The sequence below is a fragment of the Candoia aspera genome, chromosome 3 (assembly GCF_035149785.1).
Source record: "Candoia aspera isolate rCanAsp1 chromosome 3, rCanAsp1.hap2, whole genome shotgun sequence".
In the NCBI taxonomy this organism is placed as follows: domain Eukaryota; kingdom Metazoa; phylum Chordata; class Lepidosauria; order Squamata; family Boidae; genus Candoia; species Candoia aspera.
Window position 1 is genome coordinate 40,647,512 of NC_086155.1, and position 144,179 is coordinate 40,791,690.

The window sequence follows — 144,179 nt, forward strand, 5'->3', positions numbered from 1 at the left end:
ACAAGATGGATCAGGCTTTAATTTCCGAATCTGTCCCTGTTGTCATACACCCAGGAGGACTTAAGCCTGAGTACCTTAGCTTTGCCTTCTACAACCCTAATTATACCAATTCATACACTCCATTTTACACTTTACAAAAACCAACCTGTGGCTATCGGTATTGTCGAGACACTGACCACCGAAGGAAAGTCTTGGATGTCGAGAGAGCAAATATTCCAAAGTGGAGAACTATTGTGGGGAAAAAGCCAGGGGTGGCTCTGGAAAGCAAAAATATTTGAAATGGCCATGCGTTTCTCCAGAGACTTTCCTTGATTTAAAACAGCATTCTGATTCAAAGCCTGAATTCTGCCATCCTCCAAGCATGTCTAAAAGGAGATGCTGTGGAAGCTTCGAAAGAGAGAGTTCTGCCTTATGGCAAGAGCTTCTGGAACAAACCGTGATGGAGTAATCCAAGTCCTACAGAAAAGGTACCAAAGCCAGCCTTACTTTGGCTTTGAAGCCACAGTCTGTGGTTTAACATCTACAACTGTAGATTTCCCACCAGTCACAAAAGCACCAAAATGAAGACCCAATGAGCTGATACTTTTCTCTCTGTTGCCTTGTTTACTATGATGTGCTTTTTGTTCTCAGGTAAATGGGGAGAGCAAAAGCAGAAGAAATTTAAGATTTGCTTTGTTCAGCCAACCATAGTTCCAGGTATTACAATGAAAGCAAAACCACAACACTTCCCTCAACATCTTTCGAACCACTTTTTTAAAAGTCAAATGCTCTTAGCAGCTCTTGTTCCTGTACACAATGCCAGCTACTTGGTTGTGCCATTCAGTGTAGCTGTTCCTGCCTGCATCTTACACCCTGGCACTATGTGTTGGACTGTCTCTGAGGCCTCTCTGCACGGTCTGCACCTTGGATCCTGTCTAGTGTGGTAGACCCCTGCTTCTGTGGATCTGGTGCTTAGTGCCTGTTCTTGTGCTGCTATGATCAGTGCCTCAGTGCTGTCTTTTAGTCCAGCCCCTTCCAGCCACTGGTAGGATTTCCCAATGTCAGCCCCCAGCCACCTCAACTATCTGTCGATGGTACATCCCATACAGGGTCTTGTCTTGCCATGGCACTTCCTTTGCTTGATGTTCCTTCCATGTCTGCTGCTGCCTCAGGCATTCTCTCATCAGCTCATCTTTCGGTGCCATCTTACTGAGGTACTCCTGGATGCTCTGGACCTCATGCAGGACAGTGGCTTTGACACTCACCACACCAGAAATATACATACAGGCATATGTATAAAAACATGTGAAACAATGGAAAATATGCACTATGCAAGACCGTGGAACATGTGTGCACAAGATAGAACAGGATATTTCCACAGATTTTCATTCTCAGATATGTATTGGAAACATTCCCTTGGTGAATGCCTTTTAGAACAAGAAGCATGAAGCATATGGCCTGACAAAAATATAATGTGCTATTCAAGATGATATCTTGATAATAGCTTATACGTTCACATTCAGGTTACCACTACATAACACAGAAGTAGAGAAATTGGAAAAGGGATCTAAAACAAGCAACACTGATAATTTGTTTAGGGAGCAAAGACTATGTAGACATGCTAATAACATACCCCTGCAACTGACCTGCATATAAGTACATCTAAATTGGCTTGGTAGACATTTGGTGTAGGGGTTAAGGTGTCAGGCTAGAAACCAGGAGACCATTAGTTGTAGTCCCACCTTAGGTATGAAGCCAACTGGGTGACCTTGGGCCAGTCACTCTCTCTCAGCCCTAGAAAATAGGCAATGGCAAACCACTTGTGAAAAACCTTGCCAAGAAAACTGCAGGGACTAGTCCAGGCAATCACCAGGAGTCAAAAATTGACCCGAAAGTACCCCCCTCCAAAAAAGACATAGATGTCCCTGTAAGGCCTCTACCCTGTGTCTTTACCTGCCTGGCTGTGTAGTAAGTATTTGAAAGCTGAGTGCAGAACTCTGCAAAGAACTTTGTATCTGCTCAATTCAGAGGGCAGGCTAACCTCTTCTGGATTTCTGGATCATCAGGGCTCCCTAAATTTAGCTGAACGTGCCTAGAGAATCCTTTGCAACACAAAAATCTGTGTGGAGTGGACCTTAAACATATACCCACATATCCCAGTTCAGTTTACTTATACCCTTGAGCAGCAAATGTCTGCACAGAACTTTAGAGCTAGCCTACAGTAGATAGATAACAAAAGAGGAAAGCTGCCACAAGGACAGGTACATATACCTATTATTATATACTTAGGACATGAAGAAATGGCACAGTCATTAACAGTTTCCTTAGTCTTATCACTACTCTCAGTGATGCTATTTGCATACCTCATTAGAAGAGACAGTAACATACAACACACTATTTGGATTGTTGTATTTATTTCATTTTTTATTTTATAATTTTTTTCAACACAACCCATAAGTGAATTGTTTCTTGCACTGCCTCCTTAAGCTCAAATTCCTGATCTTTATAGAACATTTTCAGTTATATTTTTTCTCTATCTGTCCCTGCCTCATCGTTTGCTAACTGTCAGATATTGTGTCTTTTGTGCAGTATGCCTTGGAACTCAATCTAGGGCACTACTTAAGCTTATTTGAGTGAATGGGACTGCTTTCAAGCTGAATGGCCTTTTCAAATGTTATGATTCCACAAGTGAATTAATAGGAACAGTGAAAAACAAAAGAATTGTTTCTACAAACTCTTTCTTGTTTTTTCGTAACCAAGGCTGACAGAATCAAAAGTGGATTATACATTATTAAGTTACCTTCAGAGCTACAGTTAGGGCCGTTTTAATCAATACCTGGGCCCTATAATCTGCTAGACTCTCATTTTACATTGTTCTATTTTTGGCATGAATTTCCCGTGACCCTTTGGTACCCCATCACAGGACTCTTCTCTCATTGGCTAGAGGAGTATTTAGTGTCTACTTAAACTCCAGAAGCTGCTTTGAAGAAGCTTTCACTATTTTAAAACTCTCAAAGAGCTTCATCTTCCCTCATTAAGGAAGTTTATTTTTAACAGCTTCTGTCCTCCCTACTTCATTAGTTTTCCTCTGAGCTATTCATTCTATATGAATGTTTAATAAAGAGGCAAAACCCTTTAGAAGACCTCACTGTTCTTGAAAGACGCATCTCTCTATTTTGCTTTAAATATGGGGAACATGGATGGCAAAGCTGTTGAAGAACTGAGTACCACAGAGTGCCACCAGTGGTACAAGAAATTTATGACAGAGTGTCCCTCTGGACAATTGACTCTACATGAGTTTAAACAGTTTTTTGGCTTGAAAAATTTGAGTCCATCATCAAATGAATACATTGAACAAATGTTTGAGACATTTGATTTTAATAAGGTGAGTGGTTTAATATGGTAGTGATAGCTGCCCAGAGTCATTGAGAGTTGGGGGGCATACAAGTTTACTATATTACTATTATTACTACATACAATATTCTGTATTTTCATGTGTGTGTGTGTTGTGTGTGTGTGTGTGTATAATAAACCTTATGCCAGAATGATTTATTAATCTTTAATGTGCCTCAAGATTCTTGCTTGTACTGATATAAAAGCATGTGACTGGTATGTGGATCTATAATGCAAAGGTCAGTGAAATGATTTATGTGTGTTGATCTGTGTATTTTCTACCTTGGGTGATAGCATTTGTTTCTGTGAAAATTGATTGTAATGACTAGCTTTCACTCAAACACTTTATGTCAGCATTAATTCTGCATACACTTCCTAAGTCATGTTTCAGATTGCTGTTTTTATGACTGTGTTATATGAATAAATCATGGGATATCTTTTTTAAAAAATGTTTGTTACAATGGCTAAATTAATCATTGATGGATTAGGTGGTAATTTAAAAGAATAAGCCTAGTTTTCAGAAGCCTAGAATTATCTCACTTAAAAGGCGCATAAGTAGAAATGGAACAGAATGATCTGTATTGCAATTTTCTTCTACACAATATCAGGTTTACTCCAGTTTTTCTCTGTTGTCATTTTTTTTTACTTACATCAGTATCTAATTACTTGACCTACAAAAAATGTTTTCCATATCCAAATAATTTTAATGTGGCACATATTAACAGTGTCTATCATTATACATACAGATACACAAAGCATGTTGTAGTTGTGCAGATATAAAATGATAATGGTGAATCAACTTTCCTTGAGTCAAAGATAAAAAGGCTGGCTGGGAATTTGGGGAGCTGGAGTGCCAACAGACCAGAAGGGTGCTATCTTAGGAAAGGTAATGATTTTGGCTGAGCCATATTTAAGAAACTTGACTATTGACTGTGGATAGTGGTAGGGAACCAGATTCAGAATGTTCTGTGAGGAACTTTCAGGAGAAGAGTTCTAAAGATGCTTTTCAGGGATCAAATCACGCTTTCAGAGAGCAAGCATGTAAACGTGGAATTGTTTGTTGACGTTAAAGGAGCAGACTGGACTTTATCTTTGGGTCAGCTTTGCACTTGGGCAGTTTCATGGGTCTCTGTGTCACATGATTGTGGTCGCCATCTTATTTTTTTCACCTCCCCGGACACCATTACAGATGAATGAGAGCCTGCCTCTCTTTTCCTAATCTAGTATTTTAAATTAATTTGTAGGATTGGTTAATTTGTATTGGCCCACTTAGGAAATGCCCATGATAACTTTTTAGTTTGTGGTCTTAATTTCTCCTGACGTCAGTGGATACAATGCACTGCCCCCTTCCCTGCAAACCTTGCCCATCCTCATTAAGCCTATGAATATCAATGAGCCATAACATGATTATTGGATACTATTATAACATTATCAAATACATAAAACTTTATTAAGTTTCAACAAGAGATAAAATATAAAGAAACAGAAAAAAAAAGAATTAAGAAGAAAAATCAGAAAGAGAGCAAAATTAAGAGTGCAGGAAAGAAAAAGGAAAAGGAAAGGAAAGGAAAAGAAAAAAAAGAAAAAAGAAAAAGAGAAGAATAGAAAAAATATCTTCTGACTTACTTTGGTACAGATACAAATATAAGATACATTAACCTCTTACTCTAAAAATTAACAACAGTGCATAATATTTCTATAATCATAAACAATTCTAATCATCAAATCCCAAAATTAAAGTTTTATTTCTTTCTGTTTCAAGCAAAAAGTCCAAAAGTGGTTTCCAAGTAAAAATACAACTAGACAAAGTTTTTTCTTTAATCAGTTTCACCATCTTGGCCAATTCCATTAACTTCACGATACTATTAATCCATTATCTTCAGAAACGTTGTGAAAACAGAAATCAATAAGATAGAATTGACAGAGGCCAATATTTCTTTTCTGTGCTCATCATGATTGAATGTTATCAGTTGAAATTAGTGTTAAAAACTATGTCCTCTAGAGTGACACTAAATAAATTATTATTTTTCCGTTAGATTCCAGAAAGTTATATTCAGCATACCTAAAGACTGATGCTTAGCCAGATGGAATTTCCCCCCCCCCACCCGCACTCAGCCAAAAAGTGTTATTTCTGTTCGAACTGTTCTGCACGAATGTGAAGTGGTGTGTAGCATGAAGGGCTTTTGTTGGAAACTCCTTGGGGAACTCCTTGCATGGTTCTTTGAATCTAAGCCATAATGAATAACTCAACACCCAGGCAATGTAGGGTGGTAATCGAGTTCAATACTGTTAAAACATAATCTAGTTTCAGAACACCGCATCTGTACAATAACTCAAATGAGCTATTTCTGATTCAAAGGCCAATACAGTCATTTGATGTCAGGGTTCATTCCATTGGAATACTATTTCCTTTCAAATTGTGTGATTTTATAGTTGAAATCTAATTATGTAAATGAACTAAAATGTTTATGTTTTTAGCAGATTATTAATGTAAGAGGGTAATTATTTGGGTAGGCTATTCCAGAACTTCTGAAGATTCACCTTCATATGTATAGTACATGCAAAATGTATTAAGTTTCTTAAAGAAAACTGAGATGTGAATTGAATGAATAGATCAATAAATACTGTATCCTAAATCCTGACTATAACTTCTCAAAAGGCATCTTCAGAGTCTTGACAAAGACTTAAACTGGGCAGCATGAAGCACATGATAGTTTGGTTGTGAGCTGCCCAGAGTTTGCTACAAGATGGGCAATGATATATACATGCTTTAAATAAATTAATAAATAAATGACTATGTCAAAGCAAAATTAAATGCCACAAAATTAACCAATCAACAAAAGAAAGTCCTTAATAAACCCATAACTGAAGCTAAAACTAAAAGTAGTTTTACAAAATTGAAACTAACAACAGTTCTGCAATGTACTACAAGATTTTTCAAGAAATTTTGCTTAAACCACTAATCCAGGTAATCAATGAGATTGATCTACATCAAGAACTCCCTTTGTCATGGAAATAAGCTTTCATCTCTTTGATCTGTAGGGAAGGAAATGACCCAACTCATTCAGAGTCATACACACCTATTTCTTTATTGAATGTAGACTACAAGCTTTTTACAGCAATGCTTGCAAAAGGAAAAAAAATGGTTTTCTAACCGATTTAATAAACCTAATCAGACTGGATTCATCCCAAAGGGTTACATGAGAGATAATATGAGATACGACTTGAATGTTATTGATAATATAAATCAGAACAAGAAGATGACTTACTGGTGCAGAGAAAACTTTTGATAATTTGTGAAGGCCTTCCTTGCTCAGGACTCTGAAGATGAATGCTTAACTTTATATTTTGAAATCTCTTTTTATTATGTCAAAAGTTGGAATTTAGAAGCTCAAAGCATAGAGGATCCTATGACTCTCAGGTTTATCAATTTTCTTTTTAATCCATGTTCCTATTTTTATTCGTACTGTACATTATATACAATATGCTCGTGCTGAGAGTACAAGTGTGGCCACTGCAAGGTATTAAGTTATAAAAGTGCACTATAAGTATAGCCATAGCTTGCTTAAATTAATTAATTGACATGCCACTTCTTGCACTTCAATAGGATGGCTACATTGATTTTATGGAGTACGTAGCAGCTTTAAGCTTGGTTCTGAAAGGGAAAGTGGAACAGAAATTGAAGTGGTACTTCAAGCTGTATGATGTTGATGGGAATGGCTGTATTGACAGAGATGAGTTGTTAAACATCATTAAGGTAAATTGTTTTCCTCAGTCTTTTTTCAGTCAATTGCTCTTTTGATTATATATGGCTGATATACCCAGCCATCGTCCTTGATTGGTATGATGCTATGATATTTAAGTGTCTCTTACACTATATGTGCCATATATCTCTATTACTTATGTAGAGTAAAATGCAGGGGGGAAAATGTAATATGTTCAGTGCAAAGAAGGGGTGTGTATGTGTGTGTGTGAATATAATTTATTCCCTGCCCATCTCACTCAGAGAGCGACTCTGGGCAGGTTACATAAAACAGGAGTAAAACATTAATTAAAATACAATAAAAAATAAAGCAGTAATATATTTATATTACAGGTGGGTTTAAACACTGCATAATATCACTTTGCTCAAGCCAGCTACCCTAGCAACATTATTAAGGACTAATGATTGGCTACATATGATTGTGCGTAACTATGATCATTCAAGAGAAATTAGCAGCATCAACATTACTGGAAACTTGTAACAATAAACCTAACATTCAGTCTCCTCTGATCACCAGTGCAGGAGGAAGACTTGAGAGCTATCCAGACTTTTGGTGATTCCCACCAGAAAAAAAGCACTGTCAGAACATTAGTTACATTTATTCCACAATCTGAATATAATTCAAAGGAAAGCCTAGAAGAAAAATCCTTAGTTATTCCAATTGCATTTTATGTATTCCAGTATCAAGTACTTGAAAGAGAATTCAATTATTGCTAGAATTTCCTATGGTAATGAAAACATCATTCCCCCCAAGGTGAGGTTAGTCCCAACCCTGTTAGCCTTCCAGAAAGCCCTTAAAACATGTTTTTTTCCAGCAATCTTGGGGATCCCAAGGGGACCTTGCAAGGCGGTTGTATTATGTGAGTTGATTGGTATTCTCTCACAATCTTGGTTTTTCTGTTTTTACTTTTGTTTTTACTTTAGTGTTTTAATGATGGTTATACTGTTTTAATTGTCACTGTGGTTGTATACTGCCCAGAGTTACAGTATGTCCTGTGAGATGGGTGGGTATATAAATTTGCTAAGTAAAACAAAGTAAATAAATAAATTTACTACAGGATCAACTTTTGTTAGAGGGAAACTGCTCTTTGCTGGAGCAGGGGACAAATGAATCATTTCAAAGGCCCTAAATCAATAGGTCAGGAGTCAGCATGGTCAAATGGCTATGGCAAGAGGCAGGCGATCTTCTACTTTCTCCTTTGGTGGGGGCAAACTGCTGTACATTACACAATCTCTCTAAGACCAACTCACAAGCACAAAGCAAGAAGATTGGGTGAATGGACTTTTTGACAAAAAACAGGTTTGGGTAGGTTAGAAGAACTGTACAACAAACATATAAAAACAGAATCTGATCTTCACATTTTAAAATCACAAAATAGTTTGTAATTCCCATTGGAAAATACTGCATTAGCATGAGAATGTTGTTGTTGTTGTTGTTGTTTTTAAAAAATACATATTTGGACTGTTCACAGGTAGAGAAATTGAATGTGGACCTTTTCCGATTTTATATATGTATTTCTTTTCAGGCAATTCGCACCATTAATCCATGTCAAGAAATCATGTCAGCTGAGGAATTCACAGATATGGTGTTCAATAAAATTGATATAAATGGAGATGGTAAGGAACCTCTCTATATACACTGAGATATTACTGGTTAGACATAATTGAATCTAGCTAAATTCTCAACAATTCTTCCTCTTTTAAGCCTATTCTGTTCCACCCACCACCACTTCAAATTAGTCTCAAAAAATGAAGGAATAATTATTATCAATGGGAAAAGTGCACACCAACAAGAAATGGGAAGAGTTAAAACCAGCTAAATATTGAGGTCCAGAAATCATGTCTTCTAGTTACTTAAAATCAGAAGCAGAGGACTTATTTGCAAGCTGAAGCCTGCATTCTCTTATGCAAAAGCAGGACAATGGTAGTGGAATGAAATCCATCTGCCCATCCCATCCATTTACCCATCGACAGAGAGAAACTTGGACAGGCTTTCAAATCTGATATCAGCTCTTTGATATAGGCTAGATCAAGAAACAGGCATGGCAGGGATTTCAGGAATGCTTATTATAGTAGTAAGGTAGGATAATAGAATCTTGAAAGCCTGTCCAAGTTTCTCCCTGTCCCATCTTATACTAAAGAAAATCAAGTTATGAGTTTTTCTCTTATATTTTCCTCTTTCTTAGGGCTGAGTAATCTTTTCTCAGAATCTCCCCACCCCCACCCAATGGCTTGTTCATTTTTTCTCTACCTACAAGGTCAACTCTAAATTCATTTATGGATGGCAAAGAAATTGATGGATTTGAATTTGGTTGATTGAATTAGGTCCATCAACCTTTTGTAATATCCTTACTGAAATATTTAGGGAATTTTGTATTCTTCAAAAGCAAAAGAAAAACCTACAACTTTTTTTTTCAAAAGGTGACCAGACTTAGGCAGAAAGGGGATAATGTAGTTAGTGCTAACTGGATATCCGTGTTTGCATTGTTCACAAATTCAGCCCCCATTCATTCCTGCAGGCCATGCATGAACCAAATTCTCTTGGTTGTTTCTATAGGTGAACTGTCTCTTGAAGAGTTCATGGAAGGAGTACAGAAAGATGAGGTTCTACTTGACATTCTCACCCGTAGCTTGGACTTGAAACATATCATTGAAATGATCAAGAATGATGGAAAGAATCCTGGCAAAGCAGGAATGTTCACAAAAGCAGCTGAATAGGCAATTTATTTTTTTTGTTTTCTAAAAAATGTAAAAAATGTAATATGCAAACAAAAACCCAATACTACAAATTGGACAACTGTCTCTGTTTTAGAGTATTTGTGTGTGTGTGTAAAAAAGAGGCACTGTCTACTATGAACACACTGAATAACGGTTATCAGTGGATGAAGACATCAGCATTGCCTAGAAAGTTGAGGCAATTATCATGGTTCTGGTCAAATGAGCAAATAAAATGGAAGAAGGTACCTAGTTTCCATGTTCTTCAAAGAGTTACGGAGGAAGGCGAATATGAGGGAGTGTTTTGAGATGGATCCACAAGATGCCTTGTGCCATTTTGACTGCCTCTCATGGTTGCTTCTTGTGGTGAGGAATACAAGTGAATTAGAAGAGAATCAAAATGAGGAATGTAGAAAAGTACAGCTTTTTGTAGAATGTCTACTTCTTGATCTTCCTAAACAGTAGTTGAACTGAATGACATCCGAGATTATCTTCTGGTTCCTGCATATCTAAAAATTGTTCTTTAAAATCAGTAGCACAAATCCCATTAACTCAAATTGATCTGGAGGCTGTAAGTCTATTATAAGTCCTCTGATATAAGCCTTTTTGCATATTCAGAATTTCTTTTTAATACATGAATGATATTGTCCAAAGAACAATATTTTGGCTTTATATAGATTTAGCACATGCCATTTAAAGATTAAGTGCTATATTTTACTGTAGCAAATTCTGCTCATTTATTTATTTATTATTCTAATTTCTATCACCGCCCATCTCCCCCTGAAATGTTGTGTTATTTTTTTTCACAGAATGATCCATCCTTTGATCTGAGTTCTTCATAATTTAAATGTGTACATACAGTATTTGGTTTCCCTAAAACAATTTTGTATTTTTTTTAAAATAAGGCCTAATAAATATTTCTCTAAGTACTTTTTTTTTTTTTACAGGAACTGAAGCATAGTCTAGAGTTTAGTTGGTATCAAACTGACACCCACATTCAGGCACATAGACAAAAGTCCTAGATGTTGAACTCTTTTCTAAATGGATTAAGCAATCATTACAATGGCTACAATGAAAAATCAATTCTTAAAAAATATAGAAAATAGTAAACTTTTGTAAAAGCAGTTTTGAACATTGGCTACATTTTTTAATAAAGAATAATTATGTGAAAACACCAGTATACACTAGACTAGAAAAATCTATTTCTCTTCTAGCTTTGTACATTATTATTACATGCATAATAGAGGATAAGGAATCATGAAAGTACTTTCTATTATGAGTGACAGAAGCTACATGCAGAACATGCATGGGTCTGTCAAGTTTTCATTGTAAGGTTTTTTGGCCAATCAGTCGTGGCATGAAAAAAGATCTGTTTGAGTTACATGTGTCATCTCTGACTTGAAACAATAGGGCTGAAAATCACACAAAATGAATAAACATTGTGTTTGTGTTTATTGAGAAGACTGTGAGAATAAGCAGATAAATTCACAATATCCTGAAGGGAAGAAAAAATATATATAAAGACCAGAGCCATACGTTAGACTGTTTGAGAATAATGCTAGTTTTAAAATCATGCAAGTGGAAATGTTAAGACTTGTTTCCTTTATCTTCTTCAATAGCTGTATAATATATTTGTCTGGATAAATTAATGAGATTTATAGTAATGGCCCTGTACACTTATTCCTGGATAACATACCAGCAGCCAGAGCTAGAAAAACAGTGACCCCACCCCACGACCCGCCTTCCACCTATATGCACAAGTGCCTTGAAAATGTGTCCCAGATTGTTTGAAGCAGGAGATGCATGAGCCTCTATAATAGTTGCTATCTAGTGAACCCTTACTGGCAACAATTACTCTGTAATCTGTTCATATCTCCAGGGTGTAACAGAGAAATACTAGCTTTTTTGAACATCGTATACAAATTGTATTGGCTCTGAGATTTCTTTTTGATTCTACGGAACTTAAGTCATATCATCAAGGACTTCCCTGCTCTAGCATAATCCAGTATACATTTATACTGGACTAATGCTATGTAGATATACTGGAGGTAGTGAGACTTTTGGTTCAAATGCTTTACGATTTAGATACCCGTGAAGAGCAATTTTTTATAGTGGTGTTCCCCAATAAATTTCTATGTTGCATACTTTCTTCACTGACAAATGATTGCATCACAGAGTTAAAAAATACCCTGTTGTACAAAGGCACTTTAAATACATGCCATCAGAAAGAAAACAAATGTCAAAAAACAAAGTTCTGTGAAAACTACCAGTTTCATTTTTAAAATGTTAGTATATTTTTATCCCAGGAAAATGTTCCAGTCTCCCATTTACTCACTGATAAAAATCAAATACATTAAATCCCAGTATCTTTAATTCTGGACGTGAAACCATTCATATAACATAGGCCCTTTTATTAACAAAATAATGACATGTCTTTCTGAAAATACAAACAGTGTCTGTCTTGGTATTTATTAACACCACTAATGGAAATGGATTACATATTTTGTTTGTATTTTAGCTTCATAATAAGTGTGCTGTGCTATAGTACTTTATGGAAACTGCAATATTCTGAGGTGCTTGATATCTCTACACATTTATCACTCTTTATCATTGCTATGCCCACGGATAATAGATATAATTATTTCCATCCAATGGGTACAGTAGGCTGGTATGTGAATGACTGAGTTTATAATGGAATTAACAATTTTCTTGGGTTTTAGCTATTTCATATTAGATTTTTCCATGTACAGACTCCTCTATGATTTTCTGTATATATTTCAGTTTACATGTCTGATTTTATAATTTACACTCATAGTACAATGAAACAACACATTAAAGATAGCATTTTATAAAATCATGTAAGTTTGGGATTTTTTAATGTGGAGTCCTTGGTGCTCTCTGAGCTTGGTTGTTTGCTTGCAGAAGTGTCATTACCCGACTAGGTAGTATGACCAGTGCTTTTATTTTATTTTTGGAATCATTATATCTGTCTTCCAATTTTCAAGAATGCTAGGTATAAGGAAGAACTGTTGCTACTGGAAACCTCAACAAATCTGAGGATGGGAGCCAGTGGCATCTACGGGTCTGGTCAAAAACTTAAGATGGTAGCTGTGGCAGCATGACCAAAGTCTCACCTCTTTTGAAAAAGAAGAAAAGAGAGACTATCTTGGAAGGTAAAGCAGAAACTGCAGCCAGTCTATCAGTGGTTAAGATAGGAGACAGAAGATAGTGAACATGATTCATTAAGCTACAATACATAAATATCAAACAATTTCACTTGTAATGGATGGTTCACCACCATCTGTCAAGTTATTTACTTGCTGGTGGTTAAACTATTTATTCCATAATCTTGACAGATAAAAACATCTCTCAGATCATAAAATGCTGAAAACCATACACATTTGGCTATCAATTTATTCACTTGGAATTGTTCATACCATATGTAGGGTTTATTGCCAAGCCATTATCTTTCATCATCTACATTCCAGTCCTTTTGCCTGTTTACTCAACAGATTGCTCCACAAAACACCAACAGAGATCTTTAGTCTTTAAGATGTGTGTCTCAAAATGTGTATTATCTCCAGAATTTACAGCCAGAATTCCAACAGGGTATGTACATTACTTTAAACAGACTTGGAAAGATATTTATATAACAGAGAATCAATTTGAGCTGCTTTTCTGTACTGCGTATGCAGGCAAGTATAGAAGGGAGGGACGGAGGGAGGGATTAAACCGTGAGAAATTAATGTTGCAAGATTTTCATGAGATGTCTTTCTCCTGTTTTTTCTTGTTCTGGTTTCTTCCATAACCTAGTATACCACCAACTAGTATACCGCCATTTCTATAATTATACCCCTTGAACTTATATTCATATCACAAAATGTTGTGCATTTCTGGTACCAAGACCTCTTTCAAACTCAAGTTTTGTTAAGCCGTTATCAGAATACAGAGGTACCATGTATTCTCTATTCAGTTATCCAGTACTGGATAAGTTTATGGCTGCAAAATCACCATAGTCAATGAGATTTTTTTTTAAAAAAACGAACACTTTAATAGTGAATTGTGGGGGCTTATGCTACCTTCTATACTGGCTCTTCAAGATCTCTTTCTCACTGCCACTGTAATGAGCTTTCATCGAGGTGATAGACAAAACAGAAGTCTGCTGGCATGTTTGCATTGCTATTCTGCTTCAACAACACGGCCAGTGACTGGTGCTGTTCTCACAAGATTTAATGTGGGGCATTAGCAAGGTGATTGGTGTCACCAGCTGGTAGGAAAAAACAACTGCAAAACACTCTTCTTATGGGAGGAGGCAAGCTGGACCATCTGTCAAAACCTGGCCCTAAGCTAGCTAGTCCATCATGGAGGAGGGGGAAAACTGCCTTACCAGACAGAATCTACTCTTTCCACTTGTAAGGAACTGCATCACCTGAGCTCAGGGATGATGGTGTTAGTGAGTTTGCACAGAAAAACAGGTGATGCTGTACTGCTTTACTGGGGAGGACTCATATTAGGTTTCCCTTGGGTAGCAAGGCAAAAAATCTTACATAGATTTCCAAGGACACAGTTGCTCAGTGAGGTAGATTTCTTGTAGAAAATCGATAAAGCCATTACAGAATTCCAGTGACTATGGTGTATCAGATGCAAGCCTTATTTATAGTAAAATCAAAATTAAAATTCTTCTGCCTCTTTCTCCTACCCAAGCAATGGAATGGGTTAGATTCTTTTGAATGGGAGGTCCAGTTTCCATGTGTCTCTTGTTTTGGTAATGGGCAGTTCTGTTATCTGGCTGTTTATTTTTGATCATGTGAGAACTAACTTTAGCAACTCACCCCTCATAGAAGAGGTGCAGTGCCTAATCTGTGGTGGTGGTGTTGGAGGACAGCTTTACAATGAGAACTCGCCCTGCCCCATTTCTTTTGCTACCTCTCTGAGCCCTGGCATCTTGCCGGGGATCAAAAGGTTGCCAAGAGAAGCAGGAGGTGGCTGTCAGTTGTCTCATCCCATAGACTGGCATCTAAAGAGCTGCTTCCTCCCCACCACAAATACACAGACATCAGAGGTTTGGATTTCTCAAACAGTGTACCTGGGCCATGGGAATATGCATGTAAGCTATACGCAGTTTTAAACCACCAACTCATTTTTTGTGATGAGCACGTCACTACATATTTTTTATGCAGCAGGGTTTTCTCTAACACGGACAGTCCATTAATTTCATAAAATAGCACACTCAGCTTTATTAGCTGGAAAGATTTCACCAGTTCCTAGGGGACACAGCGGAGCTATACTGTATATCTATACGAGTGGTTGTGCAGCCATTCCTAATACCTGCTTTTATGTAAAAAATAAATTCAAAGTATATTAATAAAAGCATTAAAACTAAGTTAAGACTTTTAGCATACTTGCACAATCTCCTAATTATACAGAACTATAACTAAATTGAAAATTAAAAGAATAGGGGGGTTTCCGGTGAAGGAGTATGGCGGCAGGTCAAGCCTTGTAACAGCTCGGAAAAATTAACATCTACGATGCGGAGGTTGAGAGTTCTGCGGAGTCGGAGAGAGACGGGCAGACCTCGTAGGCAGCGCTAGAAAAGGAGCACTGCCGGCGAAAGACTCCAGCGGCTTTGGAGCAGCAGGCAAAAGCTTTGCTTTCTCTTTCAACATTTTCACATTCGCCGCAACAATAAAGCAGCCAGGAAGCCTGGAGGCACATCTGTAGAACCTGCGTGAGTAGCCTAGCTACCTAGGCAATTCTGCAGCCCCCTTCATCTCTATTAAAAGAAGTAAGAACTTTTGACAACGAAAGAGAAAAAGAAGAAATTTTCTAAGCGGAGGGGAAAAAAAAAACGTTTCTACACTTTGGAGACAAAAAAACTTTACTGCCAGTCCTCACTTAAAAGGAACTGAATTAATTAATTAATTTCTAATGCCACATTGGACTATATTGTAGATGTTTATAAGATTATTTTGAATTGTATGCTCTGTATGTTTTGATATAAATATTATACATTGCTTTATATAGATAAATATAACATTAGGTGTAGTGATTAAGGTAAGTAAATAAAGATTTCTGTAAGAACAAAATGAACACAAGGAGACAGAATAGGAGAGGCTCAGAAGCCGGGGAAGGAGAATGGTTGAAAGCCATGTTTGAAGATTTTACGCAAAAAACAATCCAAAATATTACTCAAAATTTAACGCAATTATTAGAGGAGAGAATAGATGGATATGAAAAAAGGTTAGATCATAAGTTAGAGACAATGGACAAAAGAATAAAAGCAGACATTCAAGAGGTAAGAGAAAGAGTGGAGAAATTAGAAGTAGAGAATGATATAGAATTAGACCGATTAACTGTGTTAGAGTTAAAAGAAAAAGAACATTGTGTTAGACTTAGAGGTGTAACCTGAAAAAAAAGAGGCAGAAATAAGAGAAATAGTGGTTCAAATGCTTGCAAGTTTAATTGAATGGGAGGAAGAAAGGCTAGAAGAAGATATAGAAAAAATATTCAGAGTCAATTCGAAATATGCAAAAATTAACCAGAAACCAAGAGATATAATAATTGAATTTGCTAGGAAAAAGACAAAAGAATTGATAATACAGGCCTCCTGGGGGGAAAAAAATTAATATCGAAGGAGAGGAGATTATGATATTGAAAGACATACCACTGAGAATATTAAAAAAAGAAGAGACTATTTCTTTCTCACTGAAGTCCTTAAACGAAATAAAATCCCCTTTAGGTGGGAAGTATTGGAAGGAGTTAATGTCACATTCCAACAACAAAGATATAAACTGAATACTATTTTTAAGGCTCAGGAATTTCTCAGAAAATATAAGAAAGATTTAGAATCAGAAACAGATAGAAGGGAAAGGCCAGAAAGTAAAGAAAGTAAAGTGAAACGTTTAAATATAGAGGAACAAAGTGCAGAGGAACTAGCTTCAAGTTCTAAAGAATTTGCAATACTCCTCTCCAATGAGTGAATTAAAATGCCTTTCCTGGAATATAAATGGAGCCAATACCCCAGCTAAAAGGAATTTTTTTTTTTCACTATTTGTACAAATTAAAACAAGATATAATATGTCTTCAAGAAACTCATATTGCGAAAAAAGATAGTAAATATCTGGTAAATAACAAATTAGGAAATGAATTTATAGCAGCAAATAAAAAAAAATGGAATTGCAATATATGTAAAGCCCCATCTAAATCCTATATTAATAAGTGTTGATAAAAATGGGAGATATTTAATAATAGAATTAGAACTACAAAATTCTAAAGCAATATTGGTTGGAGTATATGCCCCTAATGATAATCAGAATAAATTCTATCAAAACTTATTAAATGAACTTTCCGAATTATCCTATAACAATTGGATTATGATGGGAGATTGGAACGGAGTTACCTTACCAATTATTGACAGAAAATCTGAACGACAAATAAAAAAAAATGAAGGAAAATTGCCCCAATCTTTTTTTGATATGTCAGAAAATTTGGCTATTGTAGATGCCTGGAGATATAAAAACGGTACGGCTAGAGATTATACATTTTATTCAAACAGATTCAAATCATTCTCCAGGATCGATATGATATGGGTATCTAAAAATTTGGCAAATAAAATTTTAAATGTATCAATTCTCCCCCGATCCTTCTCAGACCATAATCCAGTTCAATTGGTTATAAAACTCCACCCAAAAAGTTATAGGTGGAAATTAAATGAAACCTTGTTGAGAAACAAAGAACTTGTAGAAGATTGCCAAAATAAATTAAAAGAATTCTTTGAATGGAATTTAAATAATGAAGTGAGTATTGGGACAGTATGGGATACTAGCAAGGCATATATGAGACAATATTTTATGTATTTAAATAGTTGCTTAAAGAAGAAAACACAACAAAAAATTCAAACAGTTCTTGATCAAATTAAGATAAAAGAAAAAAATCTTCAGATAAGACCATCAGATGAAGGTATAAATCATCAAATAAAAATTTTACAGCAGCAATTAAAAATACTCACAACAGATGAAATTGAAAGAAAATTGAGATATATTAAACAAAGAAATCTTGAATATACTAATAAAGCTGGAAAATGGCTAGCATACAAATTAAGAAAAGAAAAGGAAAAAATTATTACTAAAATTTGAGAAAACAGGAATTAGTTGACAATGAAAAAATTAAAAAGGCATTTCATAATTTCTTTACAAACCTATATAAGAAACAAGAAATTTCAATTGATAAAATTGAGAATTATTTATTAAAACAAAATTTAAACAAATTAACTAAAGACCAAAAAGCATTAATTAACAATCCCATCACAACCCAGGAAATTATAGAGGCAATTAGAAAATTGAAAACAGGCAAAGTTCCAGGTCCAGACAGATTTTCAGCAGGTTATTATAAATATTTTCAAGATCAAATTTTGTTACCACTTAAAGATTTAATGAATGCGATTCTGTTAGGAAATCCAATACCAAAATCTTGGTCAGAGGCAAATATCATACTAATCCCAAAAGAAAAACAAGACCCGTCACTATGCAAAAATTATAGACCTATTTTGTTATTAAACAATGACTATAAAATATTTACTTTAATTCTAACTGAAAGACTAAAAACAATACTTCAAGAAATAATTAATTATGACCAAAATGGTTTTTTACCCCAAAGATATATAAAAAATAATATAAGGATGGTTTTAAATATAATAGAGTATGCTCAATTTCATAATGAAAAACAGATTATGTTGTTATTTTTAGATGCTGAAAAAGCTTTTGGCAACCTAAATTGGAATTTTATGCTTAAGACTTTAGAATTGATGGATTTTGGCGATATATTTATAAAAGCAATAAAATCAATTTATACATTTCAAAAAGCCAGAATTGTGATCAACGAAGAGATAACACAAGAATGTCAAATAGAAAAAGGAACAAGGCAAGGTTGTCTGCTATCTCCTTTATTATTTATATTGGTATTGGAGGTTCTAACAGAAGCTATCAGAAAGGATCATCGAATTGAAGGGATAAAGATTAAACAAGAAACATATAAATTAAGAGCCTTTGCGGATGATTTAGTTATCACTTTACAAAACCTGTTAATATCAATTGATTACTTATTAAAGACACTACAAGAATATGGAGAATTAGCTGGTTTTAAAATATATAATCAAAAAAACGAAGATGATAAATTTAAACATGCCACAAAACAATCAGAATGTATTAGAAATTAAATCAGGATTTAATAGTGTTTAAAAAGTTAGATATCTAGGGATAGAAATTTCAGCCAACACTAGTGATTTATTTCAAAATAATTATGTTAAAATATGGAAGGAAATTAAACAAGATTTATTGAGGTGGGAAAAATTAAACTTATCACTTATGGGACGAATCTCTGCAATTAAGATGAATATTCTGCCGAAGATGCTATTTTTATTTCAAACTATTCCAATATTTATAACTGATAAAAATTTTAAATTATGGCAAAAAGGTCTTTTAAAATTTATTTGGCAAGGGAAAAGACCAAGAATTAAATTTAAATTACTACAAGAGGATAAGGAAAGAGGAGGCTTGGGTTTTCCCGATTTCAGGCTATATTATGAGGCATGTGGTCTATTATGGTTAAAAGAATGGATCACCCTACAAGATTATAAATTACTAAATTTAGAAGGACATGATTTAAAATTTGGATGGCACGGCTTCTTATGGTATAACAAATTGAAAGTAAATAAAACATTTAACCATCATTGTATTAGACGGTCTATTCTTAAAATTTGGGAAAAATATAAATTTATTTTAACATCGACAATACCACTATGGATTTCCCCACAAGAAGCTTTTGTAAGGCGAGAAACAATAGGAAACCATAAGTGGCTAAAATATTCGGATTTAATAAAATTTGAAGGGACCAAATTTACAATGAAGACAAGAGAAGAACTGGAAAATGAAGGATATTCATGCCAATGGTTTACATATATTCAATAAAAATAACAATTTAAAATAGATGCCAAAAGTTACAAATTTACAAAAAAACTGTCTTGGTGGGATGAACAAGTTTATGCTAATAATGACCACATGATCTCTAAAACATATAAAATGTTACCACAAATGAGAATACTAAATGTACAAATTAAGCAATGTATGAACAAATGGGAGAAAAAATTTGAATACAATATTGAATATGATGTTGGGAAAGAATGTGGACTAAGGGATTAAAATTTACATAAAATTATAATTTAAAAGAATTTTTTTACAAAATGATGTACATGTGGTATATTACTCCTGAAAAATTATCGAAAATGTTCCGAAATACATCAAATGTTTGTTGGAAATGTAAAAAAGAAATTGGTACTTTATACCACATGTGGTAGACCTGTAAAAAAGCGAAAAAATTTTGGTCATCTATACATAATATAATTTGTAAAATGTTGGCAGTTAACATTGATAAATTACCGGAACTCTACTTATTGGGCTTATGAACAAAGATTTGGAAAAAAACTATGGAAAACTTCTACTGTATTTGATTACTTCGGCCCGAATTATCTACGCCTCAAAGTGGAAAGAAGAATTAATCCCATCTGTGGAAGAATGGATACTTAAATCCCTAAACTTGGCACAAATGGCAAAACTAACGGACCAACTAAACAATAAAAATATGGAAGATTTTCAAAAGGACTGGACACCCTTTTTTAAATATGTGGAATGGACTCAAAAAGTTAATATGAATATATAGTATGTAAATAGCAAATTATTTTAATTATTTAATCTATTAGAATTAATGAAGGCAATTTAGAGAATTAAGGAAAAAAAAATAACACGCTAGGATACTAAGCTGTACCGTCTAGAAAGTTGGAAACCCAAATCTATTTATTTTTCATTTTATCCCTTTTCAAATTATTTTTTTCTCTTTTTTTCTTTTTCTTCTCTCTTCTTCTCTTTTTTGTATTGTAAGATATTATTGTTTGTATGTAATTTTATGTTTATTTAAATAATTAATAAAGATTCATAATTGGGGAAAAAAAAGAAAATTAAAAGAATAGCTAAAAGGGGGAAAATGAAACTGAAGCAAAACGAAAACAAACCCTCAGCCTATTAAGGATGAGAAATTCTTAACATCCCACTAAAATCTTAGGCTGTGTCCCCACTTGTATTTAGCCACTGCACAAACATGTCCTAGCAATTCTTTTTGCCATCCTTGTCCCCATGATGTTGCCTTCATTTCATCTCATGAGTGAGAGACAACCTTGTGTTTAGCTGTACTGGTATTAAAGGAGTAGTATTTTCCCCCTTACTCTGACATTGCCCAACAACAATTTTAAGAGGTATAAAATCTATTAAGATTTGTCATCATTGCTGCCTTGGAGGGAAATAAGTAATTGGCAGTGATTGGGAACAAAGATGATAGAAGCAGGATTAAATTTATATTACTGCCCATTGGGGGAGATGGATGGTAATATAAATTTAATTAAATAAATAAATAAATAAATAAGGACTGCCAATGGGGACAGCAACATTGATCCTAGTACTATTTTCTGACTCAAGGGTGGGTGGATTTTCCGACTTTAATTTAATAGTGGGAATGGGCCCATAGAAAATTGAAGGCATTGATTTCTGGGAAAAACTGCCTGGATGAACAGGTGGAGGAGAGTAATAGGCTTTATGGACCTCTGACAAATACAGTATTCTAGAGTAGGATATGGCTGGCTAGATCCCTGAGAAGCAGTCATACCAATGATGAGTTAAAGGGCTCTCACTCATCCTTGAGTTGGCAGAATACTATTCCAGAACAAAATTTCCTGACTTTCTCCCATCTTTGACCTAAACCACACATGCAAAGCACTGACAACTTCTCTTGTTCCACCAAAAATGAAGCTGGCTAGTAAACTAGAGAGAGAGAATGAAAGAGCAGAGATTATTGGGGAGAGAAAGTAAGATTTGGCTTTGGTCTCCCTTTTCAACACCCCCCTCCCCCAGTATTAGCTGCTGGGACTGTTGGGCACATTAAGCACCTGGAAATATGCATAGATTCTGTATGAGGCAAAAAAAGGTTTATTTCACTTTGGGAGATCAATATCTATTGTCAAAGATTACATGACATTGTCTATATGAGATCCATGTGAAACCATAATCATGGAACTGTTTCATTGGCACAGAATTAGCTATTATGGTCATGGATTCAAAGTTTTCTGGCACTGCCATGATGGAAAAACACAAATGCATAGAATGAATTCTCATGGATCATCTTTATTTTTATATGGGATATCCCAGAAAACAAAGTATAGATCAAGAGGGTTTTTTGGGGGACCCAAAAAGCTGTAACAATCCAAAGTATATTTTGATGCTGCCATGGGACAAAAATATAAATCCAAGTCAAATACCCCTTTAGATTCTCTTAATTTTTAGCTAGAATTAATGGAGGAATTTTTTGTAGATAAATTATGAATTTGCAGAATTTATTTTGCTTAATTACTATAGTAACAGGTAATGTTTAGAATGAGAATGATGTTAACGTAGATCAGGTAGAAATCCATCAACTTCATTCAATTAGTTATTGTGAACAGATTGCGGACCTGATGAAATTCTGTGAAGAAGTTACTATTAAAGGTGAAATTTGGGGGAAGCAGTATTAGGCGTAATTTTATCAGGGATCTTTCCAGCAAGTGATTGGAGAAGCTGCACCATAAATACCTTCCTCTCCGCATCTCCAAGTTGACCAGAAAGACCAATGCCAAGTGTGGATGAAGCAATCCTCAGCTCTAAATCCATCATAGCATATGAGGATCAGCAAAGTTTTACAGCTTATGTTGCACACAATATTAAGATGTTATTGTACAATATCTGGGCTTTTGAAGCATAAGAAAAAAATGGTATGGATATGATTTACTCTGTGCTGTGCTGTCATCTTCTCTGACCTTCATTCAAAACTAGTGTTCACTATTGCCGTTGAGAGACCACTGAAATCAAACTATTTCAGTACTTGCATTTTTCTACAGAGAGTTCCAAGAGCAGCCATGTACCATCAACAAAAACCTGTGTGCTGGGGAGAATGTCGATTGCATCTACTAATACTGTTTTAGGCTACATTCACAGTGAATGGTTGGGTTTGCCCAATATGCTAAGCTACAGCATGTCTAACTTGTTTATAACTCAATATATTGTACAAAGCAGACAGTGCAAATGCTTGCAACTGGATTCATTATTTGCTTGTCTTCTTTAAGATTACAGAACATTAGAAATGGATCTACCTTAGCTTTCCCTGATATGCTAATTTTCTATATACTGTATATGTATTTCTGTTTGACAGAACATTTTATCATGTAATACCACCCTGCAATATGAAATATGATAACCCAGACATGGTTTTTAAGCACTTCATCTTTTTCTGAAAACTAAGTCTCGGGTCAAAAATAAGCAACATGGGGTACTTGCTAATAGCCTGAGTCTTTGGATTAGGCCTTTTGCTAACCCTGTCAATAGCCCAAAATCAGCTACAGCCACCCATGCAGTCCTCAGCACTACATTTCAGGTGAGTTTTTTTTTTTTTAAATTTCCAAATTACCATGACATAGTATTGTTCCGTGGCAGTGGCCCAGCTACTACACTGCAGAATAATTAAAAGGGTTGCATTAGAGGGTTTTTTCCCCCTGCTGCTGAGCATGCTGCTATCAAGGACAAATAGAGTGAAGCACAGGGATGCTTTTTTCTCATCAAGCTTCTGAAGTAGCACAAACGATGATCAGAACAGTGCACTTCTTCTTCTCTGCTTAGCAATCCATCCACCTGGGCTTACATCGATTTGTAGCATCTTCATCACCCACTTATCTTTCTGTGCTCCATCAAGGAATTCATCCAGAGATAATTGCCCTAAAGAATCATTGGCAAGACAGAAGAAGTCATAGTATGTTAAAGATGGGGGAGATGCACTCTGTCCAATCCCATGAGTCAACTACCATCTTCCTTTTTCACTGGACTATAAAGAGGAAAAGGAAATGTGCTAACAGATTGAAATGTTGCTTCTTTGATTCATTTGCCATTGGAAAACAAATGTTAGAAGACATAGAATCATTTATATTTTCCTCAACTAGGACAGTTATATTCCAGAACAATTGAGTGAGGCAGAGTCACTTGGAAAATCTGATTTGAACTTTCAGAAACATGATTTGGTGGGATGGTAGACGGTAGTCATCTGCTCCTCATAAATATGTATGGAAGTCAGGAAAACTCAGAGCAAATTTGGAAAACCAGATAATGAAATATTTAGGTGTGCTTGGAATGAATCTTTCTGGAAAGTATTCTCTATAGTACTGTACAGAAATTGAGCTGAATGATTCGCAGTCTGGAAAATTGGCAAGTCTTTCTCTTCCTCTCCCACCCCCACCCCCCACCTCCCCACATAGCAGAGATAATGAACCTGGGTGTCTATCAGAGAAAGAGAGAGCTGAAATTTCCAATCTGTAGCATTATGGAGTGCTTGCTCTCTTCCTAGAGCTGATGTGAAACCAGTTAATTTTGCCAAATGCATGTTTAAACATTGTTTAAATATCTGTCATCAATTCATATATTTTTAAAAAAATAAAAATTGAAAAAATCTGTAATTCAATAATTCAAATACTACAAGTTTGTTTTTGTACAAAAGAAAGGAACTCAACAAGGGTGTGCTCCTAGGATTCCTCCGTAACTAAATGACTGTCAGCTGATAATTCAGTAACTGTTAAAGTGTCAATCCAAAAAATACCCATGTTTTAAATGACACTGATTAAATTTGTGTACTATTTGCATTAGGCATAGACAATCCGTTGCAACCAGAAATTTTGAGTTACAATTCTCATTAGACTTGTAATGGACCATGATGCTTGGGGATCATGGAGTTTGTATTACAAAAGATCTGGCAGGTATCAAATTGCCAACCTTAATTTCAAATAAGACATCAGTACGGCCCAAAATCAAGTTATTACCATCTCCATTCTCATCTACCAGCTCAAATATTCTTTCCACAACTTCTTCTGGAGTGAGACCGGGAACAGCTCTTTCTTCATCAGATTTGTATGCTTGCTTAAGCCTATAAATAGCCTGGAAAAAAATAAACCCACAGTATTAAGAGGAAGCCACATAATAAACATACATAAACCTGAGACAAATGTACATAGAAGGTTGATGAATACTTTGATCAAGTGTTTGAAAAAGAAAATACAACAAAAGAAATGTTTCAGGAAATTTATAGGCATGAGTGATGTAGACTGCTTCCACATGGACTATTCCTAGTGCTCTATCAGACACAAGGCATTGTGCAGGTGTTCCATCTTTACTTCTTTTTAACATTTTTAGTGTTAAAAACAAAAATATAAAAAAAAAATTGGAAAACACTGATGAAACATACATTATCTATGCTTGCCTATAACCCAGGATTTCAGGTTTGTTGTGGAAAAAAAATAACTAGTACACACAGCTTATCCTCTCATACTTCATTTTTCTCTTTCTGTGAGAGAGTAAAATTAACCAGAAAAGAATAACTCATGGTCATACCTGAACCTGTTTGTTTGCTCTTAAATAAACTGGGATCATAAGTCAGCAAATAGCAGTTGCATCCATTCTTTTCCTTTTATTGTTCCTAACCTTCTGCTTAAAATGTAAGGGGAAAAAGAATCCTTCATCTTCTTTCCTTCTTTTGGTGGGATTGTGGATTGTGGACTCTGCATTTTCTTAAGAATAAATTTTAGACTTCTCTCTTTTTCTTCTTGTGTTATTATGAGCTATTCTTTGACCAAAAGCAACTTTGGGCTTGCCTTTTACCAGATTGTGGAATCGCCATGTAAAACAGCCTTATATTTTATGCATAAACACTGTTCACTTCTAGATACTCCAGATTCACAAAGTGGAGGTCTATCACACTAAAAAAAGTTATAATTGTAAAAGTAGTAAACAGCAGTGTAGATGAAATGATGAGTTGAGGAAGGGGTGAATAGATTTGGAAAGTCTATCCTCTTATACTAACCACAGTATAGCAAGTGTAATGTACGTAACAGCTTCATTCTGATTCTTTTTAAATTCTAATTTTTTTAAAAAAGTAGAAAGCTGGCATGTGCAAACTAAAGCATTAGCTTCCAGCTGCCCCAAATTTAAAAAAGGTGGAATAGCCGGCAAAGACATCACACATTTCTACTTACCTCCACTATTTCTAGGAGCTCAGGTTTATCTATGCAGCCATTTCCATCTTTATCATATATCTTGAATGTCCATCTCAGCTTGTGTTCCAGTTTCCCTCGCAAAACCAGATTCAAAGCAGCCACATATTCTAGGAAATCAATGGTGTTATCCTGGTAATATAAAATAGTCACTTTAATTGTGATCAGCTTAGATCTCAACAGTAGTACATTTACTATTTTGTGGCTCTGCCACATTATACACTGCTTATGGCTATGAGCTGTTTTTCATGGCCTCTGGAGCCCAGAGCGAGTTGCCAAAATTCAACAGCAAACAGCTGAATCATGGTGGTACTTCTTTTTTTGTATGTGGGGGATGGAGGGGGAAGAAGAAGAAAAAAAACCTCAAGTAAAATGGTTAAGCCTCTAATGGGCTGAAAGCAGCTATTTTGCATGAAAATGAGCGAAGGGAGGTCTGAAAATGAACATCCTTTCCCTTCTAATGACACAATAATCACATTTTATTTATTTATTTATATAGCCACCCATCTCACTTTTACATGACTCTAGGCAGCTTACAATAAAACAAATAAAAACACAAAATAATAATATAAAACAAAAATAAAACACATAGCAGCTGGGCACAATCTACTCTATCATCCATACAACCTACCTCCCATCCATGTACCAACATTTTGCCTGCCCCTTCTCTGCAAAGAAAAGGGAGGATTGTATCTATATTCACTCTTAGGGGGATTTGTTAACTGTGGATCTTACAATGAGAATAACTATTAATCTCAGCTGCAATTGAATGAAAAACACATTTATAATGATGGGTTAATTTCTTGATGCAGCTAGGAAGTGAAGCAATGGTATACAACTGTGCATATACCCCAGTCATAGATAAATACACTTCAGTGCAATATGTGGACCAGGACTGTGTTTGTCTAAGCATGCACCTGATCTTTCTCACTATTATATTTAACTGATCATTATCTTCAGATTTTTTTCGTTGTTTGGCTGGGGAAAGAAATTCAGAATAAAAATTGAACTACATGAAGCATGGTCTACAGGCAAAGACACTATCTTTCAGAAAGAGTTTAAGCGTGCAACTTGTATGTATGTCCACTCTATGCAAAATATGACAGTAGCATATAGTGGTGGACAGTGAAGTTGACTGAAGTAAAATCCCATTTCCCTAAATGCCAGAACTTCAAAGAGAATCCAAATCTGAAAACAACAGTAAGTGCACTGTGCTCTGGGTTTGCATAGTACACTTAACTGTAAAAAAAGCCAAGGTTAAGAAGCTGCAGAGGATGAGGCTAAAGAGATCACGTGCACAGTTTTATAACCAGCTAGCGTGATTAAATATGTTAAATAACTTTTGTTAAAAGGAGAACACTTTTATTCTCCCCTCTCTTAATGTGTTTCCACTTAAAATTTCAGGAACAAAGCTTAAGTTAATATAAGTCAGTAAGTCTCTCTTATTGGGAGGAAAATGATTAGTCCAACTATTTCATTAATTTCTCCTCTCACTGTAATGGGAAAACACTCACAGAAGGTCAATACTCAAGTCAGTAAATGGGACACATTCTGCCCTTCCTTTCTTTTCCTCCAATTTTTAATTGAATATATTTATCTCATTTAATTTCATAAACATCTTTTCTTTTCCTTCTTTTCCCTCCCTTGCTCAAAATTAGTTGATTCTGCACTTGATACATATTTTGCATTAAAGTTATATTGTCAAGAAAAAATGTTATCCCATACAAATGGCAAAACCACCTTGGTTCTCAGGTGCTTTCTCTCTTAACCATACACCTTCTGTAATAAAGTTTGTTAACTCTTTATTAACTATAGGCTGAATTACAAAGCCTACAGATGTTTCCAGAGAAAAGGTAACAGTAAGTCTGAATATAATTAGCATGACTTGAATCCATATGCCTTCACTTTCCATCATGTAGATGCACTCCCAGTCCACATCATAAGGGATGGGATGTCTGAGGACTGGGTGATCCTATGCATATTTTGTTGCTTCTTTTTGGCTGATATAAGAACCTATGCAAACCTGTGGCTCAAAATGACTATTTGTAATGCATTGGAACTAAACAGGCTGACTTTTAAAATGTTTTTGCATGGGTTTCTTGCTCATTCTGATATTGCAACTCACATTTCTCAAAAAAGACTGACCCACATTTACATGCCAGATTCAGTACACTAAGTCTTATTACTCTTTTTCTGACTAGAACGGGTGCATGAAGTTAACGTGATATGAAGTATTGTGACATTACCATGTTATAAAATGAATGTGTAGGTGTTGTTTAAAACGCCTTTAGCATTTACACTGTACTTAAATAATAAGTTCAGTGAGAGAATTCCAGTTTATTAGCAGGAATTACAAGAAACTGTTTTTCTTCTAATTAATTCTCTGTTAACCCAAAGCAGGTTATGTGATCCAGAGCCATTAAGACAGCAATATATTTTGATCAGAGCCAAATGCCTTTTTATATAACAGGCATAACAAGTAATCATGTATTTAATATAGTCACTGCATTAGAAAACAAAACAAAACCATTCTTCCACTACACAGAAATGTCAGCATGAATCCTGCATCAACTGCTTCCTTACCAAAAAAAATTATTATAATGACATTAATCTCTCCAGTTATGACATCCCTACTTTTTTTCCTCCTGGGAATATCACCTTATGCTATAGTAGAATTCATCAGATTTTCCCCCAATTTTGAAATAATGGACTGGATGCTATGGGACATAACTGTCAGCAGTTGGAAGAATTTTGACCTATCAAGTATTTTTTAATTAATTAATTTTATTTATTAATCAAATTTATCACCGCCCATCTCCCCCCAAGGAGGGACTCTGAGCGGTTTACAAATAATAAGTAAATGATTTTAAAAGTCATTTCACAGAGTCCTGATCAATGCTACTCAGAGCATGATGATGATAAAATCTATCAACAGGAAGAAAAGTAAGAATCTGAAAATAAATACCTTTAACTGATTAGTTCCCCTCCTGTACAGCATTCTGGGCCTCCTGAACTCCTGGCATACTTATCACATTTCTTATTTGAAACATAACACCATTTTCTGCATGGTCATTCAAAAATATATTTTGTTGTGATCTATGAGACTTGCTCCTAGATAAGTGGCTGTCCAATTGTAGCGTTAACAAATAACATCTAGCCAAAAGGGAAACTCCACATTTAGAAACCAGGAGAATGTGAGCTTTCAACTTTTAATGTCAGTTTTAATGTGCTTACCCCATTCTTATCGAAAGCTTTGAACATGTTTTCCACATAATCTGCTGCTTCTTGATTATCATGAACCCCAAAGAATCGTTTGAATTCATGCATGAAGAGAGTCCCACTTGGACATTCCACTACAAATTTCTTATACCATTCCTGCAATTCAGCCACATCAATCTCAACTTGTTCTCCTTCCTCGTTAGTGAAATGTTGTCCCATGTTGCTTTGAAAGATAGAGAAGAAATGTTTCCTTCCTTCCTTCCTTCCTTCCTTCCTTCCTTCCTTCCTTCCTTCCTTCCCTTCTTCTTAGTAATTTTTTTCTTCTTAGATATTTAATTCCTTTTACCTTTCTTCAATCACTACTGCACATGTAAGCTGGACTTCTTCTCATCATGTTCCTTTTTACTTTTCTGACCTGCAGCCTCTATTCAATCTTGTTGCAGAATTTTCTCACTATTTCAGCTTAATGCCGTTTCCCTGAACTAAATCATTACAAGATAAAAATATCTAAGGTCAATAGGAGATTCCCACATACGTTGCAGAGACCTCTACATGTCTCAGTGCAATGCTTTTACCTAGAGGAACTCCCAGGTTGGTCTCTGATGCTAATCTACTGATATGAACACTACCTGATTAAGAGTTATTTATAACCTCTTTTTTGCTGACCCTGTTTGAACCATATGTGAACTTATCACAATTGTTCCCCACAAGTGAGCAGCCAATCTATAAAATGACAACCTTGCTGCTTATTTCAAATTATGTGAGACATTCAGAAATGGAGATGAGATTAAATCTAAATCATTTTGTTGATTGTCTTCATATATTCCATTATCTTTGAAACAGGGGCCAGCTTGCTAAACCAAAGTATGGCTTATTTGTGTTGGGCTTAACATGTTGTGTAAACCTAGCCATTGTGATTTTTAACCATGATTTATGATTCAGTGAATCTAGCCAATTATAGTTCATAATTCAACCTAGCCATAGCATCAAGATATGAATGTTTAACAATTGCCATTTTCAAGTTTTCAAGCAATTGAAGGAAATAAATTTACTCACATTCTTTCCAAAAAGGAAGTTTTCCTATTATACTAAACTCCTTAGCAACCTTTTGTATTACAAATATAGGCTTTTCCCAAGATATCAGCCTTATGTCTCCATTAAATTAAAAGCTTATCCCAATTCCCTTTTTCCCTGTCACTCCAGACCAAACTTCTGTACTCATGTTAAATAGAAACAAACAACTGTCACTTTAAATAGGCCTGAGCCCTCCTGATAAACAGATACATCCCATTCCAAGAGGATTAGCAGAGTGTTTAGAAGAACCAATAATCTCTGTTACAATAATAGCAGGACATGAAGGATTAAAGGGGGTAGACTGTACAGCAGGTCAATTTTAAGCAAAATACAACCCCAAATAATATCAACATCATTAACAGCTGGTTAACTTAAATCAGTATTCCATCTATTTCCATAATTTCTATGTTGTCTTCATCCAAGATTTATGGCATAATAACAATAAAATGATAAACCAGGATGAATGTGTGACAGGTATTTTATAACCCATATAATTCAATGATTTTGGCTCCTCCCCCTTGCATGTTCGTTTGGATTGATTTGATCCAGCTTTTCCACTCCATCAACCAAAATGTTTTTGCCTGATCCCTAGCATTGTGCTATCAGAATTCATTTTCCTTTTACTTAAATCTAAAAACTACAGTTAGTTAAGTTTGTTAGAACTAATAAAAATGACTCATAAGAGTGCAAAATTTTTGGATTCTCCACAGCTACACTATTCCTCAGGCAAGGTTTTGCAAAAGTTAGGAGATGAAGAAACTCCCAAAATTAGGCCAGAGTTTTCTGGTTCAAGATTTCTTATTCTACTACAGTCTCAAGATAAGACTGCAGATTGAGCACAGTATTAGTGGTACAAAGGGACAAAGAAAATGATTGCTTTCTCCCTACTGGCTTCCAGAGGGTAGCCATTATAGGAGGAGAGGTGTTAAGTCAATCGTAGACAAACATCAAAAGGAGTCTTGTAGCACCTTTTCAGACAAACACATTTTATTAAAAGGTATACATTCTTGTAAGCTACAGCTCACTATATCAGATGCAATAGAGTGGCTACTCTAAGTAGATAAATTGGAATAAGGTGGGGGAAGGTAGGGGTTATGCAGATACAGTATGGACTATTTGTGAGGCAGATTACAAGTATTTTTTCAATTAGCAACTGTCATATGTTAAAAATCCATTGTTAGATCATTCTTTTAGCCATCTTCCATTCCTCCCTCCCCCCAACTGTACAACTTCTTGATATTATCTTGACAGATCTCAAACACTTATACGGATATATAGTAGTTGATCCAGAGTCATACTAACAATCCTGTTGATCCAAATGTGACCATAATGGAAGAAAAGAAGTCAAACCTATGAGTTCCTGTACCAACTGACTACCAGTTTTCTAAAATAGTTATTTACCACAGATGGCAAATTATATTGCAGTAGAAAACCAAGTAAAGCAGAAAAATAAGTCTGCATTTACTTCTCTGCCTGATACTATATTGGGTAGATCATACCAAAAGCTTGTTGGTACTCAAGGGCATGTCCATATTTGTCCATGCTTAATAGTACTTAACTCTTTATATTATGAATCCCCAACATGGGATATTGGGAAGCCACAGGCACAGGACAGAAACAGAGTACAAGGCATTTCTTGTTGTGCTCCAGTCATTCAGTGGCTTCTGACTCTCCATAATCTGATGGACATCATTTCATCAGAACTTCGTCAGTAACCGCTTCTCTGAGTTCTTGCAAGTTCATGCTTGTGTCATCAGTGATAGTATCTAATCACCTTGTTTTCTGTCAGCATCTTTTTAAAATTGCCTTAGATTTTTCCAGGCCTCAGTGTCTTCCCAGTGACACTTGCTCTTTCATTATGTACCCCAAATAGTTAAGCTTTACTTCATTATTAGGGCTTCCAGGTAGCAGTCTAGTTTTACTTGATCTAGTATTGAATTATTTGTTCTTGCAGTACAAGGTATTCTCAAACATGCTGTTTCAAAATCAACTATGTGAAACAAGATTCCACATGCTCAGGCCATCACTGTGTGTTGCATCGCTGTTATGCAAGTTTGAATGTTAATGATTTGTTCTTGGGAAGACAGAAAAGCCTCTCTGTATTTACTCTGAAATAACACCATCATGAGGAATAATGAATGCTGTTTCCTTATGCTAATACTAGTCCTTTTAAATACTAATGTACAGTAGTACTAATATGAACATATGTCTAATTACCATTAAGGATCCTTTACATTGTTAATGGAGGATATGTATTATTTTATTTTCATGGCGTTTTGGAATCATAATAACCAAATGTATCTTTTTGTCATTTCAGAGATGCCTACTTCAATGTGAATATTCTTAAAAACAACACATAATAGAACAACATTGTCTATGCTGGTTCTATTGTAGGTGTAAAATCACAGAAGTGGCAGGGATCTTAGGAATCATCTAATTTAACCACCTGCTAATGCAAGAAAACCAGTTATTGCTGATAGGCATGTAATAAACATGTAACTAAAGAAATTTCACTATCTTTAGAGGAAATCTTTCCAGTGTCCGACGCTGTTTACTATCAGGAGGTTATTCTTTTGATATATAATATTTATATATTATTTATAGTCCATATGGACTGTGTAGGAAACATGATCCTATCTATAACTCATTAAAGCTCCTTTGCATGTTCCAAATCATCTCTTCCATACTGAAAGTAAATAGTAATTTGATACCATTGCTTTAGGTTCCACTCTCTGGAATAAATCTGCTTTGTTAATCTAGCAAGTTGTGGTTTGGTCAATAAACCATGATTAAAAATTGGTGTGGTTTGCTTTGGTTTTATTTTAGTATTGGAAGAGCAAGAGCTAACATCTAGCCATCCTCAAGTGCTCCCCAAAAAGATAAGCAGGGTTAAATGTGGTTAGTAGTTGGACAAAAAGAAAAAGTTAGACAATCTTAGGGCTGCAGGTTAAACTGGGAGGTCAAAACAAAAAACAAAACCACACAAACATGCAAAAAAACAACAACAACAGAAGAAAATGGTAAATCACTTCTGTATTAGTGCCAAGAAAACAAGGAATTGACTTTGGCTCAAGAGAGTCTTTACTCTTTTAGTTATAGTGACCACCAGGAGGCACTGCATTACCAGTTTCATCTTTATTGGGAATCTTCAGATACAAGCCACTAGATATTATTCTCTGTGGTTCAGACTCTCTACCGGAAATTGAACTCATGGACCTTTGGACCTTAGACAAATATATAAGTGGACTAGCTTTAGGAACTACCCAGGTCCTGGGGCTTAGCAGTTGCAGGAAGGAGTATCCATAAATGCAATCAGAATGGTATACAGTATTACTTTTTTAGCGTTTGTGTGAACAAAGCCAATGAGACCAGAAGTGCAGATAGCACAAGGGTCATGGTGCCTTACTCTAAATACAATGGTACAATGCATTTCTACAGCTGGGTTTACACAATATGCTAATCTAGATGCTTCACGAGGGAAAAAAAATCGCATTGCAACTAAGTCCTTTTCCAGACAGGACTGCAATAGGAAAATTAAATTGCATTGAGCCTCATTGGATGCTTACTGTCTATGATATGTTCTAGATTCTTCCTGCTATAATCTCAAGAACTCCCATTTTAAATCTTTTCCAAATGGGATTGTGAAAAATGGGACCAAGTTGCTTAGCCATTTTGCATGGGGTGATTTTTATCAACACTGGGTCTGCCAGTCCCCTAGCTCCTGCTATCATATAGTGGCAGAGAGATACCACCATAGCAAGCAGACAAAATCTTTGCAGTTTCTCTTCTTTTACTTTTTCTTATACTTAGGGAGAAAGGATTTTAGTGTGAAACTGAGGTGCAATAAGTACTTTTCACTAGCAATGGACAAGCACTGACTAGCTAGGATGTCTTTGGCAGGATTTAGCTGACCTTGGGCGATCTCAACAGGTGGGCACAGCTGGACTTGGTTAGAATTTTGATGGCACACCACCAGAAATTCCAAGACCATAGAGTTGATTGGAAATCTTTAAAAATGACAAAAACAGAAGGCAATAGCAAATAATTTCCCTCTATGTGGTCACCAGGAGTCAAATTCAATTCAGGGGAGTCTTTACCACTGGCCAGAAAGGCTGAGCTCTGATTGGTTATGCAAGTACAATAGACTTTGGTGATGTAAATATATTCATTTCTGCAGTGCTTTAGTTGCCTTAAATAGCCTGTTCCACGTCTAGCTTTGTTTAATTTGTGGAATTGGTAGGACTGCAAAGATCCAAACTACCACTAGATGGCAGCAAGGAGACAGAAAATTCTAAAACTTTCTGCCACACTGATATTTATTTATTTATTTATTTATTATCCCACCTTTATTATTTTTTATAAATAACTCAAGGCAGCGAACATACCTAATACTCCTTCCTCCTCCTATTTTCCCCACAACAACAACCCTGTGAGGTGAGTTCGGCTGAGAGAGAGTGACTGGCCCAAGGTCACCCAGCCGGCTTTCATGCCTAAGGCAGGACTAGAACTCACAGAGTCCTGGTTTCTAGCCCAGCACCTTAACCACTAGCACTCATAAAACTTTAGTGATGGGAAAGCTGTCTAGAAGTGCCTCTCGTCAAAACCAAAGAAATCACATTATCATTTACTTCTATTGCATAGATTTATTAAACTAACTCTAACCCATTATAGTGTGTGAAATGTTCATACAAGTTAAGGAAGCAACAGCAAAAAGTATCATGGGGAGCCAAAATCCAGTCATCAGCTGTCCTAGGCAAGCCAAACATACTATTAGCAAACATGAGCTAATGAGCTGGGAGGATTTAACAAAACTGATTACTCATTTTCTTTCAGACTGTTTATAAAGCCTGTTCCCACATGTTAGCTATGTTAAAGACTGAAAGAAACTCAGGAAATGCCAGCAACAGGATGGGATCAGATCTTTGCTGACTATATGAAAGGTAAAGGAAGAGGAAAAAGGTATCACTGATATTTCCCATTTGGCATAGCAGCATCTATTACAGCTTAAGGGTCTAACAAGGAAGGATGGAACACAACATTCCATTATGAGTTATTTTATTGCTGTCTAATGGTTATCCAGATTGTTGCAGCACAGATATGGTAGTCTTACAAGAATGGTTGCATTTTACACAGTCATATAAGGTTTATCCTGCTGCTATTCCCTTTTCAGGTAAGCAGAGTTGTGCAAAGTGCAGAAAAGAAGTAAAAAATTGTAAGACAAAGAAATTAAAGGATTAGATAAAAATAGCAAATTACTTCACATCCATATCATTCACCATAAGTTTCTTTCTCCACAAACCATCCTTGTTTCCACTACATGATCTATCACTACATATATTGCCTTTTGCTCCTTAAGCTTCTCACCAATCTCTTTTTGAGGATCTCATCAGCTCTAACCACAACTTGTTTAACCTTCCTCTTAACCCATCCACTCTTCCCTGATTCATTTCTTTTGCAGTTTAATCCTCATTCATTCTCTCTGTATATCCAAACCACTTCCACAAGCTTCATTCTGTACTGATCACTCACTTTTGCATTCAATCCATATTAATTAAATGCCTTAATTTTTGACCCAACTCTTCTTGTTTTGCTATATACACTTAAGTATCTCATTCCCACTGTAGCCACCTTATTTGTAAGTTTGTCCTGACATACTTTTCACTTCCATACCACAAAATGGGCAGACCTTTTCTTCTGACAGTGTTCATTTCTCACAACTCACTATCTTTCTACCACCATTCACATGCCTTAAAATTGTTCTATCCATTTTCTCAACTTCAATAAACATTCTTCCAATGGACATGAATTTTATCACCTTCCTTGATTTCTTTCCTGTTTATGTATTTATTTATTTTAGTTCTCAAATTTATACTATCGCCCATCCCCCCCAAAAGAGGTTTACAATAAGTTAGTCAATTAAAAATTAAAAACAGCAATCATAATAAAACAGAAAATATAATACAATATAAAAATGAAAATAGAAGTTAAAAAACCAGATGGTTACAAAAGATCATAAATACAGGGGGAGCACTCTAAGGTGCCAGCCATCCCCAGGACTGACTACCCCCCTCCCCACCCCAGGCTCAGCAGCAGAGCCAGGTCTTCAGGGACTTCCGGAAGGTCAGGAGGGATGGAACCTGCCTGACCTCCAGTGGCAGGATGTTCCAGAGGGCAGGAGCCAGTGCAGAGAAGGCCCGTTTCCTGGACCCCGCCAAAGAGAGTTCTTTAATTGATGGGGTCTGTAACATGCCCTCTCTGCATGATCGGGTGGGACAGGTTGATGTAATGGGGATGAGACAGTCGCTCAGGTAGCCTGGTCCCATGCCATGTAGGGCTTCAAAGGTGATAACCAACACCTTGCATTGGACCCAGAAGCAAACTGGTACCCAACGCAGCAAGGGTGTTACCTGCGCCAATCTTGGGGCACCAAGAATTGCCTGCATGGCCACATTCTTATCTTGAGATTGTTCATTTCCCCTGCTCACTTCATCAGAGGCAATTGTTTATTAGCGGAGAGGGCAGCTAATACAGGAGTGAACACATACTATATTATAGAAAAAACAGTGAGATTGTTACTGAGTTCTTTCCTTCCTTAAGCTTTCTAGTTACTGGAGTTACCACCTTCCCATGGAGAGTTTGAACTTCAGTCCAAGTTCTAATTGGATTCAGCCAATGAAATAAGGATATACTTCTTGTGCATTGTGCTAAGATTTGTTCATTTGTTTTCCATGCATCCCTTTCTCCTACATAGTAATATCCTTTATATTTTGTAAATGTTTTTTCATTTTTCATTAAAAAAGTTTCTTGAAGGCATAATTACGCTTGCTTAGTCCTAGTGAAAACAAGCATGAAGGGTATGTATGCATGTATGTATGTATACATGCTGTTTTAATTATTGCAGTTAATAATTGTTTTAATTATTGCAGTTTGATTGTCTTGCTTTTTGGCAAATTGTTTTTATCATTTTTTGTGCACTGCTTTGAGTTCTTTCAGGAAGAAAAGCATAATCAATATAGCCAATTTTGTGTTAAATTTTGCTCTAGAAAATATATCTAGCACTGGAATACCCCCTTGATTTGAAAAACAAACAGGAACCTGATGTACGAGCATATTAGTATTTCTGCTTAGAACACTGGGACATGTCCTGCAATAAAGCTACATCTACATACTTACAGGATATTGTGTGTAATGGCATTGAGTCAAAGCTAGCAGGAAGAGTAAATGGCTCTTCCTCACTTGACCTGAATCATGGTATGAAACACTTTTTTTTTTTGCATGTCCTCATGATACTGCCCAAGGGAATCCACCAATTGCTTTCCTTAACTTGGTCCATTATAAATAGGGAGATCAGTATTTATTAGTCTTGTACTGTGCCAGTATAGAAATCAGCTATGAAGAAGAGCCCACAAACAAAACAACATTCAGGCTTTAAAATATTCTGAAAGCCTGTGTACTTAATTTTGCATTGGTAGTTTAACAAGACTTAAATGCCATTATTTCATAATTCAACTCTGCAGTATGTGCCTTTCAATGATACAACAATAGTAATATGATAGGAACATGTGTTTAAAAAAATAGCAAAAGCCAAGTGAAATAGCATTTTCGCCTTTATTATTGTTACAAACTTAGTTAAGATGAACACATTTCAAAATATTGCCACACAGCTGAATGCTGGACAGAGTTTCCAAAATTAGAGACATATTGAAGATACTTGAGAGCAGACTACACTCTGTATCAGTGTTTTTCAAACCTGGCAAGTTTAAGATGGGTGGACTTCAACTGCCAGAATTCCCCAGCCAGCATGTTCCCCAGTTCACACATCTTAAAAGTTTTCAAGTTTGAAAAACAGTGTTCTATATGGATAGAAGAAAGGGGGGAATCCCTTCCCTTTTTCCTGATTCATATGTATAAAATTACAGTGTATAATTTGCTCTCTCGAAACCAAGCTTCATTACTGAGTCATCAGATCCTTAACTTAGGAGGTAATGAAAGTGAGGAATCATACCAAGAATATTTTGAAAGTTGTAAACTTATTGGAAAAAAGATCACGAAGTATGGTAGTCAAAAGTAAAGGCATATTTATACTGATAAAATAGAAACAAGGAGGCTGAAGTATTTTGATACTGTTTGGGAAGTTCTTGATTCTGTAACTTTGTTGTTGTTTATTTGTTTAGTTGCTTCCGACTCTTCGTGACTTCATGGACCAGCCCACGCCAGAGCTTCCTGTCGGTCGTCAACACCCCCAGCTCCCCCAGGGACGAGTCCGTCACCTCTAGAATATCATCCATCCATCTTGCCCTTGGTCGGCCCCTCTTCCTTTTGCCTTCCACTCTCCCCAGCATCAGCATCTTCTCCAGGGTGTCCTGTCTTCTCATTATGTGGCCAAAGTATTTCAGTTTTGCCTTTAATATCATTCCCTCAAGTGAGCAGTCTGGCTTTATTTCCTGGAGGATAGACTGGTTTGATCTTCTTGCAGTCCAAGGCACTCTCAAAATTTTCCTCCAGCACCACAGTTCAAAAGCATCTATCTTCCTTCTCTCAGCCTTCCTTATGGTCGAGCTCTCGCAGCCATATGTTACTACGGGGAACACCATTGCTTTAACTATGTGGACCTTTGTTGTCAGTGTGATGTCTCTACTCTTAACTATTTTATCAAGATTTGTCATTGCTCTGTAATGATTCTGACTCTGATTCTGTAACTAGGTACACATATTGTGTTAATCTATAATATGTTCTGTTTGGTTTTGGCTTACATGTTATATGAACCACCTGACTGCAGTTTATTCAGTAAACTAGAGTTCAATAAACCATTGCTTCGTATCATCTATAAATCCAGTCTTTGCAGAAATTTTAATCATGCTGCATCAAGGACCCCAGAGATTGCTACAGCATCTTGAAATCAGCTACTTAAATCATTTCCATATCTTACTTTGAAATAATGTATACATATTTTAAAGAAACAATACTGGTATAAAACAGAATACTGAATACGTACAATTGTATTTCAACTGGAGTGTGTTACTCTAGAGTATCTCCAAAGAGTTTTGAAGAAACCCAGTATGCTGAACCTGCAGAGGAACAGAGAAATACCATTTAGCCTAGGACTGACTTGAGTTTTTGCAGTAGCTCCTTAATGGCTGGTTTCACACACTGCATGAAGCTTGAATAAACTGCAGTTGGTTGGGTTCCTATTATATGCTAACCCATAAACCTGGTGTATAAACTGGAACATCTAGTTCATATAATATATGTGTCTATTGATTAGTGGGACTTATAGATTCAGAATGCATTCAGAACTGACTCTGATATTAATTCCAAGCCAAAAAAATCACATTATAACTTACCATGATGTATGAAACTCTTTGGAAGGAAAGGATCTGCTACAGCCAGAAAGAAATGCCTTGCAACCTCTTCCTTCCCTATTTCTTTTAAATGACCCACCAGTTGATGTTGATGGAGACTGTGTCGGTAAAAGCAGAAATGTACAGTCCAGCACTGTCTGGATGAATGAATGAATGGCTGAGAGACAAGAGAGAGCAACAGAGAGACAGGGGAGAGTTTTTCTTGAGATTTGGAACTGGCTGGAGTGACATATTGAAGTTTCTTACCAAGAGAGCTAGGAAGAGTTTTTTCTTTGAGTTGCAGAGCTGAAAACTGAGCACGTACAAGCAGAAAGGAAACAACAGCCAGCTAAGTGTGCTGAAGGTCCAGCAGCTATACTGAAGTAAAGATAAAGCAGTATTGAAGGCACAAAAAGTCCAAGCAGGAATGAAGCAGACTAGGAATGCTCCAGCAGCAAAAGCAGACTTTAGTGTGGATAACCAGAAGCTGTCCAGTGGGTGAGACCTATGGAGAAGACCTAGTAGATAGGTAAATCTATCTATACACTACTACTAAACTCTCGTGTCTGTATTTTGTAACCTTTAACTGGGCGAAACAGTGCATCATGGGCCATCAATTTTTCGAACCAAGGTACCTCAAATGGACTAACTCACAGAATGTGTCTAAAATCTGGGACCATGACTCCCATGGAATAGAACTTCAGCAAATGTTATAAAACATTTTATGACATAAAATTATCATAAAACATTTTACGATGTAATACAAAATGTCATAAAACATTTCCTGTGGTCAACTCCTATGTTCGACAGTGCTATACAGTTCAACATTGGCTACTTTCAAGGCAGATACATCTCTCCCTGAATTTTTAAGAACTTTTCCAGTACATTAGAAGCTCTGACATTGTTGAAGGCATTGAGGAATCTGGTAAGGAAATCTCTCTGAAACAATGACCCAATGAGTCATGGGTTGTCTAGTCAACCACAAAACTACTGTGTGGGAAGTGTGTGGCCTACCAAGAGACCCCTGTGGCAAGGCCTCCAAAGGTGTTCAGTAGGAAGGGCCTACTGAAGAGACCACAGTAGTGGGTGGCCCACTGAAGAGGATCAGTGGCTAAACAGGCTGAGACTGGCTGGGTTGGCTTCTCTAGGGCAGAACTTAAACTGAGCCCTGTATGCCCAGCCAGTCTCAAAATTATCATTTCACCAGTTCAGCCAGTCTCAAAAGTCTCATTTCATCAGTTCACAAATAAATTCTAGGGGTTCTTAGAGGGACTACAGTAAACCAGTGCCAGAGGACAAGCCAGCATGGGCCCAGACCCCTAAGAAGACAGCTTGGAGAGAGAATTCCTGTAACAATATCGCCAGTAAACTGATTAATGGGATTTGTTGCCTTATCTATCTGTGCTGTTTATCACCCCGAGTCAAACCTATGACTATACAGAAATGACCAAAGTGGTATAAAATGCCATAAGGAAAAAGAAAACAGAAGGAAAGTTTAAAAGTACCAGAGGCAACTGCCAGAAGGAGTCACAGACAAAAGCAATGTGTGTTGTAAGCTTTCCCTCTTTGGACATTGCACGCACATATGAAAGGGGCAAAGCTAGGAGCAAGATGGCATGACGCTGCTTTTGTCATTTTGCCAGAAGCCTTGGATTCTGCAGATGTCTCTAAAAACTACATATCCACTGGAAAAGCTGTTTTGGGGAAAAGCAGTATCATTAGATACTTACCATTGCTTTATACAAAAAAAGGGGGATTTGTTTGCTATAATCATGTTAACTCATGCTATAATCGTGTTAACTCACTCTCCCAGTTTGAGGTGGTGAGAGAGTAGAAGCTGGCAAGGACGGAAGCGAAGAGCCTGAGATTAGAGAAGGTCATCATTAAAATATGGTATAAGTGTCCTCCGCATTCAAGGCCAAGAAACTCCCAATAAGGAGTGTGTTACCACTCATATAATGGAGTGAGATAAAGATATTTAAACCCTGAGCTCTCACACATACAGTAGAGGTTATCATTGTACAGTATCTGACCTTCTTTATTACTAAAGCTTCTTGTATCTGGAATAAAAGCAACTTATCTGAGCCCTGACCTTGATTCTTTGTGTTGCTATCTCAAGAACACAGGTTTGAGTTTCCAGAAACAGATTTATTACTCAATCCTGGGTGAAGTCTTAAGAGATGGAGACTTAATTTTCATAAGACCCTGAAGAAGTTCATCCCAACAGATTTCGGAGTGCCATCAAGAACAGATAATCCTCCTAATAAAAGGGAACCAGCCATAGAATCCCTGAGGACTAGGATGAATTTACTGCACATATTCATCAGCAATCTGTCATGAGGGATGTGCATGGAGGAAGCCAAGCTGACATATGACATAATGGCCCTCAATTATTCAGAATGGTGAAACCTAAAGAGATAATGAAGAACCATTCCATGATCTGTCTAAACTATGGGTGTCCAACCTTTTGGCTTCCCTGGGCCACACTGAGTGAAGAGGAATTGTCTTGGGCTGCACATAAAATATTTAATATAGTTAATATATATAAGTAATAAAACTTCATTTGTTTTTTATATTTTTATTATGAAATTTAAAAAAAGAGGGCAACATAAAACTAATGGAATATTTGAGCTTGTTTTTGTCAAACTAATGCATCAATGAAAGTGGTTGCAATTCTCAGTGAGTACTCAAGGTGCTCATCAGAAATTTTAATTCTAATTTTACCCTTTGTGTGCCTCATCCTTGAAAACAGTTGCTCACAAATGTACATCCTGCCAAAAAGCGATGTCATAAATAAGGTGTGATTGTGAAGTAAGGGATATTATTCTCCAGGAAGATAGGTCTTATACAAGTCCAGTAGAGAGACATGATCAAATTTTTCTTTGAGTTGAATATCTGATTGCAACTCTATGCATTCCATTTGAATATTCGGAAGTAATGTAGTTATGTCGACTGAAAATGGAGTTGAAAATATACCAAAATATTGATGATTTTTCCAGAAATCTTGAAACCTGTTCTCAAATTCCTATATCAAACCAAGAAGCAAGGGTGCATATTTCTCGCTGTTCACAGGACTGTGTTTAGCCAATGTATTAAAATGTATAAAATTATTTTCCGTAACTTCAGCTTGCCATACTTTAAGTTTCATGTCAAACGCTGTTATGGATTAAAACATTGCAGTGATAAGTTGGCTTTCACCTTGAAGATGCATGTTTAACTCATTTAAATGAGCAATCAAATCCACCAAAAATGCTAAATCTGTGAGCCATTTTTCATCTTCAAGTTCTGGCACAAATTTCCTTTTTGATTTCATTTCGTAAATCATAAAATCTTTTTAGCATTTTACCCCAACTTAGCCACCGTACTTCAGAAAAGTAAATGATGTCCCCATAATCAGCATCCATACTTTTAAGGAACTCCTGGAATTGGCAATGATCCAATCCCTTGGCCCTTATGAAATTCATTGCTTTGTTGACAATTTGCATGACATTATCCATTTTTAAAGCTTTCGCACATAAATTTTCTTGATGTAGAATGTAGTGATACTTCTTCAAACGTGAGTTGTCGGTGGCACTTGCATCATCTTCTATCAACTTTGTAAGTCCCTCACTTTTATCAACCATCGCCGGGCACCATCAATAGATATACCAGATATACAATACGTATGTTGACAATGCTTAAAGAAAATCGCTTTAATGTCATTTTTGCTGCTTCATACAAATCAAGAGATTTAGTTGTGTCTTTTAATGGCATCAAAGAAGCCATTTCTTCAGTGACATATTTGTTATCAATACCTCTAATAAAAATGGCAAGTTGAGCCGTATCTGTAGCATTAGTACTTTCACCTATCGCCAAAGCATAAAATTTGAAATTAGCAGCTTTACTCTTCAAACCTCTTTCGAAATATTTTCCTATTTCTTCAGTTTGCCTGGCTGTAGTCTGGTGAGACAAACTGATTTTAGAAAAATCGCTTTTTTTATCAGGACAAATTATAACTGTCACGCTTTCCATACATTGCTTAATATACCATCGCTAAATAGTTTTGACTTTTTTGCAATCAGATTTGCTACCAAATAACTAGCTTTTCTAACATAGCCCTTTTGAGTTGTGACTTTAAAAAAAAAATTGTTGAGACAGATTTCTTTTCAGTTCCGCTAATTTGTCTTTACGACAAATTCCGTGATATGCTTCGAATTTGGCAGCATGTTTTTTCATAAAATGCCTTTTCAAATTGTAGTCTTTGAAAACTGACACATTTTCCCTGCAAATTAAGCATTGTGCTTTAGTATTTGTCTCGACAATAAAGTACTCATCTGTTAATTTTTCGTTGAATACTCTTCCTTCATCTGCAATTTTTCTTTTATTTTTTGGGTTCTGTTTTCTGTTGAAACAACATAGAAGCCATGCTGGAATAAATTTATTTAGGAATAAATATATTTTTTAAGAAATAACACAACAAGCCCATCATAAATTGTTAGGTAGGCAAACAAACAAAGCAAAGTTTAATAATCAAATAAGAAAACTTGTTATTATTTTCTACTTAGTAATAATAACAATAAATGCCTGTCGTCACAGATCATGTGTAGGTAGGTTGAAATATTATATATAACGCCAAGTCGCCACAAACTGACGTGTGTAGCAGGCGGCAGTGATGTCAGCACTGCACTGACCCCTCCCCTACACAGCATTCTGTTGTTTCTACCTACACAGTCCACACTCGAGCACTGTGCAATCGAGTCACAAAAAAAATTGCAAAATAATGTTAAAAGTTTACAATTTTGGAGGGCTGCATTACTGGCTGTTCAGGGCCGCATGCAGCCCATGGGCCGCGGGTTGGACATACCTGGTCTAAACAGTCTACAAACTCTTCAGATGTCTTTCTCAAAAAGATATTATCAAAGGACTAAAACAGGTATAGAAGAAGGCAACTCAGATAATTAAAAGGTAGACAATTAAAAGGTCAGGCATCCTTCCCAAAAAGAAAGCAGTTTTATTGAGAAACAGACCCATGGAAGTTATTACAAATATTTTTTTTGTTACCCATATTACTAATACAGTAATATGTTTGAAAGATATAAAAAATCTTTACCTGCTTTATAGGACACATGTCACGAATAGAGCCTTTTTGGCAGGGGCACCAAAAGGGAGAAACTCTTGCCTTTCTATTTCAGTTTCTTGTGCTTGGTTTTATATGGTTGGCTAAGATGATCCTTTTTCAGACACTTTTGTAAGTTTTTTGGAGGGGGTGGGAAACACTTATTTGTGTTTGATTGTTCTTTTATTCTTCACTTGCAGAAGGTATCATGTGTTATCATTTTAATTTGCATATTTGAGTTACATGTGTAATGATTTAGTCTATAATCCAGAGCAGTAACAATATAATAGACTAATACTAGAATTCAAATTAATGCATTAAAAATGTTTCTCGTTTAGCCACATTTTTAGAATTTTGCTATCAAAAGATACGATAGGAACTACCTAAATAAGCAACATGGATATGGCTCCAGGAACTGTGCGTGGTATGAGATTTTTAAAAGTGACTTTCAAAAGGGTTGCACAGAACCATGGAGGAGATATAACATTTATTAATATAGTTGAAATATTTTTATATTGATTCCTATTTTTGAAAAAAAAATGAAGTGGTGTACAGTACAGTTAAAGGCTGTGAGTGAAACTTCTGTGTTCAGGAGCAATGTATCCCGCCTAATTATACCATTTGTATAATTGGAACTACTGACTACCTGAACTTAGGTTGTAAGGCCACCTGAACATTGTAGGAAAACTATTATAGGAATATTTTGTAAGAATCTGCTTCTAGTTTTAGTCATACTACATTTACTTTCCAGGAAACTGAAATGGATTACATAAAGGAATTCCACATAAAAGTAGTAACACCAGTTGACTCAAATCAAGTTCGGAACCTCCAAGGAGAAACAGTATGAAGCATCTTGGCATTTGGGGTGTGTGTGTGTGGGGGGGGGTAGCATACAGGTTAGACCAGTTACACCAGCTCGTTCCCATGGAAAATGACTGGAGAGGTTTTTTTTAAAGGAGCAGTCGTTTCAAACAATGCGAAAAGGTTTCCTAACCTGGGGCCTGCCAGATATCTTCAAATGCCATAATTCCAACTCAGGGTGCCTTGCAGTCTCTTAATATGTGATGGACTTTGGTTCAAATCTTCTCGGTGATAAATTCACAACTTAGATGGCGGAGAAAGGGAGCAAAGGATTTCTTGAGCTAACGAAGGGGCAAAAGAAAACTCTAAGCGTGCCCAAAGGAACTCCCATCGTATTAACGCTACTCGTAACAGTCAAGCCACTCTGCCACCGAACGAGCGCTTCAGTTTAGTTTAATTCTTCCCGTCTCTTTGCCACCTACTCCCTTCCTCCCGCCCACACCCCTTGGCAGCAAGGCCTGCCTTCTCCTCCCTACGCGACCCGAAGGGGCGGACCCGGTGGCCGCAGCACCTGGGCCAGGTGGGCGAGCTGCAGGGCAGAGCGAGGGTTGGAGCCTGGTCGAAAAGCGGTAAGTCTGGCCGGAGCGGGTGGAAGAACGGCGGAGAAGCCCTCTCCGCTGTAGGTTCCTCTTTGCAATCCAAATAGCACCTTCGCTCCTGAACTGCTCGGGCTTCGGAGCCTTTTCTCCCCGCGCATTTTTCACTTGCGCCCCTTTCCCGCCCACGTGCGCTCGCCTTACGCCCTTCTCCCCCTCGTCGGATGGCTACGCTTTCCCCTTCCCTTCCCAGCTGTGACTGTCGCCAAGCCTTCCGCTTTTTCCCCTCTCTCGCTTATTTTGCGCCTGAGTAGTTTCTCTCGTCCTCACTTTTCCTGGCTGACGTCGCGTCTCTCCAAAGTCCTGCCACAAAGGCTTCGTATGTTGCCCCTCTGCGATTTGGGTTTGTTGGAAAATCGGAGAAGAGCGTTTTTCCTAAAAGAGGCCTTTGCCTGGGGACATTAAAGCGAGCTCTTGCTCGGAGTTCACTGTGGGCTTGTTCGACACTTGTCGACTGTTTACTTCTGCAAGTAAACACCCTGGACTGTTTCAAAGCAGTGGAGAAGCGGGCACAACTGTGGCTTAGGGAATTCGGTTGAGAGGGCGAGGCTGTGGAGAAGACCTTCCTGAGTCTTAAAACTCCCCCTGTAGGGGAGAGATGGGCGGTAAATAAATTTATAAAACAAATAAATTATGTGGGAAGCTGTTTCCTTACCCTCGGTCAGATGTTTCCCAAGTTTCCAGCTCAACACTGTTTCCCAGGGCTATTTACTACACTGATTGGATTTGCACAACTGCTAACCCCTTCTCCCAGCATTCCTTCCCATGCCAGAGATTGAATGGGAGAACATCAAAACCTCCTCCAATTTGCAAATTATCTACATATTGTGATACAGCAGTGGATTCAACCTTTTAGTAATTTGTGTACACTGGGCATAGTGAATTGATGGAGTATGTAGGGTGGATTTATTCAGCCTAATACCCTCCGGAGAAGTTGGACTACATATGGGTATTGTGACAGTGTATCCCCTACTTGGGGAACACTGATCCAGTGTATTCATTAAAAGCAAGGCCAAGAAGAATCCCAATCTGAACCAAGTTGAGGTACAATTGTATTTAAGCAAACCTTAGTATGAAATGCAGGTGGAGTAAATACATGATGATGATGATGTTGACTATGCCTTAAGTACACAAACCAGTTTTAAATATGAGGTTGAATCTTTGGAACAGATCTTACACAGCAATACAGAAGCTGTAACCTTTATATTTTGTGCATCTGTCTAGAATAGCATCACTACACTTGGTAGTGTTTTACTAGTCTAGTTTGGATATCTGAAATCAAAAGCTGAAAGCAACAGGTATGTAGAACTATTTTTTTTAAAAAATGCATTATTATATTTCGTGTATGTGTGTATATGTGTAGAGGTGCAGACCACTGTTGCCCAGATGAATTCATAACATTATATATCAACAAAGACTTGTGGGTTTGTTGTTGTTGCTGTCCTTGTGAACAAGAAAAATAAGTGATTGCCTTCTCTCATGGATCATCTGTTTTAGTAGTATCCTAGCTGCAACTTTATGCCTGTTTCAAGCATTCTGTCTCCTTCAAGGAGAAAAGTAGTAGTAAACCTATTGATAACTTGTTGCTTCTACCTATTTGTAAATGTTCCCATTTTAATCTTTTCATAATGCAGTGTAAAAATGGTGCTAGAATGAGATTTTGAGCCTGAGGACCAAGCATAGGGAATCTGTGTATAGTACCATTATATATCTATTGCTGTTTGAAAGTCTGCCTGGATAACTCTCAGTTCTTCTGTAGCACAGTTCTGTAAAGGCAACACACCTTTTGTTACTAAGAGCTCTGTTGCTTGGTTTTTCTGGAGATCAGTCATAGAAATGATATCAGAGTGGTTGTGATGCAAGAGGTGGAATTTGTACCTAAGTTTTCCTAATTTGGTTGTGCCTATACTCAGCTGAAAAGTGGAAGGGCTGGCTTGCTTTGCTTATTTGTCTGTTGTACTTCCTTTGCTCTCTTGAGGAAGTTTTCTTTTTAATTTAAAGGACAGAGCTAGGGACCAATTTTCATTTCAATAAAAATGCACACGTACATATTATGTTTCAATGCAATAATAGAAATCCTCCTTTAATATAAAAATTATTTGTATTAAAGTTTTTACAGGAAATGAAATAATATTAAATGAAGGGGACTATAGATGTTAACATGAATGCTGCATTAAACATTTATTTCAGTTCTGATTATCAGTACTGCTTTAGGTTTCTTTAATCTTGTATTTCAGGTATTTGTTTCTTACAGTTTTTATTGCTTCTCATGTTGAAAACTGTATATAGAACTGAGAATAATCACGATGTGTATGGCCATGTCATGTTTGTTGATAGTGCCTAAATTTTTCCCATTTTGCTTTAATAAAACAAGATTATAGTCAGAAGCCATGAATATTTGGAAATGCATAGGTTTTATTTCCTTCACCCATATTTTCCCCCTAACTTGTTTCTTCCAGTTGTTGCCTTTGTCCCATCTTCCCAGTGTTATGTGCCTATGTGCTGATTTGTAATGTCATTCTTGACATAGGAATTAATGGTTCAAACTTCTAATGTGGCCAAGACTAAAAACAGCTGTATTCCAAAACCTGACTTTTAAACTGTAGTTGTTGAATAATCCATAATGACTAAAATTAAGTATTCCATTGTCATTTAGCATAGTGTGAAAACACAGCAATATAAGATGGCTGAATCACAAGCAGGCCCGCAACTAGGGTCTGTGTCACCCAGGGCAAACATGGATTCTGCGCCCCCCCATGGGTTGGTGAGGGAGGTGTTAGCTGCCCCCCCCCCGCGCAGTGCCTGGGGCACACACCCCACTTGCCCCCCCAGTTGTGGCCCAGATCACAAGATCAATATATGAGAGGAAGACTCTGTATTTCGAATGCCTGGCTTCGTTTAAACACAAACTTCCTCTGAAGAGAAGAAAATGTTATGAGAAACAGCCCTTATAAACTAGCTTTCTCTTTGAATGCTTTTTGACATGGGAAAGAGTATACCTGGTTTATACTCTGGAGTGGTACATATTGGTTGACTACATCATTGCACTGCCTTATGCTTATGGGAAGACGACCTGGAAACAGGACCACATCATTGATATACCTATGATTTCATAATACGTTATGGTATCTTTGATATATCTTAACTACTGCAAACTACCTTGCTGTGAATGGCAGCGCCTAGTTGACCTTCCCTAATGTTGAAAAAACTAAGCAATACTGGTTAGTATTTGGCCAAAGATCACCAGGAAATTCCAGGTTAGACTGGGAAGTTAAAAAAAAAAAAAACGCCCAGAAAAAGGCAAACCACATCTTTACTGCTGCCAAGAAACTCCATGGATGTGTCCTGGTCCTTTAGGTGCTGAATACAACTTGGGAGACTTTACCTTAATCCTCTGTGGAAACTAAATAAAGGTCAAAGAAACAAGCAGGCATGCGCAACACAGTCATTGTGTGCAGAATTGTATGTCTAAAATATGGACCGAGGCATGTATTATTCTGCAGGGTTTTTACTTTTAAAAGCAAAGGTTAAAAGTGTTTTATGCAAATCCCACTCCTTTACTAGATAGCTGTACCCCATTGCTCACTTTTACATTATTTGGTTCTCTTGATTCTTAAACATGCTCTCAAATTCCCCAAAAACTTCAAATAAAGGCAAAATATGTACAAACGCACTTGGATTATTATTCATAGATTAAAAGAAAAATTCATAGGAGGAAAACAAGACTGATTGTTCTTCCCACAAAAAAGAAAGGTTCATCATGATCCAGAAACTTCAGATGCTTTCTATGCAGCTTTAAACAGGACAAAACTCAGTTCCATCTCTCCTTAAGCAATTTTGGTTGGTTTTTACATTCATTATTTCAAACTAAAGGGGAAAGAGGTCCTTAATCCATATGTTAGATTAGCTGTATGAACTGTCTTTAGATTAAATGCACAGAAGTATTGTTATATTATTATTGCCTTATGGAACAGCCATAGAGTAGCATTTTTCAACCTGAAAACTTCAGGTATATGTTGGACCAGAACTCCTAAGTAAGCATGGCTGTGCTGGCCCATAGCAAGAACTGTTGTCCAACCATTCTTTAGAGCACTAAGGGAAAAGAAGACTGGAAAAATATAGTTGCTAAAGCATTTCTATTTGCTATTTTGGTCATTTTATTTATATTGTATGGTTCTGATAAAAAGGCATACATGTTGCTTAAGGCCTATTTTAAGGTCTAGGCCATTTATAGCAGAAACTGTAAAAAGGAAAAGGTTGCCAACATCTGTTTTCAATACCACCCCTCCATGTTTGCTGTTGACATGGTCAGTGATAACACGTAGCAGGATAATTAGAGTTATCCTAATTTTCTGGGCCTACAGAAAATTTTGATTATGCTGTGTTGCTGATGCATTGTTGTAGAGAAAGGAATATGCCTTTCCCTCGGGCTTTGCTGAACTGTTACATCCTGCATTGGTCAGACCCCACCTTGGGTATTCTGTCTAGTTCTGGGCACTATACTTTAAAAAAAGATTCAGACAGGCTGGAACAGGTTCAGCGAGGGTTGATGACCAAGAAATTGGAAATGAAGTCCTATGGAGGTCAATTGAAGGAACTGGCAGTGTTTAGCTTTGAAAAGAAACGTCTGAGGGAGTGATGACACTCTTCAAACACCTGAAAAGATACCTCACAGAAGGCTGAGACCTTTTCTCTGTCATCCCAGAATGCAGTGTACCAACTTCTGGAAGGCAGATTCCATTTGAATATTAAGAAAACATTTATAACAATAAGAACAGTTTGACAGTGGAACCAATTACTCAGGGAGGTAGTGGACTCCCTTTCACTAGAAGTAGTTAAACAGAAATTGGATTATATTTTAGCAATGCCTTAATTTGAATTCTTGCACAGAACAGGAGGTTGGTTTTGACTGCCATGGAGATCCCTTCCAACTTGGTGACTCTTTGATCTTTTGTTATACTAGACCAGGGTTTCTCAGCCAAAGTTTGGTGGAACCCTAGGGTTCCATGAGAGGTCACTAGGGGTTCCCTGGGAGATCACCATTTATTTAAAAAATATATTTCAAATTCAGACAAATTCAATCTTCACATTAAAGAGTTAAGTTTCATTCTTTATTTTCAGTTTGAGAACCCTGTTAATGCATATATACAGGCCTACCCATGAAACAAATATAATAATTTTGTAACTTGTGGCCTATATTTGAGCCTGAATGTGCAGGGATTCCCAGAGGACTGAAAAATATTTCAAGGGTTCCTCCAGGGTCAGAAGGCTGAGAAAGGCTGTATCAGACTGTCAAAGAGCTATCAAAAGATGACCCCTGCTCAAAGTTACTGGAAGCCATTTGCAGCAGTGATACCACAGATTTGAGTTAAATTGGGACAGGGAATGGGTAGCCTTACAGAAAGAAATTGCATGCATCAATATATCATCTTGCTTTGCCTATAGATCACTAGATATGAACCACAACCATTTTGATTGGATGCATTTTTCCTTTGGCTTTCTGTGTATTTTACTTGCACTCTGTGTAGTTACCTTTGGCATAGTTTGGCATTGTAACATGCCTTGTTTCCTACTGCTTTCACCTTGCGATGCATATACCAACATATATAAGTTATCAAATGATGTACAGTATAAGAACAAAAACCGTTAAATGCTTATTTCAATATAACATTTAATTTCCACGATGGCCAAGCAAATGCCTTGGCAAACCTACAAGTGGGATATGGCATGCATTAGGACTCTCCTGCTTAAGTTCCCCAACAGTTGATATTTAGAATTATATTTCCTTTGAAATCAAATGTAATATAGCTACCATAATTGCTAACCCCTGACAGTCTGATGAAATGATCCATGAAAAAAATATAAATCCTGTTGCAGCAACAGCAAGTGTGGTGTCCTTAATATGACAATCTCTGGTTGTGTTCTGAAGAAGGAAAAGAGTACAGTATGTGCTTGTCTGTGGATGTAGTGTTTGGAAGCTGTTTTGAAGGCTGGTTGTCTGCAATGTTTGAGGAGTTATATTTGTTGCCTGCGTAGGATTTATGATTTTTTTCCCCATCCCAATGGCTCTGCTGTCTTGGTACAATGATAACATATTTGGAAGGCTCCGGATTGGAATTGGGCATTGCAAGATGATGATCTCATTTTATACAAAAGAAAGTGAAGGACTTTTATATCACTCTCTAATATAAATCAGCAAATACATAAATTGAATCTAATACACACCCACAGAGTATAACATTCTTAATACATCTCAGTCCAAAAATGTCACTGTTGGAAAATATGTCAAAGAAAAAAACAAAGATCTGTTATAAAACCATAATGCTGAAATCAGGAGTTCCCATACAAATGTATGACCTGAAAAATAGCCAAGCAAGCTTTTCACAAGGGATGCGGTGGCGCTGCAGGTTAAACCGCTGAGCTGCTGAGCTTGCTGATCGGAAGGTCGGCGGTTCGAATCCGCATGATGGGGTGAGCTCCCGTTGCTAGTCCCAGCTCCTGCCAACCTAGCAGTTCAAAAACATGCAAATGTGAGTAGATTAATAGGTACCGCTTCAGCGGGCAGGTAACGGCGTTCTGTGACTGTCATGCTGGCCACATGACCACGGAAGTGTCTACGGACAAATGCCGGCTCTTCGGCTTTGGAACGGAGATGAGCACCGCCCCCTAGAGTCGGACACGACTGGACTTAATGTCAAGGGAAACCTTTACCTTTACCTTAAGCTTTTCACAAAAAGGAAAACAAAATATGTCACATGAGATTTCCAGTGATTTTAGCAAAGTATTCAGTCCCAAAAGGAATTCATGTTGTGGAAGTCTAGTACAACAACAACAACAAAGCAGCAACAAATATGTGTAGAATATACCAAATTCACAAAAAAATTAAATAGATTTTGTCAATCTTATGCTGTGTTTAATTTTTTAAAAAGGAAAAAGAAAAATCATAAAACACAAGACCTTGTGATCTTCATACATCCATTCCAATAGCAGGCAGGCTTATTTGTCCTTAATGCTATTGTAGCCAAGCTATTGTAGTCTTTCCTTGCTTTGCTTACTGTGAACCAAGATCTCTAGCTTGTCTCTCCTAAATAACCCATGGATTAGAAGCCAAGAGCAAACTATGGCTTCTGACTGCTTTTTAGAACAAGAATAAGTTAGAAGTTCAAATCTCACATTCACTGACCAGAAAAACAGTTGTGAAGTGTGCACCAGCAAACTTTATGTGGAGAAAGCCAAAATTCTTTCAGATAATTCCATACATCCATTTGGCTGCTCTTTCTAGATTGTCTGCTTTTTTCATCTTATTCCAGTACTGTACAAGTTATTGAAACTTTAACCTGGTAGATGTATCTGAACTACAACACTTTAGTAGCCCTAGCCAGCTGCTCTGATATCTAGCAATGAGGATGTGCAACTTCTTGACAAACACAGTCACTTCTGTTGGTTAAAATAAATTATCCTAAGTTGCACAGAATGGGTGAAGAAACTTGGTACACTGATATATTTGGGGAAGGGGTGAGAATTTAATATGTATTCCAATGTTTAGATTTATCTTAGAATCATAGTGTTGAAAGTGCCCATAAAGGTCACCTAATCCAACTCCCTACTCAATGTAGGATCCATTAGAGCAGTGTTTCACCTCAGCAACTTTAAGATGCTGGAATTTTGGAAGTTGAAGTCTACACATCTTAAAAGTTGCTGAGGTTGAGAAGCACTGCACTAGAGCATCTATGACAGATGACTACTAGCCTCTGTTTGAAGGAGAACTCACCACAACATGTGCCAGCCTGTTCTACTAGCTGACAGCTTGTTCAGTCAAGAACTCCTCCTGATGCCTAGCCTGAACCTTCTTTTGTAATTTTAATCTGTCAATTCTGATCCTGTTGTCTGGAGTCCAGTGCTGCCTCTACATGACCAGCTATTTGAATACTGCTATCATATAATCCTTTAGTTATATTTTCTAAAAGCTAAACATACTCAGATCCTCATACATGTTGTTCCTCATACAGCCTTGTTTCCAGACCTTTCACCATCTTGGTAGCCCTCTTCTGAACTTGATTTAACTTGGACCAAATACTCTAAATAGGGTCTGACCAGGATAGAATAGAATTGAACAATTATATCCCATGATTTGGACTCTGCTTCTGTTAATGCATTGGAAGATATTTGACTTTTTAGATGCTGCATCATACAGCTGACTCATGTTTAACTTTTGATTGACACCCAGATCCATTTCATATGTACTACTGGTCTCCTCTGTAGCCTCTATTTATCTCTTATATTTTTCCTACCCAAATGCAGAACTTTGTATTTTTCCCTGTTAAATTCAGTTTAGGTCAGTTTACTGCTCAAGTTTGTCTAGATCTTTTTTTTAAATCTCCTCTTTTTCATCTAAAATATTAGCCAACCCTCACAGTTTTAAGTTTCCCCTGAACTCCCTCATATAAGTCATTGATAAAAATGTTGTGCAATACACAACCTAGACCACAAAGCCATGGAACACTCCACTCAGAACTCCTCTCCAAGCTGAAGTGGAGCCATTAATGAGTACATTCAGTCAGCTGTGTGTCTACCTAAATACAGTACCATCTAGTCTACATTTACCTTTTTAAGAAAGAGAATATTATGAGGTACTCTGCTGAATGTTTTGCTGAGGCCCAGGTATGTCTGTGATACTCTCTTGCATCTAGTTACTCTTATTCACTTTGATCTACTAGTTATTCTTTCAAAGGAGGAGATAAGGTTAGTTTGGCACAATTTGCTTGCAACAAACCTGTGCTGGTTCCTTTTAATTCTAGTCTAACTGCTCACATACATACTTCTGTTCAAAGGCTTTGCCTAGTATATATGTCAAGCTGACTGGTCTGTAGTTTCCTAGCTCTTCTTCCTTTCCTTTTTTGAAGATGAGAATGACATTTTCTCTCCTCCAATCTTGTGAGACCAAACTAGTCCTCCAGGAGTTCTCAAAGATTACTGAGAATGGTTCTGTGATCACCTCTTCTGGTATCTTGTGAAATAGTGTATCTGGCTCTGGAGATGTGAATTCATTTAAATTAGCTGAATTCTCTCTTAATCTTCTGCTTTTTTCCTAAAATGCAGTTCCCTTCTTTTCCCACCATATTAACCATGGTCAGCTAGGGTTCCTTTCAGAGACAAGTCAGATGTAAAATATGATTTAAGAGGTTCTGTCTACTCACCAATCATCCATTTCTGCTTCACTATTTTTTCCCTTTTTCTAATAGTGACTTTATTAAAAATTACAAATACAAAAAACCTAATACAAACTTAAAAAAAAAAGAATAAAGAGAAAAATAGAAGGTGCAAAGAAAACAATAGAAAAATAGAAAAGAAAGAAAAAATAAAAATATACTAAAGAAAAAAAGAGAAATATATAAAGAAACAACTTCCCCTTCATTAAAACAAGTATAAACAATTTTAATAACTTATCACCTTATAACCAACAAATAATCTCTTCTTCCCATATCCCATCTCTTATCTATAAACAAATTCTTAAAGCCTTGTCATTTCAGTCCTGATGTCAGCAAAAGTCCATTAAGGGTTACCAGAGATAGCAACATATCTATTTTAACCTTGATCAAATAAACCAACTTTATATTCCTTCCTTTTACTTCTAACAATCTTGACCTTTAGTCCCTTCAAATAATGTCCTAGAACTTGATTTCTTTTCCTTTTTTTCTTTATCTCTTCTCACAAAATTCTTCAAAGCTTTAACAATCCTCTTTTGTAAATCCAATATAGGAAAATTATCCAGGTCACTCTCTTGATTTGTTATTTGTTATATCCCTTTTAATCATTGACATCAGCCAGTTTCTTTTGTATGCCCAGTATAACATCTTTTTCCATGTCCTTCTTTTAGCCTGTCATTTTTAAATCCACTGTCAAATCAATTTCAATCTTGTCAAGTAAAACTTGTTCCTCTTCCATAACATCTTTTAAACATAGTCTATCTATAGAGGCAGACACTCTTAAAATTAACTTCTGGGTCCATTCTTCAAAAATATCCTTCAATATGTCCAAGGTTAAAATATTTTGCTTCATTCTGTATTTGTAAGTCAAATTTAAGTGTTCTTCTCCTTTAATTGTAATCTTTAGCTCTTTCTAGTTCCCTCTAGTGTCCAATTTTTAAAGTCTTAACCTATGTTTTTTTTTTAAGAATGCAAAACAAAAGCATTTTCCCATGGAAAGGATTCTTCAGAGTCCCTTTTGGGAGATGGGCGGTGATAAATTTGATTAATAAATAAAAATAAATAAATATTTTCAACAGCTTATTTCAAATTTATCTGGACCTTTAGTCTGTTTGTAACTTTCTAAAATCAAAGTTCTAATAACCCTTTTGCTGTTTATCCTCCCCACCCCAAATTAAGTCCTTAAACTTGTATTTAAAATTTCTTTCTCTAAGAATGGAAGGAAACTGACCTGGTGCTGTAAAACCTTTTGATCCAAAGTTTCCTAATAGCTGAAAGGGAGTTAAGCAATTCCCAACAGTGATTAGAAAAGGAAGTAGTATCCTTTCAAAGGTGCCGACCACAGTTTGAGCAAGATGGCTCTTCCCTTGTCTCCCAGAGCTCTAAATCTGCAGGAGACCACTGTGAGGAGCAACTGTCTGGAGCACTTGTGGGCAACCTCAAGTTCTCTCCTTGTCCAGAGAAGAATTACGAAGAGCCAGTCTACATGCTGGCCCTTCATTCCGCAGTGGTTGCCAGCTCTGCTTTTCACAGAGCCATCTTCAGTCTGCCATTTCTTCCCTGGAAGTCCACTATTTTCTCCTCACAATTGAGCTACACTCTCTTTAGGTTTTCTTTCATTTCTAAAATATCCAAAGAAATCTTTTTTGTTATTTTTTTTACAAGCCTCAGTTCATTTTGAGCTTTACATTTTTTGACAAAGTTCCTATAGTTTTTGGAGATTATCTTGTATTCTTCTTTGATTATGTTTATTTTATTTATTTATCAAATTTGTATAGCCATCCATCTCACAAGTGTGACTCTGGGTGGCTCACAACAATTAAAAAACAACATAACCATACATTCCATTTAATATAACCATTGCCAAGGCTCACCACTACTGCTGAATCCCCAGAAACAGTGACACAGCCAAGTCTTCAAGCCCTTCCTAAAGGCCAAAAGGGTGGGATCCAATCTAGGTTCTGGGAAATGATGTTCCGGAGGATGGGAAGTGTTCCCTTCTTTCCATTTCCTATACATGCACCTTTATTTCATTGTAAAGATATACTGTGTGTATACTGATCCAGTTTGTATAGGTGTTTTACCTGTGTTGCAGTTGGTAGTCTCAGTATACTGAAAAAGTGAAGTTAGTCTTTTGATCTTAAAAGAAATCAGATCAGTTGACAGAACAATAGGTTACAAGGAAATCAGAGCAATCTGCAATCACAATTGGTTTCTATTGCTTTATTCTTTAGAAAATGAAGTTCCGCAAACTCTTCATACTTCTTTTGCTGTGTATATTTTATCCTTCTAGATAATGGCATCACATCCACGCAGAGTTCGACTGAAACCCTGGCTAGTAGCTCAGGTTGACAGTGGTATGTATCCAGGTCTTATCTGGCTTAACAGGGATGAAAAGCGATTTCAGATTCCTTGGAAGCATGCAACTCGACATAGTCCTCAGCATGAAGAGGAGAATACCATTTTTAAGGTAACTGAAAAAAAAAACACAGTTCCACAGAGCTAGTATGCTATACAATAGGTAGGTAGATAGGTAGGTAGGTCAACCTGGACGAGGGTGATATTAATAACAGCAGAGGTAGTATGCGACCAATTTGAGTTTGCTGTTTTGTATCACCTTTGCTTTAATTAAGATCGCTACCATATTTCTCCCCAATACTGTAGTGAATTTGAATTAGACTGCAGTTCTTGAGTCCATCAAATGGATCCCTTTACAAGTGATTTTAGTTATATGATAGCAACTGCTTTAGACTTGGACTGTCATTATGTGAGGCATATATTGGCATATTGGGTCATAAATGTAGTTGTTTTTTGAAGAACTGTGGTCCTGCGAGGTGAAGATATATTACCATAAAGGTGTGGTCAAATACGTATGTGATTTGTACTTGGCTATCCTGTGTCTTTCATCATGCCCTTTTAAAACTGAGGCAGCAATCAAGCTTGCTTTCTTTAAAAGTTGGTATGTCATTTAAGCCCCATTCTTCATATTCTGATAACTATGTATCCCATCTTAGCCCTATCTGCCCTTCAATATCATAGCATTTCATTAATCACAATAGATGATTTATTAACTTAAAGGAAAAGGGCAGGAGAACATTGCCCAGTTGTTTTTTGCCTTATACAACTGCATATACTATACGAAAGACATATGTGATTTGAAGAGAAACCAGAGTATTCACGTAGCATATAATATCTCAAAAGTCTCAGTTTTGGTTTTTGCTTTCTGAATAAAATGGTTGGTATGATCAGAGATGCAGCTTGATGTATATGTATCCTGCATTGTTTTCATAAGCAGAACCCCATTCTGAACCTGAAATCCTATGAGGACAAGCATGCATATAGTACAAAGGCATAAATCTCACTGCAGGGACAAATGAGGGACAAGGAAATATACAAAGCACAATATATTCAAATAGGGTTTCAACTAATTGGTAGATAAAAATCTCTTCCAATCAGATGTCTGTTGCTTATCTCTCTCTACTCTGTGTACTTTGTGCTACAGAGAACTAATTTTCCTGGTGTGTTGTGGCTTTCCTTCTGAGAAGTTTCAGATTCAAGGTTTAATTATCTACTTCTCAACTGTTCACCTCTTACGTTTGAGTTCTGTCACCTGCCACTAGAGTTCTTTATCTTAGGCAGTAATCCAATGCATACTTCCTTTGGAGTTAGCCTCATTGAACTCTGTTAGGTTTTCTTCTCAACAGTTTGCTGAGAATTGTGTTCATCTGCATTTTTAAAACTGTATAGACATATTCTCCTGAAGTAAATTTGAGCAATGTATGCTATTTATATAAATATGGAAGGTTTTTCATGCAGCCATTTCTAATAGCTTTATAAAGAAAAATAAGCTGAGAATAAAGGCATTTGTTAATGACTTTTTTGTTTGGTGTAGGTTTTTTTCTTTTATTCAGGAAGATACATGTGTGAATTAATTTTATCTAGATAAACTTGGAACTCAATCCCACATTAAAAAAAATAACACTGAGTGTTTTAACACAATCAGGTGTCTTGTTAGGAATAATTTATTGGGAAAGAAAATCTCTAATGTTTTTTAGAAGTCTCTGTCTGTTAGGTGAAAGGCAGCAATTACCTATTGCAGAATTTATTGCCTAGGAATATGTTATAGATAAGTTTGGCAGTGCAATTCAACAGAAGCTGGCATAATGACAACACTTCACTGAGCGTGATGTACTTTGCTCCCAGGCGTGGGCTGTGGAAACAGGAAAGTATCAAGAAGGGGTTGATGATCCTGACCCTGCAAAATGGAAAGCCCAACTCCGGTGTGCTCTCAACAAAAGCCGTGAATTCAAGCTCATGTATGATGGCACCAAAGAGGTGCCAATGAATCCAGTTAAAATTTATGAAGTATGTGACATCCCACCATCCATGACGCCAATCATTAATCCTGGTGAGACAGAGAAACTCTTCTGTTTAAGGAAGCATGTAGCTAATTCTTCTACCTTCAGTTGTCTTACTGTCAGTGAGGTCTTCTGGGTTACTGATGTTTAAGTGAATAACTATATTGAACAAGCATATCAATTTATCCTTCGTGTTATTTAATTGGCTGTACTGCTTAAGATTCCATTCTACATACTTACGAATTTACAAAACATATGGTACAGTCTACATTGCTCAGCTTCCTTTTTAAAGCCAAAGTCAAATAAAGACTTTGAAGTTCAGGTACATCCTGGCAAGGATCCAAAGTAAGACAGAAAAGGACATGATATCTGTGTTTCAGGAGGTTCAGTTTTCATGCATCTTCCATGCTTGTCCATCTGCTTCCTTTCTCTTCATTTTGAACTGAAGAAAGGGCACCATTAAGAAGACACTTTAAAATATTCCTATTTCTGAAAAAAAAATGCTTCACTGGATAGCATTCATTAGGAATTTTGGTTGCACATTTCCTATTTGCTAAACAGGGCCTTGTCAGCACATGCTTTGAAGAAATGTTCTTGGGTTAGTTGTTGAATCTGGTGGGCAAATAGATATTGGAGGAAGCAAACTTTCTTCACCACCATGTACTTTCTAACACATTAGTTGCATAGTTCAGTGAGACAGATTATGGTACTCTCATTGAATTGCTTGTGCTCTAGGAGAAGTGCTCCATGCCACCAGAGCCTTCCAAACCTGAGCTGAGAAGCAAAAATGAATCTTGGATTTCCCAGACTTTCCCAAGTTTGGAAACCAAAGAGTATTTAACATAAGAATTCCAAAGAATGAATTATTCTGCAACACTCTCATGGGTCTCCTAAACAGGAATTCCATTTTTTTCTCTGTTTTGTTAAAAAATAATTAGGGAGTTTCATTACTTTCTAATTTCCCAATACCTGCATTTTTTCCAGGTTCTACTGGTTCAGTTCCATGGGATGAGAAGGATAATGACCTTGATGATGAAGATGAAGATGAGTTAAACGAGTCTCAGCATGTAGCAATACAGGACAGCTTTCCATTTCTTAATATCAATGGTTAGTAGATGTATTCTGACATATGGCTAATGGAACTGAATTTAAATCTATGTTTTAAAATACTGTTTTCTTTTTGTTAATGCACTAAACAGCATTTTGACAAATGCTTTCTGAAAACTTTATCTTTAGATGCAATTAGATTAGCAAGCAACATGCTACAGAGAGCAATAAAGCATATGTCCTACATTTAGCATAAATGGTGCATACTAATCTCCCAGGTAAAAATTCTTACCCTGCTTTTTGTGTGTATGATAGATATTTAATAATAAATGCAGGTAGCTGTATATACTTATTGGCATACTTTTTGCATTTCTGCAGAAACTAAATTTGACAATTCTGGAATTCAGATTCTTAATTATTGACTTGAGATCTTCATACACATGCATGGCACAATCCAGCTTCTGTGTGCTTCATGTCTTTCTGATATAAAGCAAGTCAGGTTTTAAAACAAAGGGCACTCTCTTGCTATAGAGAATGTATTTTAATTGGGTTCCTGAGGATTATGACACTAAAGCTTTGGAAATAATGAAAGGGTGGAATAAGTTATGGCAATGGTATCTGGGCTGCGGGAATCTGGAAAACCACTAGATGGCAATAGTTACAGAAAAATCTAACCTTTTGCTGCTGTCTGCTGGTTGTCCTGTTTTTTTTTTTTTATAACCTTAGGTAAGTGTGTGCATTCCACATTGCGTCCACCACTGCTATTCGAAATAGGATAAGTCTAGGAACAGTAGGATGTTTCCATAGTGGCATACTATCCCTCCCTTGTATGTAGAAGGTAAATTATACCTTCCATTGTACCAAGAGGGTAAATTCCCACAGCGTAGCCAGAACAGACACACCTTCCTGGCAAGGCAATATGTCACAGCTTTAAAAGTCTTGGAATACCCTGGAGCTAGGTTCAGGTTTTTCAGGTTTTCACTGCATCATTGTTTCAACAAATATTTCTGCATTAATTTTCCAGGCTCAGAGCTTGTTTAAAATTATATTTTGACAGTGCTATGCATTTAAAAAATTTTCTAATCTACAAGTGACGTGTATTTTATTTTTTCACACACTTTTCATCTAATGCTTTCTTTTCTCTTTTGATCTAACAAAAGGACTGCCTACCTTTTGTTCCTATGAAGTTGCCATCTTTATTTCTTAGGAGGTGGTTCCCTTGGGTAAATTTGCAAAGGACTTGTAAAGCTCTCTTTTTCTGGGTACTCTTTAGGAGACATTTTAAGTCAAGCTGGGAAATGTTGGCTGTAGTGCAGGAATGGTGTTGGAGAAAATTAAGGTTGCTGATCAACCCATTAATTACTTGTATGAAGCATCTCAAGTATTTTGTAAACAAAATAAATGAAACAGAAATCTCACAGACAGTTTTGTACTTGTACTTCTAGAGGGATTTATTGTAACCTATAATACATAGAATTCCATGTAGTGTGATTTCAGAATAAGAAAGCTACTGTTAGAAACAAAGGGGTGCTGTTCCATGTCTCAGAAATATATATCACTACATTTTTTTTCATGCAGCAAATGTTTAAGAATTAACCAGAACCATAGGCACCATGTCTGTTTTTTCCAATGTTTTTGTTTCTGAGATTGCTACCATTTTAGAGAAAATTTACATCCTAGTCCAAGGTTATTTTATTGATTCAGAATTTTACTCTCCAGTCCAGCTGAGTATGACACTTTTGTTTTATAAACTAACTGGAGAGAAAGGAAGGGGTGCTGATGTTCCCTGTGAAATTAAAAGAGAATTCCTAGACATCCACAATTCATTTGTTAGAATTATGTGGACATCTCCGTGAACTATGATCACTCCTCCCTTTTAACATGAAGCTGCACCATATCCCTGATAGAATAGGACATTATTTAAAACTATAGAAAGTAATTTTGACTCTTTAAATGAAAGAGACAACCTTAATTCTGCTGAGGACACATTATACCAGGATAATTTGCTGGAGGGCACATGGGAGGCCTCTGAAGGGAGGAGATGGGCAGGGATAAATTAGATAAATAAATAAATGTTGTGGGGGGGGGGGCAAAGCAAAAACTAGGTGGAGGCATCCTGTATCTGATACCCTCTTCTGTCTCTGCCAAGCTTCAGGAAAGGGACAAGTGGCTTGTACCAGGAATTTAAACTGATTGTTTTGCATAGGGGGATTTTAAAGTATAGTTCCTTGAAGCCCTAGGGCTGCAAATAGTTTATCTTGATTTATTTATTATTTATTGATATCATTTATATAGCCACCCATCTCACACAAATGTCTCTGGGCAGTTTTCAAGATTAGAAACAAACAAACCCTCCAAACTTACTGCCCCCCCCCCCCGGCACTATTAACTATTAATCACCCATAGTAGCAGAGCTCATCTCCACCCTGACCCAAATGCCTGGTCTGACCCAGCCAGATCTTCAATGCCTTGCGAAAGACTAAGAGGGTTGGGGGTCATCCAAATCTCCAGGGGGATGCTGTTCTACAGGGAAGGTAACACCACTGAGAAGGCATGACTCCAGGCTCCAGCAAGATGACAGTGTTTAATAGAAGGGACCTGGAGCGTGCCCTCTCTACTAGATCTGATAGGTGGGCAGAAGCAATAGGAGAAAGGTGGTCTCGCCAGTATCCTGGCCTTATGCTATAGAAGGCGTTATAGATGATGACCAGCACCTTGAATTGCACGTGGAAGCCTACTGGCAGCCAGTGTAGCTTGTGGAACAGTGGTGTTATATGGGAGTAATGGGAAATGCCAAAAACTGCTTGCATCACTGCATTTTGGATCAGCTGCAGCTTCCAAGTGCTCTTCAAGGGCAGCCCCTTGTAAAGTGTGGATAACCTTACCCAGTGGCTTCATGTAGATGTTAAACAGGAGTGGGGAAAGGGTAGACCCCTGAGGCACTCCACAAAGCACCTCCATAGCCTCGCTGATTATGAAGATACAGTTGTGTTTGGCTGTAGAACTCCTGTCCTTCACTTGGTGAGAATTCTTGGAATTATAGGCCAAAACTGTTGGATTGCATTAATATAATATCTTATTAAGGCTTACTAGAAGAAAAGAATACAGGCTTTCAATTTAGATTGTCACGTTGGATGAAAGGGGAGGTAAAATTCCAACAGTACCAAGTTAAATACTGACTTGCATAAGGCAGTCTAATGAAACCTTCTCTGATATGAAAATCTCTTTATAGACAAAATTTCTTAAAATGTTAGGAAGCTTTGGGGATTACATAATTACGTTACATTTATTTTGCTTAGATTCCCCAATGGCTCCTGCTAGTGTGGAAACCTGTAGCCCTGAAGCTGTGTGGCCAAAGAATGAACCTGAAGATATAGAGATGCCAATGCCTCCTGCACTACCAGCTCTGCAGCATGATATGTACAGCTCTCCTGAACTCTGGATTAGCTCCCTGCCTAGTAAGTCTTTTTGGTGCAGGCGGCACTAGAATAAATAGATGAGAAATGATGCATTGATTTGTTAGCAAAGTCTTGAGTGTCCGCCTCTAGTAAGTAAGCTGAGTATCTGAAAGACTTGCTGAACAAATACCAACATTTTTCTGCAGTTGTTATTCTTCAAATTGGTTTGTGCAGGGAACATTCTGTGTTTAAAAATAGATTTATTTGGCATTGGTTGGTAAACAACAACTAGTTGAAAACTGTTCACGTTGGGTTAATGATATTTGGGTAGCTTGTCATTGGGTAGCCAACGTGCATATCAAGTGATACATTTGTGGCTATTGCTAAGTACTGGGTTCATGTAACAGCAAGTCTTTCTACAGTAACTTTGTCATTATTTTACAATCAACCTGACTCCATGACTGATCCATTGGTTTCTCTGCAAATCATATCCCTCCTTTGCAAATACTTGTAGTTCTGTCCTATTTTGTGTTGTTTTTATTCAGCTTGATATGGTACAATGCAATTATGGCTCCTACTGTACTGCCTGATATATTAATAATATATTCTTCTTAATCAAGTGACAGATCTTGAAATCAAATTTGAATATCGAGGCAAGGAGTTTGGGCAGACAATGACCGTGAGCAACCCCCAAGGCTGCAGGCTTTTTTATGGAGAATTGGGTCCTATGCCAGATCAAGAAGAACTCTTTGGTCCTATTAATTTGGAGCAAGTCAAGTTTCCAGGGCCCGAACTGATCACAAATGAAAAGCAAAAGCTCTTCACCAGTCGACTGCTTGATGTAATGGACAGAGGGCTAATACTAGAAGTCAGTGGTCATGCTATTTATGCTATCAGGCTTTGCCAGTGCAAAGTTTATTGGTCTGGACCATGTGCACCTTCCTCCACCACACCAAACTTAATTGAAAGACAGAAGAGAGTTAAGCTCTTTTGTTTAGAAACATTTCTAAGCGGTGAGTAGCTCTAGTGCTTTTGGATCGTCATCAATGGATAACTAACAGTATTGTTTGTTTTAACTTTGTAATCTTGGTATATTTTTTCACAGGTCTTTAGCCCTTTGGGATTAATACCATATAGCTAGCTCAGCTAGGGCTGTATCCCTGTTAGCATTATAGCATGGATACAGTTATTGTAGTTAGTACCTGCTGGGTCTGCAGTGTGTATCTTATGTTTTCTGTATGCTATTGGTTGTGGGTCCAATGTATTGTTGTACTGCACTGAAGCAATTGTTTCTGCCTATTTTCTTCTTTTTGGACCAGATGGGTCTCTGGTGTCACTGTTTATTCTGTACATCTTCATGTTGCTGAAAGTTGTGAGTGGAATGGTATGAGCAGCTACCTGTTCTATTATTCTTCATTATTGCATTGATCTGGTTTTAAAGGACAGCTGAAAGCAAATGCCATTTGGATCAATTGATACAAGGGGAAGGAGAGGCTAGGATAATTCTGGACAAACAAACATGGGTTTAAAGTAGTAGTGATTAATTGTGAAAAACTGTCATTTCCAAATGCATACATATCTTACTGGACATTACCAACCTGTTTTTTGACCATAATAATGTAATACATTGCTTCTCTCTTTTCAATATTCTTCCTCTAAATTTAGAGTTAATTGCCCATCAGAAAGGACAGATTGGTAAACAACCACCATATGAGATCTACTTTTGTTTTGGAGAAGAATGGCCAGATGGAAAATCAAAAGAGAGAAAGCTGATTGTTGTTCAGGTAAGAGAACAATAAGTTGCAAAAATATGCTACTAGTCCTTAGTACAAGAATGTAGTTGCATCTCTCATAGAATAGGTCTCCACTTAGAATGTGTAAAATCTGCTTCATGGGTTCTTTTGAATATGAGCAAATAAGGTGTGTAGGGAGCCAGAGCTGCTGGTCCACCAGTACACACTTTCCATCTCTTCATTTTTAGGTCTTCCCTTATTGACTAAGAAGATCTTAAGGAAAGACTGTACTTTACCATGAATGTAATGACAGCCTCCTCTCAAACCTTGTTTAATAAAAATAAATCTGAGAATGAAGGTCAGGATCCACCTTTCCTTTTTGTCTAATGCAGTGAGGCTACTGATGTTCTGAACTAAGGAAGGATAAAGGACTGAATGAGACCCAATAAAGTCAGACTGAGATAGAAGTACTGATTTGGGGAGGCATATCTTTCCCATTTAATAGTGGTAGCAGTCTACCTGAAGAATCACATTTCTAGCTTGTGGTTTCTTTTGATCCATCATCATCATTACAGGCAGAGTAAAGACTCAGAACTCTTTATCTTTGATACCAATTCCTACTCAGTTTGAGCAGAATTACCCTTGTAACAAATTTTCCAACAATTCATATGAAGGACTAACAGTATGCTAAAAATAATTAAAAGTGACAACAACCCATATAATCAGTGAATACCTCTACTATTAACTAATTACCAAAGGAATAAATCTGTTTTTACCTGTCTGCAAATGATGATCAGGGAAGGACTCTGTTGACACGTTGTGCTAAGCCATAATGTGATTTGTTTGGCTACCACAACATTCTCAGATCTTTATTCTATATTCTTTTGGTAATTAGTTAATAGCAGAGGTGTTCACTGATTATGTACGTTGTTGTCACTTTTAATTACTTTTAGCATACTGTTAGTCTTTCGTATGAACCGTTGTTGGAAAATTTGTTACAAGATTAATTCTGCTCAAACTGAGTAGGAATTGGTGTCAAACCAAGATACTATGCTTTGTATATTGCAGAACATAGCTAAGAAAGATATGTGGATCTGATGATTGTGGCTTATTCAACTGTGAATCTGGCCACAGTCTCTCCCAGGGTAGAGGGCCATCTACAGCTCTAGAATCCCATAGAAATTATCAGTACAACCTTATTCCAATGGAAGACAGAAAGATCTTTTCATTCCCTTTTACCGTGTATCTGATATTATCACTACTGCTCTTGCTACTATGCAAAGTATCTTTGCCTTGCTATGTTAGCGCTAGATCTGTCTGAGCAAGCTTGGCTTAAACATGAAGCATAGTGCGGACTGTGTGAATTGCAGACCTGGACTTGGACTAATGAGTTAATACAAATCAATCAGTGTATCCCAATGCCCTTGGAAACAGTTGTTTTGAAACAACTAATGATACTGCCAGATCCCCCAATCAAAGGATTCACAGAACCCCTTATTGGAGCATCTGCCATCGTTTCCTTCTCAATGGGTGTAGACTCTGTGTCGCCAGATGGGAGGGGGTGTGAGGTTGGAGTGTGAAGTGGATTACTATGGCTATGGGAGACATCAAGGACAATGACTTGAGATACACCAGAAACACCACCTGGATGGGAGGGGTGTGTGTGTGTGACATACTTTCATGGGAAAGGGAATCAGTTAAGGGAATGTAGTTGTAAATCTAGGTTTAAGCGGGAACTCTCCATTCGCAGCTTGACCTCTGTACCATTCATTTCACTTCATTAAAACAGTTAAAGGAACACAGCCTCCTGACTGTTATTGTATGAATGCTCGAATGAACAGGTGCTGACAGATACAGCATGTTGTTGGTGCGTCTGTTTCAGCCACAGCTACTCTCCATTGCTGCAGTGGAGCAAAAACTTGTATTCTGTTTTACTGGTGACATAATCTATAGTAGCTGATAATTTTTTGGTGGAAATGGTGGAATTTTCTTTTTCTATTTCAGTGCTGGATAGGATGCTGGTAAATGCTGCACTTTTTTTTTCTGTCTCTGTTGTAAAGAGTTTTCATTGGCTTTCATCTCAAGGAAGCAAGTAATGTAAACTCTAAATGTATACTTCTAACTTTGTGAACCACTGAGAGTCCTTCCAGATTGTGGTGGAGTATAAACGTGATCAATCAAGAATACATTTCTTAATAGTTGTCTCTAACTTGAACATTTGGTTTATTCTAGGTTTCCAGATGAACTTCCAGGAATTGATCATATTATCAAGATTAACATGGGATTTCTTTTCAAACAGGTAATTCCGGTTGTAGCTCGGATGATCTATGAAATGTTCTCGGGTGACTTCACCCGCTCCTTTGACAGTGGCAGTGTGCGGCTACAGATCTCTATCCCTGATATCAAGGACAACATTGTTGCGCAGCTGAAGCAACTCTACCGCCTGTTGCAGAATCACCAAGAAGGCTGGCCAGTGCAGCCACCAAATATGCAGATAACCCCACCCCTTACCGCACAGTGATGACGAGGTCTTGGATAACCAAACAATTGTCTGAATTCTTTAATTCTAGATTGAAATTAATTGAAATAAGAACACTTTTAAATGTCTCTTGAATATGTGAAACTTTAATGAGGAATATTGATATGTAATGTAATCTGTTTTAAATACTTTTGCAAAAGTTGATCTAGTTAAATACATGTATACAAGCATACTTCTCTAGAAAAGTTTTTACTTTTATTAATGTAAATATATTAAAAAAAGTGAGCTTTGCCTTGCTTGAATGTAGTGCTGTGGTGCTCTTTTTAAAAAACAAGTTTGTCTTTAACAGGAATTCTTACTTCACTCCTGCTTTATTCTTAGAGTGTTTTTATAATACAGTTTAAATGTATTATACTATTTCATGATACGATTTTTTAAAATATACTCCTGCTGCTGCTACATGTGAAATATGTAACCACTACAAACTAAATTTGTTTCAAAATAGTGACCTGATAACTAGCAGTAGGCAGATTTTATTCTCTCAACTATTGCTTGTTGTTTTATTCTTTCTATATAGATGAAAAATAGCGTGAGTTTTAAGCTGAAAAGCATAGTTTTTTTAAAAAAAAATTAAAGTGACTTTAAAACCAATTGAGAAAGATATCAAAGACGTAAGGATAGATATTAAGTTGGGCAAAATAGAAGCCCTTTTCATGTTTTTCTCTGTTGAGGCACAACATAAGGCTGTCTCTTGTACAGTGTGAAAAAATGGTTCAAATGCAGCCAACCGTTTCTAGCTGAATCAGACTGTCAGATTACCAGAAGATATAAGAGAGCTCTGTGTGGAAAATTAAAAAAAAAAATTGCCAAAATGTGAATCCACAAAATGAATATTGTAACACAGCTAATTCAGTCATGTGTAAGTATGCCAATTTTAGGACTTCTGAGGAAGAAATGGTGAACTAAGAAAAAAAAGGGGGAGCTGACAACCGCAGTGGCAGAATGAAGAGCAACGGCAAAAGGGTGATTAGAACGTTGATTTTGGAAAGTTACAAATGGACTATGGGTCCAGATGGATTTGAAATAAGATTTTGGAATTAATTATAAGAATCCTGCTTTTGTTCTGAATTCTTAAAAAAAAACATGATAGGAAGGGACTTTGAAGGTTGAGCACTAGAGCAAACCAGAAGGAACTAAAGATTACAAGTAAAGGAGAAGAGCACTTATTAGTCTTTCTAATACAGAATGAGGCAAAATATTTTAACATTGGACATCTTGAAGGATATTTTTGAACAATGGACCCAGAAGTTAATTTTAAGAGTTTCTACCTCTATAGATAGGCTGTGTTTAAAGATGCTATGGAAGAGGAATAAGATTTACCTGACAAGATTGAGACTGATCTGAAAGTGGATTTAAAAATGACAGGCTACAAGAATGGCACAGAAAAAGGGATATACAAATAAACCAAGAGGGTGACCTGGATAAATTTCCTCTATCGGATATACAAAAGAGATTTGTTAAAGCTTTGAAGATTGTGAGAAGGGACAAATAAAAAAATGAAATCAAGTTCTAGGACATTATTTGAAGGGATTAAAGTTAAAGATTGTTAAAAGTAAAAGGAAGGAATATAAAGTCGGTTTATTTGATCAAGGTTAAAATAGATATGTTATCTCCAATAACCCCTTAATAGACTTGCTGACATCAGGACCGAACGATGAGGCTTTAAGAATTTGTTTATAGATAAGAGATGGGATATGGGAAGAAGAGATTATTTGTTGTATTTTAAGAGAAGGTGGTAAGTTACTAAAATACTTTAAACTTGTTTTGATGAAGGGGGAAGTCATTTCTTTATAGATTTCTTTCTTTTTTTACTATATTCTTATTTTTTCCAGCATTTCTATTTTTTCTTTTTCTTTTAGTTTGTATTAGTTTTTATCTTTTTAATTGTAATGTTTAATAAAATTACTATATAAAAAGTAAATATGGCAACTTTAAAATGGTAATTTGTACTTTTATTCTGGACAAGCTATGATGGAAAATGCATTTTCATATAGCACATCATGTTATCTTAGCCTCATCTACCTATGTTTTTGCTAGATAGTAATTACATATAACTGAACCATACCTACTTTGCATTCCTAAGATAACTGGCATTCTCCTTTCTACTAAGTGTTTGATTTGGAACTTCCTGATTTGAAATCATTTGTGTATTAAAAATGTTATCATAGCTGCCGTTCCTACAATAAATGGAATAGTTGGAATAGAATTGGGTTTAAATCTGTTGTCTTACTACATGGCTTCATAAAAATGGCCTACTTTACACAAGAACATTAGTGATAACATACATGTATATCTCATTCACAGAGTTTTCATGATACCTACTTCCAACTTCTTCATGAAGAACTCTAAGCAGCTAACAATCATCTTGCAAAGTAGAAGCATGAACCAAAAAAGAAACTTGCACAATAAGCTTAATTATGTTCAGAAAAGAATTCAGTCTTCACACAGTAGTTAGATGAAGAGAAGAAAAAAGTAGCTTACATTTATTCAGTAGATCTGGATACAATCAGCTTCGTAGCAGAAAGCACTTACATAGAAGTGTCTGCATGCAAGCGAGATGAAAGGACGAGAGCTGCATTCTGCAGCAGCACCTGCTTGCAGGTGTGCCCAAGAGGTAATGGAGATTGTTTATCCCCAAACCCAAGGAGGAGGAGGAAGTGGAAATAGGTGACCCATGTGACATCCCACAAGCACAATAGAGGTGTGTTTACTAGAAAGACCCCCTTATGCTTATGAGACTGCTGAGTTGACCCCTGATAATTCCAACAATAACATCATGATGTAGGAAAAGGACATTTTTATGACAACAGAACCCATGCTTTTTTCAGTGGCAAGTGTGAAGTTGGGAAACAGAACACCAAAAGAATGGGGGGGGGGGAAATTTCAGATTAAGGACTTGGGAACAGTTACAAAGAGCAAGGATTGGAAGAACCACTCCTAGATGACTAATGACTGGCTCCCTGAAGCAACAATCAGCAAGCAGAAACTTCCATATTTTGACCGTGTAATGCCAGCAGATGATAGACTAGAAATACATACTCAGTAAGGCTGAGGGAACTAGAAGAATAGGAAGACAACAGGTAAGAGTCTGAAATGGTTAATTGCAGTTTTAAATAAAATGCTCACTGAAAAGAAATCCAGCATGGCATAATGGTTAAGTTGTGGGAATAACACTGGGGTGACCCTGGTTCTAGTCTACCTTCAACCACAGATGCTGGATGTTCTTCCCTGGTGGGCAAGCAGTCTGTTACTGCCATAGAATAGGGCTCAACAGTGAAGGCAGCACAAAGCTCTTAACATTCCTTTGGTTTCAGGAACTAAAGGAAAACATAGTAATATGCCTAGGAGCCCAAAGACAGGCTTTAGGCCACCACAGCAATGGATGGGAAACACTATAAATCACTAGCGTGGAGCTAAACCACAAGACTTTCTTCTTTTCTTTCTTTTCTTTTGTAATTTTTATTAAAGATTTTCACCTAAGTAAAAGACATGAACATATATAGAGTGAAATTAAGAAAGAAAAGCGCAGGTAGGAAAAGACACATAAAGAAGCGACTTCCGATCTTTACAGCAGTTACAAATTCCTTATCTCTCCTCCCTCTTTAAAGGTTCTCTTCTTCCCACATTCAACCCTTTTTAATGAGCAAATCCATAAAGCACCAGTTCAAGACTTTTCAAACATCAAGACAGAGAGCCATAGAGGGTGGGGAGCGAGGGGACGCTGGGTGGGGCACAAGTGACAGAAAAAGGCAAAAGGATGACTGACAGAATGGCATGAGACTTTGAGACACAAATATGTATGGGTGGGGTTTGCCGCATGATGCCACCCCGTGCATGTCATCATCTCGACGCAATCACAGTTTGCTATGGGCCCCGCGGCTGCCATTCCAGGGTACTGTTCAGCTGAGAGCAAAATCACCCCCCCCCCGCAACACTTGTTACTGGCGATGCAGATGTTAGATCTAGCTGGGGACGAAATCTAGCTGGGGACGAAATTCTTTCCCGCCACTAATCTCAATGAGCAAGGTACATCTTAGCAGGCAACCCCGCTCTTCGCGCCCACCACCCGCTCCTGTCTCTTTAAGGCCTGGCTGTTGGCGAGGAGAGCGAGCCTTTTCCTTCCTGTTTCTAGCTCTACGTTTGTCGCCCTCGCTCAAGGTAAAGGAAGCGGAAATCTCGTTCACTCGTGAGTGGAGGCGAATTGCTTTGTTTAGGTACGGCCGAGGCTTGCGCAGGTTAGCGCGATCCGTTCAGGAGGGAGAGAGGGACAGCGGAGGCAGGCCGGCTTGCAAATGTCGCCTCACGACATCCCCTAAATGCCTGCGGCTCTGAACCACGACCCCTGGGGCGGAAGTCAGAGCATCTCTTTGCAGGGCACAAACGCGAGACGTATTGCTCAACACAGCCAAGAAAGTAGCGCGTTACGAACAGGTCACGCATGTGAGTTTGCTTTTTCCGAACTGTAAAACAAAACTGATCTTTAAGTAGACCGGCCGCTAAGAAATATACATACAAGCACCATTATTTAGATGGCGATCTAGCTCTTTGAATCTGGCTTTCACGTCCAGGGTGAGTGATAAGGAGATGTGGAAGAAACGTAGGGTACTTCTCTTCTTCTCGTACACTAAAAATAACGGAGAGTCTTGTGGCACTTATTTCAAGACTCGGGGCTGGCTTCTGCTGCGTGAGCTTTGCGGATCAGAGCCTGCCCTCAGTAGAGGATCCGCCTTGGAAGCATAAAGTGGGACCAGATGGCTAGGAAGTCCAGTGGATACTCACCAGCTCGTCATATAGCTGGAGTTAATGTGATTGAGCAACTAATCCTTTGCAAATGGTGAGGTGTACACCTCATAAACTAAGTGGGTCTTTTGTTCTTTAAATATGTTTTATTGGTTTTGCTTGGATCTTATGATCCCATTTCACCCCCAACACTGCCCCTTATTTCTGTACAGTGGGGTATGTATCATGGAACTTACATGACAAGTTAGGGTAACAGTGAAGTGATTTCTGGAAAGAAAGGAGGGCAAGAAAGAAGGAAAGCAACTTTTATTATGGCTTCATCACCTGTACAGACACTGTGTCTGGTTTTGTTATTTCAGATTTGGTTGTGTCTTATCATGTATACTCATATAAGTAAAGGTAAAGGTTTCCCTTGACGTAAAGTCCAGTCGTGTCCGACTCTAGGGGGCGGTGCTCATACTCATATAGCATTTGATAATATATGTGTTATGACTAAGTGAATGAATAATCAAAATAATTGTCTTCAATATAGAGATGTGATCTAGAAGGCTTTCTATACAAGTAAGTAATCACTCTGCCTAGCCGTAGTCAGATAAACATGCATGTGCGGATTGGCCCAAGAGCATGCCTGGAACATTTTCTTGCACAATCTGTGAGTGTTGCTTGTGTCAGGAAAATTTAATCCCTACTGTATTTCATCCCATTCCATGATCCATCATGAGTCCTTTCTTCATCACTTGACACGTGTGTGTGTGTAGAAAAGATTATGTCTTATTTAAAAGATACAGAATTGGTCTTGGTAGAAAGTGAATTTTTGGCCATTGGACTATCTTCTTTATCAGAGCCCTTTTTAACTAGTGAACTTATCCCAGTGCATCTATTCATTTAAAACATGCAAATTAAATATTCTAAATTATTTCAGCCAAAGTTAATGTGAGCACTTGATTGTCCTGTGTTGAAAATGACACTCCTGTTCACCAAAATATATCGCATATCCAGGAGTTGAAGAACAGCATTTACTAAGAGCTCTCCTTCTCTTAGTTTTCACATCTGGATAGATGAACTTTATATTAAAAAATGCATGAAAAATAATGTTGAGAAGTCCAAGAATGAAAGTTAAGTGAAATGTATACTAACCTAATGGCACCTTTAAAGAACAAGGAGCCAACAAATCATCCAAAGTGCTTTCTCATGCCTGCTGCTAGAATTTGTTGATAATAATGCTATTACAAGGGGCTGGAGAGAAGATGATTTTCATCCAAGTAATGGAATGGGAAGTGAGATCAAAATGAAAGATATCCTAAACTAAAAATGATGACTAAATTTACTGATAACTTAATTGGTAGTATTTTTGTATTCTCAGTTATTTTTGACTAATATAATGTATGGACATTGGAACCATTTCTGACTTAAGAATCACAGACTTTATTCTGTATTTTTTATCTAGCCCAAGCTTTTCAGAAGCAGTTATTCCTCCTGCAAATGTGAGAAACCAATGGTCATCTCAGTGTTTCTGGACTGCAACTTTTCATGTAGCCCATGATAACAGAGGCTGAGAATTATAGATCAGCAACCTCTGAATGGGCATGGACTACTTACTCCTGATTTACTCTTTCCATCAAGAGAAAAAATAAAATAAAATAGGGTTTTTTCATAGTTAACATTTTAGCCAAATCAGTGGTATACACAATGGTGTTATATAGTTAATAAATATTAACTGTGTAAACTGTTATGTATAAGGTTTGTGTGATACCATTTAGCAACACAGGAATATGTGAGAAGATTTATAGCTAAACAGTTTAGACAAAGACCAACAGACCAGTAACTGTCTCAGTGTAAGTTGAGAGGGCGAGCCGGTTTGGTGTAGAGGCTAGAAACCAGGAGGCTGTGAGTTCTAGTCCAGCCTTAGGCAAGAAGCCAGCTGGGTGATCTTGGGCCAGTCATAGCCTCTCAGCCCTAGGAAGCAAGCAATGACAAACCACTTCTGAAATTTTGCCAAAAAAACTGCAGGGACTTGTCCAGGCAGTTGCCAGGAGTCAACAGTGATTTGAATGCACAAATAAATAAAAATAAATAAGTTGAGAGGAGAAAGCTGATGCGTAAAACTATCACCTAGCAGCCCAGAGAGCATTCCATCACCTATTCTCCCCTCTCCAGTCCTTGAACAGAGAAGCAACTTCATTAATTCTTATATGCTGCATATTTACAATAACCAGTCTGTTTCATGATTTTTGCCATTGCAAGGCTAATCACTGCTTTACTGTGAAAAAATAATAAAAATAAAACATTCCTCTTGACTTCTCTGATTTGAGTGAGGTATCACCTGTACATGAGATATGAAGCTTATTGCCTGCTGCATTGGATTTATCCAGTCTGCTAAAGGCTGAGTATTCATTCTCTTTTCTGAACTTGATACTTATAATTCTATATCACATTCTTGTTTCAGGATGGATTACATATATGTGAAACTTTCTGTTGCTCCTGTCCCTCATTAAATATCTTACATCTTCCTCTTCTTTTTAAATATTTATTTCAGTTTAACTCATTGAATCAATTATAAAAATGAAACTGTATTTGATAGTTTTGTTATATCACCATGGATTAATGTTTTATTATTTCCTAGGGCCTGGCTGAAGAATCAAATGTCTAAAGCCAGAGGACAAATGATTCAGGAGTTCTTTTAGCTAATTTGGACTTGAGCTATGAATGGCGGAGCAACTACTCATTAAGGCAGCTCAACATCATCTTAGAACTGGGAAGAAGAAAGGATTATCATCTTCAGCCTCCTTGAATGTAGCTGGGGAGGTACTGGCAGTAGCAGCTGGCTTGAAACCAGCTTTTCTGTATGATTACAATTCTGCTGGGACTTCTCAGATCCTGGACTATGTTCAACATCTTCAAACTACCCTTCAACTTAGATGCCGGCTACATGTTCTGAATATTGCTGAAAATGTTCTAATAATCAACTTGGGACTGATGTGTCTGTGTCTAGAGTCAATCCTGCTTAGCAATAATGTCACCTTCATTGATGTTTCTGCTTTTAGACCATGTCCTACCTTTTGTAACCCAGAAAATGTGAGCCTCATAAAAGGCCATCTGTCAGAGATATTGAATCACATTAAAGCATTAAGAGAAGATACATCCCAGACAGTATCTTCAAGTGAAATCTTTTCGACTGAATGGAATCTCTGTACTCTATTTGGTGTATTGCTAGGCTATCCAGCATCCTATAATTTTTCTACTCAGATGAGTTCTGGTAATTGCCTTGCTCTAACTCCACTGAGGGTGTTTACTGTTCAAGCCACATTTTGTAATATAAGCAGTGATTTCAGAGTTCGGTTTTATTCTTTCAGTATCCCAGAACTCCTGTATCCAGTCATGAAAATAAGCCTCAGTGCATGGTGTGAAAAACTGAAGGATGCTTTTAAACTTCAGAAAGACTTTGCTAATCTCTGCATTACAAGTGAGGTGGTTGCTCTAGCAGCAGTGGCCTTGTAAATATGAATCCCGGTTCAGAGATAAATAACAGTTTTTCTCCACAGCATCCTACTGATTTTTTTTTTAAAGCTTCAGAACAGGGACAGTTTGGCAGATTAGTCCAACCAATTACATCAGTGTTTTTTTTTAAAAAAATGTGCCATTTTCCTTTCAGCAACCCTTGGGGTATCCCTTCATGCTCAAATTTCCAAGAATGTATTTCAGGTTAGCCTTTTTTTCACAAGATGTTAGCAAATCTGTGATTCCAAATTCCAGCCAAAAAGATTTCAGTGGTTTTCACCAGCTAGAATGGCAGTGGTTTCGATTCCAATATGGTCACGTAACACATAAACGTATTAAGGAACTGAAGGTTTTTGAATGACTACTGTGTCAGCGGATATAGAGGTCAATGATACATGGATATACAGACAAATAATTTTTGTAGCTTTGTGTTTTAATAATAATAAAAAAACTAAGCAATACACAAAGTCAAGCCGACAGACTCCTTCAGTACAATATGCAGTCCCTAATTTTATAAGAAATTTTAAAATTAAAATACTATTTGGATAATTTATACTGCTATAGTGCAATCAATAGCATGCAAATGGGACAAGGTATGTTCAAGGTGTAAAGTTGCTTAAATAACATACCAGAGCTGTTACCATTATTACCATTATGATAGGAATCCAATGATCATGATTTCTCTGAAAAAAAGATAAAATGTTTTGAAATGGTAAATTATTATAAATAAAATGCACTGTATATTTGAAAAAATTCCTCCTGGTCATGTGGGGACACAGCTTTTCCTGTGCTTTTACATTATTTTATTCCAGAGAAGCTTCTACTTCTATTGGATTAAAATATACTGTATGTATCAGCAGGAAAAAAAAAATGAGAATTTTTTTCTCTGCAATGGCAGGAAAGAAAAAAAAAACGAGGGTTGATGCTGAAGGTAGATAAATTCTGACTCTTAATGTTATTCAATGTGTTTTGGTAAGATTATCTTACAGGTTACATTTCATCAGCATACTGCAGAGACAAGGTGAATCTTTTGTACATGGGGTCTAAAGAAAATGACAAATGTATAAAGAAACTTTATATACTTCTAATTTAAAAATACCCAGATTGGATATCCCAGGCTTTTTATAAAGATCTGCTTGGCATCCAGTCCCTAATACCTAAAGTAACATCACTGTATCCTTATTTTTCTTGCATAGGTATGCATTTTTATCTTTGAAATGTCCAGATTCAAATCCATGAGCAGGGCACTAGAAGATTAGGAAGTTGGACTATGACAGCCTTCCTTACCCTAGAGCTGTTTGGATAGGATAGGATTTCAACTTCTAGATTTGTTAGCCAGCGAGGCTAAAGTGGCTTCACGGGAATTCTGGGCATTTGAATCCCAACTTCTGGAGGATGCCAAGTTGACTGGGAAAATCTGTACTATATCTTTGATGATTAAGCTTGCAATATTAGGTTGAGCAAATGGGGGTTCAAAGAGAATTGCTCTTACCTGGGCCTGCTTGCTTTGAGAGTGCTTGAGTTCATCACGGCACTGCTGTAACTTGGCAAGGCAACTGCTGTACTCATCATTCAGTACCTCTAGTTCATGACAGAGATCAGTGCACTGGGCAAGGAAAAAAAAACACACTTAAGAAAACGACTGTATTCTATATTTTTTATAAGAAGGTTTATGGCAAGGGTGGGCAACCTGAGCCCAAGAAGCCATCTGCTATTCCCCATTCCTATTTTTGCAGACCCCAAAATCCTCTAAGATCATGCTGCTGAAATTGTGCAGGAGCCTCTGCTTGATAACAGTTATTTACTTTAACCCTCCCAGCCCTTTCCAAATTACTCTGAAGTTATGAATATAAGCATCTGTTCTTTAATAAAATTTTATGTTCCATTTTTCCTTCTTGGCACTACAGAATATAGTTCTGCTTTATTTTCAGAAGATACAGTTAAAGAAAACTTTAAAATGTGTGTGCATACCATCATGCCACACTGGGAATTATACCTTGCATCTGCCTGTGAATGCACCTCTATCAGTTCCTGTCTGCAAAGCAGTACCTGCATACTGCAAGGTGAAAAAAATGGTTCCTGCTGATTCTGGGGGAAGAAGCTGCTGCTTTTCCTCTCCTTTGCCTCAGAGTTAGCTGCAATGTACTGTATTAGAAAACTCTTTAAGCTTATGGCATTTTGTTTTGAGAGTTTCAATGGCACACTCCCCACTGCCTAGCTTGGCTTCCCTTTTCTGGGAAACCTTACATATATTACAGAATTGTCCATATATTTTGAAATTAAGAGGGGCAACAAGCAGTAAAGTTAAGAAACATTAGGGATGATTTGAAAATGAAACATACTAGCATGGAAGACCTTAAGACATGGGTGTCACAGATCCATGTAAATGTCCAACCCTAATAGCAAAAGGAACAGAGGGATCAGGGATGTTGAATCCTTTCTTAATTTTAGCTTAAACTCAGGAGGCTAGCTTGACCAGAGAACTGCTTAAGGAGAGGAATATGAGAAGAGCGAAGGTCTCATCAATACTGTTTAAAAGCATTCTATCTCACGTTGAGCTTAAAGTCTATTCTCTGGCTGCCCATGGTTCCTCATCTACTTTGAGAAGAGTTGATTCATTATGATAAATTGCTTGGGATTTAACTGAATCATGGAAAGCCACGAAAGCTACAAGCTGCTGGACAGATAGTTGTACGATGAAAGACAGGATATTTACCCAGCCTCCTTGTCCACTTCGTAACTAATTAAGTGCCAAAACATCTCATGGATGGAATATGGTCTTCATTGAAATTTTCTTTTTTTTTTTCGGAGAGGGAGGGACAATTTATTTGATGAGTTCATCTAACTGAGTGAGAATGGATGAAAAGATGCAGAAGAAATTTTTGGCAGAGCACTAGTTATTTCTCATGATATACCTGGCTAATTTTCTTGCACTTGCTCCTAATTGATGGGATAGATCTGGCTTTTGGTTCAAGTCTTTGTTTCACAAAATCACAGTATAAATTAGCAAAAATACTGAAACATGTGAGATACGGGCTTTATTCTCACATTTGATTTGCAATCAGGGAAAACATAACATTAGCTGTTTTGTTAACATGTACTAAAACTAAGCTGATTTATTAGTGACTGGATGTTTGAAATCCAATATGGTATCTGGATAAATCCCTCTGTTCCATGTTCTTTGTGTACAATAGGATTAAGGGTAGGTCATCACAGTATGGTAATGATCAGTCCTTTCATACACAGTATGCAGATATTATCAACTGAAAGTCAGTGAACCTGAATTTACTATCAGTGATAAGCAGTTGGACATATATTTAGTGTAAGAGAAGTTTGAAATAATGCACGTAAGAGATTGAATGCAAGAGATTAGCTTGATGAGATGCAAATTGATAATGCAAAGTGTTCATAGCTACATTGTAAGGTATTTACAAATAGCAGTCTCCTAATGAGATCCTCTAATCTTATTAACTGCTTGAATCACCTCCTCACCTCTTTTTTTTTAGCTGCAAGCTCGGATGTCCTTTTTTGCAGCTGTTCCTGCAGGCTGCTCTCTTTCCCTCCCTCCTGATTCTCTGACTGGACATTCTGCTTAGTTCTCACCCAACTGAGGACTTCATTGGGCACTGTGACAACGTGTTCTATAAAGACAACCAGACCTTTATTTGAAACAGATTCTTTCATGTTAGTATTCCTATGATACTGCAGGGTGACTGTTTTGCCCAATAAATGCATGAATTAAAATCTGTCCCTTATGGGACTATGTCAACCTATTACTCCCATAAAGGGACTAATGCAAATGGGCTACACCTTTTTAAAAAGTTGTGATGTGATTATGCAAGTACCATATTCTTAAGCCACAGGAAAGAAACCAGTAGATCAGCTAAGATATTCCTCCAATTTGCTGAGAAAGTTGACTGAAAATGAAGGACCAAAAGAAAATGTGCATGGGTTGTAGCTTTAAATGATAAGTGAGCATAATAGGCAAGACTTTAGAATAATCCTCAATGTGTTACTCTCAGGGGTACTGAATAACAATTCCCATCATATCCTGATAGCATAAAAGGCATTGTGTTGAAAAAGGTTCCCATAGAACATGTTTACGTTTTGGTGCAGGTCTGGATGTTTCAATTTGAGATTTCCGTTTTTGGGAACACAAGAGTGGATTTGTAAGTGGCTTAATTTTTCTATTAAGTTGTATGTTCTTAAACCTTAGGATACATTGCAGTGCTCAGGATAAGCAACATATTCTTAGGCAGAATCACAGTAATGATCTTTCTAGTCACTTTATAGCTGAGAAAACAAACTCTTTAGGTTTGGAGGAATTTTTCACTGAACTGGAAATCAAAGCTTATGTTACATGAAAAACAAAGTGGTACAGGGCCCCTATACTGAAGAATGATTTGTGTTCAATCATCTGATGGATTTTGCTTCTATCTCCATCTTCATGTTCACAAGAATCATATCTGGATTCTAAAAGTTACAGATTTGTGTAGCCAAACTGAAAACAGAGATTGGTTAAAAACTAGAAAGGGTCGCTGCAGAGATCCCAGAAGAAATCTGGGATTAACATCTCAAGATGAATAGGTAGAAAAATTAAGGAAAAAAAATAAGCATATAGAGTACAAACCTTGCTGAATAAAAATAAACATAGATTCTGCAAAAATAACTCCTGCCTCACACAGTTTGAGTTTTTGACAGGGTCAACAGGCATCTTGATGGAGGTGACCCTGTCAATGTTATATACTTGGATTTTCAAAAAGCCATGGACAAAGTTCCTCAGTAAAACTTTACTAAGTTTTCTTAGTAAATTTGTGCTTTTATTGATTGCTACCTGTGTAAAAAAATGAAAGCAAGAAGTAGGAATAAATAGGCAATTTTCTCAGAGGACACAGGATGGAAGTAAGAAGTGAAGCTCCTCAAGCATCTGTGTGGGAATAGGTATTTTTTTACTTATTCATGAATGATCTTGCCTTAAAAATAACCAAGTTCACAAATGATACCAAACTGTTCAAGACAGTGAAAACGAAAATGCTAATGAAGAACTCCAGAATGCTTTCTTTAAATTGGGTGAATGATCAACTAAATGGCAAAAGTACTTCAGTCTAAATAAATGTAAAGTGATAAATGAGATCCAGTTTGGTGTAGTGGTTAAGGCATCAGGTTAGAAACCAGGAGACCATGAGTTCTAGTCCCACCTTAGGCACAAAGCCAGGACCTTGGGCCAGTCACTCTCTCTCAGCCCTAGGAAGCAGGGAATGGCAAACCACTTCTGAAAAATCTGCCAAGAAAACTGCAAGGACTTGTCCAGGCAGTCTCCGAGAATTGGACACGTTTGAATGGATTTATTTTTTAAAAAAGTGATACATACGGGTCAAAACTATACAAAGATGTGTGTCTGAGCTGTCTATTCAGAAAAAAAAAACTTGGTAAGATAACTCAGTGATGATATCAACTGAATGTGTGATAAAGGCATAGTCCATGTTAGGGATAATTAGGAAAGGGGTTCAGAATGAAATTGCCAACATTGCTATCTCCTTATACAAATCTCTGATACATCACTGCTGGAATACTGTGTATAGTTCTGGTAGCCGCCTTTGAAAAAAATTAATAGAGCAACAAAAGTATGGAAAAGGGTAAGCAAAATTATCAGAAGTTTTGAATGTCCCCTCTATGAGAAATTGGTAGAAATACTGAAGCTCTTTAGCTTATAAAAAAAGCAACTGATCAAGTGTATAAGAATATGGAAATAACAGACAGGGCAAAGTTTTTCTCCCTGTTTTCCAAAACCCTAAGACCAGTTGACATCCAGTGAAGTTCATGAAAAGGAAAGAAGACTAGAGTAGACAGAAGAAAATACTTCACCTAATACATTATTAACTTGTGCAATTCATTTCAACCAGGGTCCCCCATGTGGGGGAGATGGGTGGTGATAAAAACAAATAATGGTGATGGCCACTAATTTGGATGGCTTTTAAAGGGGATTGGATAAATTCATGGAAGATAGATCAATCAAAGCCTATCAGTCTTGAAAGCTCAATTCAGGCATGCTTACAAATACCAGCTGCAGGGGGAAAAGGGCAAGAGAAGGATATACCTTTATCTCATTCTTGTCAGCATCCAAGCCATTTGGATGGACATTGAGAAATAAAATGGCAGCCTATGAGAAGCTGTGGCTTGATCCATAAAGCAATTCTTATGTTGGTTGTTTTCCATTTCTGGTTTATTCATTTGAACAATTTGAATGAATACCATCACTATCTCTATTCATTGTCTCTCTGTAGGTCATGTTGTAATTCCAAAGTAGGCCATTTGGCCAGATACTCCTGAGATTCCTTTCAGCCCTTTCTATGGCTCTAGGAGTATATTAATTTAGCATTATTGTTTGTATTAACACAATGCAAAAGTAGAGGGAAAAGTGATGTGAGAGTATTTATTTCTCTCCTATGGTAGTTCTTTATAACTGGAAACATGAGTAAAGGCCTTCATACTTTCTCTGACTGTACTTTCTCAAAGGATGATATCACCCATGAAATGATTTGGGCAATCACAGTTGCAGTGGGAGACATTCACAAAACACCAACATTTTCACAGAAAAAGAGACAGAGGAATTTTAAAAAATGGTAAGATTTTCGCTGTTCATATTTGTCCCTTATATGACTTCATCTCCAATCTTTCTTCAATTTGGCCTAGTCTCCTTGCATATTCTCAGTCCACATTGGGTTATGTCCAATCCCAATCTTTCTTCTTCCTTTACCCACTATTTGGTCACTCTCCATCTACCCTTTTTATTTCCTGGAGTGTGTGAGTGTGTGTAGACAAGAAAGGAAATAAAGTATATATTATATATTCCTCGTCTTTTTCGTCTAAGGGCTGCACTTGGACTTTGAGTAATATTCTAGGCCCTGTGCGCCAACATGGAGTGAACCTAGACAGAAACTAAATTTGATTAAATTGATTACATTCAGGTAACTGAATAACTTCCCATATATTTAAAATCTACCCATCAGTGAAAACTTACAATTTGGTAGAAACTTTCAGAGAGACCCTACAGACCAAATCCAAGGCTCTGAAGAGCTATCTGTGGCCTTGAAGTTGCAGGTTTTAATAGTTATATATTGCTAAGCCACCAAGAGAACTGTTCAGAGCCTGCAAACTTCTCTTTCTCAGGTTATGCACCCTGATATACACAGAATGCTATACAACAAGTTGTATTCCAATAATATTACATTCAAAACATTGATGTTAGATGTATTCAAATACAAAACTGGACATAATGTTATGCTGTCCTTCTTATTCTCTAAGCAGTTGCTATTTCTGAAAATACATCTTCTCAGTCATTCTTGCAATGTTTTCCTAGAAGATTAAAAGCAGTTTCTGCTGTCTTTTGCTACATCTCATTTCCCAGTATGAATCAATCAACATCCAAGGAATTATTTCTAACAGCTATTAATAACTGTGGCCTCCAAGAGGAGAACTGGATATAGTTTATAGGATATGGCATCATAATAAAATGAGATATTCATGTCTATGAGATATAAATCTGCCAGAATGGGATGAATAAATAGATTATACTTCTTTGAACGAGAGGTATTTATTCCTCTGAGGTATTATTTATCAGTAGTTCCAAGCCAGGTAGTAGAAACAGCAACAGTGAATATAAATTTGATATATATTAAAAAAAACATTTATTGTCTCTGAACTTGCTGCAATAGATATTATCATGCCTAAAGAAGCTACATTTTTGAACTGTTTAGGATATATATCTTGAGCCGTTTGCCACACATTAAAATTTCATACAGCTATAATATTGCATTGAATGTAACAGCTTGTGGTCCTTATGTTAGAGGACAAATTCCTTTTGGTTGTTTTCCAAACAAAGCCATTTGGCCGGACAGTAGCAACAAGAAGAAAACCTAGCTACTATCCTCACCTCAAATAATCCAACTGTAAAGGCAACACTAACAGAAGTAAAAAGTGGAATGAGGTGGGGTATTCTCATGCTAATTTGTTGTTTCACTGAACCATAACCTCTGCTAGGAAAGCATGCAAAAGATCTTAGACAATGACATGGAATGCTATTCCTATTTTCTTTTCCAATAACAAAATACAGTAGGAGTGGGGGAGGAAGTATCAGCATATATTTAAATGTAATCAGGGAGATAAAATCAAGATTCCTTCAGTGACTTAACTCTGCAGAGGGTGAAAATGAAATAAACACAGGAGTTGTGGACAAAGAAGTTAGGAAAATACTAGTTGATTCTGATATCACAAAGTAACTCCTTTCCAAGTAGGACAGAGCACTGAGGGATATTTGGACTTGACTGATCCTGGAAATGGAAAGTTTTCCTGAGAAAAACCTGATTCTGTTTATATAAATCAGAACAGGGGGAAAAAAAGTAACACAGGAGCCTTAATTGTGGGTTAAATAAGATTTCAGAGTTGTGTCATGCTCATGAATGCATATTTGCAATTAATGAAGCACTCTGGTGCCACTATAATCCACATCTGTGTAAAGACTACATGCAATGCTAGTATCTTTATCCAGACTTGTGAAAACTAATCTTTAGAGTGCAAGTTACAAAAACCTCAGATACCTTGGTCCAACTATAAATAATCTTGCTCAACCATTTATTCCCTAGATTATTTGTGCATTTTATCTACATATGGACAAACCAGAGTAGATTATATTGCAGAACAAGTGTATTCAATAGTTGCTTCACCCTTCCCATAGTGGCTTCTGGGTCTATCACTAGATTCAATCCTTGATGCACAAATCAAGCAGTTGGGGTACTTGGGGAGGTATTGGGGAATGTGGAGGGAAATCCTTCCTCACTTTCATCTGCAGCACCCTCCTGAAATCAATGTCTCATTCTCCTGGCAATTTCTTACATTCCAAATCTGGTGGAAGAAAAGGGGCAAATTAGCAGACGGCTCAAATTGTGCTGATACTTAGTAATCTCATACTGTGAACCTGAAACAGGCAAGGGCCTAGTATATGCTGAAGCAACCTTCATGGATGCACATTTCTTAAGTGATGCTACTGCATCCTTATTCTTCTATCTTATTGTATTGTCTTTGTCGTATTCAGTTCATAATCCTCTATATTATTGTTGGTGGTGGTGATTAAAACTATAGTAAATTGAATAAATCCAGACAGTAGATTGTCTTTTTTTTTAGCTTCAGTTTCCATATGAACACCAACTGCCTATCAGTGGTACAAATGTAAATATATTGGAATGAAGAGTAGCAATCCCCTTTAATCTGGGGAGATGCATTGTTCAAGATATACTACAATAGATATAGCATGCATGTAATTTGCCTACATCAGGTGTGGCCCACCTTTTTCAGGATGAAGTCTATATTTTTTCCTTTTGATTTAATTTAGAGGCTGGACAGTAGTGGGTAAGAGCTGGATGAAAAGTGACAAGGTCAAAAAGTAATGAAACAGAGGAGTCACTTGCCATTCATTGCAAGCATATTCTATACATATGGCATGGGCCTCTCCCTAAGAACATGCACTCATTGTACCAGATAGGATAGGGAGGGCATGCTCCTAGCCCCCTCCCTTAAATGTTGCCATCTTATGGGACCTAGGAAGCACGCCTTTTCCATGTCAACTGCTGCTTTATGGAACACCCTTCCCCCTGGAGTTCAGCAGGCCCCCACCCTTTCAACCTTCAGAAAAGCACTCAAGACCTGGGTTTTCCTCCAAGCACTGGGAAAGGGTGAGGATGATGAGATGAACTTATTGTGGGCTGCAAGGGAAAGTTTAGCTGTAGTGACAGGTCTTTTGGTTTTAATATTTTTTATTGTAGATAGATGTTGCTTTAGTTTTTGGTTGTGAGCCGCCCAGAGTTTGATGCAAGATGGGAGGCTATATAAATGTAATAAATAAATAAATATTCCAGGATACAATATCAGTCCTGGGTTGATATTGTGGTGACTGTTGTGTTACTGCTACTACTTCTATGAAGTACACTAATTACTATTGTAAAATTAACAAGAATATTATTATTGTTATTACTTGTATGGCAAATGCACTCATCTTGCTCTTGTTATATTATGCCAGGCAGTTTAGTTCATTTTAGGCCTCACTTAGGCCCTGCCTGGAGGTTATTCCATATCCAAAGCCCTGGGTGCTGCAGCCCTAATGTTCTCTCATTCCTTAATGAGTGTTTACAAATCATGCTTTTTCAATGACATAGGACATTTTTATCACACTTAGGAAATCACTACTATATTCAGTGATATAGCTGGTGGCTCCACCCTGTCCCTCTCCAAATGCAGTAGTGGCAGAGGGTAATAGTTGTAAAGATGAGAGTATGTAGTAATTATATTCCCAAGTGTTGATATATTTGGAAGAAACAAAAATAATGGCTTGAGGCTTTTAATTCACAGTTATCTCAAAGAATAATGTGCCTACCCTATGTTAGTAGACCTGCAAGCTAATTGTCCACCATTATTATTGTACAGCTTTACTTACTTTGAAGATGTTCAGTTGTTGCCTCCAATATGAGTTTTTGCCTTTTTTCAGTTCGCAGCTTGCCTGAAAACAATAAAGAATGACAGATAATTTTATGCAGGTTTTTTTTTCTTTTTCCTTTGTCTGAGCAGTAGGATTTGTATTGTAAGTGGGAGATGGATTTAGGTCTAGCCTACAGATATCCAAACTGCATGAAGGTTTGAACACTGCAACCTTTAATCTGCAATGACTCTCTTTTTCCTAAATCCAAATGAGTTAGCATTGTTTATCACAATAAGCAAAGCAGCACACTGTCACTTGCTTAGTATCTTTTGAGTACTCTGACAGCTCAAGGAGAAACAGGCCCTACATTTCATGAAAAATTAAGAACTTTATTATAGCAATTGTATTGTTTATCTGAGAAAGTCAGAAGTTCAGGGAGGTACGTGGTAAATCTTCCATAAGACTAAGCTATCACAGAATGCATGAGGAAATTGCTTGCCTGAAAGCAATTAAATTTCTGTTTGTACAAAGCTAGCACTTAAGGGCAAAGTTTTATAAAGAGATTTTGATTTGCAGGGCAGGAAGGATCTTTCAAATAACTGCTCTACAATATTCATTCTAAGTTTATTCAACTGCATCTCACCAGTGTTTGAAATCAGCTGCTACCATACCAGAAACAGGAAACTAGTTTTAAAATATATATGGGGGGGGGGGGATCTTAAACTCTACCAGATCCTCTCTTGCCCAAGGCCCTGATGAACTGTTCCAATTCTAGAACTTTGTGGTTTTCTGTTGTATAAATTGCATCACCTGGTTTTAATTGTTAAAGTTTATCTAAATGGAAGCTTATGGCACATCTACATAAATTAAGTCTATCACAATCCAGCTTCTTGTTCATTCTGTTGATTCTTTACCTTCCACTTCACTGAGGTATTCCATTGTGGACCTCTTTTCTTCTTGCAAATTATCAATTCTTGAATATAGACTTGTACGTTCATTCTCCATGTCTTTTAGGGCTTGTTGAAGTTGAGAGTTCTGGGTGTCTGACCACTGCAGGAAAGAAACAATCACAGTAAGAAATATCTAAAGAAAAAACCTTGAAGTTCTTTTTATAAATCACTTTTGGCCATGGTATCAAAGAGTATTTAACTCTACACAGAAATAAATGACAGCTGTTACACTGATTAATAGTTTAGCATGTAGATGAGATGCCCTTACACTTGAATACTGGAGTTCTACCTCTTTGAAAACAAGGCTTTTGTCAGGCCTAGCCCAAGAACGACCAAAAATCAGACCAGCCAAACTTCAGTTCTTTATTTGCTAACTCTGTATAGACAGAATCTTGCCAGACTCAAGCAACTCAACCTAACATAAGGGGAAATAACCTGGGAAAGCTCTAGGGTGGGGCTATTCTGAATCTCTTGGTTTTCCCACAACTGACCCACTTGAAATGTGCTCCCTCCTTCCTGAGAACCAGCAGCACTGCCGAAATCCACCAGTTTCTGGATGGCAGCACTGTATCTTAAGTGCCTAGATTTTTTCTAACTTCACTATTTGGATTCCATTTAATCTCTCCCATGCTGATTTTACATGTAAACACCATTTAGAATATCTGTTGTGTTTGGGGAAATGTAGCACTCAGATTACTTCTGTGGTTTATTTCAGTAACTTTACTTATTTGACTAGTGGGTTTCTTTAGGGCCTGGTTCCCCCACTGTAACTCAAAATTAATTTTGGCAGCTCCTTGGTTAATACTGGTTTTATTTTAATTATGGATATATAAGTTCTCAGCCATATTGCCTTTTCTATATGTACAGTTGTTGTATTTAGTTCATCATAGTTGCTAATGTTAGTTTACTGGTTTGGTTATTAAGTTGTAAACTAATTTTATTGGATAGAATTTTTAAATTACTGTGTTCTTCTGATCTGTACCACACTTTTGTAAAGGTGCATAAACAACAACAACAGTAGCAGCAACTTTGTCCCTTTGTGTTGGAACAATGAGCTACTGTCCTCAGCATGCTGGTAACAGTTCACCATAAATGGCTTCATGAGTCATACTTTCTTTTTCAGTTCTGTCACTAAGAACTGCTAGCTTGACAGATGCAGCTGTGAAATGAAAACCTGGAATATAGCCTCCCAAAGGGATTACCTGCAGTTTATTCTCCAAGACATGCAGCTTGGTTTGGACTTCAATGTGCTGGTCAGTTAGTTGACTCCAATCATTTTTTAAGGTGTTAAGTTGATCTTTCCAGAAGCTACAGTCATCCTCCGCAACAGTTAGAGCTCTCTAAGAAGAACAGCATCATTTATCATTGGTAAAGTTGACACACAAGCTTTTTTGACAGTCCTGTAAACACTAGAAGAATGAGTAGTGTTCATTGTAAACACAGCAATTTTATTGTAAGTCTAATTAACTCTTGTTAAGACCTGATAGGAGATCTGATCGGACAAAGAACAGTATGCCACAGAAAAGGCATAATTTTTTTTCCTGTATCTAGCTCATACTCCTTTCCTCCCCCCATCGGCATATTTGCAAACTGTTCATGAGATTTGTGGAAGTATCATTTAGAGTGATCTATATTGGCTAGTTTGTTTGCTTTGAAAGATGTGTGTTGCAAAGAGCTGCAGGCACTTGTTATTTTCAAACTGGCTTTCAACTAGCTGAACAATCTCTGAAGCAACTGGGATCTTAATTTACACCTATTTCTCTATGGCAGTAGAGAAATAAAGAACAAGAAATTGTAGGGTCAAATTGTATTATACGTTACATATGTAATTTCATTGTTTTAATCATTACTTTTTAAAACTTAAATATGTATCACTAAGCATGGCCTCAGAAAATGTTTCTTACATGAATTTGCCTGTTAAAAATAGTTCCTCTGCAAGCTGATATGACAGCTTCCTTCCTAGAACTTTGTCAAACATTCTCAAAGCAGCTTGGAGAGATAAAAGAGGAAGCAAATGGTTGTTGCTATGGTCCTTCCAGTCAATCATAACTTCTGGTGACCTCATGGACAGGTCACGAGGGAGGACTAGAACTCAAAAGTTATTGGGAGTTAAACCTCTCATACTCCATACCTGCCTGGTTGCTGTGACCACACATTTAACCATATCATTTAGTTTGGCCCTCAGTCTAGGCCTCATCAGGCAATTACTTCAACGTACAACTTTGTAAGCTGAGCCTGCAATCCAGTGTCAAATGGACAATTCATCTCTCTTGCAATGATCTGGAGCAGTGTTTCTCAACCTTGGCAACTTCAAGATACGTGGACTTAAACTCCCAGAATTCCCTAGCCAGTTGGCTGGGGAATTCAGGGAGTTGAAGTCTACATATCTTAAAATTGCCAAGGATGAGAAAACTGATCTGGAGCAATGAATGAATGGAGAATGAAAGGGATAGCTGTGCTGCAGAAAGCAACTCTGCTGTCTTTATATGCACCCTGATAATTTATACATCTGAAAGCAATAAATATGAAATAAAATGAGATTATTAAAATTTTTCTAATGATCATTTAGAAGCTGCAGTCATTAAAAGCATTGCTGCAAGCTTTCTTTTTGCTTCAATGCTCAGTATAGGGCATCCCAGCCTTTTTTTTTTAAGATATACAATAAATGCAAAGGTGTCAGAACATGGCAGGTATGCTTATACATATGGGTAATTGGTCTATAATCCTTACAAAGTTGGAAAATAGTGACACACATTGATTAACTACATTGATTAACTACATCAGTTTTCCAAATAGCTCTCTTCTTTGTGAAGGGCTGTTCCTTGGGATCTGAGGCTGAAGAAGAGTAGCTGACCCAAGATCTGAGGCAGAGACTCTAATTTGCAGTTGTTCATATGCTTTATGCAGGTACATCATTCCCCACTCACATACACTTCTAATTGTTCTTCAGAATCATTGCATTGCTCTGTATTCATCAAAACGTCCTTTTTACATATTGGGTAGAAAATAACATGCTTAAGACAAAACAGCATAGCCCTGCAAGTAATGGGTGCAAATCCCTCCAATGCGGTGAGAAGAATTTCTGCCATAAGCAGAATGGTCCACAGTGAATCAAGGAGTTTCCTGACATCATTGATGGTCTGAAAACCCCTCATGATATTTAGAGCTTCAGTACTATATAAGCACATTCCTATAGGTCTCAGGCTGATATCCTTGCCTACCTGGGCATTCTGAAGTTGCTTTTGTGCCTGCATTTTCTCCTCAAGCAGTTTCTGAAGAGATTCTTTTACTTTCTGCTCATAGTTCTGCTTTTGATCTTCCATCTCCAGGAGAATCCTTTTTAAGCCCCGCTTTGAATCACTCTAAAAAAAACCACAGAACGCTGAAGCAAAATTCCTTGTCTTAAAATATTTGGCTGGCTTTGGTTTATCTGATCAGTTTATCCAATAAACTTTATCCCACTGGGATATGTCAGTCATGACTAACTTAAGTCCCATGGATTTGAATGGGACTAATGCAGGACTTAATGTGGATCTAACCCTTTAAAACCCAAGAGATCCATAGCTCGTCAAGTTAAGCTTCTTGTGCTAGAGCAATTTTGCAAGCAATAATGTTCTAAACTTATTTCTTAGAGAATGGAAAAGGTAACTGGCCAACTTAACATTGTGAAAGGCACTAATATTTTAAACACTCTTGGTGTAAGATTCCAGGGATCGCCAACAGACCAAACTTTGAAATGTTATCCAGCCCACATTATATCCATTAAAATTGCAATCATGTTATGGTTAATGTTTTTTTTAAAAAACTGTTGTTTTTATTTAAAAAGGGGGGGCTAAAATGCCCTCTAGGAGTCAGCTCCTGGTGATTGCATCTGGAGAATTTTCTTAGTGTTATACTTTTATTACATATATGGAAAAGAAGCAACATGTTGATCTCACGTGAAATGTTTCTGTACTGCAATTTTATATGCACTTTAACAAAACAAAAGTGACAAATCTTGAGGTGTTCTTTTGGCAATAACCACATAAATTTGAATTTATGTGAGACACAACCATAAAAAGTAATGAAAGTATAGTACAACAGAAAAGTGCAAGAAAAAGAAAAAAAGATTTCATGATGCTCAGGAAACAAATTATTGCTCAAAGAACATCAAATGTTATCACTCTTCAGGCCTCTGAGGAAGAGTTAGAATACAATGAGTGGTAAGCTCTCTTCTATAATTTTCTTTTAGGGCTGTGGTATATTCATATAAGGCTAATGTCATTAATCAGTAGATATATGGAGGACACAACAGCTCTCCAAACTACAGAAGGAAACTTTTCTCCATGTAAATATTAAAACTATCTAAACTTTTAAACTTTCCCCTTTTGAGCCAAATGTATTACCTGGGTACAGATTTGCAGTTGATTCTCCAGCACACTCAGCCTGCATTTGAGTTTGTCTTCATTAAACTGACCCTAATAGAATAAAAAATGTTAAACATTGTGAATAATCAGTTTGTACATAAGAATCTCCCAACCCTCAGATACAAAGACAGATCCTATGCCTTGCTTCATTCATATTTTTTAAAAGTTTCATTTGAGAATATGTGTCAGAACCTTCAGAAATAAAGCACATTTGAAATCAATGGGTTTCAGTAAAAGAAAATGAAACATATCCATTCATATCACTTACACTTAATAAAATGTAATAGTGACCTTAATTACGAAAAGGCCTATGCTAATTATTTATTTTAAAATCCCAGCGAGTAATAGGTAATAGGGGCAGTTGCAAAGAGGCCTATCATCAGCCAGGGTTAACACAGTTAAATATATGAACATGCCTACCATACCTAAAATTACAGACACTCATATTATTATTATTTTTTAACATGTATTCTCTTCCACAAAAAAATGATACTTCTTTGTGTGCAATATTCATGATAATCCACATCTTCATTAAGTCCAGAGTCTAGCTTTGGTAACCTTTGTCAATCCAAAGAGTAGCTAATACTGTAACCCCATGTACACTTATAGTAAAGGCTATGGGACCGCTGAACATAAGACTTGTAGGTTTATTTTCTAAGTATCCAATGAACCATATGCTGTACATAAAAGTTTGTAATAGAAAACATGTGCTAGTTTTTATAGATCCACAAGACTTGATTGTGCAGGCAAGTTAATAGGGCTGGGGTGGGGGCAGAAATGCCCCCCCCCACCCACAACACAAGATGGTCTAGTTAAAATACAACCCATTTTCAGCAAGAGAGCAGAATGGAGCCAGCCTTCCAGTGCTAAATACAAGCATGAGAAAGGCCTACATTGTGTATAGTTTGCTGGAGAATGGAACTGCAGGGAAGGAATACACCAAGTCCTTCAAAGGTATGTAACTTCCTCCCTTCAACAGCTGGACATCACCAGAAAAGGAGGAGCTGTTCTTCTGGAGTATTGGGAAGCTGTGGAGTCCCTGGTGCTCTCTGAGCTTGGTTGTTTGCTTGCAGACATTTCATTACCCAACTAGGTAACATCATCAGTACTAGTGAGTGTGACTCCACAGTTCAACCCTGAGCTACAGATATTATCTTTTAGTGGGAAGCTTCTGGGAGGCAAACCACTCCCATTCTCATCCTTAAACCCCACAGCCTTTGCACAGTCAATGTTTGGCAGAAAACCAGCCTAATTTCAGTGTTATGATTTCAGTTTTGTTTGCTTGCTTGCTTGCTTAACTCATAAGTCTCAATTGGAGGTTAATCTGGAAGGTTTGGCAGGTGGAAGAAAGGATATTTTAAAGCCTCTGCTTCCATGTCTATCTTATTTTGTCAGGAGGGAACAAAACTGCCCACTTTGCTATACAATTTTTGCAATTTTGCTGGGATGTTGCATGGAGCCCCTAGGTTGTCCAGCCCTGCAATACCTCGTTTTGAACTTCATAGACTGTTGTACATGTTGAAATGCAACTTTGCTTCCTCCTTTGTTTTGTTTTTTAAATTGATATTATAATTTAAAAGCAAAACAATGCAAAACAAAACAGGAGATTGTCAGTGGGTAAGGCCAAGATTTTGACTGCAGATCTTCTCTTCTGCTTTTCTTGGGAACTGTAAGCTTTAAAGCAGCGGTTCCCAACTTTTTTGGCACTGGGGACCGGTTTCGTGGAAGACAATTTTCCCATGGACTGGGGGAGGGGATGGTTTGGGGATGATTCAAGCGCTTCCTCTTTTTCCTGACCTTTTATTCTTTTTTCTTTGCGCTGTTTGGAGATAGCAGCCAATGGGCTTGCTTTCTCTGACAGGAGGCGGAGCTCAGGTGGTAATGTGAGTGATGGGGAGTGGCTGTAAATTTACACAGGCTGTAAGTTCGCTTGCTTGCCCACCACTCACCTCCTGCTGTGCGGCCTGGTTCCTAACAGGTCACAGACCGGTACTGATCCACGGCCCGGGGGTTGGGGACCGCTGCTTTAAAGCATTTTGAAGAGGCATTTATATGCCAGCTAATTTGCCTCTCTTATTCCATTTAACAGTGGCAAATCTGAAAGTTTCAGATCTATATTCATTTGGAAATCCCAGAAGCAGTTTGTTGCTTTAATGAATAATAAACTGAAAGCATGGGCTGCACTGGAAACTTAGACAGAAAACAAATGAGACAGCATACACCTGCCTGTTGCTAAGTGGAGGTTTAATTACCACTTCCTGTAAGTAAGGATGTTAAACTATTTTTTTCCCTGCTGTTCTGGACTTTGGCAGCAGTGTTTCAAAGAGGAAGTCTCAAACCACAATGGTATCAAGCAGTAAATGTCAAGCAGTTCTGTTCTAAGAGAGCTCTCAATGAGCTTAATTTGGAAAGTTGACTGAATTGCAATTTCTTTTTTGCATCAAGCATTTTAGGGCACTGCTTTGGCATTAGCACTATTCATTTCAAGTACTGTTCCATAGAAAGCAGATATGCTGTTCTTCTTTTTTTTCCACAGGATCAAGTAGAATACCAATGCAGAGTAATCTGAGCTAGACTGTACAATTTTATTTCTCTAAAGCTATGTCTTTACAAAGGTTCCACTCAAAGGTGTAACCTTCATGCATTATTAGTAGGTACCGGAGAGGATATTTTGGCAGGTAGCTACAGCTTGTCATTACAGAGCCTTGCTATGGTAAGAAAAGTTGCCTCTGTTTGAAATTCTGTTCTTTGAACAAGTGATCTTAACTATCAAAAGATACAAGTACCCTCTTAGTTTTCTGGTGCATGTGCTTACTTTGAATAATATATATACTGATATAACACATGATTACGGATAACAGTAATCTTAGTATGACCATTTGGTACCTCCCAAGATTTTTCTGCTGCTTCTAGCAACATGGCTAATAGCTCTTGTAAAATCACCATCTTCTGCTTCAATACTAGTTCTCGGTGTAGTGCCTCCTGAAATGAAGAAATCAAAGTCACCACACATTCAAATGATATCCCAGGCATGCTCAGAACTCATTGCCCTAGCCCTAGGACTAGCAAGGATTCCCTTGCTCTACCATCAACTTTCTTTTTCAAAAGGAAACATGGAGAAATTTGACTATAGTAACTTGACTGTTTCAGAGAATCCAGACTTTTTCATCTACTAAGTCTGCTCTGAGGCTGACTCTATAAAGTCCAACTCACATGAATCTGCTACTGATCTGCATTTGCCAATTGTATCTCATATCCTTTAAAATTTTTAAATTATACTTTTAAAACTATAAAATTCTATGTTTTGTATCCTTTTCAGTCTTTCACTTCCCTAATTTCCTCACACTGGTGCCGGAAATGCCACCTAATATGTTCTACAGTTTCCACTCTTGTTAGTGCAAGGTGAACTTCCTGCATGAAGATCTAATCAATATACAGTATCTAACTGGTAACTTCTACTGAGCACCAGCAGTTATCCAGATTGATTGATTGATTGATTTTTAATGTAATTTATATGGCAGCCCATCTTAAACATATGACTCTGGGCAGCTAAGAGAGAATAAAAACAAGATTAAAATATCATAGAAAACCAGTAAATAAATATAGGAGCTGAGAGAGAAACAACAATGCAGTCAACATAACCAAGATACGGGCTTAACCACACACCCTGTGTCCAAGACTCGGCAACAAAACCCGGATTTGTTATAGAAAACCAGTAGGGTCGAGACAAGTCTAATCTCTGGGGGAGGATATTCCAGAGGGCAGGTGCTACAACAGAAAAGCCTCTCCTTGGGGCATCTAACAGAGGAGCATGCCTCTACTGCTGGATCTCACGGGATGGGTAGACACAACTGGGGAGAGATAGTCCCACAAGTAACCTGGCCTCATGCCTTGAAGGGCTTTATAGGTCACTACCAGCACCTTGAATTAAAAGATTTAAAGCTGGGGACCTTCTGCTCCTAGGGACTAGGGCTGTTATCCAATTGGATTATGTTATTAATTAGTGAATAAAATCTCTGCAAGTCTGCTTGATAATAAATAATTGACTGTACTTATTGGTATTTCTTGAGCAATGCAAAGCACTTTCTTTATCTAACTTTTCTTTATCTAAATTTATTGCAAGACTCCTCCATCTCCTGAAAGCTGCTGTTGAGGGTTGAGTGAGCCTTCATAATAATATGGACCATCAAATGAAGGGATGCAATAGGTAAATAGAATTGGAGACACATGGTTAACCAACTTTCCATTCAGGGAAACAGAAAGACATATAGGTACAAAACTGTACTCCTAAAAAATGAAGTTTATTTCCCTTTGTTCTTAGATGATGACCTAGCTTTAGAACTGGTTTCTATCTTGGATAGTAAAAAAAGGGATTATTTATTTTTAAAATAATGTAACACAGTTTATAAAACTTGCTATCTGATTATTAGTGCCTTTTTAAAAATTGACTGGAAGATTTTAAATCGTTTCACTTGATCACAGGTTCCATCTAGCATGCCTCAGATACCCAGAGCAAATTGATGTCAGTTGGTTTCTGTACCTCATACCTAAACCAAAATGGCTGATCAGAGAAATTGTGCATTTTGTGCAAGGTGCATTTCGTGGGAATATACACATTCTTATTTTTTCCCATGTAGGAATGAATCCTGCACCTCAAGTTTTCTATTAAGGCATTAAATATGTGTGAATGTTTGTTCATTAAGATCCTGAAGACAAAAACTGTTTAAAAAAAAGCAAGTTGGGGTATAGCATTCCAGCTTTATTGTTTTCAAGTAAATATCTTGTTTTCAATTGCAGTCCTATTCTAAGAAAGTAAGGTTTCAAGTATAAAAAGAAATCCAAAAGTATGTAACTTATGAAGAGATCCTTCTCCAAAGCTGTTTGAAGTTAATTTTAATTACTCACGTTGAGGTAGTTAGAAAGTTGAATAATTTCCTGAAATACAAATAAATATATTTATAATCCTAATTGACTTTAACAAAAGAAATTTTAACATTTAGCAAAGAAATGCAACCTGCACTATTTGCCAGCACTGAAATCACAAAACTCACAAAACTTCTAATATACTTCAAGATGGGCAATTTTTACTGCTATCAATCAAAATTTGTTATTTAGCTACTGTTTTTTAAAAACATATTTATGGTAAGAAAACAGATGGAAATACTGGTAAAAACAGAGTTAAAAAAAATGATGGTGCTCCTGTGCCTCCCTTCTTTTAAAACTGCATATCTGAATACAGCAGCTCCGTGATCAAAACCTGATTATCGAAAACCTGGTGAAACTTTATCAATGGCCATATTCAGAAAAGGAACCATAATTTGTTTATCTGAAACAACACTACTATAATAACTTGTCTGAAAGGTCCAGGAAGGCCATTGTGTCCAGGAAGGTTATCCATGCAGACAGAAATGAGAAAAATACCAAATACTAGTGATTCTTCCCCCCCGCTTGGCAAAGTAACTTGTGTGGAACAGTAACATAGAGGTGATCATGCATCTCAGATATAGTTTTAGAGTGGTAGATTATCTCTACAGCTGATTCATGCTGATACATAGCAACTGTCAATTCAGAATGTCTTAAGGAAAGAGGATTCCTATCACCACTTCATGTTTTCCATACCTTATCTAAAACTGCTGTTCCACAACTAAAAACAAAAGAGAAAAGAATTATCAAGGAGATATGAAACAGTTGCAGTGTGATACCACTGTCAAGTAGGAAGCAAGGTAACAGATAATCCATACAGAATTGACCATATAAAAATAAAAAACTACTGAAAAAAGTCACCAAATCGAAAAGTTTTTAAAAATCCTAAAATAATCAAGGAGTGCTAGGTAATCTCTCAAATTGATTTTTTCACTTGCCATTGTGAGCCTTTTTGTGCCTGCTGAAATGTGACTGTGGTGTGGTACCCAAGGAGGGTCTTTATACTATCCATACATTCATTGTTGCACATGTGAAGATTTGCAATACACCTTTGCATCTGTGCAAGCAATAACTTGTATACACTATGAAATGGGGCATCTGTACTTAGCTTTTAATTAACAGGAACCTGTGCAAAATGTTTCTACACTGGTTGTTGGTCTGGTCCTGCATGACCAACATAACTGAGGCAGCTTGTAGACACAGCAGTGAAAAACTCCAATGATAACTTCACTGGTGGTGTATAACAGACCCCTGTAAGCCTGGGAAACAGAACTACTGAAGCCTGCAACAAGGGGTTGGGAAGGCTTCTTGTAATCATAGGCCAAGTTGTGCATTGCCGAAAGACAGAGTGACATGGTAACATTTTTATATGCTCGAAAATGCTCTCCCAGATGTTGTAGATCTGCTGCCTGTGCACAGACTCCTGTCTCAGTGTGGCTTGTTATCATTACTGTATGTTATACAGCTTCAAGAGGATTTTATATGTGGCTTATGAAGTTATGGAATGCTATTTCTTAATGCAAGCAAGAAGTTCAGGATTTGGATAAGTTTGAATGAGTAACCAGAGAATCTTGAACCTAAAACAAATTCTAAAAATATGACTCAGACTTTGATTATTTACTAGGTTGAAAAATTCTGGTAATCTTTACTCAAAATACCCCATATTCAGTGTAAAATGTTCAGTATCCTGTCATAAAGATATCCGTTCCAAAGGGGAAAAAAAGCCTGAATATCCAAATGAGAAAAAACCTGAATAATATTTTTACTTACTCTGTTTGCTGACCTGAATTTTTCTTTTCAGCACTCAGTTCTTTTGTGGTTTGTGTACCTATATAAATAAATCCCATTTCAATACTTTTAACAGCTGACAGTGACATACTACTGTTTTTATTTGTAAGAGATGCATTCATAAGACAACAGACGTTTCTAAAAGTTATGTTCAAAAATATATTACTACATTTTAAAAACATTTACATTTGAGACCAGTGTTTCTCAAATTTTTGCCCCTGGAGGGCAAAAGGCCTCAAGGAACCCCTGCACATTCAGACTCAAATATAGGCCACAAGTTACAAAAATATTATATTCGTTTCATGTGTAGGCCTGCATATATGCATTAACAGTGTTCTTAAACTAAAAATAAAGAATGAAACTTACCTCTTTAATGTGAAGTTGTCCAAATTTGAAATATTTTTAAAAATAAATTGTGATCTCCCAGGGAACCCTAGAGACCTCTTGTGGAACCTTAGGGTTCCATGGAACCCTGATTTAGAAATCCTGTTTGAGACAGTTTGCATTGGGGGGGCTTCAGTGATATTTGCATTAAAAACAGTTTCTCAGAGAATGCAAGGTAACAATTACCTATAATAAAGGTACTTGCATGCAAAATCTCCATATATTTGGGAAAGTTCTGAACAAAATGGGACGCGGTGGCGCTGTGGGTTAAACCGCTGAGCTGTCGATCGGAAGGTCGGCGGTTCGAAACCACGCGGCGGGGTGAGCTCCCGTTGCTCGTCCCAGCTCCTGCTCACCTAGCAGTTCGAAAACATGCAAATGTGAGTAGATCAATAGGTACCGCTTCAGTGGGAAGGTAACGGCGTTCCGTGAGTCATGCTGGCCACATGACCCGGAAGTGTCTATGACAACGCCGGCTCCAAGGCTTTGAAACGGAGATGAGCACCGCCCCCTAGAGTCGGACACGACTGGACTTTACGTCAAGGGAAACCTTTACCTTTACCTCTGAACAAAATATATATGATTTTTTAAATTAAAAATCTGAAAAAATAACAAAATAACCAAAATTAGACATGGACAGTAAAAAACAGTCAGATTTATGCTGATATACACATTCTTGTGGGTGACTGACTAAAGTTTAAGGCTGATTTTATAGATTGCCACTTACCTTTACAGTTTTGGGTAACATTCACAATGATCATGCTTTGAGATAATTTGTCAGGTGGGAACGTATTACTGGAGTTATGCGGTATAGATTTGGTATGAAGCTGAGAGATAAAAACAGAACAATATTTTGGTTCTGTTCCATGTGTTGACCTCAGTCCTGAGAAAATAAGCCAGTACCCCAATATCTAACACTCCCCAAATTTGTTGCGGATTACTAAAGTATCTCTTTTGGAATAGGAACTCTAAATTGCTCCAATACCAATTGTTCTACTTTTGGAGGACAGAACAGCATTGTTTAGTTACTTTAAATAATTTGCTAATGGTAAATTATTTTGCCATTAGTAAAGAAAGAAGAAAATCAGCTTCTGAAGCTTCTTTTCTGTTACCTGACACTAATGTTTTAGAACAGCATTTAACCACTTCCTAAAAAAGTAAAATAAATCTTCCACAAATCTCATAAGATCATGAAATCTTGTCAGATTTTGGCAACTTCATGCAAGGTTTTGCAAACTGGAGGTAGACCCAGGAAGGTATGACAAGAAATGGTTCAAAGATATTACTATACACACATGCATGCACCATCACATATCCAAAGATTAAAACCACAGGTTATTTATAACTAATCTCCCAGCCCAGGTCAACAGAAGAAGTGCAAATGAGCTGCTAAATTCAACAGAAAGACTTCCCAGCTAACCATTTTGGAATGGGCTAAAGGGTGTGTTGCCCCCATTCTTAAATATTACCTGGCTGTTAGACAAACATCTCAGATAGGTCTGAGGTAGCATTCCTCCTAGACTGTCGGAACTGTTTACAGGAACCAAGGATCCTCTTTTGCCAGGAGGCATCATCATTTTTGTCCTTCCAAGACCTTCAGTCATTAAATTCCTTCTTCGGAAGAATTCTTTTTGTCGGGGGCTCTGAGCTGGTTCCTTTGCTTCTTTACTTTGACATTTGCTTGTGAGACGGCACATGGTCCTGTTGTTTCTTCTGAGCAGGCTTTCGTGCTTCTCATGCCGGCGCTCATATTTTTCCTCATAACTCTCACGCTGGGAGCCTTGCTGGCCAGGAGATTTGGAAAATCCAGTGATCATCCTGACAGCACCTGTCACTTCAGGGCGCAACAGTTTCCAAATATAGTGGGGACTCACTTTCCTGGAAAAACCAAGAGCGAACCATTAGGACCATCTAGGCTCTAGAGTTTCTTTGTATAAAACAATGCAGGTAATACTTCTTTGACGAGATGCAAGTGCCATGACTGTGAGATATCAGAGCCCAGTTTAAAATGATGCTATTGACCTTTAAAGTCCTGAAGCTCAATAGTTGAGGAGCCAAATTTTTGAAAGCTGTTCCCTCTCTTTATAAAACTGCCCATGTACTAACATTTTCAGGGGACATTTTTCTTAGGCTTCCTTTTCTAGGGGAAGCTTGTTGAGGAGAAGCTGGGCACAAGGCCTTTTCTCCTGTGAAGCTCCATCTCTAGGATGTTCATGGAATCTGGATTAGCATCCATTCTGCTACCATTTTGGCACAAGATTAATATTTGCCCAAGTGTTTCAAAGTGCAGTTTTATTTATTTATTTATTTATTTATTTTTCAAATTTCTATCACTGGCCATCTCTCCCAAAAAGGGGGACTCTTTTGTTTTGTTTTGAGCTTGCTCTGCTTTTCATAAATATAGATCTGTTTTATATTATTACATCACATTTATAACATAGTTTGATTCCTGCATTTTTGCTGATTTACAGTATTTACTATCCTAGTATTTTAGGATGAAAGATGGCTTGAAACACTTCTAATAAATAAATAATATATCCAACTTCAAAGGTGCTACTATAACAATATATTATGAACTCCCAGAAGATTAAACATTCCCAACAGCAGCTGTAGAATCTCTACTCCATCAATTAGCAGGGTCAGTTCAGAAATTACAGATCTTACCATTCTCCTATTCAGGTTTTTGTTATGTTAACAACTGGTAGAAAAATTCTAATGGGATACTCCCATTTCTAAGAAAGATCATTCTTCAGCTTAACTTTCTGTTTTCCTTTTTTGCAGGTGTTTAGTTACCATGCTTGTTAAAATATCTGTGCAGTTAAAGTTAATTTGTATCTGAAACCTAAGGGCATAACATGTAATTATATCAACTTCTGAATAATCTTGGTTTCTTTAAATCCTTTTCATCTTTTGCTTACCCTTTAGTGCCATAGTCAGTATGTGTTGCATATTTATGGCTGAGATCAGAAAATCAACAACAACAACAACAACAACAAAAAACTTGCTATCTCTTTAAGAATCAACTTCATGAGTGATACTTTTTGAAGACAAAACTGTGAGAAACAAATATCACAATGAATAGCTAAAATACAGTTTTTCCATTGGCCATCACTTTCCATTTACAGTAGGTTTATTTTTGGTGCCATCTACTTTTCAAAGTCTACTGGATTAGAGATAGTATCATATCATAGTATTCTACATTTGTACATACAATACTTATGTTCACTTTGAAGAAAGCATGCAATTCTGAATTCTAAAACTGTTGCTTATGCTAGAAATACGTTCTTTTTTTACTTACTATTTTTCTCTGTGTTTATACTACAGTCTAGTGTCATGGGTAGATTGCAGCACAATTAATTCAAAGGGATGAGGGCCTTTGTTCTGGTATTACCTCACTACTTTGTATGTTTATATGAGGAGTAGGTTTTTTAACCTCCCCCTTTCCTCATTAAAATTCAACACCATTTGAAAAAATACTCTCATCCATCCTATTTCTATTCACCTCTAACTACTGGCCTGTAAGTTTCTCCTTGCCTTGAACTAAGCAGATAATCTTTGTGGAAATTCCAAGAATGGCGATTGGAAAAACATATAATACAAACAACCTGCACATTCACAAAAAATTGCTAGACATGAATTGGTCTTCCCTTGCATTTTAAATCAATAACAGCATTTAACTTAAATTGGAATAGGCATTTATTGAAGTAAGCTAATGGCAGCTATGTGCTAGATCTAACATACATGGCATCTTGGACTGGACCCAAATGTGGGAACCAATATTAACTGGGTAACTCACTAAGGGTTACCTCACTGACTGTAACTTCATGTCGAAGCCCAATTTGAGGGGCTAGTTTTGATTTACAGCTTGAAATTCAGACAGCGTAAGAACCACCTGGTCATAAATAAATCCACCCAAATGTTAATATCTTTCATTCAGGCCCATTTAAGAGTCTTAAAGCAGGCGGCAACCTAGGAAAATACACATGGATGTTAACTGAAATATCACCCTTTAAAACATCTCATTGATTGATTAAGTACCATCAAGTTGGTGTCAACTTTTAGCAACCATATAGATAGATTCAATCTGTCCCTAACATGGTCTTCCAGTGGTGCACCCATCACCACTGCAACTGAATCCATCCACCTTGCTGCTGGTCATCCTCTTCTTCTCTTTCCTTCCCCCTTTCCCAGCATCAGAGCCTTCTCCAGAGAGGTAGGTCTTTGCATAGAGCTTCTCACTAAGATGCTTATATTCTCCAAGGTATTTTTAAAAATGCATCTTTGGAAATAGTGGTAATTTTTTTCCCTCTCTCCTTGCTTCCACATTTGAATGACTTTTCACGTTTCATGATAGATGAGATGGATGGATGGATGATAGATGTTGTTTTGGATTTTAAATGGCATCAGCAACCATCCTTTGGAAATTTTTTGAAAGGAGAGTCCATTAATCGCTATAAACAAACAAACAAACAAACACAAGGCTAAACTGGTATGACACATAAGGGCAGCAGTGAAGTTAAGAATAAATCTGTGACATTTCTCCTGCAAACCCAAATTTATACAACACAAGAACAACTTCTACAAGTTATACACTTTCCAAATATGCTTGGCTACAGCTCTCATCATCTCCAGAATAGAGACAGCACAAGGAACTATGGCACAAAGCAACAAAATGGGAGGGAAGAAGATGAAACATAACAACAAATATACTTATGTGACATGTCAGGATGAAAAATAAGGTATAGTCAGAAAACAGGAGTAAAGAACAATTAGTAACTGATGCAGAGCCATCTACAGAATTCAAACATTAGATCCAGTGGGTTCTGTATGATATGGATAGGTTTTGCCTTCCACCAAACAATTTTTTAAATGAGCCATCACTTCTAGATTTGACAGTGTGCAGGATGATTTCTTTGCCCTGCAAATGACTGCAAAGATGGATGTGGAGGGCAAGGGTTGATGATTGAAACTTTTATATTATCTAATCGTAATTCAGTGTATACAAAATAATACATAATATATAACTGAAAGCAAAGGATTAAATTCTCCTTAAGGACACTAAACATGTTTTCTCCCTCAAACTGGTTTTAAAATTGAACAGTGTTTCAAAAGCAGCTGGTGATACAAAAGAGAATCCTGACTTTGCTGAAAAGCAAAATATTCCATGGAACCAGTGAAATAATCTTTGCGTGAACTTAATTTGCTGTTTGGCTTTTAGATTTTGCCTAAAGCACTGCACAGTCAGAAGTTTAATGGGGCTGATTTGGATTGCTCTCTCTTTTACTTTGGACCCAGTCTGGCTCACTAGCCTCTGAGCCAGCTACTTGTTAAAAAGGAATAAAATACAGGATACTTAACTAAATAATATGAATAATGTTGCATGCAGTTTGACCTTCGTATTGAATATATTACATTAAACATCATAGAAGGCCACAGACGTTTTAAAAGAGTCTAAATATAGGCTTTAGCATGTTTTATTCTATTACTTGCAGATTTCACTATATATCAAACTCCTCCTCCTCCTCCTCCTTTTGAAGTCATTCACTTGCACAAGGCTCTCAGGTAGGTATTGGTATTATAAAATCTAAATTCTGAAAAATATAATCTCATTTTCTCCAGTTGCAGTACATGCCCATTAATATTTATGCATACTACTGAAAAAAATAGCACAATATTGTACCTGTTAAAAAGCTGCATCAGGAGGGTGGTGATGGAACGCAATGGATGGCTATTTCAGACAGCTTTTTAAAAAGACATCCTATGCCCAGCTAGCCATTGTCCTGGCTTCAGCATTCTGGGCTGGCTATTCTGCAATTGCTCCCTTGAGTTCAGAACAAGTGGCTCGGGCTCTGGGCTGCTTCCTAGGCCCTTGCATAAAGTTCATTTCCGTTCCTCTGCAGATCAATAGCCACAACTCATTTTGTTGTAATATTTCCAGTTAGGTTTCCCCCTCCCCCACCCCCATTGCTTGATGTTTCTCAACGGGGGAGGGAGTCAACGTTGTGACACTATTTCACGCTCTGAAACAGTATAATCCGTTCTACGAATTCGGGACTGTGTTACCAACTTCTACAGTACTGTATCTATAGAGCAGACTGAGCTGAATTATTGCCCACTGAGTATAAATTCCACTTTGAGGAAGAAGTGAAAACTTCCTGCCAGTCCTGCAAGGCAGGAAAACCACTTACTTCTCCTCTGTTCTCCTTCATTTCACATCACAGCAACCATTAAACTGAACAAAGCCATTCACAGTTTTGTACATCTGCATCCGGCCTAAAGGCTAGAGGCTTTTCACCTCTAACTTGAAAGTAAGCAGTTTTGTTTTTATGATTAGTACTTATTTTCAGACTCCTTTTTAAATGAAATATTTTTAAAGGTACAATAGCCTGTGAGACCTATGTCCCAAAGGATTCCTCAGTTGTGAACACATATCCACTGGAAGAACGGTAAGACTAAATACAGTCTCCTGTTGTCTTTCCTCACACCATGGTCCCAGTTTCCAGCAATTTTATTCTACAACCCCCTTGCTTTGTGTAGATTATTTTACCATCTTCACTTGAATTCCTCCGATATTTTTCACCACTCTTCCTCTCTTATTTCTTTCCATCAATATATAAGTGTGTGCGTGTCTGTCTGTCTGTCATCTACCTATCTCAGTTAAGAAGGGGAAAATAGACTGGGTGAATTCTTCCGTCTTGACTTGAAGGACTCTTGGCTCTTATTTTATATCCTATGACGTGCATGGAACGGATCAAAGCTAAAAGCATGACGTGACCAGCGTAAATTCTACTGTTTCCCTGTTGCACCATTCCCTAATTTTGAGTTTGCTACTGCAATGCCATATTAACTATATGTGCAGTAGGGTATGGATATTTGAAAAGAATGCATAGAGGAAGAAACATGATTTTGGCTCCCACAGTCTGCCAAAGGTTGTGTTGAATACAGTTCCAGAAGAGTAGGGGGATAGGCATGTGAGCAATAGGAGGAGGAAGGAGTATTAGGTATGTTCGCTGCCTTGAGTTATTTATAAAAATAATAAAGGTGGGATAAAAACTAACTAAATAAATAAATAACAAATTTGACAAAACAACCGTGCTGTCAAAGAACCATGCTCTGTTTAGTGCTAAAACTGCTGCAGAAAATAAATATTCAGCAGCACCTAAACACAGAACCCTCTGCTTCCCCCCTCATCCCTGCTGTTAGATTATGATTTCTCATCTTTCACAATAATCTTTAGTTAGATTCATTTTGCAAGCTGTAGAAAATGTTGGTTACAATTCTTTATTTCATTCACAGCCCGTGGACCTAATTCGTTGCTATATCAAACAATATTTGTTTAGTACAGGAAGAAGCAACCTGTGGCCCCAGGATGTATTATTTTTCCTTTACTGTACTTCACTAATATTTTTGTTAATTTTTTTAAATTTATTTTTATGTGGCTCCTTTATGTTTTAGGGGCCGTTGGAACTACCTCCAATTAATTGTGGCAGTACACTTGCATCTCCCACATTACTTTTCACCTGGGTTAAGATACCCAGTGATTGGATAAACAGTTAAATATGCTATTCATATTCAGCTTCTGACCCACTAAAATGTAACTGCTTGGAACTATTATGGTTGTTAGGCATGTGTCATCTTATTCCTGTAGGAATTCATTTCCTATTTCATGTTACTATGGAAGCAATTAGGGGCAGAAATTAGTTCATATTTCATTTCTGAGTTTCAGCATTAGATTGTATTTGACATATTAAATTCTCCCCACACCTGGTCTTTGATGATTCCAGTGTTTTGGATAAGTGGGATGCACAAACAGAATATTCCCACCCAAGCTGATGTCATCAGACCATGCTACTGAATCAGAAGGAATCTGATAGTACCTTTTCTAAGAAATTTAAATGTTAAGAAAATTTTTAAAAAGCTTATACCTTTTAATAAAATTTGTTACTCAGAAAAGGTGCTACTAGACTTCTGATGTTTTGCCACCGTAGACTGACATGTCTCTCTTTCTACCATGCTACTGAATGAGATACCAAAAATATAAGACAATCACACTAGAAACTAGAAATCTAAAAAGTAGGAAATACTTTTATTAGATCTTCCAAAATATGACAAAGGGGTGTACAAGCTTCTGAGTTCTCAAAAACCTTTCATTAGATCAAATCTATATTTTGGACCCAGTCTAAAGGTAGAAATGAAGATTAAATGAATCACAGTAGCTGTAGCAGATAGCATTCTGGGACCTTAGAAGCCATGGAATTGTAATAGATGGAAAGTATTATGGAATGGTTCTTTCAACAAGCCATGTGCCCTAAGCATTTGTTCCTGTAGAAAAGAAAGATGGTCACCACTGTTTGATCACCTCTTATTTTTTCATTTTGCTGGTTTAAAAATGTAGTTTTGCTTTAAATTTTACATTAAAATGGAGAAGTGTCTATAGTTTACCTACTGCATTTGTAACAGAAATATTATTTGTCTGTTCAAAATTAATCTGTGTCAGAGTCTACAGTTGAGGCATATTTAAATATGAGTTTTGAAGTATTCTGCATTTTCATGTCTATCTGACCTTTGAATGACTTGGTGCCTCCAGAAGTGAATCAACAGGCACTATCCCCACAAAGCACTCAATAACAGCTTACCTTGTTCAGATGCCATGGCTTTCAGTGTCCTTATTGTGCAGCTAATTGAAAAGCCCTTCATTTAAAGTAGTTCTGAACAACGAAGAGGAGATATATTACTCCAGTTACTTAACCCACCGACCTTTTGAGGTTTAATTATCAGAGTATGGGGTTCCTTCCTTTCTAGACCAAAATGTTTTTCTCTGATGAGCACATATGTCCTTTATCTTTTCCTCAAAGGCATTGTTGCAACAGAATGCCCACTCTATTTTAGATCATATGTGCTTGCTCTCTCTTCACTTAGAATTAAAACAAGGGTCATTACCAACAAGGGAGATCCTTACCTTTGCTTCTCAGTGGTAGGCCTGATTTGAGTTCATCAAGATCTGAAGCATTAGCTTAGTTATCAAGTGTTAACATGCTGTAACTGACAAGACTTCACTATTCCTTTTTCAAAGAACAGGAAATGCTCTGAGCTCAGTATGGGTATTTCACCCGCTTAGTTCCTCCCTCTCTCTCTCTCTCTCTCTCTCTCTCTCTCCCTCTCTTTCTCATTCTGTCTTGCCCTGATGAACTCTAGCTTTCTATAGACAGTTTTGTGATACAGTGGTTTGACTTTCTTTTAGTAAACTGACCTATATTTCTTTCAACATTGGATAGGACTATCACATCTGAGCTGCCAAAATCTAGATAATGCATGAAGATAACTCTTTGCTGCCATCTTCTGGCCATCCACATTTTTGCTGCCCATATTTCATAGCCCTTCCATTGGGGTTCCAGCAACAACTCTTTGCTGCACCTTGAACTTGTCTTTGCTTGCAAGAGGCTGTGGCTAGCATTGTGGAACCATACCAGCCTAATATCTTTGTGAAAGAGAACAACTTAAGTTGACAAGAAAGCAACATCTATCTATCCTCTTGAACAGAAGAGTTATGGGTGATAGGCTGTCATAAAAAAACTGGGATATGTACATTGTAGTCAAAAACTTGGCTGGGGATTTTGGGAGTAATGGATCCAGGATATCTGGCAACCATCAGGTTGGAAAAGATTGTTTTAAGTGTATCCTGTCTAACAGCAAATGTGTGAAGTATATTTGTACATTACACAGGAAAAGATCAGTAGATAACTTGTAGGCTGCATGTTTCTTTTTCTTAAAAAAAACAACACAGCTTCCTTTATTCCAAGTTATTTCTGACAGGAAATGGAAGTGGAAAATTGCATGGATATTTATCCCAGGAAATTATTTTGACAAAACATTACAATTCAGTACCTGAAAGATGACTCCATGTGCCTTTTACACGAATAGCGTCATGATATAGGGCAGCCACTAGGTGGTAGTGAAATTAGTCAGATTGAAGAGGAGTTTAGAGTCGCCTAGTACAGTTTTATTCTTATTTAAAGGAGATAATACAGGTACTCACTGCATCCCATGACACTCTGAAAATGTGCGGAAATGTTTTCTTAAGACACACACACACACATACCTCTTGTATGTATGTGTGCATCTGGAAAGAGAATCACTGATCTTGACCTGGACATTGTAAGTTCAGGTTAAGGAAACTGTAAGTTCTCCACCTCTGAAGCAGCAAAATTAATTGCAGTGTCTTTTAGATTGTGCTTCCTTCCTTAGCATTTTCTTTCGACCTCAAACGTCCTTGCCTGTATAGTAGCAGCAACATTAATGCTTAATACAACTTATTAAAATATTCTCTTTTTAAAAATGTAAATGTATATTCTCAAAAACATGAAATTTATCTGTTTGTCTGTCTGTTCAAAATATAAGCTGATGGATCAGACCAAAGGCTTATCTAGTTCAACATTAGTTTCCTACATTTGCCAACCAGATACTTATTGGAACTCAAAAGATGGATATGAATCCAGTAGCTCTCTGCCATTTATATTCCCCAGCAACTGATATTGCATAGAGAAGCAAATTGATTCTGGTTTTGGAGTTAATGTATAGCTGGACTTATCCTCTATTACAGTGTTTCTCAACCTTGGCAACTTTAAGATATGTGGACTTCAGCTCCCAGAACACCCCAGCCAGCAAGCTTAAAGTTGCCAAGATTGAGAAACACTGCTCTATTAATTTAGTTTATTTATTTATTAAATGTATATCTTGCCTTTCCTCAGGATTTCCAGACAACATTCATAGCATTCTCTCCACCAGGGTTTTTTGTTGTTTTTACCAAGACAGCTCTGTAGTCCAGACTGAGCGAAGAGACTGTGACTTTCCCAGAATCACCCAATGAAGTGCATTCTTTCAGGCAGGACTATATCACTTCTATTGGCTCAAGGGCTACATCAATTGTTGATGATGTTGTTGTTGTTGTTGTTGTTACATTTTTATCCTGCCTTATATATATATAACTCAAGGTGGCAAACATACCTAATACTCCCACCTATTTTCCCCACAACAGGGTCTGAGGTGGGTTGGGCTCAGAGAAAGTTACTGGCCCAAAGTCACCCAGCCAGCTTTCATGCCTAAGGGAGGCCTAGAACTCAGAGTCTCCTGCTTTCTAGGCCAGCACCTTAAAAGTTGACACTGACTTGATGGCACATAATCAATCAATAATTGAATACAAGGAAACAAAAGTAATATATCAGATGACTTAACATTTATCAGAGCATTTTTTTAAAAAAATCTGCTGATTAAAATTAATTTTAGTTAAGATCTAGGCTAGGCAAGGATGGTGGTTGAACCCCTTTGGTTTTTGGTTCTGTCTTATAGCCAACTGCATTCCTTTTCTCTGATACTGGAGAGTTTTCTTTGAAACTGGAGAGCCAGTTTGGTCTAGTGGTTAAGGCAATGGGCTAGAAACTAGGAGACTGAGAGTTCTAGTCCCACCTTGGGCATGAAAGCTGGCTGGGTGACCTTGGGCCAGTCACTCTCTCTCAGCCCAACTCACCTCACAGAGTTGTTGTGGGGAAAATAGGAGGAGGAAAGATCTGTCCCTAACGTGGTGTTTCAGTGGGCTACCAAAACAATGAAAGAAAAATAGGACAGTTTTTGTGGATATTATTTTACACAGTGTCCAAAATTATATGTTATTTTCCTGTTCCTGTCATACTATTCTACAGTTAGTCCTTAAATGCTCAAAAATAAGTTCATTACTATCCTACAGATTACAGATGAATATTTTCTAAAACCACATCGTTTTGATTTTAAACATGTAAATCAGGAGAACGTTCATTGTGCAAAGCAATGTTTATTCAGTAGATGTCACTGTACTACTTGTGGCTGTATTTTTGGAGAAACATACATGACACATGGATGAGATTAATGGAAACTGTGAAAAATACTACAGTTTTCTGATGAAATGGATATCACATGTTCAAGTTAAAAATGACTTCCCTTCACAATAAAAGAGACATGATTGGCAAACAAACAAGCAAGGGAAGAAAAAAAAATCAATACTGAAAACTTTGAATGGTTTGTATTCTAACATTTTGAAAGTATTAAGTGTTTCTCTATATAACAATATATGTCCTCAAAGGATCTTCCCAACTTATCCCCAAACTGAATTTCATTTTATTTTGACTAGACCAAGAGGTAGAGTATAGATCTAATTCTGTAATTGGAAAGATATATCTAAATCCTGGTCAGACAGAACTGACAAAGAGAAATCATATTCTCTACCAGGAAATTTCTTCAGGACAGAATTAATATTATTAACCCACGATTTCACGTAGAGAGACCAGTGAAAGAGCATATGGCTCAAAGATTCCACTGAGCTGTCCCAACAAGGACATAAATGTTGATGAAGGGAAACATTTTTTTTAGCAAATGGAAGGAAGTTGTGTGATGATGAACCATGAGACGTGGATATTTTGTTGTATTTACAATTAGATTCCCTAGAATAGTGAACTACAAAATATTTATCTATTAATCTCTTCTTTTGTTCAGGACAGAATTAAGTTTCAAAAGTTACATTATACTTCAATATCAACTCACTGGCCTAGTTCAGATATGTGTTTTAATTGTGAATTTCATCACCAGCAATGGTAAATATCAGATGCACAAAATACTTGTTAAAAAGAACTGTTAATACAAAGCTATCACTTTTACATTAAACTTTAAATGTAAGGGTGTTAGAAAAAATATATTGAGAATATATTTATATATAAGTTTTAATGCTGGATCTTGTTATGCCCATTGCATAATATACAGCTTAATACATTTGGAGGAAAATTCTTACAGTTCTTTTTTTTTTTAATTCAGAATTTCATTTTACATAAACCTTATTCAGTTTTTAACAATATTTTCAAATCTGAGCAGAATTGTCTGCAAGATCCAGTGCTTTTTTCAAAATGACAAAAGCAGCATTGGCCATAGCCTCTGCCCCTTTTGCACATGCATGTATCACATTGGGACAGCACTGCTCTTGTCATTCCAACCCCTCCCCCCCATTTCTCCCACAAAAACTATCCTGTAGAATAGATTGGGTTGAGATATAATGACTAGTTCAAGATCACCCAGTGAGTTTTCCATGGCTGAGGTGGACTAGACCCAGAGTATCCCAAGTCCTGTTCTTATCTATTACTTAACAAACACATTTCCTGGGACTTCCAGAGGAAGAAATGGCAGACTGAAGAGGGCTCTGCGAAAAGCTGAGCTGATGACCGTGATGAAGAATGAAGAGCTGGCAAATGGACTGGCTCTTTGAACCTCTCTGGGCAAGGAGAGGACTAGAGATCACCCACAATTGCCCCAGACAGCTGCTCCTCATAAGGAGACTGCAAGATAACAATCTCTGGCGAGTTTAGAGCTCTAGGGGATGAGGGAATAGCCCTCTTGCTCAAACCATGGTCAGCACTTTTGAAAGGACACTAAGTTTGCATACTTCCCTTTCTAATCCCTTTCAAAAATTGCTTGTTAACTGCTTTTCAGCTATTAGAAATCTTTGTAACAACAAGTTTGACAGCAGCGGGTGAGTTTCCCTTCAATCCTTAGCAAAAGAAAGTTTTAATTACAGTTTAAGAACTTAAAAATTATTTTTTTAAAATAAATAACAAAAGGGTTATTAAAACTTTGATTTTAGAAAGTTACAAACAGACTAAGGATCCAAATAAATTTGAAATAAGATTTTGGAATTAATTATAAAGAATCCTTCCCATGAGAAGGAACGTTTTTGTTTTGAATTTTTTAAAAAAACAATACATTTTTTAAAAAAATGGACACTAGAGGGAACTAAAGATTACAATTAAAAGAACATATAAATTTGACTTACAGTCACAGAATGGAGCAAAATGTTCTAACATTGGATGTATTGAAGGATATTTTTGAAAAAGGGCTCAGAAGTTAATATTAATGGTGTCAACAGAGACATCTGCCTCTAATGGAGAGACTGTGTCTAAAAGATGTTATGGAAGAAGAACAAGTTTACCTGACAAGATTGAGACTGAGTTGAAAATGGATTTACAAATGACAGCCTACAAGAATGACATGGAAAAAGATATTACACTGGACATACAAAAGAAACTGGCTGATGTTTTTAAAAAAGGATATACAAACAATCAACCAAGAGAGTGACCTGGATAATTTTCCTATATGGGATTTACAACAGTGACTTGTTAAGGTTTTAAAAAATCTCATAAGAAGGGACAAAAAAAAAAAAAGAATGAAAAGAAATCAAGTTCCTTAACATTATTTGAATGGACTAAAGATTAAGATTGTTAGAAAAAAAAGGAAGGAATATAAGTTGGTTTATTTGATCAAGGTTAAAATAGATATGTTGCTATCTCTGGTAACCCTTAATGGACTTTTGCTGACATCAGGACTGAAATGACAAGGCTTTAAGAATTTGTTTATAGATAATAGATGGGCTATGGGAAGAAGAGATCATTTGTTATCTTTTAAGAGAAGGTGGTAAGTTACTAAAATTGTTTATACTTGTTTTGCTGAAGAGAAAGTCATTTCTTTATATATTTATATCTTTTTTTCTTTACTATATTCTTATTTTTTCTTTCTCTTCTATTTTTCTTTCTATTTTTTTCTTTTCTGCACCTTCTATTTTTTCTTTTTATTCTTTTCTTTTTTAGTTTGTATTAGTTTGTATTGTTGTATTTGTAATTTTTAATAAAATTACTATAAACAAACATAAATGTTACCTAAACTGATTTTTTAAAATAATAATTTTAGAACTTTGAAAATTTGAAAAGTGTACTTTTTAATGCCAAATCTATATACAGATTTGTTAAGTATCAAGTGCCTCCTATCAGGCTAAGCCAGAGGCTATCTTGCACTTACTTGGTTGACCTCCTCTCTATGTCAGAGATGTGAGAAATCTACTTTATATACAGAATAGATTAAAAACTATAAAACTCAGCACTGTGTTACAACTTTTTCTCTCTCTAATTTCCTCTTTATGTCTTGTTTTGCTTTAGAGAATTGAATACAGAGTAAGTGAAACAACCATCTGGATGCAGTTTAAGACCATACAAAACATTTATCATTAATCTGAGTTTTTCTAGTATATCCACATTTACCCACTTCGTCCTGTTCCAGAATTTAGATAATACATTAACCAACAGTGTGAAATCCCAAGACACAGAAGTGGATTTTGGGTCTGTATATAACAGCATAGTGAATCTCTGGATTGTAGGATGCTATGTATTAACATTAATTAAGAGAGAAGAAACAATGCTGTCTTACATCCATGTTTTTCAAACTTGGCAAATTTACAATGTGTGGACTTCAACTTCCACATCTCTTAAAGTTGCCAAGTTTGAAAAACACTGACTTAGGAGAACAGAAAATGCAGAAGCAGTAAACGGACAGACTGTGGTTAATCATGTTTTAGATTGTCCACATTATAATATGTCCGAAAGACATAATCTATGAGCTCTGGAGCCCAATCTCGCAAAAGTGTAGGGATCTTTGTAGCCATATATTTGTAATAAACCTCCCGCTGACGCAGGGCACCCCCTTTAATGATTTCTAGGGCACATTCTTCTTTTGGCGCAGGTGAAGACAGAGATGTGAATTTACCAGATACCGCTTTCATGGCATTTTCTAAAGCAGAAAAGAAATGTTAGTTAGAAAGTAGTCACTGCTGAGGAACTTGATCACTAAAAATCATCTTGTACTAAACTCTTAATTCTTATACTAACCGCCTATTTAGTGAGACATTCTCAGATATATTGAAGCTTGATAACTTTGGTAACCTAAACCAAATGTATGTCAGGATGGAGCAACTCAGAAGCAATAGTTAATTGTTTCTGGCTGCCTCACCTGGACATGGATTAGATAAAAGAGGAAAGTATTGTTTAGATGCATGTATAGATTAGAAGCTTTCAGCATAAAGCACTGGAGAACAAAGGAGGGGGGAGGAGGCTTGCATTCCACAAGGGCCATTAGAGAAATGTTTAGATGAGATTTTACCTCAAGGCCAGGTAACTGGCACTTTCTGGAACAAAGCGAGAGGGGAGTAAGCGTTTGAAAACTAAAGGGAATTTTACTAGACATTAAATCACAGCAAAGGGGAGGGGGTGAAACTTTAGGGAGATTGAATTGCTTTTTAGGGAACCTCTGAGTGGAAAAAATCATTTGTGGCTTTGCAAGCGTTTGGTACCAGTCTTAATAAAGAACTTCCATATATCCTACATGGCTTGTATTGAGAGCTACTGATTTTAAGATTACAAGGACCAAGCTTCTCACATATATGTTTTTCACAGTGGGGTTCTTTGTTCCTTCCAAATAATGTTTCATGAATTTTGCAAGTGTGGGTTATGTCTAACGTATCATTCCACTGCTGCAAGGAAGCTGATGGAAAACCTGCAAAACTAGCCCAAGCAACAGCAGTCCTATGAAGCTCCAACCAGTTGTGCAATAGTTAGTGCAATGTTACCTAAGTGTTGGGCATTCAAAGTTCAGAACAGGATTTCTAGAGTGCTAGAAATGTGGAAACAGGAACACACATTTTTTATTATTTTCTGCTAGCATAATTATGGATTCAATTTTGTGTGTGAGAGAGACAATAAGAGGCTAATTGTGAATTGGTAATGATTTCACACTACATATATTGCATGTACTAAAATGTGTCCTGCAGTGAATTATACTGGTCCATTCTGAATGATCTTATGTCACCAAAAGAATTTAAAATAGAAAGATGTGATGTTTATAATTCTTATACATTTTATAATATTTTATAATACTTATAAAATAAAATACTTATAATATACATAAGTATTTATTTATAAGTATTTATTTATAATATCAATAAAATACTTATAAAATAAAATACTTATAATAAAAATACAAAAAAATTATAATACTTATAAAAGTACATATATTGGAACATCAATTCTAAGCATTGGTTAAACTTCATTCATTGTACATTACTGATATAATATAGTTTTAGGTTTTAATTTTATAATCATATATGTTTTTGTTAATATGTATTATTAAACTCTGTTTAGGATTATTTTTAATGAAAACCAAGGGAGGGAGGGAGGGAGGGAGGGGTCATAATGTCTTCTCATTATGTGGCCAAAGTATTTCAGTTTTGCCTTTAATATCGTTCCCTCAAGTGAGCAGTCTGCCTTTATTTCCTGGAGGATGGACTGGTTTGATCTTCTTGCAGTCCAAGGTACTCTCAGAATTTTCCTCCAACACCACAGTTCAAAAGTATCTATCTTCTTTCTCTCAGCCTTCCTTATGGTCCAGCTCTCGCAGCCATATGTTACTACGGGGAACACCATTGCTTTAACTATGCGGACCTTTGTTGTCAGTGTGATGTCTCTGCTCTTAACTATTTTATCGAGATTTGTCATTGCTCTTCTCCCAAGGGTTAAGCGTCTTCTGATTTCCTACTGCAGTCAGCATCTGCAGTAATCTTCGCACCTAGAAATACAAAGTCTTTCACTGCTTCTACATTTTCTTCCTCTATTTGCCAGTTATCAATCAAGCTGCTTGCCATAATCTTGGTTTTTTTGAGGTTTAGCTGCAAGGCAGCTTTTGCACTTTCTTCTTTCACCTTCATCATAAGGCTCCTCAGTTCCTCTTTGCTTTCAGCCATCAAAGTGGTATCGTCTGCATATCTGAGATTGTTAATGTTTCTTCCAGCGATTTTAACTCCAGCCTTGGATTCCTCAAGCCCAGCATGTGTTCTGTGTACAAGTTGAATAGGTAGGGTGAGAGTGTACAGCCCTGCCGTACTCCTTTCCCAATCTTAAACCAGTTGTTCCATTGTTCCATGGTCCGTTGTTCCATGGTCTGTTCTTACTGTTGCTACTTGGTCGTTGTACAGATTCTTCAGGAGGCATACAAGATGACTTGGTATCCCCATACCACTAAGAACTTGCCACAATTTGTTCTGGTCCACACAGTCAAAGGCTTTAGAATAGTCAATAAAACAGAAATAGATGTTTTTCTGAAACTCCCTGGCTTTTTCCATTATCCATCGGATATTGGCAATTTGGTCCCTAGTTCCTCTGCCTTTTCTAAACCCAGCTTGTACATCTGGCAATTCTCGCTCCATGAATTGCTGAAGTCTACCTTGCAGGATCTTGAGCATTACCTTACTGGTATGTGAGATGAGTGCCACTATTCAATCGTTTGAACGTTCTTTAGTGTTTCCCTTTTTTGGTATGGGGATATAAGTTGATTTTTTCCAGGCTGATGGCCATTCTTGTTTTCCAAATTTGCTGGCATATAGCATGCATTACCTTGACAGCATCATCTTGCAAGATTTTGAACAGTTCAGCTGGGATGCCATCATCTCCTGCTGCCTTGTTATTAGCAATGCTTCTTAAGGCCCATTCAACCTCACTCTTCAGGATGTCTGGCACTAGCTCACTGACCACACCATCAAAGCTATCCCTGATATTGTTATCCTTCCTATACAGGTCTTCTGTATATTCTTGCTGCCTTTTCTTGATCTCTTCTTCTTCTGTTAGGTCCTTGCCATCTTTGTTTTTGATCGTAACCATTTTTGCCTCGAATTTACCTCCGATGTTTCTAATTTTCTGGAAGAGGTCTCTTGTCCTTCCTATTCTATTGTCTTCTTCCACTTCCACGCATTGTTTGTTTAAAAATAATTCCTTATCTCTTCTGGCTAATGGCTGGAATTTTGCATTTAATTGGGCATATCTCCCCCTATCACTGTTGCCTTTTGCTTTCCTTCTTCCTTGGGCTACTTCTAGTGTCTCAGCAGACAGCCATTTTGCCTTCTTGGTTTTCTCTTTCTTTGGGATGTATTTTGTTGCCGCCTCCTGAACAATGTTGCAAACTTCTGTCCAGAGTTCTTCTGGGACCCGATCTACTAAGTCCAGTCCCTTAAATCTATTCTTCACTTCCACTGCATATTCCTTAGGAATATTAGCGAGCTCATATCTAGCTGATCTGTGGGTCTTCCCTAATCTCTTTAGTCTGATCCTAAATTGTGCAATAAGAAGTTCGTGATCTGAACTACAGTCAGCTCCAGGTCTTGTTTTTACCGACTGTATAGATGTCCGCCACCTTTGGCTGCAAAGGATGTAGTCAATCTGATTTCGGTGTTGTCCATCTGGTGAAGTCCATGTATAAAGCCATCTCTTAGGTTGTTGGAAGAGAGTGTTTGTTATGCAGAGTGAGTTGTCTTGGCAAAATTCTATCAGCCTGTGTCCTGCTTCATTTTGTTCTCCCAGGCCATGCTTACCTGTAATTCCAGGTGTCATTTGACTGCCCACCTTAGCATTCCAGTCTCCCGTGATGAAAGTAATATCTCTTTTAGGCATGTTGTCCAGTAGGTGCTGCAGATCCTCATAGAACTGCTCTACTTCAGCTTCTTCAGCATCTGTGGTTGGGGCGTATATTTGGATCACTGTGATGTTAGATGGCTTGCCCTGAATTCGAATTGAGATCATTCTATCGTTTTTTGGATTGTATCCAAGCACTGCTTTAGCCACTTGACTATTAATTATGAAGGCTACTCCATTTCTTCTGTGGTCCTCTTGTCCACAGTAGTAGATCTGGTGGTCATTTGATGTGAAGTGGCCCATTCCCGTCCATTTCAGTTCACTGATGCCCAAAATGTCTATCTTTAATCTTGACATCTCACCAATAACCACATCCAATTTGCCCTGACTCATAGATCTTACATTCCCGGTTCCAATGGTGTGTTGATCCTTAGAACATCGGATTCGCCGTTCACCACCAGCACCGTCGGCCGCTAGCCGTCCTTTCGGCTTTGAGCTAGCTGTATCATCACGTCTGGGGCTAGTTGAACTCATCCTCTGTTCCTCCTCAGTAGCATTTTGACCATCTTCCGACCTGGGGGTCTCATCTTCCGATGGTATACCGACATATCTCTGGTTGTACTGATCCATTTAGTTTTCACGGCAAGAATACTGGGGTGGGTTGCCATTACCTTCCCCAGGGATCGTGTTTAGTCTGACCTCTCTGTCATGACCTTCCTGTCTTGGGTGGCCCTTCACGGTTTAGCTCATGGCATCATTGAGGTGCTCAAGCTCCAGCACCACGACAAGGTAACGATCCTTTGCTGAAGATTTTAAGGCTAACTTATAACTACTTTGAATGTTTAAAAATGTTAAGCAAATAATTTGATAAGGTTGACATATGGAGGATACTAAACCCAACATCAATCTGACAAAAAATCCAGGTCCTAAAAATCAGATTTGGACAATGAAAATTGTACCTGTGTTGATGAGTCCAAGGATGCAGATTGTGATGGAAACATTGGTGTTCTGCATGATAAATTCCTGCCTCAAAGAGCTGAAAAATCCACCTAGTGCAAACTTTGTTGCAGAATAAGGAGCAATGAATGGGAAGCCAATTTTGCCTAGAAATACCACAATTAGACATGATAAGTTTAATTAATACTGCACCATGAAGAATAACTAACATTGCTTTAGAGATGTACAGTATGGAATACATTTTTATCCTCCCTGATTCTATATATGTAGTCATTATTTGTTTTATCAACTACTTCCAAGTTATGTGAGCACTCAGAACTCTGGCACACTTCGAACTGTAAGAATTCTTTAAAAGATATCATATACCTTTCAATGTTTTCAAGATGAATTGGTCCTGGAGCCTATTTCAATTACACTGCCAAATTTTAGTCACAAAGTGGCCAAAAATTCAGCAATGGAGAAGACATAAAAACAATAACATCTGTTTATATATATATATATATTTTTTAAAAAGGGAAAAAGAAAAAACCCTAATTTCAGCCCTGAAACATTGAAAGAATGAATCTTGACTATAGCAGTGGGGCCTCTCCATTATACATCAGCACCATCACTGTCTCCAATGTGGCCTTCAAGCGCCTCCCACAGAATAAATTAAATACAGCCCTTGGTCATCCAAATGTTACCTAGCTCATTTGTCTTTAAAGCAACTCCTCTATTTTGAAATGTGGGAAGTGCCCATTATTAGAACATTTCAGCATAGAGAGAGGACCTTTCTTTGTCCAGTCCTTCCCTATATAAGTATTGGCTGTTTTCCTTCTGCCTTTGTTTTCCTCATATTTTCAACCTTTCAAAAATAAATGTTTATTTTTTTTAATCACTGTATTTGATTGTTTGATTCCAGATGGGATTGCATGAAAATTATCTATGTATTAAAAATAAACATAACATCTCAACATTTTAAAACAGAACATAACACAAAAAAGAATCTTACAGAATATTTTTTTTAAAAAAAGCACAAGTACATAACTTACCTGATAGATTTGCAGCCCAGAGACCCTGCTAGGCCCTTACGAGCCAATTCTTTTTTTTTCCCTTTCATTTTTTTAAAATTTATTATTAATTTTAAAGATAAATTGAGACACATAATGCAGAATATAAGACCAATAGAGTACAAGTCTAAAATAGCAACAGGAAAGGCTAAAACGGTGCAGGAATAAACAAAAAAGCATATCAGGCCAGTGGCTTCTGATCTTTTCCAACACAGGTATAAAAGTACATAAAAGTACATCTCTTACTATTAATTAAAAGTTTAGTAACATTGTATCTCTAAAATCAAACCATTCAATCATCAAAACCTAAAATCAAGGCTTCATTCTTTTGCGTTACAAGCAAATAGTCCAAGAGTGGCTTTCAGATGGAAACGAATCTAGTTACAGTGTTTTCTCTTATCAGTGCTGTCAGTTTAGCCACACTCTTAAGTGTCCTTATTGGTTGGGAGTAAACAATATTGAACTCTGTCACAGTGTGGCGTGGTTCTTTTGAACGGGAGGTGTATTTTGCTTTGCAATAGTGGCAATTGACACAGAGAAACTAGACAGCGGAGGCTTTTATGCTTTTTACTACAGTATATTCAGTGATGTTATTTACAGCAGATATTTGCAACAGGTATGTACAACATAATCCTGGTGCTTCCCTGGTGTCAGGTTTCCTCCTAAGTCTCCTTCCCAGAGAATATCCCACTCTAGTTCTCCAGTCTTTATCCATTATCTATAGCAAGCAGAAATCTGTCTTTACCTCACAGGAACTGGAGAAGATTCAAGATTGGTCACCTAGGTCCTATGCCATCCTAGATAATGGCATGTATGAAGAAAAAAAATCAGCCAACATATAGTTACTTTTGGAGAACAACTACTTCTGATAGGGAGTCTGTCTTTCAGGTGCTTGGGACATGTCACAGATAGGAAACATACAAGGAATCAAGTGAATTGGAACTGCTGTGATGTATTCTTCCCCTCTTGAACCAATGCAGAGTGCTAAAAATGGAAGCTAGCTGGTGCCCTGGACCCTTCCTTCTCCTTTCCTCACTCATCTACTTTTCACAGAAAAAATAAAGAAATCCCCCAACTGGCTAAAGCTGGCCTTCAGAACAGCCAGAAATCAATGGGGGAATGGCAGCACAGTCCTGCTGTCCTTTACTTTAGAAATGAAAAGAAAAATCTCAGCAGCTAAGATGTTGGACAAGTTGAGAGTTCCCAGAAGTGGCAAACTGGCTGACCCACAGCTACAAGGGATACTGTAAATCTATTTCCTTTGGAGTAGCAGGTGAACCAATTTTCTTCAGAGATGGTCACTGGCAGCCTCACAGCACCATGGACGCCTGAAAGAGCACACTGGTCTTGGATTGGCATAGCCCCTCTTGTCTTTCCTATGCCATTGGCCATCCACAGTACACAGACAACAAATTGGTCAATATAACTAGGATAGTGTGTGCTCTTAAAAATATGGATTACATTAGCATTACATTCAATTGTTTCTCCTGTATGGGGAAGAATAGAACAGATTTTTTTAAAAATTGAAGAGTGAATAATTCGAGTGAGAATTACTCAGATAACTGTCAGTTTGCATCCAAGTACAAAGAATATATATTTAAAATGGAATCCCAAACTAAATTCTATTCAGTATAAACAGGAAATTGATGCTTCTATACATTACCTCTAAATGGAGAGGTAATGTGTTGTTTTTTGCTTCCTAAAGCTCACTTTTGATTCCTTGGCCTAACCATGCCCCAAATTCATAACTGGCTACAAGCCTACTTTCCTTGAGAGAGACCTTTCTTAGACAAATTGAACTGGGGTGCAAAGGAAACATTTCCTTTTCCATTGCTGACTTTTATTTCTTTAGGTGTTTCTTTAGAAAGCACGACTTTCTTTGCTTTCCATTATAGATCTCAAGTAGATCTGATATGAGTTGTTTAAAAAATTGTTCCTTTTTAAAACCCCTTGATGATCATTTAGCATCCCTCAATAAACTGGTATCATTCTGATTTGGCATACTAGACATACTTTTCAAACAGCATGGCATTAACATTTCAAGGTAGGCATGTGTCAAAAGCAGAGAGAAAAGACTAGATGTATAATTTAGAAACCCTGAAGAACGTGGGATAGATGAGTATGCATCTGCCAAAAGCCATATAGAATGTATTTTGCATATTATAAAAAGTAATGCTATACCAGAGTCTCTTTTGTGAAAAATATCTAATCCGTGTTATTCTTCAAAGAATGAGCACATGCAGAAGCTTCAGAAATCATGTGTTTCCCTAATACAAATTACCTCAACTGCAAAAATGCACTAAAAGTTGTGATTTGACCATCACACAGGATGGTTATGCATATTAGGAAAGGGAGGTTGGGTTATAAATTAGGAAAGGGAGGTTGGGTGATAAGCTGTAATCACTTAAGCTTGCAGTCATATGATTATAACAGTCAACATCACAAGTAATGCTGATAGCAGGCAAACCAATAAAATGTGAAATAGCTTTAAGATTCTGAGGCCACTGAATGCTATTACAGTTAATGCTCACCTGCCATGGATGAAACAACCACTATGCTTCCTCCACTGATCTTAAGCATGGGAAAAGCTGAAACTGTCATTGTTACATAGCTTAGGAAATTGATGTCCAGAAGTTTTTGCACATGCCCAATGTCCCAATTGAAATAATTGAAGTAGGAGTTGCCAACATGATTCAGAATAAGCATATCTAGACTTCCTGTGAAGGAAAGATAAAATAACTGGTTATGCTAGGTTGGTAGATGAAGGCACAAGCCTCATTGTGATCAAATATAGCTTCTAATCTAAGAGATATTTTGGCTGCAGTATGGGGTATCTACATACTTTGAGCTGGCCTTGACTTTATGTTGCCTTAGAGGATTTCAGTAGAAAGTCCTGGTTAATCCCTAATAGGATGCTGTAATTATATTACTTATTTGGTAATCCTAAACTCATTGTGATAATTGTTTATAAAGCATTTCCTGAGTGTATGCTGTACAAAACACAAAGGGGATTGTGAACATTCCCTAAAATATAAACTACAATAGTATATAAACCACACAAATAGTTGAGAGGCCCTATTAGAATGGAAATAAACCAAGAAATGAATGGTTCATTTGCAAGTTGATTACCCTCATTAGAGCAAACCATTTTAGCCATCTGCTAATGATACTCTAGTATACCTGAAGGACCCTAGAGAAGGTAAAGTCTTCAAGAAGCAGAGGGGAAAGCATACATTTTCCTTCTAGGATTTAGGCTGAGAACAAGTTGGGGAGGGGGATTGTTATCTCAGATTGTAGCTTGAGCAAGGCCTTCTCAATGCCTTTATCTGTTTCCTTGTGACATAATAGGAATAGCAGCGACCACTAATACCATTAGTCAATACATTTAAAAAATTCCCATGGGAGCACAGGAAAGCAGCTGTAGTGGCTAGATTCTTTTATCTTCTATTTCTGAGAACCTAATGATCTCAAAGATTGTTATTGTACTAAATCTAGATTCTTTTTATTTGCAATAGACTGCTATCTAAGGATAATGATACTGTACTAGAGTTACAACAACGCTCAAGATGGGGCGTTAATCTGTGAATTTTGTATCCTTGAAAAAGGGCAAGCTCTGATTGGGGGCAAAGATAAGGAAAAATAACCTGAGAGTGCTTCTAACTAGGAAGGTCCATGGTTCAGTTCTGTCTATCAGCCAAGGCAGGAATTACCACATCACAAAAGCTTCTGTGAAATTGTACAGTTTAGCAACTGAAGGCACTCAGGTTCATATAGTGCCAGAAGGATCAAGAATCCTGTTTCAAGCTTTACTGAGAATCAAAAGCAAATGTTTGTTAAATTTAGTATATAAGAACTAAATTTTACCCAATATTAGTACAATTTAATATTATAGTGAATGATATTCCACTATGATGGTATTTACTCGCTAAATACCTCATTATGCATTTGAGTTTGGACCTCCAAAATGCCTTCGATAAAGTAATTCAGCAAAGATTTTTGGGTAAGCTTAGCATAATGGGTTTGAGATTACAGCAACTCAGAAGATGAGGAAGAGGAGACAAAGATCATAGCAACTTTGAAAGACACTGTCCTGCTTCTGAGATGGTGCTAGAAACAGAACAGGGGTAAATGGAGCCCACAGAACCCATGGGCCAGGAAGAATCAGGAGCAGAAGAATTTAAGTCATGCATGTTTGTGATAACAAGTTCAGAGCTGCAGTCTAAAAACAACAGTGCTATTGCGTAGCCATACAACATGCTGAGCAGTTGTGAAGGAATGTAGCTCTAACCTAGAGAATAAGGAAGGAATGAGCCATTAAGGGTGGGAGGTGGGGACGCTGAAAAGATTACACAATCCTGAAAGAGAGGAAATTGTGAGAAAGAAACTCAGAATAATCATGCTTTGATTTTGTTTAGTATAAGAACAGACAGAGAAACTTGAACAGGCTTTCAAGATTCTGTTATTCTACCTTACTATAATAAAGAGCATTCCTGGAATCCTGGCTATGCCAGCTTCTTCACCAGGCCCACCATAAAGTTCTGACATCAGTCTTGAAAGTCTGTCCAAAGTTACCTATCCTTATGGTCACCATGAACATGAGTCTGTTTTACAACTTGGAACAGACTTAACTTCATCCCTTTATTGGACTGATACCTATGTTTGGAATTTGGTCTTGTCAACTCCCATTCCTAGCTAGTATGCCAATGTTTACTTAGTTGGACTAGACCAGATTTCTGGAGGTGGTGGGGGTGGGGGGATGGGCTGAAAAGACAAAGGCAAGGAGGATAGCTCAATAAATAGTTATTAACCATGACGGCTCTATGGTGAATCTCTGAGCCACTAAATACAAATTACAGAAGGCCACTGTCTTTACATTCTAACCCCTAGTTCTGGGCTTCTGGAAGCATCTAGTTGGTTGTTGTTGGAAACAGGATGCTGGACACACTGAAACCATCTCATGTTCTAATGAAGTCAACATACCCCATAATTCCTCTGCTTTCTTCACCACAGCCTGAGCAAATTTCATATCTTCCATACTGCCATTAATGTACCTGGCAGATGCTGCACCCAACTCTAAACACTTAGCAACCACCTGAGACAAATAGAAAAGTTGATTACTGGATATTCCTTTACCTTTTAACCCCTTTCCATCCAAACATGCTAAATCAAATTTCTATAGAGTACTGCTAAGAAGCAGCTGAATAACAGTTTACAAGGCAACACATTTTTACTCTATTGGATCAGGAGAATGTATGAGGTTGTATGAATGAATGGAGGGATCCCTATTTTTATCCAGGGGTCTCTGGAGTCCAGGATTGAGGGCTAATGGACTTGGAGACTCTGGGGGTTGTAGGGTGGGGAAGGTTATCAAGGTGGTGACAGGCCGGGGATGTTATGATGGGAGCCAGAGGGCAGGCCATCTTTGGGGAAGATGCCCCTGGTGTTTACTACCTGTGGTGTGTTCTGGCCCTCTGTGCTCAGACCTAGGTCCTGGACAGCAGACTCGTGGGGGCCCCGGTCTTCAGCTGCTGCTTCTTAATGCCAGGTCAGTTAACAACAAGGCCCCCATCGTATGTGATTTGATCACAGAGGAGGGGGCAGACCTGGCATGTATTACCGAAACCTGGCTGGGCCTGAAAGGAGGCGTGCCTCTTTTGGAGATGTGCCCAGCTGGGTTCTGAGTATGGCACCAGCCGAGACCTCAGGGCAGGGGAGGATGGGTGACTGTTGTCATCCGGGAATCTCTAGTGGCCTTCAGGGCCTCTGCTCCAAAATTGTCTGTATGTGAGACCCTGTTTTTAAAGTTGGGTTCCTGAGAACAGTTGGGATTGTTGCTACTGTACCAGCCTCCCTGCTGCGTAGCAACTTCCCTGCCTGAAATGCTGGAGGCCATCTTGGGGTTGGCGGTGGAGTTCCCCAGGTTTATGGTTCTGGGGGACTTCAATCTGCCTCCCCTGGGGTGCGCCTTGGAAGTGGCTTGGGAGTTCATGGCCACCATGGCTGCCATGGGCCTGTCTCAGATTATTTGGGACCCAACACAAGACAGTGGCTTCACACTGGATTTAGTCTTCTTGTCAGAGCAGTGGCAACATGATCTGAGGGGAGAGTTACACCTATCCCCTTTGTCATGGTTGGATCATGCCCTGGTGACCTTGAGATTCTCTTATGCTACCCCCCTCTGCAGGGAGACAGGACCCATTGAGTGGTCCGCCCCTGGTGACTGAGGGACCCGGCAGGGTTTCAGAGGGAGCTGGGGGTTATACCTGAGGATCTGCTGTACGGTCCAGTGGAGGCCCTGGCTGCTACCTGGAATAGGGAGGCAGCTGGGGCCTTGGACAGGATCGCACCTGTGCAGCCTCTCTTTTCCCATCGAACCCAACACTCCCCGTGGTTTATGGAGGAGCTGAGTGTTCTGAAGAGGAATAAGAGATGCCTAGAGCACTGCTGGAGGAAGACAACGACCGAATCCGACTGAACACAAGCTAGAGTCACCATTAAGGCCTACCTTGTGGCAGTAAGCATGGCGAAATGTCAGTATTTCTCCACTCATTGCATCCACAGAATGCCACCCGGTGGCCCTGTTTAAGATCACCCAATCCCTTTTGGGGAAAGGGAACTTAGAAATCCATCTACAGGGTCATGCTGAGGAGTGTTCTGGGAATTTGCAGGATAAAATCGCTCGGATCTGTTCCAAGTTGGACTCTGAGCATGAGACAGAGTCTGTGGAGATGCCTGGGGAATGCACTTACCCAGTTATCAGGGAACAGCTTGATCCTGTTGGGCCTGAGGAAGTGGACAGGATCCTCCATACTGTAAATGCCACCACTTGCCAACTAGATCCATGTCCCTCCTGGCTGGGGAAGGCAGCTCAGGTGGTGATGTGTGGTTGGGTCCAGATGATGATAAACATATCCTTGAGAGAGGGGGTGCTCACAGCAGCCTTTAAGGAAGTGCTGGTGTCATGTTCACCGTTTCAATGTTCCTGGTACATCGTAACGTTTCGCATGTCATTTACCTGATACGTGTTTGATCTCGGGAGGGAGGAGGATTCCACTTCGGGGAGTTGTTATCTGTTGGCTGTTGGTTTGGAATGTGTTTGGGTTATCTCATGTGTTCAAGGTTACTTTCCCAGGATCAGTGGAAAATGGTTAACAGCACCTGGGAGGGGGGTGGTTGCTACGGTCGGGCGAGGGGAGGGATTACGTTTTCAGCCGAGGGTTTTTAGTTTGTATTTGGCGCACTTTTATTCATTCTCAGCTTTCTCTGTATTTGCATACTATTCTTACAATAAATCGGATATCATTAAGTTCCTGCTTGTGAGTCTGACTCTGTTAGGATAGGCAATCATTACAGCTGGTATGCCCCCTCCTCAAGAAACCATTGCTAGACCCTACTGTACTGGACAATTTTCATCCAGTCTTCCACCTCCCCTTTTTGGGGAAGGTGGTTGAGAAAGTGATGGCATTGCAGTTCCAGAGGATTCTGGATGAAACGGATTATCTAGACCAGGGCTGCAACTAGGGGAGGGCAACCTGGGCATGTGCCCCGGGTGCCGCGCTGGTGGGGTGCCAAAATGAGTGCTGGGGGGGGCGCCAAAATGGGTGCGGAATCCATGTTTGCCCCGGGTGACACAGACCCTAGTTGCAGCCCTGATCTAGACCCCTTTCAGTCAGGTTTCAGGCCCGGTTATGGGACAGAAATGGCATTGGTCGCGCTTATGGATGATCTTTGGTGGGAGCAGAATGGAGGCAATGCATCCATCCTGGTTCTTCTTATTCACAGCGGCTTTTGGTACCATCGACCATGGTATCCTTTTGGGGCAACTCAGGGAGGTTCAGGTTACCTGAGGGACCGTCTCATCCCCATCACATTGACCCATCCCACCCGGTCATGCAGAGAGGGCATGTTACAGATCCCATCTGTAAAAGAATTCCATCTGGCGGGGTCCAGGAAGCGGGCCTTCTCTACAGTAGCCCCCACCCTCTGGAATATCCTTCCCCCAGAGGTGAGACAAGCCCCCTTGCTCCTGGACTTTCGAAAAAAACTAAAAACCTGATTTTGCCAGCATGCCTAGAGTGGGACGGGGAATAGCCATTCCTGGGATGGCTAGCCCCCTAGAATGGCCCTTTATACTCACAGATTGATACAGAATCTTTAGCCATCTGGATTTTATCACATTTTATCTTTTTATTGTCTATTTATATTTATATTTAGGGTATTTATAATTGTATTGAATTTTATACTTTGCTTTTATTGTAAACTACCCAGAGTCACTGCTTTTGGGGGGAGATGGGCAGTGATAAAATTTGATAAATAAAATAAATAAATAAAATAAAATTATCAGTGGGGAGTTTCCACTGGAAAAACAGTCTCATTAACAATTTTAGCTCAAAGCATTTTCAGCTTTTTCATGTACAATCCCTCCCCCCCAAACCTGGTAATTGCTAACATTTATTTTAAAAAAAAACATTTTAAATACTGGATTTGCAACACCTCCTTTGGTAATCATGCTAGACTTATAATTCTAAAAAAAAATATTTGAAACCATGGAACATGTTACTGCAGTAACCATATTTATTAATTAATAATCATAATTATTCTGTAACAACCAAAAGATTTTTTCCCTTAAATCCAAGAACCAGGAGAAAAAAATCAATGATTTATATAAGAGTAAAACTATGTGCAACAGTTGCTGAATTGATGGTTTATTGATTTTCATTGCAAGGAGATCGGTATCCCAAAATAAGCTATGTTAATGGGTAAATATGCTAAAGCCTGATTTGAATTTAGTGACTAATTTCAAAGTCTCACCTGAAAACGTTCCCATTCCCCACTGACATAGGCTTCTTAGAAAGCCCAGCAAATCCCATGCATTTTCTGCCAGACATGGAGAAGGATGGGGATAGATTTCATCTGAAAGTCTCCTTGCACTGCTTCAGCTAAAGCTAAAGTCAACAGTGAGTTGAAAAACATCTTTTGACCTTTTGCCTTTAGATGATCAGACTCTGTCTACAGCAGAGGTTCTGGTATGCTTGTAATTATGACCATGATCACAAACATGTGTGGTGGTTGCTGTCCCTCCAGTGGTCTACTCTACAGAAGTGGTTGCCATGGTCTTCCAGGATATTTTTTTTCTTTCTAATTTTCTGATCTATACTACAGCCCCAGTATTCCTTGATATTCTCTCACTGAAGTATTAAGTAGGACCACCATGCTATTTCTCTCTCTCTATATGTGTGTGTGTGTGTGTGTCTGTCTATTAAGATCAGTCAAGGTCCTGCTAGGGAGAGACAATATGCTTCTCATTAAGTGATCTCCTCCTATTACTTCTGTCTCTACTATGGCTTTATCACCACTTTTACACATTTATTTATTTATTTATTTATTATTCAAATTTTGCTACATATATCTTGGCCAGAAATATTTTATTTCTCAGTGCCATTACTTTCACCTGTCCTATTCAGTCATGTTTTTAAAAAATAATCCTTCCTCAAGTTCTTATCCTCTCAATCGATTGACTGGAAATTATGGAGGTTTAAATTCAACAGATTGGGAATACACATGGGGGAAAAGTCTAGTCAGGATATATATAGGATGAGAATGTTTGCAAAGGGTTGAGAAGTTTTGAATGAATATCTGGTGCATCTTCAAAAACTAATTCAGGTCCCTTCCTTGTGCCAAAATAAAGTACCATCCTCCTAATCTTGAGTCAATGGGAAAGGATACCAGCATGAAATCTGCTGCCCCCATTCCCAGTCACTATTCAGCCTCTATTGCCACTGCTCTGAATCACATTGTGCTGTCCTCATTATATGTGGGCAACAATTGATAAGCAAAGAGACAGGCTGAATCCTCTGACTTCACTGGCCTCCCTCTTCAGCATGTCACTAGCTGGAAGGCATATCCACCTATCATGACACTGCAGTAGGAACACTGTCATAGGAATAGGATAGGTCTGACTGTTTGAGTCATCAATTATCTCTAGCCACCTTCCTATGCCCTTCCTGCTATATCCCATTTTAAAGTTAAATACAAGTTAATAAAGTTAATAAATAAAATTACTAAATAAATGAATAAGGTTAAAAACAAGACAGATCTGACTCATGAAGGAATCTGAATCACAAGCAGTACTCTGGTTTATGAAGTATCTTCCAATCCTTTCCTTTCTTTATAAGGTAAGAAATGTCAATTACCAGATTCCAAGAAAATACCATGGGTCACAGTAAGAAAAAATGTTGACAGGGCATGTTTGTGTCAAAAATAGGTATAAATGGGGACACAGGCTAACTCTAGACATGCTCCAACTTAACTTGGCTGATGCCGCAGCCTCTCTCTGTCCCTAGAGGGCAATGACAAAAACACATGCTTAGCTAAATATTGTGTATGTGTATAATCAGTCTATGATATCAAATCAAATATATGGTAATAGTTTTAGAGATAGCCTGGGCTTGTAGTTCTGAATTTAATCCATTCAAAGCTATTTTGAGTTTACCTTCAGGCATACTTTTGTAGATATTATGGTCAGTTTTTTTTCTCTCAGACAGTCAGTTGAAAATAAAATACATTTTTCAGAAGATATCTATTACATTTTTACCAGATGTGTGGCTGAAGATGCAATCACACAGACATACATACTTACAGATATGCATACAATTCACATGCTACATGTAATAAAGTGTAAAATCTGGGATCCACAATTAAAAAAATTTAAATCTCTCCCAAATCTTAGTTCCTTCCTTCCTTCCTTCCTTCCTTCCTTCCTTCCTTCCTTCCTTCCTATGACCCCGCATGCACATATGATTGTAGCTTCACCTCTGCTTTTCAATATCACGGCAAGAGATCAACTTGGCCTTTTACACGGGGCAGAGAAGGAACTGCTCCACAGATCTTGCTCTAACTCTCCCTACCACATGGAGAGTTCTCCTTCTATTCACAGTGGCCCTGGGACTTGAAGGGGTAGTATAGTCTGGCCACACTGATCAGCCAAAGGAAAAAAAAAAACTGCTGTTAAGAGTCACTCATAAATGGCAGCAGTTACCTCCTTGCTTCTTTCTTACTGAAGAATTAATCTTCCTCCATACTCTGTTTGAGGGAGGGTCCTCTTTGTCTCTCTCTTACACCCTTTAAATGTATGAGAGCTGCTTTGGTGAGTATAACTGCGAAGTGGGACAAATGAATATTTAATATTTACTTGCTGGAGCTGGGCTTCTGTCCGTGCCGTAATCAGGAGATGGGAACCCATCCGTGCTAGATGGTATGCTATCTGCTCTCCAATTCCAGTGCTTGCCCCAGTAACAATCACCCGCTTCCCTTTCAACATTTCTGGAGAACAAGATACAAGAATCGCATTTTATAAAGCTGGCATTAAATAGCTTCCCATTCCCCCAAATAAACGTCTGAAGGGCAAGAAACCCAAGAGGATAACCAGCAATTCCAGCCCTCAGTTGTTAGTCCTAGCAATCCAGCTCACAAGAAAGCAGCAGGAACAAGAACTGCTAACATTCCAAAGGGGCATAGAATAACACCAAAATATTTTTTTCTCCCTCCCTCTCTTTCTCGAAATATAATTAGACATTAGTTTTTAACCCATTTTGTGCATTTCAGGTACAATTTTTTTTAAAACAATCATACAAGTAAATGTATTTTTCAGGAACTCTTCACAAACACAAAGCCTGTTTTGAACAGATAGAATATCAAAGCCCTTTAGAAAATTAAAAAAAAAAAACAACCCAGAAAGATTTCCCATTTTACCTGCTTGCTGGGAAAAAAAATATACTACTCTGTGGCTTGATGGCTTGCAAAAGCTTCCTGAACAAAGCCATCCATTACAAACAATCCAAGGCAGGTTTCATTTTACGCTATGAAGCAGTTTGTGTGTTCTTAAAAGCAAAGCTCCCTTCTTTTCTCTCCCCCCCCCCTTTCAATTTAAAAATGCCTTTGCTTCAAATAACTTACCAGGTTTAAAATCTTCCTTTCCTGAATAAAAATAGAAGGCCAAGACAATTCCTACCAAAGGAATCAGAATCTTTTGCAACAGATTCATCCTACTGTAGTCAGAAAATAATCAGGCATGAGAAGCAGAGGGGGAAGAAAAAGGAAAAAGAGCAAAAGAGTTTATTCCAGACAGCAGGAACAATGTTAATGCTGCAAAAACCTGCTAGTATAGAGGCAGCAACTTCCCTAAAACTCCAGGCTTCTAACAATTTCAGGACATTTGTGCCAATGGTCCCATCACCGCAAGCCTCCAATTTTTTTTTTTTTTGGCAAGAGCTGATGGACTTCAACCTAAGCGACAGCGTCACTATGGATTCTGGCTGTCGCATTTCAAATTTCCTGTCCTTTCTTTTGAAATAGAGAATTTTGCATAACATCCTGAAAGAGGTGTGTCTTTTCTGAAAAGCATCAAGTTTCACTTTGGAGACAACCCCAGGCTGCCTACTCCAGGTGGGCTCCTGCTCTGTCTTTCTTTTTTAAAATAATTGTTAGTATCTTCCAGAGACAAACTCCACACAAAGCATGAGGCTCCTGTACAACCAGATTATGTCTGCCACTCCCAAATGTTTGCCAAGTAATTGCAACGCAGAAGCTGAGCCTGATAATTCATGAAGAATATAGGGCAGTTAGATGGAAATGATATAGCATGATAAAAAATTGAATGGACGAATGTGTTGCTTTGAGGATTTAGATCTCTTCTGAAATTCTATACAACCTTGCCAAATGGTCTCTCTCCTATGTACTTAGCAACGAGTATCTAAAAACCCTATGCGCCTACTACATTTAGGATATTCCATGTTCTTTCTAATACATGTTTGTTTCCCTTAACCAATAAGGGCTTCAATTGCTAAACCACTCCTCCTTATGGAAATGCTTAAGCCAGAGCTACATTAATATGCTATGGTATTCAGTTCTGCAGAGTGATAGACAAATCTGGCAGAAACAGGGACCTCCACAGTGGCAGTCATTGGCTTCAAAATGGCAGAGCCAACCAGGCAACCAAATCCCATCCCTTTTTAATGTGAGTCACATACGCTGTATGCATGTAAAAAGGGATGGTGCTTTGCCCAGCCACACCTGCCATTTCAAAGCCAGTGGCCATTGCTACAGATGCCCCTGATCAAAAATGCCAGAAATGGATGTGAAACTAATATTTTAGGGCCTTACCCCTTTGTCAAGTTGAAGTGCCAACTACCCTCACTTGAGCTGGCAGAAAACTATACTAACATAATATTTGCTGACCTCATTGCCATTCCCTATCATGCCTCACCTGACTTCAAAAGGTTAGTTTTGATTGCCAAAAGTCAGACTCATTTCCTTGCTGGAAGGGAAGTATGGGGCATCAGTGTTACTCCTTTTGCTGCTTGCAGACCCTGTTGCTATTTATGCTAATGGACAAAAAATAAATAAAAGCAAGCAAGCTAAATACTGTTGCCGGGCACCGGAGCCTACTTTTTAAAATCTATGTGGTGATAGCACTTGCGGACTTAGGTCTTCTATGGATATGATTTGAGACACGTATTGTATGCAGCAGACCAAATAACTCGCTTCATAAATATGCCACATGTCCTATGACAGGGGATGTTGCAGTTTTTAACTATGAAAAGGGTTACACATGAACAAAACGGTATCTAAGCTGTCTGTACGCAAGGTGTTAATGAAAACAACACCATTGTTCTGTGGCAAATGTTTTCTTAAATTTCCCACTGCCTGGATTTAATTAACAGCACCAAAGACTGGAATATGTCTCATTACAAGTAATTGGGGTAGAATTCCACAATGGTGCTAGACAAGGCTTGGCTCCAGTTAGACTAAAACTCACCCACAGAATCTCAAACACCTAGTTTTGGAGAAATAACATAGAATTAAAGTCCGTTTTCTGTAGGAAGAACAGCATTGCCGGGAGTTCAGGGATATAACCGCCCTGAGTCCCTTCTTGGGGGAGATGGGCGGTAATAGAAATGTGAATAAAACAAAAGAAATATAAAGGTGCCCTAGTGTAAAGGACATCTTTCCCACAGTCTACACTTCCACTTTGGAATTCTGTCTGCCAAACTCTACTTAAAAAGTACTTAAGAAAGGAGGAGCATATCTTCCTACATGCGGAGTAATAAACTGCTGAAACGTTAACGCTAAAGAACTGTTCTCTGCACAGATTCCCAGTGGCCCTAAGCAGAGAAATGCAGGTCTGTATTCTCTGGTAGTAATTCCAAAGCAAAGCTTGCAAACCTGAAATCACACATTGATTATTAAGTCATTCCTATGTTCAGTGCTGCCAATTTTGGTTATGCTTAATGCTCTCTAACCGTTGTCCTTGGACCACTTTTGTATGATTTGTGCCAAGTTCTGACAATAAAAATAAGCCCAAAATTAAACAATATTATTATCAAGCAATGAAAATACCCAAATGTCTAGAAAGTCACAGCAGAAGAACTCATCATTTTTCTGCATGTATAAGGAATCCTTTGGCTAGGAGACTGATTATCTGATTTTGGACCCTGATTTCACACTCGACTAATCTCGCACTGCATTAGTAAGGACATTTTTCACTGCCTTGGGGAAAATCTGTGGGGACTATGCATGGGTGGGGTTGAAGCAACCAGTAGATGAGACCAGAGTCAGCACTGGGTTAGGTCACTCATTCTGTCTCTGACATCTGCTTTCTCTTTCTGGCAGTTTCCCAAGCAGTTCTTAGCACAGGTTTGAACTGGTCTCTTGCACAGAGGATTTTGAAATTAAGCAGAGACACGTATCAAATTAACTTCATGGCTAAATGCTATCCTAGATTTGCAGATGGCACATCACTGCACAATTTATAAATCAGTTTTGTTTGGTTGGTTGATTGGTTGATTGATTATGTGCCATCAAGTCAATGCTGAATCTTAGCGCCACATAGGTAGACCTTCTCCAAGATGACCATAAACTTTAGGGTTATGGAAATCCAGCCATGTAAGGTCACTAGGTGACTTGGAGCCAGCCAATATCTCTCAACCCAACTTATCTCAAAAAGTGGTATTATGATAAAATGAGTAGAAGGAGTACTAGGAATGTCACACTGGGGCAATTAGAACATTTACAAATAAAAAAACCCCGCTATTTGGCTCTGTGCAATATTATGGCTTTTAAGAAATGATTAACATGATGTCCACCTAGTAAAATTCCACCCATCCCCCTTTACAATTATTTTGGCTTTATGCCATTAAAACTATTGTTATACTCACTATCCAGTGGGTGGAGTGCTTACTATATTTCAATTACCTTTGTAAGTATGCTGGAACATAATGCGTTTTGTAATATTTGAGATTGTTTAAAAAATAAAATAAGGTTTTTTGCTTAGGCTCATCTTAACTGTTCATAATGAACAACCTACTATCTCTCATCAGCTCTCCAAAGAGGCACAGATTATAGTTCCTCCACCCAAACTCAATTCAGTGTTTGTTGTCTCACCTCAAAAATTGCACTCCCTTGTGATTTGGATTACCATATAAGCCATCAATATGGAGTTGTATGAACTCATTTGCTAACCAGCTAGAAGGAGAAGGAGAATAATTAAAATAAATTAAAAGGAAAGGAAAGGAAAGGAAGTTCATTCTTCCAGTCCCTGCTAAGGAAATTGCAATATAACTGTTTTACATAAAGTTGGCATTCTGTTTATTTTGCGACTTCCTAGCTTTGGTGAAATAATTTTCTTTAAAGAAAAAAATCTTATTTTATGCTTAAAGGGCACTAGATATTAAAAAATCTTTCATCACTTGTGCATCCTATTATGTTATTCTAAGATTGCACCGAAACATGGCATAATCTTGTTCTGAAAGCATCTTTTTTCTATAATGTCACCGTGATGTTATCTTCATCTCATCTCCAACCCATGAGTGAGACAGGCTTAATTTGGGGGGTCCTTGGTGTTCTCTGAACTTGGTTGTTTTCTTGCAATCATTTGTTACCAAGCTAGGTGACATCATCAACTCTTGTGATGTCTGCAAGAAAACAACCAAGCTTACAGAACATCAAGAACTAACAGTTTGACTCTGAGCTACATATATTTTCTATTAATTAAACAATTTGCTTAACAACCATGGCAGAAGCGAGGTCATAAATTGGGATGGAGTTGCAGTCCCAATTGTGATAGTTAAGTATTCCATTTGAACAAATTATATCCTTCAGTTTTTATATTCCAATAGACCCATTTCCTTCTATAGTCTTTATCTGAGATTCTTACTTTGGGGTTTTCATCTCTATACCCTCCCCATTCAGTTTAAAACTCTCCTGATCATAGCTGCCATGCTTTGGCAAAACACATTTTTACCAGACCTTGTGAGATGCAATCCACCCCTGCCAACATGGCAGCAGTCTGTCATCCAGGTAACAAAGACCATGGCCTTACAAACCAAACTTCTCCCTTTGACACCATTGCATAGACAGTCATTCACTTACAATATGAGAGCTAAATCTGGCTAGGAAGCAATTAGCAATTCCTAGGCTAGGGAGAACTTGTACATAAATGTATCAGGGCCACCAAAAGTAAACAAGCAAAACCTCAAGTATCCATTAGCTTGGAAAGGTGTGAGGAGAAAGCCCAGAGTTTAATCTCTGGAACAGAGGCCTATATTAAAGTTTTTGACTTCTCTGAGCTGTATAGGGCAAATCATCTCTGTGTATATGGGTTCATTCTTGTGTCTTGTAAAGAACAGAATCTGAGTTGTGTCTGAAAGTCTTCAGCCAAGTAAGCTTTTTTCTGAATAAGGTATTAAATGTCTGGAGTACTGAGATTTACTGCCTAGCTCTATTGTGAGACGTGGCATACCATGTTCTTTCCATTTCTGGTTCTCTTCCATGGAATGGAAAGATGTATGCAAATAGTACAAGGAAGTAACGAGCTTCTTTCGTACAGCAGATCTTCAGGTTAGTGATATTAGGTTGTAGCTGTTCTTGGCAGTATCACTTGGCATTATATGGATTATCAGGAAGGGAAAATCATCAGAAGATATTATAAATCTTAGAAGCTGTTCTGTCACATCCCTGATCCTTATTCCAGGGAGACAACACATACACCAGTGGGACTGGTTGAGACACATTTACTTTAGCTCTTTGTAATAATGAGCCACAAACAATCATTATTCTTCTCTTTCTTTTTTAGGGTGCAGCTGCATCTTCTCTCTTCTTCAAGGATCCACCATATAGGTACAGGTAGTCCTCGAGTTATGAATCACTCATTCAGTGACCATTCAAAGTTATGACAGCATTGAACAAGGGGGACTTAAGACCAGTCTGCAAAGTTGTGGCTGTTGCAGCATCTCCACGGCCACATGATCTCGATTTAGGTGCTTGGCAACCAGCTTGCACTTATGATGGTTGCAGCATCCCACAATCACGTGATTGCCATTTGGACCTTCCCTGCCAGCTTCCCACAAGCAAAGTCAATGGGGAAGCCAGGAGAAGGTCACAAGTCACTCTGGTAAGTCACTCCTGCTCCCGTTGCTTTTTCTCCTGAGGAGCCCCTGGGCAGCAGGATGAGTGCAGGCCCTGGGAAGCCACTCACCTGCCTGCACTTGCACTGTGCTGCAGCACCACCCACCCACCCACACTTGTGCCACATTTCAGGTTTCATTATTACTTTCTTCGTTTTTGACTTTCAACCAGTGGTCTCTTTCCTGGTATACTAAACAATTTGTTTTCCCATGAAAATATTGTTTTGTTTACCCCATTTTTCAAAAATCATAGCAAAAGTCCTAATATTCCAAATTCGTCTGGTCCCTTAATCTGTTTAAAACTTTCTTAAATTAAATTCTTATTCAGCTTTTTGCCATTTGTTTTATATTCTTTAAGTTCTTTAAACTGCTAGTTTACTTTTCTTCTATTTTGGGATGAAGTTTTACTCAACAGATAGTTTTTCAAACTTGTTGTTTGGAAGCCCTTTTTTAACTGTAAAATAATTATAAATCCAAAGGTGATTAGAAAAGTGATTGAACCCAGTGTCCTTAAAGGCTCTGCTGTAGTTGAGAGCTTGATGGCTTCCTGTCTCCCAGTGCTCAGACCCATGGGATGACTGCTATCCTGCTGTCTCCTCACAAGGAGCAGCCATCCAGAGCACAAGTGGGCAATCTCTCATCCTCTCCTTTATCTGGACAAGTTTTGCTGGACCGAGCTTGCTGACAGTCCGTCGGTCATCGCCATGTCATTGTCTCTGTTCTTTCAGAGATATCTAGTTCACCATTTTCCTCGTCTGGAAGTCCAGAGCTGTTCTTGAATTCAGCACTGCAGAATATCTTCTCTGTTTCTGGATTTTGGGTGTGACTCTCATCCACTGGGCATCTTCTTTTACTTACAGAGGGTTGCTTCCTCTGTCAGGTCCTGTTGTAACATCTGCTTTCTTTGATTCTCTAAATCTCATCCCGTCTCATCACCATTCACTGTTCTAATTGGCTGACTTTTTCTTCAGGGACCACTAAAAACTAGCACTTACTGTAAAGATATGCTAGTTTTAGTCAGGAACAGAAACATCCCACATTGTCAGTTGCAGATATGGAGTCCTATCCATTCATCTTCCCATTTATTTCTAAGGTTAGTACCAGTTGTTGGGTAAATCAGGTTTCAACTACGCATCATCTCACGATCATAAAGGGGAGGGACTCTTCTTCTGAAATGTGACTTTTATTATGAAGTGTGTCTCTGTTGTGTTCATGGGGAGTGCCAGTCACCTGACTTCCTCTTTCCTCCTTCTCTCTGGGTCCCTCGTGGGCAGTTCTCCATTTTGTTTTCTCCTGAGCAGACGTACATGCATCAGAGCCACATGGCGATGTGGCTCTGGTCCGAAAGTACCTCGCACACATGCACCGGAGTTCTTTTCTTTCTTCAATGTTAATCTATCTCTACTTGTAACCAAGATCTACAAAATAAAATGTAAGCAACCTTTACTTTGTTTTTTACACTAACCAATGTGTGAAGACTGTTTTATTTTTCTGAACTCTAATCAAGCCTTTCCTGTGCAAGTCCTTTTTTCTGGGATGCTTCTACTCTGCTACAATTGCTAAAAACTCTGCCTGGAGTTCTGTTACTCACATTCCAGACTCCAACACCAGTGCAGGGCTTTTACTTGTTCTCATTCTAGGTCTCAGGTTATCCAAGCACGTAGGGAAAATTTGGTAAGGATTCCCACACAGACTCCCCTGGCAAACTTCTCTTTGCTCTCCCTGTTCAGTTGCTCAGTGACCATGCCCCCTAAAATTTGGCTGTCATATTTCTTTCTCTTTTTAAAATGCCTTTAAGAGTGGATTCCTGGCAACTGCCTGGACAAGTCCCTGCAGTATTCTTGGCAAGGTTTTTCAGAAGTGGCTTGCCATTGCCTCCTTCCTAGTGACTGGCTCAAGGTCATCTAGCTGGCTTTGTACCTAAGGCAGGATTAGAACTCACAGTCTCCCAGTTTCTAGCCTGATGCCTTAACCACTATACCAAACTGGCTCCTCTTACACTTAATATTACTCTTACACTCTCCGTTACTTAGCAGGAAGCAGTCACTCAGTCACCCATAAGCTCATTCAACAGGTCTCCTTGCAATCAACAGCTATTCTTTCCCCCCACTCACAGTGGCAACCTCTCACAGCCAAAGCTTCTCTTTTCATGTCTCTCCTGTTGAACATGGGCCAAAGTGATGCTTGCCCTACTTGTTTACTCACTCCTGTTTTCAGTATAAGAAACCTATGATTCACAGCCTGTATGCTATCATGATGAAGCTGTATCCAGACTTATAAGAATGCTTTACACAGGCTTACAAAAAGCACAGTTTCAAGTACAGTGTGAAACCCCTTTCCCAATCCTGGTGTTAATCTTTACATATCTAGGTGTTGATTGCTGGAGAGGAGGTGTTCTGGTCTTTTGGCTCTTCTATTGTCTCTTTTAAATGGAATGTAAATGTTGTTTACCTCTATGTGCCTGTTGATGGCTGCTTTGTCTAAGTGCCAAGCTTCCAGGAATTCTCTGGCGTTTTTGGATTTGGCTTGGTCTAGGATGCTCAGTTTCCCAGCTGAAACTATGGTTGAGTCTGTCCATGTGTTGTGAGATTAAGGAGTTTTCATCAACCGACAGGGTTTATTCCTTGATTTCAATGTAATAAAATTCACAAGGGAAGAAGAAAACAACACACTACCCTTCTTGGACATCCTCATCAGTAGAGGAAATGATGGCAAACTAGAAACACAAGTCTACCAGAAATCAACCCACACTAACTAAGTACTCCAAAGCAACCCTAACCAAGTGCTCCAAAGCAAGAACCCAACCTCCCACAAGAGGAGCTGTGTAAGAACATTATTCAGATGAGCACAAATGCATTGCAGCAATCCAAAACACCAGAAAAAGGAAACAGACCACCTATAACAGCATCTTCCAACAAAATGGATTCCCTCTCAACTTAATCAAAAAGTGCCTCACCACCCAACCCACTACAACCCAACCAATGGAAAGTATGAAAAAGATAACACTGCCATACATCAGAAACATCTCAGAAACTACCAACAGACTGTTACAACCACATGGCATCACCATAGCACATAAACCAACTAAAACTCTTCAAAACATATTAAGCAACCCAAAAGACCCAATAGCCGAAGAAGAAAAAACAGGAGTTATTTACAACATACAATGCAAAGACTGTAACAGCCACTATGTAGGACAGACAGGCAGAAGACTAGCAGAGCACATCCACAAACACCTACTAGCAGTCAGAAGACATGATGAAAACTCCTTAATTTCACAACACATGGACAGACTTAACCATACTTTCAACTGGGAAACTGTGAGCATCCTAGTCCAAGCCAAATCCAAAACGCTAGGGAATTCCTGGAAGCTTGGCACTCAGACAAAGCAGCCATCAACAGACACATAGAGGTAAACAACATTTACATACCATTCAAAAGAGACAGTAGAAGAGCCAAAAGACCAGAACACCTCCTCACCAGCAATCAAGAGTTCAAGGTTCTGGTGTTGACCTTTAATACCTTTCGTGGCATGGGGCAGGTTATTTGAGGGACCGCCTCCCTGATTTCATCTGCCTGTCCCACCAGATCCATTAGAGAGGGCATGTTACGGTTTCTGTCATCTAGGGAGCTACATTTAGCAGGCCTAGGCAGCGGGCCTTTTCTGCAGCGGTGCCGACATTGTGGAAACCTGTTCCTCCTGAGGTGAGGTTGGCCCCATCACTTCTGAGCTTCTGAAGGTCCCTCAAGACCTTGTTGTGTCAGCAGGCCTGGAGATCCCAGGGATGGGTGAGTTGGTGAAGGGGCTCTGTTACTATTAACATCCCTTCGCCTTTTGTTTTAGCTTGGTTTTATTTATTGTTTTGATGTTTTTAATTGTATATAATTATAGTGTTTTTAGGAATTTATTGTTGTTTTAACTTGTTGTAAGCTACCCAGAGTCGCTTGTAAAAGTAAGATGGGTGGCCTTATAAATTATATAAATAAATAATAAATAAATATGTATAGGGCTTATCCAGAGGCATTCTTGGGAGCAAAAGGGATGCCAAAGCCTAACACTGTATTTATATTTCATGTTGTTGTTTATTCGTTTAGTCGCTTCCAACTCTTCGTGACTTTATGGACCAGCCCATGCCAGAGCTTCCTGTCGGTTGTCAACACCCCCAGCTCCCCCAGGGACGACTCCGTCACCTCTAGAATATCATCCATCCACTTTGCCCTTGGTCGGCCCCTCTTCCTTTTGCCCTCCACTCTCCCTAGCATCAGCATCTTCTCCAGGGTGTCCTGTCTTCTCATTATGTGGCCAAAGTATTCCAGTTTTGCCTTAAATATCGTTCCCTCAAGTGAGCAGTCTGGCTTTATTTCCTGGAGGATGGACTGGTTTGATCTTCTTGCAGTCCAAGGCACTCTCAGCATTTTCCTCCAACACCACAGTTCAAAAGCATCGATCTACCTTCTCTCAGCCTTCCTTATGGTTCAGCTCTTGCAGCCATATGTTACTATGCGGGAACACCATTGCTTTAACTATGCGGACCTTTGTTGTCAGTGTGATGTCTCTGCTCTTAACTATTTTATCGAGATTTGTCATTGCTCTTCTCCCAAGGATTAAGCATCTTCTGATTTCCTGACTGCAGTCAGCATCTGCAGTAATCTTCGCACCTAGAAATACAAAGTCTTTCACTGCTTCTACATTTTCTCCCTCTATTTGCCAGTTATCAATCAAGCTGGTTGCCATAATCTTGGTTTTTTTGAGGTTTAGCTGCAAGCCAGCTTTTGCACTTTCTTCTTTCACCTTCATCATAAGGCTCCTCAGTTCCTCTTCGCTTTCAGCCATCAAAGTGGTATCATCTGCATATCTGAGATTGTTAATGTTTCTTCCAGCGATTCAACTCCAGCCTTGGATTCCTCAAGCCCAGCTTGTCGCATGATGTGTTCTGCGTACAAGTTGAATAGGTAGGGTGAGAGTATACAGCCCTGCCGTACTCCTTGAACCAGTCCGTTGTTCCGTGGTCTGTTCTTACTGTTGCTACTTGGTCGTTGTACAGATTCTTCAGGAGGCAGACAAAATGACTTGGTATCCCCATACCACTAAGAACTTGCCACAATTTGTTCTGGTCCACACAGTCAAAGGCTTTAGAATAGTCAATAAAACAGAAATAGATGTTTTTCTGAAACTCCCTGGCTTTTTCCATTATCCATCGGATATTGGCAATTTGGTCCCTAGTTCCTCTGCCTTTTCTAAACCCAGCTTGTACATCTGGCAATTCTCGCTCCATGAATTGCTGAAGTCTACCTTGCAGGATCTTGAGCACTACCTTACTGGCATATGAGATGAGTGCCACTGTTCGATAGTTTGAATGTTCTTTAGTGTTTCCCTTTTTTGGTATGGGGATATAAGTTGATTTTTTTCCAGTCTGATGGCCATTCTTGTGTTTTCCAAATTTGCTGGCATATAGCATGCATTACCTTGACAGCATCATCTTGCAAGATTTTGAACAGTTCAGCTGGGATGCCGTCATCTCCTGCTGCCTTGTTATTAGCAATGCTTCTTAAGGCCCATTCAACCTCACACTTCAGGATGTCTGGCTCTTGATCACTGACCACACCATCAAAGCTATCCCTGATATTGTTATCCTTCCTATACAGGTCTTCTGTATATTCTTGCTGCCTTTTCTTGATCTCTTCTTCTTCTGTTAGGTCCTTGCCATCTTTGTTTTTGATTATACCCATTTTTGCCTGGAATTTACCTCTGATGTTTCTAATTTTCTGGAAGAGGTCTC

At 37.7% G+C, this 144,179-nt stretch overlaps 6 protein-coding genes across 13 annotated transcripts; 3 read left to right on the forward strand and 3 right to left on the reverse strand.

Moving 5' to 3' along the window:
• The first annotated feature begins 2,638 nt into the window (after positions 1 to 2,638).
• GUCA1A (guanylate cyclase activator 1A) lies at positions 2,639 to 9,853 on the forward strand. The gene is made up of 4 exons (XM_063300078.1): positions 2,639 to 3,364; positions 6,980 to 7,129; positions 8,662 to 8,752; positions 9,693 to 9,853. The coding sequence occupies exons 1-4, from the start codon at positions 3,167 to 3,169 to the stop codon at positions 9,851 to 9,853; spliced, it is 600 nt and encodes a 199-aa protein (XP_063156148.1). The 5' UTR covers positions 2,639 to 3,166.
• A 13,561-nt stretch (positions 9,854 to 23,414) lies between these two features.
• On the reverse strand, positions 23,415 to 29,495 carry GUCA1B (guanylate cyclase activator 1B). The gene is made up of 4 exons (XM_063300079.1): positions 29,247 to 29,495; positions 25,995 to 26,144; positions 24,786 to 24,900; positions 23,415 to 23,694 (listed from the first exon to the last, which is right to left on the reverse strand). Exons 1-4 carry the CDS (start codon positions 29,448 to 29,450, stop codon positions 23,567 to 23,569), a joined length of 597 nt encoding a protein of 198 aa, XP_063156149.1. The 5' UTR covers positions 29,451 to 29,495; the 3' UTR covers positions 23,415 to 23,566.
• A 16,570-nt stretch (positions 29,496 to 46,065) lies between these two features.
• Positions 46,066 to 70,696, forward strand: IRF6 (interferon regulatory factor 6). Of its 2 annotated transcripts, XM_063297451.1 has the most exons (8): positions 46,067 to 46,171; positions 57,698 to 57,874; positions 59,608 to 59,812; positions 60,747 to 60,869; positions 64,109 to 64,267; positions 64,828 to 65,220; positions 65,873 to 65,991; positions 68,240 to 70,696. In XM_063297451.1, the coding sequence occupies exons 2-8, from the start codon at positions 57,701 to 57,703 to the stop codon at positions 68,459 to 68,461; spliced, it is 1,395 nt and encodes a 464-aa protein (XP_063153521.1). In that variant the 5' UTR covers positions 46,067 to 46,171; positions 57,698 to 57,700; the 3' UTR covers positions 68,462 to 70,696. The 2 variants fall into 2 exon arrangements, with proteins under 2 accessions (XP_063153522.1, XP_063153521.1); XM_063297452.1 differs by lacking the exon at positions 64,109 to 64,267 and having other exon boundaries at positions 46,066 to 46,171.
• A 1,863-nt stretch (positions 70,697 to 72,559) lies between these two features.
• Positions 72,560 to 76,840, forward strand: C3H1orf74 (chromosome 3 C1orf74 homolog). 4 transcript variants are annotated; one of them, XM_063297444.1, is made up of 2 exons: positions 72,560 to 72,714; positions 75,843 to 76,840. In XM_063297444.1, exon 2 carries the CDS (start codon positions 75,926 to 75,928, stop codon positions 76,715 to 76,717), a length of 792 nt encoding a protein of 263 aa, XP_063153514.1. In that variant the 5' UTR covers positions 72,560 to 72,714; positions 75,843 to 75,925; the 3' UTR covers positions 76,718 to 76,840. The 4 variants fall into 4 exon arrangements, 3 of the variants coding, with proteins under 3 accessions (XP_063153514.1, XP_063153515.1, XP_063153513.1); XM_063297445.1 differs by lacking the exon at positions 72,560 to 72,714 and adding an exon at positions 72,741 to 73,048; XR_010067553.1 differs by lacking the exons at positions 72,560 to 72,714; positions 75,843 to 76,840 and adding exons at positions 73,701 to 73,780; positions 75,464 to 75,490.
• A 298-nt stretch (positions 76,841 to 77,138) lies between these two features.
• Positions 77,139 to 109,742, reverse strand: TRAF3IP3 (TRAF3 interacting protein 3). 4 transcript variants are annotated; one of them, XM_063297439.1, is made up of 16 exons: positions 108,596 to 108,743; positions 105,317 to 105,530; positions 101,106 to 101,514; positions 100,364 to 100,463; positions 99,235 to 99,292; positions 98,161 to 98,185; positions 97,447 to 97,476; positions 95,428 to 95,523; positions 92,521 to 92,592; positions 91,357 to 91,497; positions 89,338 to 89,475; positions 88,100 to 88,235; positions 87,204 to 87,266; positions 80,210 to 80,358; positions 78,210 to 78,323; positions 77,139 to 77,400 (listed from the first exon to the last, which is right to left on the reverse strand). In XM_063297439.1, exons 2-16 carry the CDS (start codon positions 105,331 to 105,333, stop codon positions 77,317 to 77,319), a joined length of 1,632 nt encoding a protein of 543 aa, XP_063153509.1. In that variant the 5' UTR covers positions 105,334 to 105,530; positions 108,596 to 108,743; the 3' UTR covers positions 77,139 to 77,316. The 4 variants fall into 4 exon arrangements, with proteins under 4 accessions (XP_063153509.1, XP_063153510.1, XP_063153511.1 ...); XM_063297440.1 differs by lacking the exons at positions 105,317 to 105,530; positions 108,596 to 108,743 and adding an exon at positions 109,673 to 109,742; XM_063297441.1 differs by lacking the exon at positions 105,317 to 105,530 and having other exon boundaries at positions 108,596 to 108,742.
• Positions 109,743 to 111,440: 1,698 nt separating this feature from the next.
• On the reverse strand, positions 111,441 to 133,233 carry HSD11B1 (hydroxysteroid 11-beta dehydrogenase 1). Its single transcript, XM_063297453.1, has 6 exons — positions 132,893 to 133,233; positions 132,129 to 132,259; positions 125,918 to 126,029; positions 123,469 to 123,654; positions 119,891 to 120,034; positions 111,441 to 115,266 (listed from the first exon to the last, which is right to left on the reverse strand). The coding sequence occupies exons 1-6, from the start codon at positions 132,978 to 132,980 to the stop codon at positions 115,040 to 115,042; spliced, it is 888 nt and encodes a 295-aa protein (XP_063153523.1). The 5' UTR covers positions 132,981 to 133,233; the 3' UTR covers positions 111,441 to 115,039.
• Between the last annotated feature and the right edge of the window lie 10,946 nt (positions 133,234 to 144,179).

What these genes read in the sequence shown, in the direction of transcription:
- HSD11B1 (XM_063297453.1), bottom strand. Translation starts at nt 132,980, where the DNA reads ATGAATCTGTTGCAAAAGATTCTGATTCCTTTGGTAGGAATTGTCTTG. An exon ending in AAAGGAAGATTTTAAACCTG is followed by an intron (nt 132,260 to 132,892) that starts GTAAGTTATTTG and finishes CTTGTTCTCCAG; the next exon opens with AAATGTTGAAAGGGAAGCGG. An exon ending in GAAAGCAGAGGAATTATGGG is followed by an intron (nt 123,655 to 125,917) that starts GTATGTTGACTT and finishes TTTCCTTCACAG; the next exon opens with GAAGTCTAGATATGCTTATT.
- GUCA1A (XM_063300078.1), top strand. Translation starts at nt 3,167, where the DNA reads ATGGGGAACATGGATGGCAAAGCTGTTGAAGAACTGAGTACCACAGAG. An exon ending in AGACATTTGATTTTAATAAG is followed by an intron (nt 3,365 to 6,979) that starts GTGAGTGGTTTA and finishes GCACTTCAATAG; the next exon opens with GATGGCTACATTGATTTTAT. An exon ending in AATTGATATAAATGGAGATG is followed by an intron (nt 8,753 to 9,692) that starts GTAAGGAACCTC and finishes TTGTTTCTATAG; the next exon opens with GTGAACTGTCTCTTGAAGAG.
- IRF6 (XM_063297451.1), top strand. Translation starts at nt 57,701, where the DNA reads ATGGCATCACATCCACGCAGAGTTCGACTGAAACCCTGGCTAGTAGCT. An exon ending in AGGAGAATACCATTTTTAAG is followed by an intron (nt 57,875 to 59,607) that starts GTAACTGAAAAA and finishes CTTTGCTCCCAG; the next exon opens with GCGTGGGCTGTGGAAACAGG. An exon ending in CTGGATTAGCTCCCTGCCTA is followed by an intron (nt 64,268 to 64,827) that starts GTAAGTCTTTTT and finishes TTCTTAATCAAG; the next exon opens with TGACAGATCTTGAAATCAAA.
- C3H1orf74 (XM_063297444.1), top strand. Translation starts at nt 75,926, where the DNA reads ATGGCGGAGCAACTACTCATTAAGGCAGCTCAACATCATCTTAGAACT.
- TRAF3IP3 (XM_063297439.1), bottom strand. An exon ending in TGTTACCCAAAACTGTAAAG is followed by an intron (nt 99,293 to 100,363) that starts GTAAGTGGCAAT and finishes TTATTTATATAG; the next exon opens with GTACACAAACCACAAAAGAA. An exon ending in CAGCAGAAAAATCTTGGGAG is followed by an intron (nt 92,593 to 95,427) that starts GTACCAAATGGT and finishes TTATTCTATTAG; the next exon opens with GGTCAGTTTAATGAAGACAA.
- GUCA1B (XM_063300079.1), bottom strand. Translation starts at nt 29,450, where the DNA reads ATGGGACAACATTTCACTAACGAGGAAGGAGAACAAGTTGAGATTGAT. An exon ending in AAGCTTTCGATAAGAATGGG is followed by an intron (nt 26,145 to 29,246) that starts GTAAGCACATTA and finishes TTATATTACCAG; the next exon opens with GATAACACCATTGATTTCCT. An exon ending in AGCTCCTAGAAATAGTGGAG is followed by an intron (nt 24,901 to 25,994) that starts GTAAGTAGAAAT and finishes ATTTTTTTCCAG; the next exon opens with GCTATTTATAGGCTTAAGCA.